The sequence below is a fragment of the Electrophorus electricus genome, chromosome 22, assembly GCF_013358815.1.
Source record: "Electrophorus electricus isolate fEleEle1 chromosome 22, fEleEle1.pri, whole genome shotgun sequence".
Taxonomy (NCBI): Eukaryota; Metazoa; Chordata; class Actinopteri; order Gymnotiformes; family Gymnotidae; genus Electrophorus; species Electrophorus electricus.
Window position 1 is genome coordinate 4,129,290 of NC_049556.1, and position 144,179 is coordinate 4,273,468.

At 39.9% G+C, this 144,179-nt stretch overlaps 5 protein-coding genes and 2 long non-coding RNA genes across 7 annotated transcripts in view; 4 read left to right on the plus strand and 3 right to left on the minus strand.

Annotated features, from left to right (window-relative positions):
* Window positions 1-3,457: 3,457 nt before the first annotated feature.
* On the minus strand, window positions 3,458-4,551 carry LOC113582125 (C-C motif chemokine 13-like). The gene is made up of 3 exons (XM_027017751.2): window positions 4,384-4,551; window positions 4,062-4,185; window positions 3,458-3,715 (listed from the first exon to the last, which is right to left on the minus strand). The coding sequence occupies exons 1-3, from the start codon at window positions 4,544-4,546 to the stop codon at window positions 3,604-3,606; spliced, it is 399 nt and encodes a 132-aa protein (XP_026873552.2). The 5' UTR covers window positions 4,547-4,551; the 3' UTR covers window positions 3,458-3,603.
* Window positions 4,552-18,707: 14,156 nt separating this feature from the next.
* Window positions 18,708-53,393, minus strand: LOC118240633. Its single transcript, XR_004775541.1, has 4 exons — window positions 52,878-53,393; window positions 38,340-38,515; window positions 21,127-21,244; window positions 18,708-19,595 (listed from the first exon to the last, which is right to left on the minus strand). It is a non-coding gene; the product is annotated as an uncharacterized LOC118240633 (long non-coding RNA).
* A 3,502-nt stretch (window positions 53,394-56,895) lies between these two features.
* On the plus strand, window positions 56,896-58,915 carry LOC118240622 (trypsin-1-like). Its single transcript, XM_035521574.1, has 5 exons — window positions 56,896-56,974; window positions 57,172-57,337; window positions 57,483-57,721; window positions 58,233-58,357; window positions 58,610-58,915. Exons 1-5 carry the CDS (start codon window positions 56,932-56,934, stop codon window positions 58,778-58,780), a joined length of 744 nt encoding a protein of 247 aa, XP_035377467.1. The 5' UTR covers window positions 56,896-56,931; the 3' UTR covers window positions 58,781-58,915.
* A 5,180-nt stretch (window positions 58,916-64,095) lies between these two features.
* Window positions 64,096-69,611, plus strand: LOC118240652 (kallikrein 1-related peptidase b27-like). Its single transcript, XM_035521726.1, has 4 exons — window positions 64,096-64,354; window positions 68,523-68,706; window positions 68,940-69,178; window positions 69,583-69,611. The coding sequence occupies exons 1-4, from the start codon at window positions 64,324-64,326 to the stop codon at window positions 69,609-69,611; spliced, it is 483 nt and encodes a 160-aa protein (XP_035377619.1). The 5' UTR covers window positions 64,096-64,323.
* Window positions 69,612-82,134: 12,523 nt separating this feature from the next.
* Window positions 82,135-84,171, plus strand: LOC113568881 (trypsin-1-like). The gene is made up of 5 exons (XM_035521591.1): window positions 82,135-82,185; window positions 82,384-82,558; window positions 82,742-82,980; window positions 83,497-83,621; window positions 83,874-84,171. The coding sequence occupies exons 1-5, from the start codon at window positions 82,143-82,145 to the stop codon at window positions 84,036-84,038; spliced, it is 747 nt and encodes a 248-aa protein (XP_035377484.1). The 5' UTR covers window positions 82,135-82,142; the 3' UTR covers window positions 84,039-84,171.
* Window positions 84,172-134,632: 50,461 nt separating this feature from the next.
* Window positions 134,633-136,696, minus strand: LOC118240544 (arginine esterase-like). Its single transcript, XM_035521246.1, has 5 exons — window positions 136,593-136,696; window positions 136,212-136,395; window positions 135,826-136,064; window positions 135,188-135,312; window positions 134,633-134,936 (listed from the first exon to the last, which is right to left on the minus strand). The coding sequence occupies exons 1-5, from the start codon at window positions 136,633-136,635 to the stop codon at window positions 134,772-134,774; spliced, it is 756 nt and encodes a 251-aa protein (XP_035377139.1). The 5' UTR covers window positions 136,636-136,696; the 3' UTR covers window positions 134,633-134,771.
* Window positions 136,697-140,207: 3,511 nt separating this feature from the next.
* Window positions 140,208-144,179, plus strand: part of LOC118240546 — a 14,278-nt gene continuing 10,306 nt past the window's right edge. Inside the window, exon 1 of the long non-coding RNA XR_004775481.1 lies at window positions 140,208-140,542. This is a non-coding gene — a long non-coding RNA (uncharacterized LOC118240546). The remainder of the gene's footprint in view (window positions 140,543-144,179) is intronic.

Genomic DNA, 144,179 nt, shown 5'->3' on the forward strand with positions numbered 1-144,179 from the left:
TCATTACTTGCACCTGTGTCTTGTGTCTGTGTCTGACTCTTCTTAGTTCATGTATTTAAACCCTGTCTTGTGGCTGTTGATTGTAAGCTCGTGTGTATGTCTAGCTGCTGTTTGATTCCATACCTCTGTTTATAATTCTAGCCGTTTGTTTATCCTTACCTCCATGTGTTACATCCTAGCCCTTTTATATCATTTACCTTTGTTTCTTTTAGTTTATCATGTCTTCCTGAACTTTACATGTTGGTAACTTGTCCCTGGACTATTATAACGACGCTGTCTCTGGATTTTCCCGTAATCTTGCTCTTCTCTGCACATGCGTCTGCCTCCTTACCGTTCACTGTTACACAAACAAGCTACATTCCTCCTCCATCGTTCCGCTGTTGACGTCATGTAACCTCACCATCACCCCGTCTCCTCTGGCTCACAGAGCGGGCGATGTTCTGGACCTGATTTCCACCCGGAACTCCACAACATGTGACATCATAACCACCCTCTTACAACTCTCAATCACTTTCCGTTGCCCTTAATGCACGTTCTCTTGTAGGATGTCATGTTACCGAGTCTCTACCTGTCTCAGCTGCCATGGCTACTCCCACCACTCCTGATGTCCCTTCCTGTAGCCCACCACACCTCCACCGTAGCCAACTATTCCTTTGTCTCCCTCCCTTCTCTTACCATCCATATCTTTCCAATGTGTTCCTCCTCCTTCCGTCACAATCTTCTCTCTCTCTCTCTCTCTCTCGTTACAAATACTTTCACATCTACACTCCATCAATTAATCTTCTGTGCCCTCTCTGCTCTAGACCTGCAAGATCTTCCCTACATGCCCCCTGGCAAACAAACACTCCGCTGCTACAGCAGACAACTAAGGACTGCAGAGAAGCGTTGGAGGAAAACTTACCTAAAATCAGACCTAGGCTTATACCAGTCCCTTCTTTCCAAGTTCTCACTGCTAGTAACATCTGTAAAGTCATCCTACTACAGAGAGAAATGTGAATTAGCATCTGCTCCATACAAGTTCTTCACTATTTATTTTTCTTCTCTCCTTAACCCCCCCCCCCCCTCACCTCTCACTCCTGAGGATTTCAACACCTTCTTTGAGAAGGTTGCAGCAATCCACCAGTCCTTCCCCTCTGTTCCCACTCTTCCAACCAGTGTTCATTCCCCTACATCAAACTTCCTGGTATGACCATCTGAAGCTGCTTGTAACCAGGGCAAGTCTAACTTTGGACAACCAGTTGTCGTTCTCAGCTCATGTTTCAAATCTGACCCAGATGTGCAGATTTCTCCTTTGTAACAAACAAAGGATTTGGCCATTTCACTTGCAGGAAGCTGCCCAGGTACTTGTAACCTCAAAGCTAGACTAATTGAAACTTGCTAGTTGCTGGTCTTCCTCTAAGAGCCATCAAACCTCTGCAACTTGTCCAGAAGGCAGCAGCAAGACTAGTCTTCAATATTCTGAAGTTCACACATCACTCCACTGCTGCACTCCCTTTATTAGCTTCCAGTAGCTGCCTGCATCAGATTTAAAACCTTGATGCTTGCCTATGAAGCCAAAAATCGACCAGCCCCTCCATACATGAGGTCAATAGTCAAAGCCTGATCCATACCTCGAACCTAAAGTACGGCTTGATTTGAAATACCATGCTTCAAGTCTCATGGAAGACAAGCATCGAGACTATTCTCTGTCCTGGCTCCAAGATGGTGGAATTAACTTCCACTATCTGTCTGGACAGCAGAGTCCCTTGCAGTTTTCAAATGCAGACTGAAGACCCATCTATTTGTGAATTATTTAAATGACCACTGACCCTGCTCCTACGTTGACTGACAAACTCTTGTTCTTATTGTACGGTATTGTTTATTGCCCTGAGGTTTACTGCTCCTATGTTTATTGTACTGACTGTTGTCTGAGATAGAGCTAATGTATTTTAAACTTTTAGGCATCAGCATCGATCCCTGTATTTCAACAGTAGTCTAGTTCATTGGTATCTTGGACTCTAACCTATTCTACTGGCTAGGATGTATTCTATGAGTAAATAACAAAGCACTTTGTAAGACACTCTGGATAAGAATGTCTGCTAACTGCCACACATGTAAATTTTCATTTGATGAGGTTGAGTGGATGTTATTGATGATGCTTTGTTTATTTTAACATACCGCAATGATAGTTGTTTGATGAATATTACTCATTCTAAGTAGAGTAAAACCGTAGGTTGGCCGTAAGGGCAAACTCTTGAACTTGGAAGCCTGTTATATAAATCTAATTTAATTCCTGAGATGTTACAAACCCAACGTCCATCCTAGCTTGAGGAGACCCCAGGGCGTTACAATACTCCTGTAAGGTCAAGCTGTGTACATCTGGTAATGGGGCATTAGATTTTGCTGGCCCAAAGTTGTGGAAGAGCCTTCTTTTGAGCTGTGTGCTTTTTCATCTGAAAAAAAAAAACTAGTCTTAAAACTTCTTTTTCAGTTGGCTTGTGGGTGAGCGAAAGGTGTGTGTCTTAAAAGTTGCTTATTCAATAAGTTGTTGGATGGAAGAAGTCAAAATGAATTGTGGTTAAGAATTTCTGATTGTGGGCATAATTTTGCTGTCTGGGAATGAAGTAGTAGGCTTAGGGTTAATTAGTATTTGCAGGAAAGTAGGTTTACGGTTAGAGTTCGTATGATTTTCCATTTAAAAGGCAGTGAGAGTATTTTATGCCTTTTTTTTCTGGATGTCTGTAGCTCCAAAAAGAGTTTGAAGTAGATGTTATGAAATAAATTGCTCTGTTTCTAATTCATTTGACCTTTTGAGTTAAAATACCCCACATGAACATAAACTAACACAACATAATCCAACTAAACATCAATGAAATAAAGATGAACTGATGAACATCAGTAGAGGCTTGTGAGCTACAGCGGACCTTTTACACTGACGTGTCTGCAGGCACAACACTCGCAGTCAGAGGAAGCACACTTGATCTTAGCGCCCTCTAGTGTTACGTTAATATTCCTGACAACGTCACATGTTCATAAGAATTTGCATGACGTATGAAAAGCTACGAGCGGTTAAAGTTATGGCAGGTTTAGGAACAGTAGTACTATTACATTAATCTGCTCCCCTCTCACATCAGTGTTTTGGTATCTGCAGAATAATATCCATTAACAATAATGACTAATAATGTTTGAGTACAGTGTAGTAGCCCAGATGATTCAGAGTGATCTCTCAGCTTGGTACAGCAAACTCTTGTTTTCTGGTATTTATGGTTAGGGTACGAGTTATGGTTAGATTTAGGGTTAAGGTTTCATCATACACCAGGAAAGCCTTTGACTGGTTCAAGTGCAACAGGAATTCAGCTTTATGGTGAACCTCTTTAAAATTACATTTTTCTTTTTCTGTATTTTCTGTATATCCAACTCAATAAAGCATAAATTACAGTGAGCAAGACATTGTAGGAAAATTAGCTTTATTATTAATTTAGAAAAAAGAAAGGCTACAGTATTAGCATATTTAGCATAAATGGCTCCTTATGGCAGACAGTTAGAGGTACACATGTATATGTGATATGTAATCTCATGTCTTTCACAGCCTTTAGCTGGTCAGCTTCAGTGTTTGGAGGATGTTTAGTTTCCAGTAGCAGGTCCTTTTGTTCTCTGGTCCACTGCTTTCACGTGGTCATTGACCCAGTCAGAGGCAGGATCCACACAGATCGTCTTTCCACTAATCATATTAAAGCTGGAACAGAGACAAAGGTACAGCAATGTTCTGTTATTACAACAGGCTGGGACTGAATGACCCAAGATGGCAAAAATGTACCTGTGTGCGAAAATCACAGTAAACATTCCTGATGTAAATGACACTGTCCGTGATAAATCCCTGTGGAAGTTTCTCCCACTGGGCTTAATCTGAGTGTGTAAAATCAGCTCTTAATGTTGTTGCTACAGCACCTTCACTGCAGTGTTTCAGCAGGAAGTCCAAACCTGATTCCAGAAATGGTTCACAAATGCAGTGTGTGGACTGTGTTCCATATATGAAGGGCTGTAGCAGGCGTGCGCTGCCTCTCAGAGCAGGTGATACTCACACCACAGCTTTGATGGAGCATTCGCTGCTGGTCCAGTTGTAGGACACGATGCGTTTGAGGGGCAACTTCATCTGAGTCAGTGCAGGACAGCAGATTTTCAAAGCAGCTTTACTAGCTTGAGTACCTGGAAGTCATCAGCAAACAGTTCCAGACAAAGTCACTCAGTGCAGTACAGCAATGAGAGATTGTACCACTTTTTTGTACCTTTAGGCCTAAACTATGTAACAGTGAAGTAAAAATAAATTCTCTCAGTTTGGTTCACATTGGTAGTTTTCACAGTAAAAGACAGAAAGCATCATATAACAGAGAGATGGAGACTCACCACTAGAGACCAGCTGGAGAGAACAGAGCAGCAGCACAAACAGCAGAGCAGACAGGTTCCTCATTCTAGCAGAATGGCTGATTTTACACACAGAGAGAGACTGTGGGGGCAGAGTGGGCCCTGTACTACAGGACAGAGGAGCTGAGCGTGTGTGGAGTGACATGCAAGCCATCATTTATACACACGGACTGAGCTGCTTCTCTGTCTGAAATCCCCAGTGGCTCTAATTTAAGACACGTTTCTCTGTATAAACTTCTGCTGAGTCAGTCTTGCTGCTGTGATGTTTCCTTTCTCTTTACACTTACATCACTTCTGTGTGCCTACACAGTCTCAGCTATTTACAGACCACTTACAATTTGCCCCAAGAAACGGAAATGAACATCTTATCTCACATCTCCTATCATGCCGTCAGAAGAAGTATGAGACTGACAAGGCTGTTTACACAGCTAAAACAACAAAAACTCCCTCATGTTGCTGTAACCATTCACTGGCGATAGAACATCACAAGCATTTTACAATTTATATCACCCCATTTTGATTTATGACATTCATGTTGTCATCATACCAGTTCCCAAACAACTGAATATCTCCTTGACTACAGACAAGAATGACTACAGACCTGCAGACATCATGTGCTTTGAGAGACTGATATTACATCACCTCTTAATCCTGTCTGACAGCCTCTAAGACCCGCAGACATTCACATAGAGCGTTAACAGTTCTGTAGATGATACCTCAATATATATATACACTACAGTCTACAACACCTGGATGCCCTTCACATCTTCACCTGTGTGTTGTTTGGAGATTTTAGCTCTGCGTTTAATCTCATCATCCCCGATGTTCTTATGCGTACACTGAGGCAGCTCAATGTTTGCTACTAGATCCACAACGTCCTGTCCAACAGGAAACAGTGTGTAAGGCTGGGTGTTTCAGACCCTCTCTGCCTCAGTATCAGTGCTCCACAGGCCTGTGTGTTCTGCTCTCATTACACAAATGACTGCACCTCTAACTCTATTAAACTTATTACATTTGCAGATGACACCAGTCTGGTCGATCTCATCTCTAAAAATGATGAGTCCAAATACTATAAGAAAGTGAGGCATCTGGTGTCCTGGTGTGGAACTACCAGACTGTAGTTTTTGTGGAGATAACCATTGATTTCAGAAGCTAAATCCTCTGATACCACTGGGAATTCTCAGCTCCACAGTGCACAGGACAGAGTCTTACAAATCTCTGATCACCACCATTCAGCAGGAAGTGAAATGGAGCAGACACATTGCAGTTATGGAGAAAGGTAAATAATATATAAAGAAGGATAAGGAAATAGCTGTGTTCAGGTTTCTATAGTCCCAGTCCCATTTTGTGTGGGTGTTTGTGTGGGTGTGTGTGGGTGTGTAAGGAAAAGAAATCTTGGTTAATATTATTTTTATAATGTTATTCTCACCCAGTTGTTATTTTTTGTGGACAGTAATGAAAGTACCTGTGCTGATGTGGGTAGGAGGAGGAACATGAACATGAGATGTGACATTCAGGTTTCACTGTCACACAGGGACTTCCAGACTCACTGTGTGTGTCCCAGTGGCCACTTGCGATTTTAGAGATGAACATTATTTATTTATTTATGCCACCACCACCTCAACATAAATAGGACACTTCACCCAACCACAAACTAAACACAACTAACAAACCACTCGAGTCTACTGATGTCAATCAGACAGTTTATGATCATATGAATATGGTTTATGATCATATGAATATGGTTAATAGAATGTGGGCCCAGTGTAAAATGATCACCAATAGTGTTTACTTGTGTCCTGTGGGACTTACAGTGTAGGTGTTCATTCTTACATAAGACCAAAAAGGCCATGAGATATTTTTTCTTGAACTGAAGACACCAAAAGTAACGTCTTCAAAACCTTTTTTTTTCAAATCCTTATCTATAGATAACAAATGTTATCCTTTAGACTAGTAAGTTATATACAAACAAAATTACATTTTAGGAACCAGAACACCAAAGTCCACGCATGTCAGGGATCTCAGCTCTAACCACGACACCAGAAACACGGAAAATGTGTTTGTAACTAAAGGCAGGAAACACATGCAGGAACACTGCCTGCTACAGATTTCTTTTCCTGTTGAACAACTGGCAGACGGGGGAACCCTCTTCCGGAGAAGCAGTGAGACTGAGACACGAGGGAAGACTGTCCCTCATAGAGCAGCCAAGAAAGACAAAGGACACTGTAGCCCAGTGAAAATATCATGAAAAGCGAGAGATAAAGTATTGAATGGAATAGTTCCTTTAATAGTTGTGTTTTATGGAATTTTATTTTATAAATGGGTTACATGTTGTATTTGGTAATGGGTAACACAATACTGTATGGCAAAATTGAATGTGCTGTGTATCCTGAGTTTGTTCTGTGGAGTATCCAATCCCGTGACTTCTTCACGGGTGACGTAGGAAGGAGCAAGAGAGAGAGGAAGAGAGAGGCGAGGAAGAAAAAAGAAAAAAGTAAAACAGTGAAGTAACCAAACAGTGTCTTAGATGAAGAATCAGTACTAGTTAAAGCAGCGTGTGAGAGAATTTGCTTACGCTGCCCAAAAACGTCCATGATGGCCAGTTAGTGTCACTGGTAGTTGGTGGTGTAGAGAAGCATGAGCTTTTTCTTCATATTTGATGATAATTATTGTTTGATGTTTTAACGTGTCACAGTGATAGTTGTTTTGATAGTTATTACTCATTCTAAGTAAAGTAAACCCATAGGTTGGAGGAGATATGGGTAAACTATTGAACTGGGAAGTCTGTTATATTAATCAAGTCTAATTCGTGACATGTTACAAACCCAACGCCCATCCTAGCTTGTGGAGGTCCTGGGGTGTTACAGTACTCTTGTTGAAAATTCCCACTTGAAAATTCCCACTTCCCAAACATTTACAAATGTAACACACACAAAAAAGATGCTGTGACACTGTTAGCTACAGGTGTGGCCACTGTAGTAAAATTAGAATATATTATATTTGTGAAATTATTGTATGAGTGTATGATTTAGTATTGGAATATAGCCAGAAAATGCATGAATTTCTATCCTCTGCAGAAACCTCTCCACTGGCTCCCACTGAGATACTTGAAGATACCTCAAGGTGAAGAGTCAGGAAAGCTCTGCATAGGTACAGGATGGCATTTACTCTTGTTATAGGGCCATTAAAAGCACCTGTTACACAGAATGGAGAGAACGGAGCAGCAGCACAAACAGCACAGCAGACAGGTTCCTCATTCTAGCAAAATGGCTGATTTCACAAACAGAGAGAGACTGTGAGGGCAGAGTGGGCCCTGTACTACAGGACAGAGGAGCTGAGTGTGTATGTGGACCTGTGTGAGGAGCTGAGAGTGTGAGGAGCTGAGTGTGAGAGGAGCTGAGTGTGTGTGTGAGGAGCTGAGTGTGTGTGAGGAGCTGAGTGTGTATGTGGACCTGTGTGAGGAGCTGAGAGTGTGAGGAGCTGAGTGTGTGTGTGGACCTGTGTGAGGAGCTAAGTGTGAGAGGAGCTGAGTGTGTGTGTGAGGAGCTGAGTGTGTGTGAGGAGCTGAGTGTGTGTGTGAGGAGCTGAGTGTGTGTGAGGAGCTGAGTGTGTATGTGGACCTGTGTGAGGAGCTGAGAGTGTGAGGAGCTGAGTGTGTGAGGAGCTGAGTGTGTGTGTGAGGAGCTGAGTGTGTGTGAGGAGCTGAGTGAGGGGGGAGTGACCTGCACCCTGTCATTTATACACACAAACAGAGCTGTTTGTCAAAAATACCTAACTGTTAATAATAATTATTATTATTACTATAAGAATAATATATTGTATTTATTTATGCTTTCCAAGGACCAAAAGATGCTTACAATTGTCAGTAAAAAGATCTTGATAGACATAAAAGACAACATGTCCAGTGTACATGACATTTACAAATAGCACTTACAGGACACTGGCACAAGCTGATGAGAGGGCTGTTTATGTTTGAGAAGTATTCTAGGCAAAAGAAAAAAAGATATTTTAACGCTAGATTTGAATATAGATGGAGTTGCAGACTGTTGTACCAGAGGAGAAAGCGATCCAGAGTCAAGGAGCACATCTAGAAAAGGCACGATCGCCATGTAGGCTGGAGGAAGGAACAGGAACAGTACACAACCCAGCTGAGGAAGATCTGAGAGTGCGAGTAGGTTTGTAAGGAAGGAGAAGATCAGACAGGTGAGGAGTGAGGTCATTTAGGGCTTTGTAGGTGAATAGGAGGATTTTAAACTGAATACAATATTTTACAGGAAGCCAGTGGAGATTATTGAGAACAGGCATAATGTGATGGAGCTAGCGAGTGTGGGTGAGTGAGGTTGAGTGCAGGTGTGTGTGGGTGTGTGTGGGTGAGTGTGGGTGAGAGTGGGTGTGTGTGGGTGAGAGTGGGTGAGAGTGGGTGTGTGTGGGTGAGAGTGGGTGAGAGTGGGTGTGTGTGGGTGAGAGTGGGTGTGTGGGTGTGTGTGGGTGAGAGTGGGTGAGAGTGGGTGTGTGGGTGAGAGTGGGTGAGAGTGGGTGAGAGTGGGTGTGTGTGGGTGAGAGTGGGTGTGTGTGGGTGAGAGTGGGTGAGAGTGGGTGAGAGTGGGTGTGTGTGGGTGAGAGTGGGTGTGTGGGTGAGAGTGGGTGTGTGGGTGTGTGTGGGTGAGAGTGGGTGTGTGTGGGTGAGAGTGGGTGTGTGTGGGTGAGAGTGGGTGTGTGGGTGAGAGTGGGTGTGTGGGTGAGAATGGGTGAGAGTGGGTGTGTGTGGGTGAGAGTGGGTGTGTGGGTGAGAGTGGGTGTGTGGGTGAGAGTGGGTGTGTGTGGGTGTGTGTGGGTGTGTGTGGGTGAGAGTGTGTGAGAGTGGGTGTGTGTGGGTGAGAGTGGGTGTGTGGGTGAGAATGGGTGAGAGTGGGTGTGTGTGGGTGAGAGTGGGTGTGTGGGTGAGAGTGGGTGTGTGGGTGTGTGTGGGTGAGAGCGGGTGTGTGTGGGTGAGAGTGGGTGAGAGTGGGTGTGTGTGGGTGAGAGTGGGTGAGAGTGGGTGTGTGGGTGAGAGTGGGTGTGTGGGTGAGAGTGGGTGAGAGTGGGTGTGTGTGGGTGAGAGTGGGTGTGTGTGGGTGTGTGGGTGTGTGTGGGTGTGAGTGGGTGTGTGTGGGTGAGAAGGCAGCAGAGTTCTGAACCATCTGAAGTCAGTGAACAGAGGAGGAGGTAACACAGAATACAGTTACAATAGTCCAACCGGCTAGAGATGAATGCGTGAATGGGAGCTTCTACAGCAGAGAGGGATGACCTAATTTTGGCAATGTTATGCAGATTTTAAAAATATTTTTTAACTGTTGCTTAACACTAAATGATAGTGGAATCAAGGATGACACCCAGATTTCGAACCAGGGGTGAAAGAGATACAACTGTAACATCAATGGAGAACCAGCTTTATTGCAAAATGATTTAGAAACAAGCATCATGATTTCAATCGTATCACCATTTAGCATAAGAAAATTACACTTCATCCATATCCTGATTTTTGATAGATGGGTTTCCTCTATTCAAGAGGTGGATTTTTATTGGATTTAGTATCAAGATGAATCTGGATGTCATCCGCATAGCAGTGGAAGTCAAGGTAGAAGTGACGCAAGATATGTCCTAAAGGAAGGATGTACACAATGAATAGGAAGGGCCCAAGAACTGATCCTTGAGGAACTGATTTCTATCAGTTAGATATGATGGGAACCGGTACAGGGCGGAAATGCCCAGCTCACGCAGTCTAGGCAGAAGGATAGAACAGCTTACCGTGTCAAAGGTTGCACTTAGATCTAGCAGCAGAAGAATATAGAGAGCACCAGGATAAGCACACATGAGGCAATCATTAGTGATTTTTATTCAGGACTTTCAGTGCTGTGGTAGGGATGGAATCCAGAATGGCTCAAAGTGATTTTTGGTTTCTAAATACTTTTGAAGCTGATGTCCACATTAATGTGGGAACATGCCAGGGTGGATACATCACTCCAAATGGTACATCCCCTGCTCTCTGGCCAGAGAGCACATCTGTGTGCATCATATGTGTGATGTCAATGTCTCGGTTAGTCCCTCCCAGCTTCCATGTTCCATGTTTTCCCTGACTTATTTATTTTAGTTTCATTCTGTAGTTTCGTTTTCAATGCCCCTCGTTTGATTTTCCACACCTGTCCCTTGTTTCTAGTCTTGTTAAATTCATGTACTATAACCCTGTTGTGGTCCCTCTTTCTTGGCTGTTCATTAGGTTCATTGTGTTTGATGGTTGTGCATGTCTGAATGTGAATGTCTTAATACCTGAGAGCCTGTATCTGCCTGTTTGTAAGTTTTGTACTCCGTGCCTGTGTTTCTTCTAGCCTTCGTGTTTAGTCTTAGCTCTTCCTACCGTCTTTGCTATAGCCTGCTTCCTCAGTTTGCCTTTGTGTGCCTTTGGTTTGTTTATTCTAGCCCTTGATTTGTGTGTAATGTATCCTCGCACTCTTCGTGTTGGCTCTATGACACTGCACTACCCTAACGACTACGACTCTGGATTTGCCCTTAATAAATCTCGCTCTTCTCCGCACATGCGTCCGCCTCCTTACCGCTCACCGTTACAGTCAATAAGATCAAATTTTTTATTTCATAGTTGCAAGCCTATTTTGTTATCTGCTATGTATTACAGTATATACAGCATGTATGCTGTTGCAATACTGTTCATGAAAAAAGCTGTCCACTTGTAATTGTATTTTGCTTTATGGTGTGTATGTACTGAAAATTCACGAATAGCCTATATATTTGTGAACATACATATACATACAGCACCAATCAAAGGTTTGCACAGACCTGACAATGTATGTTTTTAATAGTAATGAAGGCATATTAGTCTAATGGGTTATTCTTATGATTGTTTCAAAGACAAATATAATTTGGGAAATGCGTTAGCCTATATATGAATTCATTTTCAAAAACAAACACACACGGTTTTAGATGCACCTTAAGCAAATAGTTATTTCAGAACTGTCGTTCCTCCAAACTGCCACCCCAGCATCACTCCAAACGCGGATGCATGTGCAGAGAAGAGCGAGATTTATTAGTGGCAAATCCAGAGTCCGTGTCGTTGCAAAAGTCCAGGGTCATAGAGCCAACACGGAGAGTCTGGGAATGCACGATAAACTAAACAAAAGCACACGAAGACAAACGGGAAGCAGGCTATAACAAAGAGGCTAGGAAAAACAGGCTTCCATTCACAAACTAGACTTACATTTGCAAACCGTTGGCTACACTTACAGTGATCAGCCATAAGACTTAACTAATACATGATCTAATGAACACTAAACGAGACACAGGGGCAAATCATAAGGGGCTGAAAAAACGAAACTAAGGAACGGAACCACAAGAAGAAAGTAAAGCAAAACACGAGAATGGAAACCATAAAAACATGGACGCTAAGAGGGTGACCAATCGTGATTCGACACGTTCTTTCTCCTTCCAGGTTGCTGATTTTTTATAAACATGTTTTGAAGTGTGAAGCACTAAAGAGTGAAACACTTACAATGTGTTAATATACATCTATGAGGGGTAAAAGTGTTCCAGAGGGTTAATGTGTTCTACAGGGATGGAGGGAGGGATGCGAGGAAGAAAATAAACAGCTCCTCAAACCTTGCTAAGCACAGCTGCAAAGGTGTTAACGGCTTCCAGTGGAACTGATCGTGTGATTGCTGAATTCTGTGTACTACAGCACCATGACTGCTCATACCCAGCCAAATGCTTCTAAAGTCATTGCATAATGATTCACTGTGCAGCAGGATAATCACCCCAAATGCAGCTTTTGAATATTTTGACAGCCAAAAACTGGAATGACGACTTGGTGCAGAGTACCCCAGCCTGTGTCATGTGTATGTAGGTGAGGCTGTTTCATGTGCTGGCCCATCTGTTTCCTGTCCTAGTGGAGTGTGTTTGTGTTTATGGGTTAATTGTGTTTGCCTCTCATAGCGTGCATTTCAAGATGGCTCTTGAGGATGATATTAGAGGAGAAGGAGAAAGGAGAGTGGGAGAGAGAGTGGGAGAAGGAGAGAGAGAGAGAGAGAGAGAGAGAGAGAGAGAGAGAGAGAGAGAGAGAGAGAGAGGCCCACTGTGCAGCTAGGCAAGACACTAGCGAACTCCACTGTCTCCATGACAATATGGAGTATATCACGGATGTGATATGAAATGTAAATGCAATCTTTAGCTGCCATTTCCCCCCCACTAGTAACTACTTACTTTCTCTCTCTCTCTCTCTCTCTCTCTCTCTCTCTCTCTCTCTCTCTCCCTCTCTCTCTCTCTCTCTTTCCCTCTCTCTCTCTCTCTCCCTCTCTCTCTCTCTCTCCCTCTCTCTCTCTCTCTCTTTCCCTCTCTCTCTCTCTCTCTCTCTCTCTCTCTCTCTCTCCCTCTCTCTCTCTCTCTCTCCCTCTCTCTCTCTCTCTCTCCCTCTCTCTCCCTCTCTCTTGGTCATACATCATCCATCTGAATTACATCGCACATATTAATGTGTGTATGAGGAAATTGGATGCTTAAGTCATTCATGTAGCAAAACATTTTTGATGTGCAGTATGTTTACCACAAATTTAATACTTTTTCATTTTTGTTTATATTACATGACTAGGGATTCAGTGTCATAACCTCATAATAACGACGTCCAGTGTTAACTTACCATCACTTGTCTATGTGAGAGGGGAAATGTTATCTGTGTGTGATGCTGTTCTGTGGTGTTAGAGGTCAGTGCTGCATAGGGGTGTTGGGGGTCAGTGCTGTTTTGGGGTGTTGGGGGTCAGTGCTGTTGTGGGATGTTGGGGGTCAGTGTTTTTTTAGGTTGTTTTGATTGTGGATCCTTGTAAAGTAAAACATTTAATATGTTTGTTTGTTTTTTCAATTCAGTATGAGCAAATCTGGAAGATAACAAACATACTTTTGTGTGCATTCAAGACTAATTTACATTCTTGAAGAGTGTCATCAGCCTTCAGATGTACATTATACTCTTTCGCTGTGAAAACAATATCATCAATATAAATTCAAAATAAAACCTTATGAGCCTCATTTTAAAAGTTGATCATTGATTGATGAGCTGACCGGTGTCTTCCAGCAGAGGAATCTGGAGGGATATGTGGGCTTTGCCAATCTGCCCAACCAGGTGTACCGCAAGTCCGTCAAAAGGGGTTTCGAGTTCACTCTCATGGTTGTTGGTAAGTCACACACCTTTAGTCTTGTGTGTGTGTGCCTGCTGTGTGTGTGTGTGTGTGTGTGTGTGTGTGTGTGTGTACATGTGCAAGACTGTGCCTGCAACCGCACGTGTGTGTGTGTTTGTCCATGTGTTGGAGACAGAGGACACAGGTGGTCATACTTGAGTGACACATTCTTTACTTAACTGTTTGTGTGCTTGTGCATGTATTTATGTGTGTGCACGTGCGTATGTTAGAGAGAATCTGGAGGCAGTGATTGCTGTTGGAAGCCTTCGGCATTAAGCTTTGTTCGAGCATGGGGTGTTTGTTCAGGTTTATTTGTGTCTGTTTGTCTTTCAGACTTCTGTGTTAGGATTTGTAGGCAGGGCCTGGACACGCATGTGTTTTTTTGGACCTACAGGATGTGTTTTGTGGTGGGAGCAGAAAGAACAGGGAGAATCCCTACTGTCTGCTCAGTGGGGCTGGATAAACTTTTGTTTCATACATACAGAAGACACGTGTACACACACACACACACACACACACACAATGTGGGTGTGAGGCATGCTACAGTGCTCCATTTTTATTGCATTCTGTCAGCTGTGACTAACTAACTCAAGGAATATGGATCTGTGTTCACCATAGTAATGAGAGAGGGTGAGTTTTGGATCTCTTTAGCATGTTGTTAAACAATTTCTTTCTCTCTCCCTCCCCCTCCCTCCCTTTCTCTCTCTCTCTCTCTCTCTGTCCTTGCTCTTTCCATCCCTCCCTCTCTCTCTCTCTGTCCTTGCTCTTTCCATCCCTCCCTCTCTCTCTCTCATTCTGTTCGCTGCTCTTTTGTGTTCATGTTTATCATATAGATTATATTTGTTACTTCAGACTTCCACCCACGTAGATGTTAAATGGTCTGTCTCACTCTCTCTCGCTCTCTATCTAGACTAGAGTGATGGAAGAAAGACAGACATTCTTCCATCACTCTAGTCTTTGGTTTTTCTTTCTCAGACACACACACACACACTCTGACACAAACAAACGCACACGCCCTCACACTAACAGACAGCGCTGAGAGTGAGACGTAGACACTCTGCCAGTGCGGGGGTAGAGGATGTAATGGGAGACAGCTGGAGGGGAATAGTTTTTATCTACGCTGCTCACAACAGATCCCAGAACAGCTGCAAAGCCTGCTGGAGAGGCAGAGGACTGAGAGCGTCTCTTAGGCGCAGTTCTGAAGTCGGACAGAGAGTGTTAGGAATGTCGCCATTCTCCTGTCGCTCACAGTGATGGACGGCATTAAACTTTGGCTCCGTGCTACATTTTTCCCTCCGAAACTGCTGAGAGGGAAAAGAATCGGTTTCCTGTCCTCTTTTTCTTTCTCTTTTTTCTCTCCCAAGCATTTGCATTCACTGTTTTTTTAATCTGTCTCTCCAGCTGGAAATTCTGTTTGGGAGAAATGTGGAGCGAGAGCTCAGTGTCGCACACTCAGACATGCAGCAGAGAGATGTTTACTGCAACAGGCTCTCATCCTGACTCCAGCAAGCCAGTGAGACCTGGGGAAAATAGACCGTGCGCGTGTGCGTGTGTGTGCGTGTGCGCGTGTGCGTGTGCGTGTGTGCGCGTGTGTGTGTGCACGTGCATGCGCGTCTTCGTTGTTGAATAGTTTGGAGCATGCCAGCTGCCTGGAGGTGATCACACCTGCAGTTGTCTGTGTGTGCATGTGCATGGGTGTGTCTCTTGACTCACCTGTTTTAGGTGATCTGATAGCAAGGTGTGTTTGCCCAAGTGTTTTCACTGAAGGCTTTAAACACAACTGAATAATCACGCAGACACATACGTGCACATGCAGACACACACAGCTTTGGACTCCTGACAGTAATATTCTACAAGTCCTATTCTCCTGTCTGGAATATTTTCAACAACATTAAGGATACCTTACATAGTAAACATTTTTCCCATTGAAATCTGGAGATTAAGAATGGCCAGGTTTGTGTGTGTTTGTTCGTTTGTGCCTGTGTGTGTGTGTGTGTACCTAAGTATATATTCACTCACAGTTGTTGTAGACAGCAGAGCTTTTGGCAACTAACATAAGTGTCACTTTTGTTTACCTGTGGGTGTGTTCATCTATGCAAGTTTGTGTTATCTGTGTTTATCTGCTTATCTCTTTGTGAGTGTGTGTGTTTGTGTCTGCGAGTGTGTGTGTGCATGCTAATTTTTGAATAGTTTGAGTCTGTTACACACAGCATGTGCTGCCTGGGGTGATGAGACACTCACAACCTTTAGGTAATGTTGTCCAGAAGAGAAGCGCACACACACACACACGCACACACACACGCACACACACACGCACACACACACGCACACGCACACGCACACACACACGCACACACACACACACACACACACATGCACACACACAGCAACGACGGAGGCAACGACTCAATAATCAACCACATTAAAGCATGTGTGTGTGTGTGTGTGTGTGTGTGTGTGTGTGTGTGTGAAGTTAGCTTAGCCACATTTGCTAAGTCAGCTGCTAAACTTTATTTTGGAGGCATGCTGCAGAACCAAGTAAAGAATGCTTGAGGAGGAAAACCAATGTGTCTGAGACTGAAGCTAAACAAGATCTCAGACCGCAACCTCAGACCTCAACAACCTCAACCTCAGACCTCAACCTCAGACCTCACCATCCTCAGACCTCAACACAGAACTGGTTCCACAGAAATATAGAACATCCCTCATCACTGGGAATTGGTTTGGATTCAGATTTTCCAACCATAGCCAGCTGTGAAGATTAGATTAACACACCGTTGCCTGATAGTGGAAACACCAGTGATGTTTCACCACGTGAAGCCCACGCTTGTCTGGGAGTACAAGGAGGTAAGCATGCGTGCGACGGTTAGCCCCGCTAGCAGCAGTGCTCTGCCCAAAGCACCAGTGCAGCAGTCCAGCAAGACATCGTTCACTCCCACTACTCCATTTGACAGGAAGAGCACGAAATGGAGAGACAAGAGGATCAATAACTCACTGCAGCGATTACTTTAATTGTCCCGAGTAATTGAATTTCTTTAAAACAATTTATTAATTGAAATATATTAATTTACATTTTGTGCTTGCAGTTCTGCCTCAGGTGTAAACTTCCATTTCTGCAATAAAGAAAAGGCAGATTTTTTTATTGGCATTGATTCACTCATGTTTTGGCTTTATGAGTTAAGATTTGTCATTTATTTTTAAATGCATATAAACATCAATAATAGCAAATGCCTAACAAAAGATCAAGTCTAACGTATTTTATACTTATTTCACATATCGTAATGTATTATCATCTGGATAGTGTAAAATATCATGATATGAATTTTAGCTCATATCACCCACCTCTACCACTGGCCAAATCGAAGCTTCATTAAACCACTCCTGTTAGCTTAGCTCATGGCTAGGAAGCAGACTATGTGTACCTACCCTCTCCTGTCCTGTCATTTCCTGTTAACTGTCCTGTTACGATGTTACAGTGCACTGTACACACAAGTGGGTCTGTGTGTGTGTGTGTGAGGGAGAGAGAGTCAATAAGCGGGTCAAGCATTCTTATTATTTAGGTGTACTGAGCCTTTAATGCCATATTGAATGTTTGTTGCCCTCAGCGTGAAGTCAGTTTAGGTTTCTGTTGTTCAAAGGTTAGAATACATGCTATTGAATTATAATGTGCATACACCACCTCGTGAAGCACCACACCTCATGTTGGATATGATATGATACGATATATGAGACGATACTCTGCTATATGATATATGACATGATGAGCGTTTCGTACAGTATGCCATTTAGATTAGTTAGCAGTGCCAGTGTCTTGAGACGGGAGAATCTCTCGCGTCTCCGGGTGGATGGATCATATAGCAAACAGGCCACAAACCCCACTGGCATCTGTGGTGTCCAAGCAGAGGCTGTTGTATTCATCTTGAGTGTGGAACCCTGTGGCTCCCAGCACTGAGGGGCACACGGCAGCAAACTGCCTCACTGAATCATCGCTTACATGAAGTACCATTAAATGACTCACTTTCCCATCATGCCTTTGGCTCTCTCTGTCGTTTGCTCCTCCTGGTTTCAATAAAATAAGGCAGATCAGTTTTCTCTGCTGCTACAGATGGTCTTTTGATTTAAATGCTGCGTGTGTGTGTGTGAGTGTGTGTGTGTGTGTGTGTGTGTGTGTATCAGTATACACTGATCTACCTGTCTGTCTCCAGTATATTAGAGGATAGCATTTGACATGTGAATACTGCTGCCAAAGGGATGCGCCGAGTCTCAGTCAGTCTGCGGGCGGGATGCGCCGAGTCTCAGTCAGTCTGCGGGAGGGATGCGCCGAGTCTCAGTCAGTCTGCGGGAGGGATGCGCCCAGTCTCAGTCAGTCTGCGGGAGGGATGCGCCCAGTCTCAGTCAGTCTGAGGCAGGGATGCGCCCAGTGTCAGTCAGTCTGCGGGAGGGATGCGCCGAGTCTCAGTCAGTCTGCGGGAGGGATGCGCTGAGTCTCAGTCAGTCTGCGGGAGGGATGCGCCCAGTCTCAGTCAGTCTGAGGCAGGGATGCGCCCAGTCTCAGTCAGTCTGAGGCAGGGATGCGCCCAGTCTCAGTCAGTCTGTGGGAGCGATGCGCCGAGTCTCAGTCAGTCATAGCAGTAGACATGTAGAAGTTTTTCTCACTCACTAGAAAAGAGAATGGAAAGGGAAGGCAGCAAGCATCAGACGCGTGTGTGTGTGGGTGTGTAGAGGGGTGTGTGTGTGTGGGTGTGTAGGGGGGGATGTTTGTGGGGGGGTGGGTGTGTGTAGTGGGGGCTGTGTGTGTGTGTGTGTGTGTGTGTGTGTGTGTGTGTGTGTGTGTGTGTGTGTGTGTTATATTTAACTAATATGTCACTGAGACACACAGATTGGGTCTGGAAGTCCCTGTGTGACAGTGGAACCTGAATGTCACATCTCATGTTCATGTTCCTCCTCCTACCCACATCAGCAGAGGTACTTTCACTACTGTCCACAAAAATAATCAATATCATTATAAAAATAAAGCCATGTTTGGCCAAGATTTCTTTCACTCACACACCCACCCACAGACACACACCCACTCACGCATACACACCCACACCAACAGAATGGGACTGGGACCACAGAAAGCTGAGCACTGTTATTTCTTTATCTTTGTCCATATATTCTTAATCTTTCTCCATAACTGCAGTGCTGTGTCTGTCTCATGCCAACTCCAGACTAGTAGTTCCACACCAGAACACCAGATGCTTCAATTTCTTTTAGTATTTGAACTCATCATAGTTAGAGATGAGACCGACCAGAATGGTGTCATCTGCAATTGTAATAAGTTTAAAAGAGTTATTGTTAGAGGTCCAGTCATTTGTGTAATGAGAGCAGAGTAAAGAGAGAACACACAGGCCTGTGGAGCACTGATACTGAGGCAGAGAGGGTCTGAAACACCCAGCCTTACACACTGTTTCCTGTTGGACAGGACTTTGTGGATCCAGTAGCAAACACTGAGCTGCCTCAGTGTGCACATAAGAACATAAGGGATGATGGGATTAAACACAGAGCTAAAATCTCCAAACAGCACACAGGTGAAGATGTGAAGGGCATCCAGGTGTTGTAGGATGTAGTGTATATATTGGGGTATCATCTACTGTCAGTCAGGATTATGAGGTGATGTAATATCAGTCTCTCAAAGCACTTGATGACTACAGGTCTGTAGTCATTCAATGAGATATTCAGTTGTTTGGGAACTGGTATGATGACAGAGGCCTTGAAACAAGCAGACACAGCACACTGTGTCAGGGACTGACAGAGGAGATCAGTGAGGTTGTGGGAAGATGTTCAGGACAGTGACAGAGATCAGCAGGAGAGAGACCATCCAGGCCGCTGATCTCTTACACCTCAGTCTCCTGAGAACCTGCTGTTCAGTGATGATGTGCTTGCTGGTATTTATCTCATGATGGGGAGAGCTGGCTAGTTGGTGGGTAGAAACTGGAATAGTGCCTGAAAATGGGATAAAAGAAAAAACAAATTAGTAACAGTGTGATTAAAAAACAAGTGCTTTTTAACTTTAAACAGCATATGTTTGTTAAAAACCTGTATTCCCAGGTGAGAGGAAAAGTAGCCATAAATATCATAAATCATACAACATGCAATATTATTAAACTTGACAAATGTCACTAATTGTGTAAAGGCTGTGATGTAATATTAGTCTAGATTAGTATGATGAATTACAAAAATGTTATGTAAAAGTATGTGTGTAATTACCAGTGTTAATACACAACTATAAAACTCCTGTTTTACCTGATATGGTCATTTATTAGGTACATGTAGAGTGTAATGATGCTACTCTTCCTGCAGCATCTGGTTTAGTGTATTGAAACATGACAAAAGCTGTAACTACGAACTGGCTCTAACTTTAACCGCCCATAGCTTTTCATACGTCATGCAAATTCTTATGAACTTTCACATGTGAGGTTGTAGGGAATGTTAATGTAACACTAAAGGGCACTAAGATCAAGTGTGCTTCCTCTGACTGTTGTGTCTGCAGACACGTCAGGGTAAAAGGTCAACTGTAACTCACCGGCTTCTACGGGTGTTCATCAGTTCATCTTTGTTTCATTGATGTTTAGTTGGATTATGTTGTGTTAGTTTATGATCATGTGGGGTAATTTAACACAAAAGGTCAAATGAATTAGAAACAGAGCAATTTATTTCATTAGATCTACTTAGAAGTCTTTTTAGAGCTATAGAAATTCCAGAAGAAAATACATAAAAATATACTGACAGCCTTTTAAATGGAAAATCTGTATTAACTCTAACCCTAACACTTCCATGCAACTACTAAATAACCCTTACTTGTAACCCAATCCAATATGGAATAAAAGCAATTGCCCCAAAACAAACACTAGGGTGTTCTGAGCATGCTTAATCTGCAGTGTGAGAGGACAAGCATTCTCTGTGCATGTTTAGATTGGACAGGTTTAAGATCTGTCTGATGATGAAAATGAAGCCACATACAGTGTTTTCCAGTAACACACTTCTGAATACACGGATTGAAGCTTATTCATGCAAATCACCTTGAACTGTAGCTACTATTGCTTTCAGTTTTGGAAGTGTAGTTCTGATGTGCAGTATAAATATTATCATCAGTGGTGTTAAGATGATATTATCAGAATCCAATATCAGTTGGAGAAATTATTTCTTGTTTACATGCAAACCTGATTCTACCTCATCACACTCATGTCAGTCATCATAAATCATCATTATTATGAAGACAAAAGACTACTAAAAGACTACTAAAGAGTGTCACCATGTTAATATGTGGGGTAGTAGCTTCCTGTTGGACAGGAAGTTGTGGATCCAGTAGCAAACAAAAGGGGAACCCTGAGCTCCCTCACTTTATACATTAGAACATCAGTGACGATTGCATTAAACACAGAGCTAAAATATCCAAACAGCACACAGGTGAAGATGTGAAGGGCATCCAGGTGTTGGAGGATGTAGTGTAGATATTGAGGTATCATCTACAGACCTGTTAACTCTGTATGAGAATGTCTGAGGGTCTTGGAGGCTGTCAGTCAGGATTATGAGGTGGTGTAATATCAGTCTCTCAAATCACTTGATGATGACAGGTCTGTAGTCATTCTTGTCTGTAGTCAAGGAGATATTCAGTTGTTTGGGAACTGGTATGATAACAGAGGTCTTGAAACAAACAGACACAGCACACTTTGTCAGGGACTGATAGAGGAGATCAAAGGTTCAAAGGTTCAAAAGGCTTTTTTTGTCATTTCAGCTATACACAAGTACACGGCAAAAACTGAACAATCTTCTTCCCGGACCATGGCACAACATAAAACAACAGTGCAACAGACAACACTCTACACAAGTGCAAACAATAGAATACAGTGCAATAATGTCATACAACATACAACATATCAGTGAAGTTGGGGAAAGATGTTCAGCACAGTGACAGAGATCAGCAGGAGAGAAACCATCCAGGCTGCTGATTTCTTACTCCTCAGTCTCCCTAGAACCCAGAGAATCTAAACTAGACATATTTTCATATAGGCTAAAACCAAGACCTCAGCCCTAACTAATTTATTGCTTAGGTTTTAAAGGCCCCAATGACCCATGTCATTCAGTATGCAAAAAAGCAATACAGTGATCCCAGGTCTCAGATGGTTTGTAAAAACAATTAAACTATAACTAATGAAGTTTGTATGTAAAAGCAAATGCAACATACACAACGCAAAAGTCCCCTAAACAATGTCTCACAACAGCATTTCTTTGTTAAAAAAACCTCTATTGCTGTAATTATTAAACTATGTAATTATTGTAAATACATAATCAATGTAATTATTAAACTAGATGAATATCAATCATAAAAAGTGTGTGTGTAATAACCAGGTAGATAATTCACAATCACTATCAAATTCATTAATGTTGACCTGATTTACTAAATTATTAGGTACAACCTGTAAACTGCTAATATTGTCGATATAAAACTAAAGGGCACGTTATGAAAGATCCCACGAGCATGAAAAATTAACTGAGGACCGGACGTTAGTCAGCTTCACGGGATCATCTAGTTTGGTGTGATGCTGGGATGGCAGCTTGATGGGAATGGGAGTGGGAATGTTTTCCGGGTACACAGAAGGACCCTGATACCCCCTGAATGGCACAGCATACCTGAGCAGGTGCACCAAGTTCACGTCCTCACGGGGACCTTCTTGGTTACCAAGGCAGGTGACATCATCAAATAATTACAGGAACACGATAGCAAGTTTCGATGTTTTAAATGCCTACACAGTGTATCAGTTTCATTGCGTAAAGGCGTGATAGCAAGATGTGCATTTCTGTATCTTGGGGCAAATTCTAAGTGGTCTGTAAATAGCTGAGATCGTGTAACCACACAGACGTGATGTTAGTGTAACGAGAACAGGACGCACCTCACAGCAGCAAGACAGACTCAGAGAGAAACAGGTTTTACTTTAGAACCACTGGGGATTTCATTCAGACACAACAGTTCCTTCTCTATGTATAAATGCAGAGGTGCAAGTCATTCCTCACACACTCAGATGCTCTCACACACTCACGTCCTCTCATACACTCACGTCCTCTCACACACTCAGCTCCTCTGTCCTGTAGTACAGGGCCCACTCTGCCCTCACAGTCTCTCTCTGTGTGTAATCAGCCATTTTGCTAGAATGAGGAACCTGTCTGCTCTGCTGTTTGTGCTGCTGCTCTGTTCTCTCCAGGTGGTCTCTAGTGGTAAGTCTCCATCTCTCTGTTATATGATGTATTTCTTATACATTTGGCAGACGCTCTAATCCAAAGTGACTTACAATTTCCAGGTAGGAAATCAAAGTCAAATGATAGGAGCTTTTTCCAAGGATTATTATTGGTATAACATGGAGCCCAGAGAGGGGACTGAACCCAGTCCCCCACAGGATATATACATGAGAGGCTTTACACTGTATTTAAAATACTAAGCCTCAGGAATTTGAAATGCATGAAAGCACAACATTTGGAGAACAGGCAAGAAATAAAATGGATAAGCAGAAGAGGGAAACAGAGAAGAGAACTTTCCAGATGTACATCTGTGCTGTTCCAAATTCTAAAGGTGGGGCGCTCATTTGGAACATTACTAATACCGACTACAGTTACAAAGAACATGACATCAGTCAAGATCTAAAACAGTGTTTAAACACCTTGATTTATCCTGCAAGAACTGAAGCTTTTGTTCAGTTCAAAGAGCAACAACATATTCTACTCACTGAGATAAGGCTTTGGAATCCAGTTGAGGGGCAAGCGAGCATTTGCAGTGTTACCAGTGGCCTCTTTGAAAGATCTGGAAACACTTATAACAGTTCACTCTGTTACAAGGAGGATGAACTTCTAAATTCATATATAACTGTCCAGTACATTCCAAACAGAGCTAATGAATTCCATGTGTTTTTTTCTGCTGAGCTGCACAGCCTCTCATCTCTACTGATGCTGATGCAATAAGAGTTCCTGGTTGTTTGCTCTTCAGACCAGTCTAACCACCATGGACCCTCCAGCTGTACCCGATTAGCTCATCTGCATGTCCATCAGATCAGTATGACCACCAGCGACCCTCCAGCTGTACCTGATAGGCTCATCTGCCAGACCAGACCAGTCTGACCAGCAAGGACCCTCTATACTTGATTGGATCATAACCACTGCCATTGCCTCTCCTGCCAGACTGTCTTAGTTGTTTACTCTGTGGCCTACAAATTGGTTCTACAAACTGAATAACTCCAGTATTTTTGCCAAATATGTTGGTCATTCCATTTAGTTTGTTCTTCTCTTAGGTTTTAAATGATGTTAAAGTTAAAAGCAACTTTTATTCATTTTGTGCTATTTGCGATCCAGTGTCAACCAGAGGAGGATGGGTTCCCCTTCTGAGCCTGGTTCCTCTCAAGGTTTCTTCCTTCTGCTCTCTGGGAATTTTTCCTTGCCACTGTTACCTTGGCTTGTTCATTAGGGGCTTGGAACTGGATTCTATGTACACATGATCTCTGTAAAGCTGCTTTGTGAGAACATGTGGTGTAAAAATGCTTTATACAAATATATCTGGATTTGAACTTTTGGGACTTCTTGAAGCAGTCAAGGTTGGGCATGACCTTATGACACAGTGGCAAGAGAACAAGCTCTTCACCACAACAGGAAAACCCATCAACCATTTCGAGATCATTTGAGACCTTCATTATCTAAATTACATTATATTCTGCATCCTATACTCAGTCAGGTCCAAAAAATCTGGTATGTGCTATAACGAACTGAAGTGATTTGGTGCTGGGGTAGTTTATCAGGAGAACAGATCAGCCTCAAACATCTTCACTGAGCTACTTTGACATTGTTACAGCTTTTCAGCAGAATTCCACACACTACCACACTGAGTCAATACCATGTATTACTCTTTAAGAGATGGAAACAGCTGACAATGTGTGTTGGAAGCCTACATAGATTAGAGTTTGAATGAAATACATGTTGTAGCAACAGTTTTTAAAAAAGGCAAAACAATTATGCATACAAGATTTATTTCATATTGAATATATATTCAGATATATTTCAGTTTATTATAAAGATTTCTCAAGAAGATCAAAAATGAGTTAAATCATATTTTCCAGAATAATACATATCAGCTAAGTAAATATTTACATCTATTGCAGATGGGTGAGACATTTATCCAAAGTAACTTACAACTATGACTGAATACATTTTGAGCAGTTAAGGGTTAAGGGTGTTGCTAAGGGGCACAACAGTGGCAACCTGGCAGTAACGGGACATGAACTGGCAAACTTCTGACCACTAATTAAGTACCTTGACCAGTGAGCTACCACTGCCATTTACGTTAGTGTTGAATAAATCATGAAATAAACATGAAGTTCTTGGTAATCAACTAAGACCTTCGACTGTATTGTATGTAATTATAGAAATAGCTTAAAGATGTTATATTTTTGTCATAAAAAATGAGCTGCACCTTCAAAAATCAATAAAACACAGGCTGTGATAAACAATCCTTACATTTTACTTTGTCTTTACCACTTCTACAAAAGGTCAATCATACATTTATATTATTATTCCTTGAGTGAAGTGACTTATCATTCCCGTTCATTCTCTCATCTTCTGATCTTGCTGGGGCTGCTCTCCCTCTCGGAGCTGTGAGACGAGTTAATTTTTTTAAGTATAGAGTTTTTACAATTTTAAATAAACTAGTAAAACTGTCATTACTTTCACCTTCCTGTGCAGGGTGGTCAGTGTTCTAGAATATGTGTAGCATTTTGGAATGATGTCCCAAAAGGTCTCTATGACATCGTGTGAAAGAGATCCTCATTGTTTATTTACTTGGCTTATTAGAGATTTTCTTAGCATACACACTTGTTGTAGCTATTAAAATAACGTCATATGAAGTAGCATACAAGAATGTCATAGCCATAAGCTATTATTATTATTATTATTATTATTATTATTATTATTATTATTATTAAGGGACTAATAAAGTATAATGATATTCATATAACCAGAAATCTATGTATTGTTATATGAATGTCCACATATAGTGACCAAGGTTTAGGAAATTGGTGTTTTTATTTGATGTTTAATTGATGTTTTCATTTAATCATTTTAACCTCTTGACTTATCTTCTCCTCTCTAGCACTCTCTTCTCCTCTCATTTATTTTTAGTTATGTATTTAATTGTTTTTAAATATCTGGAGGACTACTAATTTGAAATACTACTTTTATTCAAATTAGGGCTTTTTTTTGGATAATTCTGACTCAGTTCTTCTACAACTCTCCTCTATACTCATATCATCTGACTAGTACTCATTTTCTCACAACTTTCTTTTTTCTGAGGTTTCCCCAAAAAACTGCTGCATATCATTGCCACTCTTCCGCTTACTCATGACTTACTGTGAATAAACCCTGATAAAAGCTGACTAATAAAAGTCTGCTTTCACTTTTTCAAAGTAACAATAATGATGCTGTTTATCATAAGCAGGTACAGCTGTACAGGATATTATGCAAATATACAATAAATTAAAGCTGCTACTCTCTACATGTTCACATGCATCACTACAGATGTCTGACAGATTACTGATACTTTACGTGGAATTTCTAACAAATATAATGGAATATAAAATATTAGATGTTTTATAATGGAATCTAAAAACATTAACGTGTGTGGCTAATTAACTTTCCAGGTAACTTAGCTATGATAATACAAGCCCTTCAGACTCACTACAGTAGGATCGGGTCACTTCTGGGTTACTAGCTGGTCCTGGGGTACAGCTCCTTTGGTAGCTGACACTTTATTCACAAGTTCAGGACTGCAAATATTAAAGGAATTATAATGTGCAAATTACCTTAGACCACTTGGACACTACAGACTACTACTACAAAATCCCCCAACAAAGTTTAATTTACTGACTAATAAAACAACAAAGTCTGATTCACTGACTAATAGAACAACAAAGTCTCATTACACTCAAGACATGTTTCTATATTTCCTGCAGCCATCTATGAAATGTTTCCTTCACAGTAACAGAATGCTTTTACTGAATAAAGAATTAACACGCACACACACACACACACACACACACACACACACACACACACACACATACACACACACACACACACACACACACACGCCCACACACTCACACACACACGCCCACACACACACAGACACACACACACACATACACACACACACGCCCACACACTCACACACACACACGCACACACACACACAGACACACACACACACACACACAAACACACTCACACACACACACACACACACACGCCCACACACTCACACATGCATGCACGGACGCATATATTAGAACATGTACTCTAACACAGGGATCATAAGAACACAAGTGAAACCCAGTGTGTGCTTACATACAGTTCTACAAATACACAAACACAAGCTGACTATAGATATCAAAAGACAAGGTGAGCACAGCCAAGACCACATAAACCAAACAAGCAAATGGTACACTAAGCCAAACCCACACAAAGCTAGAGCAATCCTAGTGTGAGCTTGGGCAAGCTTCTACCTGCAGAGTCCTTATACAGGCCACAGCTATCACTTAAGGCAGGGCAGAGCCAGTAACGAGGTGCACAGAAAGACTCAAATCACAAACAGGACCAGGAGCGCACAGCAGCGGTCCAGGAGCGTAACACACAATAATGGCCCAGTTCTAAATGTGGTTGAGTTGTGGGTCATTTCTGGCACTAGTGGCTTAAAGGTCTCTGCGGTGCGGTGCTCTCATGGCGGTAAACTGACTGAGTTCCGACAACCCCATCTGGCCCACTTCTGTGCCATCATTCCATGTAGTATGCGGGCTGAAAGTAAGTGCCGGATGTGGCCCAGATTGGGGCCATACCAAATTTGCTATCCGGGCTTGTTCCCTTGGCTACATAGAAACTAGCACCAATGGTTTGCATTCGCTATACCTAGCGGGGAGACGTTTACAGGATAATGGCGGGATCAAAGGAACGGAGGAGGGGAAGAGTGATGAAGAGTGAGTAGAGAAAGGGAGAGAGACAGAGACAACAGTACGTATTGTAATGATTGCAGAGGCAGCGGTGTACCCACTGGCAGAGCTGCATGACTACTAATGAGTGAATACAGAGACTCAGCATTGGAAATGATTGGGTATTGCATTTACAATGCTTATTGAATGAACACATACTAGGGGTCAAACCAAACTGAGAAGATAAGCCAAATAATACACTTCGGAGAAATGACAGGCTACAAAGAGCGATAAAGTAAGTATATAAACTCAAGGTACAAATGCATGAGAACTAGCCCCTCTGATTAGAAGGGTTAACCAGTTAGAACGGAAAAGCAGGGGAAGCGCTAAGCAGAAAACAGGCAAACACAAGGATAGGAGACATACAGGAGTACAGCTGGGAAACTAGAATATACAGGCAAATACCAGAACTACTAAATGACAGAGTGACATGAACAAGCCAGAGAATCCTAACTAGCTCAGGAAAGCAGACCAGGGAAAAATGAGACAGAGAAACAACAGGGCGAACGGAGCAAGAGGAATCAACAAGACGAGGGAATACTTGGGAACAGATTACCAGGGCGAAGACAGAACCAGGAACAGCTGAGGAAACTAGGTGGCACAGACGCCTTCCTCTCGCACTGTGGCACTCTTTGTGCATTAACGAGCTGATGTAAGAATTGCTTCAATTGATGCAACAGTTCAAACATAATCTGGATCTGATCTTATCAGGAATGATTGTAGTGTCTTACAGTATAATGCTACATTGCTCCATTTCATTGTGCCTATCTGAAATGAGCGCATAACAGAAACTGGTTGTAGTTAAGTGAGGCACATGTAAATAAACAGAGTAACAATATAGTAACAAATCCCTTACACATGACATCAGAGCTTCTAAATGAGATGACTAAATCGTCTATGACTGGTTGCTCTGCTGTTTCTTTACGTAAGCTTGAGCTAGGGCAGAATATGAATAATAAGGTTTATTACGCATCGTTTGTCCCATCATTCAGGCGCTTGCCGTCCAGGACCCTTTGGAGGTATGCAATTGATAATACAGAAAATACATAATACAGATTACAGAATAAATTACAGTGTTGCAGTATACAGAATAAGTACTTGGCCTTCTTAACAATTAATAAGCATTAACAGCTTATAATAAATTAGTAGATGTACTTAGCTCTCATTTGAATATTTTAGCTCAAGTTTGCTCTGTTTTTGCACTCCGGACATCCCCTTTGGTTGTAATAATTTTGTACTGGTTTTGACCCTCGCCTGTGTTTGAACATGTGTTTGGTTTGCCCTACAATCGATAACACTCTATTGGTTAATCTTATCCACAAGTGTCTGGCTTGTTATGTCATGTTTTAAGCGCATTCTTATTATACTACTTGACGGCGTACGTATCAAATGCTGCCGAGATGGTTTGCCTCACATGTAATTTGCTTAATTTTCTTTAGATTTACATACTACTCCAACAGACCTACTAATCAGGGCCTATTTCCCAACATCATCATAGTGTTGTGATCAATTTAAATAAGACAGAGTGTGTACAGTATTATACTCGCTCTAGAATTTGAAAATGATCTTTGTTTTACAACCCAGCCCTGCTAATTAACTGATAAGGTAAAGATGGTGTGTTTGAGCAGGGACCAAACTGCTACACTATGACTCAACAGATCTGTCTGAAATTGTCTCTCTCAATCTGTCCTGTTCAGCGTGATGTTTAATGTATTTTCTGTATTGTAATGTAGTGTTTTTTCCTGCACTCCTTGTCTAATCGGACTATATGTAGTGCTTGTATACAGTGCTATCTCTTTGCATTGCCTTTTAAATATAGATCCTGTCTGTTGTATGAAAACCCTGAAAGAATTTTATTTTGATCATTGATATACTTGTGTATGAATGACACGACACTAGAGTTTTTTTGATATTTGAAAAGTTCTGTGATGTTTGCTGTCCTATACTTATGAATGATGAAACCTACTAAGGTGCTATTTAGACTCAATTAACAAAAGCTGAATCTATTTTTGTAAAGTAATTTGTAATTTGTAAAGTAGTAACAATGACAATTACCTCTCATTTGTGAGGTTTTAACCCCTAGGAACCACTTTTCAAGATTGACAGCATACAAGCATGATAACACTAGACATGTTTCTGAATGTTTCCACATTCAGCTTCCCAGTTGCTGTGTCCATGTAAAAAGGAAATCATAACTTCAGTACAACACATTACACAGAAGTGAAGAGCAATACCAGCAAAAGAATCAGTAAGAACACATCTCAATCTAAGAAGCAGAAAAGGTAAGGCTGAAGTCCTACCACTCAGAATTTCATCCCTATTTCAGCACCTGATAGAAATTCTGCACACCTGTTTCTGTGTTGCATTAGGAATGCCAAGATAGTCAAAGACATGACAGGAAGGGATGATCAAGCTGGTACAGGAATGTGTCTCCTATTTATCAGAACCTATCTTTGTATCCTGCTTTGTTGGTTTATTGTTATTTGTTACAAATGTGCTTGCAATCATCTAAATTTCTTTGTTCTGCGTGGACTGATAAGACTTCACAAAATTGTGTTCATTTGTATAATCAAACAAGATTCTCAAGAACTTCCAAACGAGTTCAACCGATGATGCAAATGCAATCCAGGATAAGTCGGCTTGGCCGATACAGTGCCAGGCAATAATGAGTCTTGGTGTGCTGTACTACTGGAAAAGACATGTAGAAAAAGGATGTGTTGTTTTATGACGTCTTAAACAAGGATGATCATTCCAGTGCTAGAACATCATCTCTCCTCTTTTGCAGAAACATTTGTACTTGTTTTTTTTTAATAAAACCCCCCACACAAATAGGAGTGATGATCTGACAGTCCCTCGGCAGAGCTCAACACCCATTTTGAACGACGTTGACTTAATGCTAAAAAAGAGGACACAGCTCTTATTGCATTTAAACAAAGACTGGACCACCCAAAGCATCACCTCCATACCCTATAATATTGCATCACTTCCCACAACTAATGCTGAGGTACACAGTCATATGACCCTTTCCAAGTCTACAAAGCACAGGCAGACTACACTGGCATACTCCCATAATTTTTCACAAGGCTAAGACAGCCAAGCTGATCCACTGTTCCACAACCTGGGCAGAACCCACATCAGAAACTATCAGGCAGAGCCTCCTCTCAATGCAACCCCAACCTTCAACATCAACAGACTTTTGTATATCACACACTGTCCAAGAAGAGATGTTCCACATTCCTTGGAGTCAGTTTCCATCCCCAAGGTCTGGTCCATCTGAAACTTGCTAACCCATGCCTGCCACACATTTCATTAATATGTCACAGTATGACATTGAATGGCATTTATGGTACCTGCTACTGACACTGTTTAGGTGTTTATAGTATAGTAATGACACCACTGTTTAGGAGGTTATAGAATAGTAATGACATCATTGTTTAGGTTTTTATAGTGTAGTAATGACACCACTGTTTAGGTCACAGTCATATGACCCTTTCCAAGTCTACAAAGCACAGGCAGACTACACTGGCATACTCCCATAATTCTTCACAAGGCTAAGGCAGCCAAGCTGATCCACTGTTCCACAACCTGGGCAGAACCCACATCAGAAACTATCAGGCAGAGCCTCCTCTCAATGCAACCCCAACCTTCAACATCAACAGACCTTTGTATATCACACACTGTCCAAGAAGAGATGTTCCACATTCCTTGGAGTCAGTTTCCATCCCCAAGGTCTGGTCCATCTGAAACTTCCTAACCCATGCCTGCCACACAACTGGTACTGCAGCCGACCCCACGCTCCACCTTGGAGGTGGTGGACCAACACAATGACTCTGCATCTCCTTTTTCAGGTTGCGCCTGACTGGTTTTGTGGGTAGCCTGCCCGCCAGGTGTGGCTCCAGGGGATGTAAAGTCAATCTCAAATTAACAATTATAGGAATTATTAATAGAATTATTTAACATATTTACATGCACTCACCAACTTTAGAAATATGTAGAGTAGCTTGTAGACACACTTACGCAGGTGAATAGTTGCCATGTAATTTGATAGGTTACTCATCATGTCAGATGCTCAGGCCAGGGTGACTCGTGCAACCATTTTACTATGAAAAGTGTCATGGAAAGCTGTTAAATATTTCTGTTAAAGTGCTCAGTGAGAGCACATATTAGAAACACCAGAAAGACCTTGTTAGCATACAGTTCAAAGGTATAAAGGTTACTCAGTTTCATAGTCTCCGTTGTTTCGGTGTGCCTAATAAATGTCTGTCTTCGTCGAAAGACGTCTATGCGTCCTGTGGTTGAAATTTTGTTTTTATTTTTTATTTTAATTAAGTGTTTTTGCAGCTGTGTCTTAGGATAAAGACACCTGAACATAACTAGAAAAGTCGTTCTGTAACAACCTGCTTTTTTTCATAACCTGATGTTTTATATTAAAATAAAGCATTTGGATATGAATTATGAAATGTTAATTTCTTAAAAACAATTAAAATGTTGATTTTACATAAACATGTCCTTGTTATCGGTTTCAACAGGTCTCTATATATTTTAAAAGCATTACATTGTTGCAGTAAATGAATGGTGTTTTCTGTGAGAATGTTTGTAGTTCATCTTACTTGATCTTAACTGATCCCAGTGAACAATTTGACACAAGTCGTAAAACGATGCTCTGTGTACAGTGTGATTGGTGAGTCTTGTGTAAGGAGGTGTGGCATTGTGGGTTAAAGAGAGTTTAAAAGCATCAGAAACTTTTCTGATATCTTCACTCAACTGAAGACTGAGAGTGGGACCAATCATGGCAAAGTTTTTTCTCCTGCAAGTCTTGCTTCTCTTGGCAGGTAAAGCATGACATGTAAACAATACACAGATTGTGGAACAAATAAAACTCCTGTCTCTGTTGCAAAGAAATGCTGATTAAATTGTTCATAACAAGTATATGCTACATTTTGTATGGACTGTCAATTGTGAATTTTTATGTTAAGAGTTTTCAATTATGAACCATACTGAAATACCTTTAAAATAGCTTGGTCTTATAATTTTGAACCAAACCAAACATATTTCCTGTAGCTTACCTATGTTAATATGTGTACTATGTCTAAAAAACATGACTCAAATTTTTGTTTGTTATGCATTTCTATACTTTCATCACTAAACAATAGAATAAAAGCCAAAATATAAGTCCAAAATAATTCCAGGTCCTGGATCAGCTGAGATTGGGAAGCGTCTGATTGGGGGTGGACCCTGTACAAACACAGAACGACTCCGTCAAGTATGGATTTTTCACCATAGATTCTGTGGTGGGACTCTAATAGATGCCAAATGGATACTGACTGCATCTCACTGTTATAACATAACAGTAGGCGGGTATGTATTGGGCTATTATAGAAATGTATTATTACATGCTTTCTATGAATCTATGAATGAATGAATGAATGAATGAATTAAGTTATCTTTATATAGCGCCTATGAAGGAATTCAAGTTTGCTTTACAATGAACACAATTAACAATTGTATCTTAATTAGCCCAGTTTGTGCTGCATAATCTGTATCTGTGACCTTTAGAAATGTGTGTGTGTGTGTGTGTGTGTGTGTGTGTGTGTGTGTGTGTGTGTGTGTGTGTGTGTGTGTGTGTGTGTGTGTGTGAAAACTTCATCTCTACATGTACAGCACCCATTCCAGTCGAACTCCAACACAGGCATACCTAAGTTTACTTAAGAATGTACTGATCAGGTGTTCACCTGAACCAAATATTATTTAACAAGAAACATGAAGGACTGGCGTAGAGCAGGCCAAGATTCATGAAAGCTATGATTGAAAATCCAGATTATTCCACCAAATACTGATTTTAAATTGACAAAATGTTTATTTGGAATTTGGGAGAAATGTTATCACTAGTTTATGGAATAAAACAAAAATGTTCCTTTTACTCAAATGCATACCTAATACAAATAGTAAAAACAGAGAAACTGATCATTTTGAAGGAGTGCAATTTTGAAGGACTTTTTTCCAGAGTTGTATATGACGAATTCACCATGAATGCTAATCATACTAATCAAGCCAATCATGCTAATCATGCTAATCAAGCTTCCTGAACCTGTCAGTGGTTGAGAGATAAAAGTTGAGGGACAGAAATCATTCATAATTTGCTGTAATTTTTATTTTCCTTACATGTGCCATTGTGTGCACACATGGGCATGTCCTGCAGAAGTGTTTCAGTCTGGGCAGGTGTTCATCCACATAAGAGATATCAAATGTTTGACCTTCAGCTGTGTCATGTCCATATATATGATAATTGATTGGATCAATGATTGGATATGTAGAGTTTGATTAAAATACTTGTGTGTTATTTTATCATTTTCATTTTCTTCTGAATAATGTGTGTGTGTGTGTGTGTGTGTGTGTGTGTGTGTGTGTGTGTGTGTGTGTGTGTGTGTGTGTGTGTGTTTGTATCTGTTCTGCAGAAGTCTTCAAGTCTGTGCAGGTGTTCATCCAAATAGAGCATACCAAAAGTTTAACATTACATTAGGTGACATCCATATATTTGATGTAACTGAGAGAACAGGTGACATCATGCTGCTCAAACTTCCTGGACCTGTAAGTGGAATCACTCCTGCTAAGCTTCCTGACTCCTCCTGTCAGACTCCTGTTAATGGAGAGCACCTGCAGATCGCTGGTCACGGATCTACTGTTAACCAAACTGGTAAAAATGCTTCTGAACAAACTGCTCATAGAAGTAAAGGCTATTATGTAAATGTATATAAACCTTTCTCTTTGTAGTTTTGTTTCAGTTAGTTTATTATTTTCTCTTTTATCCTGTGTAAAAGAGCATTCTACAATACTTTAAATTTAAATATTTGACTAATTTGAATATGTGACTGAACATTTTTATGCTTTGGGTGTATAGTGTGCTTGTTCTTGTCACAGCCATACTGTCAAAGTAGATTAAGTTTAGATGCAATTTTTAAAATAGCAGAATATCACATTCAGTGGCCTTTTTACTTTTTTAAAAGCTGAAACTGTTCAACTCTGTGCACTCCTGCATCAGGCTCCTTCACATGTGTTTATTCCTTCTGTATTTCTAACTTTTTGTTTGTGTTTGTTTTAGGTCTGCTTGTACTGCACTCTGAGCTGTAGCTAAACTACATCAGAATGCTGAATAAGCACTTAGAATAATGTCACACCCTTATTATCATTTCTTCTTCATGTTTTAGGACCTGTTGACCTGAAACAACCTCTGCAAGGTCTTGATCTGCAAGTCACAGACTGTCCTACACCCATAAACAACTATTTGTGTGGTGAAGGTCTTCCTAATAACCCACCTGCCTACACCTGTGGGGTAGGACACCTACCATTATGATGCCATATATTATTTCCTTAAATATCTAAAACATAAGATAAAAGTAATAGTGCCTATTACAATCTATTTCAAGCTATTTCAGTGCTAGCTGTACGCCCTTGTGGTGATTATGATAAACATGAGTGAATGTCACAAGCCAGGTCTATGTGGTGCTTCATATCTAAATGTTCACAACAATGGAAAAACAGAAAGAACTCCCTCCATCTCTCAAACAGGGAGACTCCGGTGGAGGCTGGCTGAAGAAGAGGACTGGGACAACAGGTGTGATCTACGGAGTTCACAAAGCTTCACATATTCAGTATAGACAAATTTCCCTTTCCACAAGTGTGTGTGCTCCTCCTATCAGGAAGTGGATAAATGACATCATGACTAATCACTGAGACAGCAGGTCCCGTATGAGTCCTATATGAAGCTGTAACAGTAGAGTCACATATGAAGTTACAGACTATGTACTACAGCTGATCTGTCACTCTGTACTTGTGTTACAATTATTAAATATAAACAGCATTCCATTATGTGCATCTGTTTGACCTTCATTTTTGGACTGACTGATTTCTAATATAAAATTATTACTATTGTTACTTTAAGATAGTAATAGTAAAGGTAAAGAAAGATTACACGTTAGCGAGATGTCTAAACAGTGAACACTGAAATAATATTCTTCTCCTGCCAAAAATGCTTTTATGATTAACTATGTTTTTGTCAGTTGACCAGTACTCACCACAATAAGTCGCCACAACAAATCACCACCATAATTTTACTCATAACATGCTCTCATTGTAAAAAATCACTTTAAAAATCCAAAACAAAAAACCTCACCGTTGGTCATTGTTCGTTCGCTGATGTATGTTAGTGCGTGTATAGTCATTTGTGAGATGTGATTGTAGTCTGTGTTTAGTTAAATGTATAAGTCATGTATGTCGTTAGTGTTGTGTGTGCCAGCCACTGTTCTATATGTTTTATGTTAAATGTTTCACTTCGAGGGAGTCTGTGCGTCCTGCTCCACGCCCACCGGCACTCGGGCCAGCGACAACGTTACACGCAATAAGTCACCACAATGAATCATCACAATAATTTTACTCATAACATGCTCTCATTGAAAAAAATCACTTTAAAAATCCAAAACAAAAAAAGGTTTTTGTATGGGAGTTTTTATAACGTTTCTATCAGTGCTTGAAATAGACACAATGTCTTCAGTATTCCCCTTATTCTTCTCACATTCTCAGACCGTTACATCTGTGGTGGGACATAAGAACTGGGTGTTGACTGCAGGACACTGTTACAATATGAATGTTGTATGTGAGAGGTTAAAAATACACTTAGTTACTTTGAGCTTATACGGTCATTTATTTTTACCTTTCATGATGTTTGTGTTCATGTGCAGCTATTTGTTCTACAGAACTGTTTCAGTCTGGGCAGGTGTTCATCCATATAGAGAATTCCAAAAGTTTGACATTAAGTCAGGCAACATTAATTTATTTATTTTTCATTTTGTATATTTATTTATTTGTGTGTGCAATTATTGAAGCAGGAGAATGTAGAACAGTACAGTGCAGGGGGTTGATAAGTAAATGTCTATCACATCAAACTGGAGAAAAAAAGACAAAATTGTATTATTACACTTGCAATTAAAGACTTTCAGAGAATTACAGACTATATAAACCATTTTAACAGCCAGTAGAGCAAATAATGGTGCAATTATTCATTTTAGCTTTGGTATAAAAATTATTACACTTGTGGATATGAAATTTAGCTAAAAAAGGATCAGATTAATAATATAATATTGTCTTACCTTTTTTCTACAAGTATCAGTAAAAGCAAATAAAACATATTCCAGTCACAAAGTGAAGTCAGAGTCAGTATGTTTGACAATAAATCTGGCCAAGCTCTTCCAAAACAGTTTTACATGCTCACATTGCCAGATGTAGTGATGTTTCAGGGTTAGTATCACTAAAGGAGCATTTTGGGAGCATACCTCTTCAGTTTAGTCTAGAAATTGTTGGTAGGATAATATTAGTTTTAAACAATATTTCCCTCATTTTGTTCTATATTAAGAATGTGTTATATATAATTCTTTATATAGAAACAGTATCCTTCTGAAACAAGGAACAAATACTCTAATTGTTATTTTTGCATGCAGGGGAGAAACATGTTCTACCAACCAAAGTGTTATCTGGCTCAAGATCTGAGACCAGACCAGACACTTGTCAGGCAAGGGTATTAGCCAGAAATATATCGGACATGCACAGTGGGACGTGCTCAGCGTTCGCAAAAGAAAAGTGATAATACTTCGCAATCAAAGAACGGAACAGGAAAGACTAAATGACATAACCAAGATGTGATACAGGTGAAACTAGTAAACCGGTGATGAGGATCTGATGAGGTTTAGGGAATACAGGAGTTGTCATGGGCTGGGGTTGGTCGTGTGACAGTAAGTTACAGTGTGCGGGTCTCCCCAGGATATCCAGTCGCCAAGGTTGAGTATGCCCAGGTTAATATTTTATCGTGACAATTAACGGGTACAAAGAATTTACCCTCTGGACATTCTGCGGTAATCTCTGTGTCTGTCAGTAACTCCTCAATCTCCTTCTCAATCTCCCAATTTATTGATGCAACTTTAATTTGTGTAGGAAGAATGGCGTTAGGGTCCTCTGTTTCCCCCAGGAGCATACGTGATAGGGCGTGCGCCTTAGTATTGCGAGAGCCTGGACGGTAAGTAATGTAAAAATCTAACAGTGAGAAAAAAATAGACCAGAGGGTTTCACGAGAATTTAGACATGCGCATGTATGCAAGTTTTTATGGTCAGTGACGACGAGGAAAGGATGGTTAGCTCCCTGAAACCAGTGTCTCCACTCCTCCTGAGCTAGTTTTACTGCTAAGAGCTCCTTTTATCCAATGCTGCAGTTACACTCTGCATTACTGGCAGCACATAAGTAGCAAAGAATTATATAACAACCATGAATCAGGTATCCCATATAAACTAGCTAGAGCACTTTCCATCTTTCCAGCATTTATGAAAGAGGTCCTCCAGGACTATCCGGGCAGATCTGTCATCGTTTCCCTTGACGATGACATCCTGACATTCCCAATGATGTTTCCCTTGACAATGACATTCCCTTGATGAGTTCCATCTGCACGAGTTTAGCTACTTTGGCTACCTCATTTACATATCCATTGTGCAGATGTAGGCAACTAAAGTTGAGTTGGTGACCAACTGGCTCTGCTTCCATGATGCGCCATGAGCCTGCTTTCTGTGGTTCATAAACTTCTACTAGCACTTTGTTAGGGAGTTTAGTGTTAAAGCCCATCCCCTCACTAACCTGCTTCATGGGAAGAACAACCAGCTGTCCTGGGGCCCTGTGATTGAAAATGCCTTCAAGGAGCTCAAGATGGCCTTCACCACTACGAGTCTGCAACATCCCAACCCTGCCAGGCCTTTCAATATGGAGGATGGCATACAGGCACTGAAAGGATGTGTCGTGTACACTGATTTTTTCTGCAACAAATTTTTCAATGAAAATGAGACAGAAACAGACTATAAACATTCTGACAATGTGACAGGTAGGAATTGTAGTAAAAGAAAAAAAAGTTGAATAAAGAGATATCAATTCAACTGAGAGGTAACAAAGGGTCAGATGGGATTCATTTAATGCAATTTCTCCTCAGAACTAGAATATGTGACGAGCAGAGCAGGGGAAGTGCTGACCTCTAGTGGGGATATTGTTGGGCAGTGGAGGGAACAGCCCAGTGAACATGTTCTTACAAGAGGCAGTGCCTGAAACCTACAGTGACTCAAATTCCATTTCTGTGGATGAAGTCGCCATGGTAGTTAAAAAGCGATGTAGTGACAGGACAGCAGGTTTAGAGTTGAGCAGAGATGTTGAAGGTACTGAACAGGGTTGCAGTTGTGTAGGGCAGTGGTAGCTCAGTGCTTAAGGTACTTGACTTGTAAACAGAAGGTTGCTGGTTCCAGCTGCCCCACTGCCAAGTTGTTACTGTTGGGCTGCTGAGCAAGGCCCTTAACGCTCAAGTTGTACTTAATTATAAGTTGCTTTGGATAAAAGTGTTAGCTAAATGCCATAAGTTTAAATGTTGTGTTGTTAAAATTCAATATCACATGGGTATGGAGCCCAGTTTTATTGCAGCCATGCTGTGTCCAAGAATAATTTAAATATTATATAATACACTGCCTGGACAAAAAAAAAGGTCACCGCCTGGATATAACTAAGCAAATAGGTAAGAGCCTCCCATTGGATAATTACGGCATGGGTGATTATGTTTCAGCTGGCAACAAGTTATTTAACCCCAAGTGATGCAGTGAGTAGCTTCTCATTTGTTAAACAACCATGTCGAATGGCATGTTGTCATGGAAAAGAAGTTAATCTGTTTTCGAAAGGTCAAATTATTGGCATGCAGCAAGCAGAGAAAACATCTAAGGAGATTGCTGAAACTACTAAAATTGGGCTAAGAACAGTCCAACGTATTATTAAAAAGTGGAAGGACAGTGGGGAATCATCATCTTCGAGGAAGGAAAAAAATCTTGAATGATCATGATCAGCGATCACTTAAACGTGTGGTGAAATCAAATCGTAGAAAAACAACAGTAGAACTCAGGGATATGTTTAATAGTGAAAGTAAGAGCATTTCAGCATGCACAATGTGAAGGGAACTCAAGGGATTGGGACTAAACAGCTGTGTAGCCTTAAGAAAACCACTTGTCAGTGAGGCTAACCGGCAAAAACGGTTTCAATTTGCTAGGGAGCATAAAGATTGGACTCTGGAGTAGTGGAAGAAGGTCATGTGGTCTGATGAGTCCAGATTTACCCTGTTCCAGAGTGATGGGAACATCAGGGTAGGAAGACAGCTGGCTGAAGTGATGCACCCACCATGCCTAGTGCCTACTGTACAAGCCTGTGGTGGCAGTCCTATGATCTGGGGTTGCTGCAGTTGGTCAGGTCATTTTCACACATGGATTGGCCACCACAGAATCCAGACCTGAACCCCACTGAGAATCTTTGGGATGTGCTGCAGAAGACTTTGCGCAGTGCTCCAAATCTCCCATCATCAATACAAGATATTGGGGAAAAATTAATGCAACTCTGGACAGAAATATATGTGACATTGCAGAAGTTTGTGGAAACGATGCCACAGCGAACGCATGCCGTAAAGCTAAAGGCGGTCCAATGAAATATTAGAGTGTGTGACCTTTTTTTTAGTCAGGCAGTATATTAAGGAAAATTCTTTGGTTGAAATGTGGGAGGAAAACATTTATCAGTCAGAGTAAATGTAGTATGAATTAGTCAGCAGTGTATGCCATAACATATAAGTTCCATATAATATTATACAGAGCCCTGCTGCTCCTCAGTCTCAATGAATATGAATATAAAAACACACGGCAATGCTGAAGCTCCTGCAACTCTTGCATTTGACAGCAGGTAAAACTTCATACACAATCCCTGGACTTAGAAGGGAAAATAAAGCCATGTAAAATGTTTTGTTTACATTCAGAAATATTTTATGATTGCATCAGTGTTGTGATTGCATAATGCTGCTTTCTAATAATATAGATTAACATAATAATATATTGAAATAACAAAATTATTATTAATATTAATAATAATTTAGGAACAGTGGTTAAACATCTTTTGATTGGTGGAGAACCTTGTGACAAGAGTGAGCAACACCACCAAGTGTGGGTTTTTGAACTAAAGAGTTTCTGTGGAGGGACTCTGACTGACAAGAAGTCATGACTGCATCATACTTCAATAATAAGTAGATAATTGGATATGTAGAGATTGATAAAATGTTATCAAAGTATGTTTATCATTGCCATCTACTTAATGTGTGTTTGTGTGTGTATCCTGCAGAACGGTTTCAGTCTGGGCAGGTGTTCATCCAGACAGAAAATTCCACTTACAGCTGCAGGAAATTTGATCAGCATGATGTCACCTATTTAACATACAGATGTTATCTGACTTAATGCCAAACAATTACACACACACACTCACACACACACACACACACACACACACACACACACACACACACACACACACACACACACATCTTGAAGAGTAAATTATTGTGTAAGGTAAGTATTTTTGATCCCTAAACCTTCACATATCCAGCAGTGTTCTTATTGTAACACCTCCCTGCAGTCAACACAGAAACCCTCAGCTGTAGTTCTGTAGTCGTCCTCTTGGTGGCACCTTTTTTTTCTACAGCATTTTCCACCAATCAAATGTTGCTGACTCACAGATGATTTAATTCTTGCAAATCAAGGTCTTTTGGTTTGATTTTTTTGTCTGTTGATTAGGTATCCTGCTTATTGATTTAATAGTACCATTACACAGGACAAAAGTAAAATGTCCTACGCCAGTAGAGCTCCATTAGAGCTTCACATAGGGCCCTGTCCACTCTTCATTCCAGTAACCACAACAAGGCGAGCTCCTCTCAGGGGTCATCAGGTAGGCACTGCCCTTTGTGCCTACCAGTGAGGTCTGGCATCTCAGACCCTCCAAGCTCCCTTTTAAACCAAGCTGCACCTCTTTAAGCATAAACCCAAACTGGCCTTCCTGGTGAATAAGGCTGAACTCAGCCCCACTGCCACCATCAACACATGCTCATTGTCACCAGTTCCATATGGGCTTTATGCACTAACACACCCAACCCATAACATCTATATTGGCCTTCCCAGTGACTAAGGCTGTACTCTGCCCCACTGGCACCACTAATGCATACTTAGTTCCACTAGTTCCACATGGATTTTATGTATTATATCACAAAGCATTCCCCAGCACTGGAGATCCATCCTGGCCTCCCAGTGACTAAAGCCACTGGCACCATTAATGCATGTTCAGTGCCACCCATTCCATCTGGATCTGGCACATTACACAATGACATGACACACCATCACACTCGCTACACAGGCCTCCAGGTACCTAAAACACCAAACCACCAATTATGGTGCGTTTCCCCAACTAGTCTGTGCTCTCCTTATCCACAATCACTGGCTAGCCCTTTCTGCTACTCCTGATAACTTATTAATTGATATTAATTTCTTATCTTAGAAACAATGCAAGTCATATATATCTATACTTTTCTCTGCCATATGTAAAAAGCTCCTACTAGTATCTGTTCAACATGCTTTTCAACCATTTTAACAGAAGTCTTTTTTTTTTCTTTTCACATGGGCCTTGTAGTTGTAACAGTGCATACTACAGTGGTTCTCTACTTTGGTGCTGCAACAGCAGGTATGGTTTCACACGTCCACAGTGAAGTTCATGGTCATTATTTGGCACTGGCAGTACAGAGATGAGGATCAAAGACAAACCTTTGTTATGTTAAAACTCTCCAGAATGTGACTACATATGAGCTACTACATTATGAAGTAACAGACAGTGTTGCGATGAACTCCTCTTCAGCTGCTCTTCAGAATGTGTGTTGTGGCTAAATATGAGTTGCTACATTATGAAGCACCAGACATGAACATGAAGTGAGAGAATGGCTGTATTTACAACCTGCCACAGGCGCATAATGTAGGCCACATAGTTAGCTAGTCGTAACAGTTAGCGAATGTAGCTACCTATCTCTCTAGATAAATTATGCCCACATTTTCTTTTGCTTATAACCCAATTAATTTCTCTCCATTTATCAGTTTGTTCTCCGTATGATGGTGGGGGGCTCAAGTGCAGTGGACTTTGCTGAACTCAGTGGAAATAAACGATGTGTGTATGATATGATTGGGTACTTGGTCTCATGTACTTAGAAGGAAAAAAGATGAGATATTGTGTGATTGGTGAGACTGTGGAAGGGGGCGTGTGATTGGTGAGACTGTGGAAGGAGGCGTGTGATTGGTGAGACTGTGGAAGGGGGCGTGTGATTGTGTGGGTTAGAGTGAGTTTAAAAGTCTTAAACGTTTTATGTTCTGCTGAACTGAAGACTGAGGAGGACATAATGGCAATACTGACGTTCCTGCAACTCTTGCTTTTGACAGCAACAATGAACGCTACCATCAGGTGTGGGTTTTTACATCAAGGGGTTTCTGTGGAGGAACTCTGATTGACAAGAATTGGGTGTTGACTGCAGCACACTGCTATTTGAGTGGGTATGTAGAGGTTGATTAAAATACTTGTGTGTTATTTTATCATTTTCATTTTACTCTGAATAATGCGTGTGTGTTTGTGTTTGTGTTTGTGTGTGTGTGTGTGTGTGTGTGTGTGTGTGTGTGTGTGTGTGTGTGTGTGTGTGTGTGTGTGTGTGTGTGTGTGTGTGTGTGTGTGTGTGCATGTATATGTTCTGCAGAAGTGTTCAAGTCTGGGAAGATGTTCATCCAAAGAGAGCATACCAAAAGTTTAACATTCAGGAAGGTCACATCCATATATTTGATAAAACCAAGAGAACAGGTGACATCATGCTGCTCAAACTTCCTGGATCTGTAAGTGGAATCACTCCTGCTAAGCTTCCTGACTCCTCCTGTCAGACTCCTGTTAACGGAGAGCAGCTGCAGATCGCTGGTCACGGATCTACTGTTAACCGAACTGGTAAAAATGCTTCTGACCAAACTGCTCATAGATGTAAAGGCTATTATGTAAATGTACATAAACCTTTCTCTTTGTAGTTTTGTTTCAGTTAGTTTATTATTTCCTCTTGTGTAAAAGAGTGTTCTACAATACTTTAAATTTAAATATTTGACTAATTTAAATATGTAACAACATTTTTATGCATTGGGTGTATAGTGTTCTGCTTGTTCTTGTCACAGCCATACTGTCAAAGTAGATTCAGTTTAGATGCACTTTTTAAAATAGCAGAATATCACATTCAGTGGCCTTTTCACTTTTTCAAAAGCTGAAAATGTTCAACTCTGTGCACTCCTGCATCAGGCTCCTTCACATGTGTTTATTCCTTCTGTATTTCTCACTTTGTGTTTGTGTTTGTTTTAGGTCTGCTTGTACTGCACGCTGAGCTGTAGCTAAACTACATCAGAATGCTGAATAAGCACTTAGAATAATGTCACACCCTTATTATAATTTCTTCTTCATGTTTAAGGACCTGCCGACCTGAACCAACCTCTGCAGTGTCTTGATCTGCAAGTCACAGACTGTCCTACACCCATAACCAACTATTTCTGTGGTCAAGCTCTTCCTAATAACCCACCTGCCTACTCCTGCGTGGTAGGAGACCTACCATTATGATGCCATATATTATTTCCTTAAATATCTTAAATATAATGTAAATTATAAAATAAAATAAATAATAGTGCCTCTTACAATTTATTTCAAGTTATTTCAGTGCTAGCAGTGCCCCTTTGTGGTGAATTATGTTAAACATGAGTGAATGAGTTACAAGCCAGGTCTATGAGGTGCTTTATATCTATGGAAACAACAAGGGAAAAGAGAAAGAACTCCCTCCATCTCTCAAACAGGGGGACTCCGGTGGAGGCTGGCTGAAGAAGAGGTTTGGGAGAACGAGTGTGATCTATGGAGTTCACAGAGGTTCATATAATACTTCTAGCACAATTGCTTATTCCACAAGTGTGTGTGCTCCTCATATCAGGGAGTGGATAAATGATATCATGACTAATCACTGAAACAGCACGTCCCATATGAGTCCTATATGAAGCTGTAACAGTAGAGTCACATATGAAGTTACAGACTATGTACTACAGCTGATCTGTCACTCTGTACTTGTGTTACAATTAATAAATACAAACAGCATTCCATTATGTGCATCTGTTTCACCTTCATTTTTAGACTGATTGATTTCTAATATAAAATTATTTTTATACTTTATCATTATAAAACAAAATTAAGGTAAAGAATTCAAACGAATGTTTTTGATTTTAAATTGCTTAGTGGAATTAGTGAGATGTCTAGCCAGTGATTATTGAAATATATTTTTCTCCTCCCCAAGATGAATTTAATATTAAGTTTCTGACTAGTACAGTACTACTAGTATTTACAAATCACTTCAATAATGTTACTCATAACATGCTCTTGTTGAAAAAAGTACTAAAAGTTTTTAAACTATTGGTTGGTATCAGCAAATGATTAAATATTATATTCTGAATTTCTGCAGTGAATAAAAGACACTCACAACTAATGTTCAGAACATTTACTCAAAATGACAAAAATTTGTCAAACTGCTTTTTATCATCTATAATAATAATAATAATTGTCATAATGCCAAATCCCCGGACAGACTACAATAGCCAGTCAACGACTCAAGCAATCAGAGGCGTCCAATCAGATCAGTGTCACCATAATACTGAACTCATCTGTATTATATAAGACTGTTTCTAACTCTAAGTCTTTGCTTAGTATTGCCAATAGTCTCTAGAAGCAAACCGAGCATTATTTTGGGTTGTCTTTTTGTGTATTTGGGTTGTCTTTTTGTGTATTTGGGTTGTCTTTTTGTTGTATTTTGCCCCTTTTGGATTGTCTGCCTGGTTACATTGTCACTGATCTTCTGGTTTCTGACTTGGACTGGTAAAAACTCTATACGATTTGAATTGTCCCTTTTATCTTACCCTTTTGTCATCACATAGGATTATTGCACAACCCCTGTACAACGATTAAACCAACCTGCTGTCTTATATCCGCAACCGTCTGTTTTTGCCCGACCCGTCACAGAATACTTCGCCTCCACGCAGACAGCAGATTCAGAAGCTATTAAGGAAACCCTTACCAGCCAAAGCCACCTACTCAATCAGCACCAGCAGGTGCTAGAGGGATTCACGCGATCTATAGACACGATCGAGAAATACGACGGATCCCACGAGGAGTGTTGAGGTTTTATATTACAACATTCCATATACTTCAATAGTACTCCCCGCTGCTCTAGCCAAGAGAAAATTACATTCCTTACTTCACGTCTTTCAGATAAAGCACTAGATTGAGCTACCGCCGTTTGGGATGGTATAAAACACTCCACGTATAAGGAATTTATTGTTCTGTCTAGAGCAGTTTTTGACCACCTCCATGAGGCCGCACTGATTGTACAATTTCAACATGGCCTGAATTCTGATGTATTGCACGAGCTGGTGTGCCGGGCTGATGAGCTCAAGTTAGATCAACTTAAGGCTCTTGCCAGCCGCCTGGATAATTATCTTCAGGAACGGAGACCACAAATAACCGGTAATTCTCGCCCCACCTACCCCCACCCTAGTCTGAGATATGGATTCAGACAAGAACCCAGAGTGGAGTACATGCATTGCGATTCATCCCGTTTATCTGAGGAAGAACGGAGGTGTCGGTTCCAGGAAGGTGTGTCTGTATTGTGGATCAGCAAGTCATATAATCAGGGATTGTCATTTCAAACCACATCGCAATCATGTAAGAGGTGGGTGAGATCCCCTTTGTTTAAATCCTGGGAGAGTCACTATTTCTATGACAAGCACCCCTTAAAGGCAAAAGACTGCGTGTTGGATTTTTTCATCCCACTGGTGATTTAAAATGTTAACAGACTATACGTAAAACATAAAGTAAATGTCAGATCTGTCTAGATAGTCACCAAACTATCAGTAAAGCATCTCTCCTTGCAGGTGAGCTTCAGTCCTTACTGTGGAACAGATCTTGGGTTTATATAACTTTCATATTGTAAGGTGACCTACATTCATAGACCTTAACACAGTGCACAACACAACAAACGCAACATCTCAGCACAGAAAGTCTGCAATGTAAACAGTTGATGGCTGCAAAGGTTTCCATTTGAAGCTCAGGTTTGATGAATGTTCTACCTGCTACTAGGAACAAGAGTTGCAGGAACTGTAGCATTGCCATGATGTGTTCCTATGAGCGAAAATATCGGTTGTTTCAGTTTAAATTTTGAACTAATTTACTCCACACCATCTCCACCACCACAAACCCACCAATCACACAACACCCTCTGTCTCTTTTGCTTCAAAATGCTTGAGATGAACCATCTAACATGTATAACCATCAGAATTTTATTTATAACTAAAACTGTTTCCTGATTGTTTAATGTCAGCTTTACTTTTAGCTGTTTCCTAGCCTTTAAGGGACAGCTGAAGAAAGCTTACAGGGCAATACCAGTTTGCCTCTAAGTGGAATCTCTAAACTGCCTGCATCAGGTACAGAGGGAGTCGTGTGAATGCGATGTGTGAAGACCAGAACTATTGCTGCAGTGTGAAAACCAGAAACGTTCACAGTCCAACCATTGCAGCAATGCAAAAAGGAAGGTGATAACAGCTCACCTACTGCAAGAACTAGACATCTGTACCACCCAAGACCCAATTGAAGAACAGGTTTCTTGATTTCTGGTTCAATCCTCTGAAATTGATATTAAGCAAATACTCCTATGAACTGCACTGCATGACTGTGAAACATTTTAAACTGACAGGTCATGGATTCCATTCCTGTAATCAATAAATGTTGTGGAAGAAACTGTTAGTTTGTGGTTGGTGTGGCCTTCCTAGAAACAGAATGTCTCAACTGAGGAAGGGTTACAAAATTTAGACATGAGACAGATTTGCCTTCTGTGCTTTAAACAATGAAAAAAGTAAATAAAAAAAACTTTCTCTTAACAACGTCTTTGTTGGAAAATTCAGTGAGATGGAATATAATATAAAAAAGTCAGTTACGGTTGTAACAGTACAAAGACTTTATGGTTCAATTTCCTGTCATTTATTTTAAACAAACAACACTGAAAGTCACAGTTTGTTCCATCTAGTGTTATATAGTCCCACCTGAGGGAGCTGATACAATCTGCAGTGTATTGCACAGTAAAATGGAAACCATGAACATAAGCTCCCACACATCATATTTCATGTAGAGCTGTTAAAAAACAAAAATAGGTCATGGTCAGCTACGAAACCAAAAAGCCTCACTTGTTATTAAAATATAAAACAGTGACTTTTTTTTTGAAGAGCTTTGGTGTCGACACACACTTTTACTACATTCTAAGTACAAATGACAGTTTACTTAACTGAACAAGTTTATTTGCATCATTACATTAAAGATAATGTTAAGCATTACATTACATAAAGTTTCTCAGAAGTTTATTACAGAGCTTGACTTCCAGAACAAACAGGGGGTTTTATCTGGCAGTCAAGCGCTGTAATAAACTTCTGTTGCAAAAGTGTTGGGCAGGGGGAACTCCAGGGCTGAAGAACCTCACTGCCAATTGAGTGGGTGTCCTTAGCTCTCATCAGACCAAGCCTGAAAATATTCTACTGCACCAGTTTTTAATAAATCTATAATGAAGTGCTTGTATTGTTATGTGGTTTAAATGCCCATTTAATTCAGAAGATTTATGGTTACTAGTTTCTCTGAATTATCCCATAATATAAAAAAGTAGAAGCCTTTGCTTATCACCACTACAAATTTGGGCAGATTCTACTCTACCATTTTTTTCAAAAACCTAATAGAGGTTTGAGACAGTATGGATAACTATTTCTCAAAAATGTTCCCATAATGCCGAAACAATTCCACTACCACAAAAGAGTAGGAGCCCTTGGCTATCAGCAGTGCAATTATGACCAGATTCTACTCTACCATTTTGTCATAAATCGATTTTAAAACCCCACTGTCTTTGCTTAGGGAGTGTTAGTTTGCGGTGAGTAGAGAAATAACATAAAATTTGGATTTAAAGCGCAGGGAGCTTGACCTCGCCACTAGTTTGAGAAATTTGCCATGTTCTGAGTAATTGTCATTTCTATCCTCCCTGTTGTTTATGTCACAGAATCTAAAATATTGAATCAGTATTTATGAGTACAAACGTATGTGTGTTTGTTAATGTGTGCATTAATGTTTCACCTGCCATTGCAATTATCAGCCATTGCTCAAATCTAATGCCTTTTGTATATTTGGGTTCATATGTTGTCTCATGTTTGTATTTTCATTATGTGCAGATTGTTGGGATTTAGTCAGCTGGTAGTTCATCATGCCTGCTGTACATCACTGTAAACGGACTATCACGGCATGTAGTTATTATTATTTGTTATTATTATTGAGGGTATAATTAACCTTTACATATATTTCTCAAGATTTTATGGGTCCTGCTTGTAATTTACCTCTTTGTGTCATTTCCTTAGACCATACATAAAACAACATACCCAAGCACCTGCAAGCATGGAACCTGTACCTGTACATAAACCTAACAATAAATATCTAAAGGCAACATGTGGTTAAAGGAGTATAAACACAGGCACATGGTGACATGCTGACAGAACAAAAACAAAAGCATGAAGCCACATGGAGAGTGTGTTCCTGGGTCCAGAGCTTCCTATCTGACTGACCCCATGTAGTGAAATTGGAAGCCTCATATGCAGCCCTTCAACACTGGTGCCCCCCAAGGCTGCGTCCTAAGTCCTCTACTATACTCAACTCATGACTGCACAGCCACTCATAGCTGTAACACTATTGTGAAATTCACAGATGACACACTGAATCAGGGATATGAATCCCTGATCTCAAACAATCATGAGACTGCCTGCTTGGATGACGTGGAGCTTTGTGTCATCATGGTGTGATGTTAACAACCTGGTCCTGAATGTTTTCAAGACCAAGGAAATGATTGTGGACTTCAGGATGGAGAAAATGATTGCCAATATGCACCACTAAAGAGCAACAGAACCCAGGTTGAGAGTGAGCAACTACAGGTTCCCTCGGAGCCCATATCTCTGAGGACCAAACACATCTCCACCCTGGTAAAGGGGGCAAGGCAGCACTTATCACATCAAGCAGCTGAGGAAATTCAAGATCTCTAAACCACTGCGGAAAGCCTTCTTCACTGCAATAGTAGGGTCAGTTCTTTCTGGGACTATCACTGTGTGGTATGGCAACATCAGTTTCCAGGACAAGAAGATCCTCCACAGAGAGATCCAAAGTGCTGAGCACATCAGCAGAACAACACTGCCCGGACTAAAGGACATCTATTCCAGGCAGCGCAAGGCCATCAGGAAATCGGATCATCAACGACTTTAATTACAAAGATCACAATGTGATCAAGTGGTTACCCGCCGGGAAACGTCTCCACTCCATCAGTGCCAGGACGGAGAGTTTACAGTCCTTAGAGCTTTTACCCCCAGACACTATGAAAAATAAACAGCTCACAACATAAATTCTGTGAGGCACACAACACACACACACAAACAGATACACTAATTTACATTACATTTACAGCATCTTATCCAGAGCGACTTACAAAAGTGCTTTGTTATTTACTCATATAGAATATATCCTATTACAGTACAGTCGGTTAGAGACCAACATACCAATGAACTAGAATACTGTAGAAATACAGAGATCAATGCTGATACCTAGAAGTACAAAATACAAAATAAATAAGGTCTTAAACAATGATAAGTGCCATAAACAATAAGTGCTAGAGTTTGTTAAACAATATAATAAACAATACCCTACAATAAGTACTAATTTAGTCAGTCAAAATGGGAGCAAGGTCAGTTGTCCTTTAAATATTCCACGAATAGATGGATCTTCAGTCTGCGTTTGAAGACTGCAGGGACTCTGCTGTCTGGACAGCAAGTGGGAGTTCATTCCACCATCTTGGAGCCAGGACAGAAAACAGTCTCGATGCTTGTTGTCCATGAGACCTGAAGCAAGTATTTCAAGCCGAGCCGTACTTGAGGTTTGAAGTACTCGAGGTACGGATCGGGCTTTGACCACTGACCTCATGTATGAAGGGGCTGGTCCATTTTTGGTTTTGTAGGCAAGCATCAAGGTTTTAAATCTGATGTATGCAGCTACTGGAAGCCAATGAAGGGAGCGCAGCAGTGGAGTAACGTGTGAACTTCGGAAGATTGAAGACCAGTCATGCTGCTGCTTTCTGGACAAGTTTGATGGCTCTTAGAGGAAGACCAGTAAGTAGCGAGTTGCAGCAGTGTAGCTTTGAGATCACAAGAGACTGCACAAGCACCTGGGCAGCTTCCTGCGAGACAAATGGCCGAATCCTTTGTATGTTACAAAGGTGAAATCTGCACTCACCACAACTTCACACATGCACTCGAACAGGACCCCACTGCAAGGCATACAGATACTCACACCTACACCTGCACATACACACATTCAGCACATCTCCATACTTGCACACGAACAGCACGACTGAGTTACTTGAACTGGACAGTTACATGGTACACGTGGCCACTTTAACTTCCCGTGTTTATTTGCACTATTTGTATCATCCCTTATTTAATATTCCCACGTGGCCTATACTTCCAGTCAAATGTATTTATAGTGCTTTTTACAACAGTTTACAATCCCCCCTTTACATGTGGTTTGCCTAAATCATGCATATATATATTTTTACCTTTTTATTCTGTTCCTATATTTATTTGCTTTACGTTTACGCCTACTTAAAAATATCTTCACCTCTCACACAGTCTTCAGAGCAGCTGCCTTACAATTCTTTTTTTTTGTTCCAGCTACAAATGCACATGTGACAAATAAAGCTATTTAATCTTGAATCCGATCAACGCACCACTGACTGATAAACATCTTTGTAACTTGTTAATTGCCGATGACTAGACCTTCCTGACTCAAAACACACAAGCAAACTTTGTTCTGTAGCATGAAGGATAAGATCAGAAAGACAGAATGCATTTGAAACTTTCTATGTCATTCAGAACAGGCTCTAATATTTATTCAATATGCAAATTCAAACCATTCAGGAAATCTTGCAGCCCTTTCAAACTGACCTTGTGATTGTACTGCTGGAAAATAGAGGCAGTGTGTGTTGTATTAGTGGAAAATAGAGTCAGTGTGTGTTGTATTGGTAGAAAAGAGATGCAGTGTATGTTGTATTGGTGGTACGTGCTGAGCAGCGCTCCACTACAAGCAACAGCACATTTCTTACATCCAGACTGAAGATTGCAGTCATGGATATTAGGTAACATTATTGTTACGATGCACCCATGTTTAGCTGTTTCATAAAACAGTGTTCTGCATATGTATGGCCAGATTTGTATGATGAATCTTATTACATTTAGAAATACAAAGTATTCTGTCACTAGATTAGTTACATTTCAGAATGGAGGAATTCTCCCACTCAGACTTGATTGCTTGTAAGTTCATTTGCTTATTCTAAAGTTTTTGAAGTTATAGCTTACATTACATTTATGGCATTTAGCTGACGCTTTTATCCAAAATGACTTACAATTACGACTGAGTACAACTTGAGCAACTGAGGGTTAAGGGTCTTGCTCAGGGGCCCAACAGTGGCTTGACTTGAACTAGTAACCATCCAATTACAAGTCAACTACCTTAATTACTGAATTACACTACCACTTTAGGTGACTTTTGTTACATGCAGAAGCAGAGCAGAAAGTAGGTTTGGTGAATAACAACTCATTTAATAAGGTTGGCAAACAAATACAGTCAGACATCTAGAAACAGTCATAATCCAGGCAGAGATTCAGTAACATAATCACATAAACAGGGCAAACAAATCCAGGCATGGCTAGGCAAAGAAGACATGTATGTAGATACACAGAGAATTTGCAATATACAAAACAGAAAATCTAAACTTAAAGATGCAAGGACTGATGTGTTAATGAGAAACAGGTGTGACGTTTGTGGCGGAATTGCTGTCACGGTTAGTCCCTCCCAGCTTCCATGTTTTCCCTGTCTTGTGTATTTTAGTTCCATTAGTTTTAGTTTCGTTTTCTCGGCCCCTCGTTTGATTGCTCACAACTGTCCCTCGTTTCTACCTTGTTAGGTTCATGTTTTTAAACCCTGTCTGATTCCCTGTGTTTTCGGCTGTTCATTATTTGAATGGTTGCGTTTATGTGTTTGTATGTTTGAATGTGTCAGGAAGCCCGTCTGTTTTTCGAAGCCTGCGTTTGTTAGCCCGTGTTATCTTAACCATTTGTTTTTCCTTACCTCCGTTTGTTATTTCCTAGTTTTGGTTGTAGCCTGCTTCCCCTGTCTGCGTTCGTGTACTTGTATCTTTGGTTCATCATGTATCCCCGTAATCTCAATGTCCCTGGACTGCTATAACAACTCTGAATTTGGATTTACACATAATAAATCTCGCTCTTCTCCGCAGACGCGTCCGCCTCCTTACCGCTCAACGTTACAATTGCGTCTGATTAAACTGTTCAGAGGATCATGGGAGTTGGAGTCCGTGTGGAAGAAACAGGTGGGACGGGAGGAACAAACGTGACTATTTAAACCTTGTCATTCTTTACAGGCTTTGCAAAACCTGAACATGGATCATCTGAGACCAAGACAGAAGGCTGTATTCAGGAAGGATATTATTAGTGTTATTTACCGTTTATTGATGTTTAATTTTTATTGTTCGATATAGTAATTGATACCTGTAAATGTAAAGTTGCTTAAACAAAACAACTTGAAAAGACACAAGGCACCATCTTCTGCCAATAAATGTCTTTTGTCTTGTCATAATTGATCACAGTTTATATCGAAAATTATCTTAAAATCTTAAGTAAAAAAAGAATGCACCTCATGTAAATCTTAACTTTCTATGTCATATAAAAACACTTCCTGTTTCTGAATTTATTAACAGCAAGTCTGGTTTCACACACTCACAGCTCATGGTTACGGTTTGACACAGGCAGTATGGAGACACAGATCAGAGGCTAAGATGTATTACGATAAGTTCCTCTTCAGCTTGTTTTCAAAATGTGCAATGTGTATATATATGAGCTACATGCTATGAGCCTGTGATCTTTTATTGGTCTAATTAAAAGAGGCCAGTCACTTTGTGGTTTTTCATTATGATGGAGACCAGAGTCTTCTAAATCATCTAAAGACTTTAAGACAAATGCTATACATGATATGGTAAATGCTACATATGGTCATGTGGTAAAACACCAAGATGAAACTGACCAGATGAGTGAGAATAATCAAGCAGGCACAAACATAACTTGTCTACTACTATCTAAAAGCTGTTATAGTGTTAGTGTCTTTTATAACCCCGCACCTTTAAAGCTAAAGCTTTTCACTTCATTAATATGTCACAGTATGACATTGAATGGCATTCATGGTACCTGCTAATGACACCGCTGTTTAGGTGTTTATAGTAGAGTAAGGGCACCACTGTTTAGGAGGTCATAGAATAATAATGATGTCAATGTTTGCCTATGTTCTTATGAATATTGTTAACTTGTTAAATATCAGTATAAAGGAGAAATTTAAATGTAAAATTGTCTACCACCTCAATAACAATTAACCTATTATTGTCTATTGCACCTGTGGGGCACTATATATATATATGCTAATGACACCACTGTTTATGTGTTTATAGCATAGTAATGACACCACTGTTTAGGTTTTTATAGTATAGGAATGACACCACTCTTTAGGTGTTTAGAGTATAGTAATGACACCACTGTTTAGGAGGTTATAGAATAGTAATGACATCATTGTTTAGGTTTTTATAGTGTAGTAATGACACCACTGTTTAGGTCACAGTCATATGACCCTTTCCAAGTCTACAAAGCACAGGCAGACTAGACTGGCATACTCCCATAATTCTTCACAAGGCTAAGACAGCCAAGCTGATCCACTGTTCCACAACCTGGGCAGAACCCACATCAGAAACTATCAGGCAGAGCATCCTCTCAATGCAACCCCAACCTTCAACATCAACAGACCTTTGTATATCACACACTGTCCAAGAAGAGATATTCCACATTCCTTGGAGTCAGTTTCCATCCCCAAGGTCTGGTCCATCTGAAACTTGCTAACCCATGCCTGCCACACATTTCATTAATATGTCACAGTATGACATTGAATGGCATTTATGGTACCTGCTAATGACACTGTTTAGGTGTTTATAGTATAGTAATGACACCACTGTTTAGGAGATTATAGAATAGTAATGACATCATTGTTTAGGTGTTTATAGTATAGTAATGACACCACTGTTTAGGAGGTGTATAAAATAATAATGACGTTGATGTTTGCCTATGTTCTTCTGAATATTGTTAACTTGTTAAATATCAGTATAAAGGAGTAATTTAAATGAAAAATTATCTACCACCTCAATAGCACTTAATCTGTTATTGTCTATTGCACTATTGCGCTTGTGGGGCTATATATATATATATATATATATATATATATATATATATATATATATATATATATATATATATAATTTTTTAGTATAGTAATTGATAATTCTGTTGTTTTTGTTTAAAAAAACCAACTTGACAGGACACAAGGCACCACTGTCTGATAAATATACCACTTACTGATAACGATCTTTGTAACTTGTTTGATGCTGCAGACTAGACCTCAGTGACTAGCAAGGTTTTTCAACCACACATGCAAACTTTCTTCCACAGCATGAAGGACAAAATCAGGACAGAGCATATATTTGAAACTGTTCATGTCATACAGAACAGGCCACAATATTTATTCAATATGCAAATTCAATTCTGTCTTTAAAAGGTGCGAGCCAGTAGTTGAGATTTTGACTGTTTAAGGATGACAGCACTGAAAGGGTGTTTCTTTTGCATTGATTGGGATTTTTTCAAAGACCTTTCAATGAGGCAACAGAGACACATTCTGACTACAATAATTTATGTGTAGCTAGTGTGCTGACCAAAAAGAAAATAATTGTGTACCCCAAGAATTAAACATATATAACAAGACAAGGGAAAGACTGTACCAACCAGAAAAGAGGCACAACTTGATGTGATGGATTTCTTACGGCCTGGAATGATGCTGTGGTTTTAAAGCAGGAAGGAACTGTACACTGTTCCAGGGGACCTCACCTGGGATACAATCTGGGCACGCTGCTTTCCGAGTAGAGACTCTCACTAGTGCTCTTCTTACCTCATCTCTCATAAGTTTGGGTGCAGGGCAGTGGTGGTTACCTGAGTCTGAGACGTGTTCTCAATACAAGCATAGAAATGATACATAGCAGTAGGGAGGGAGACGTCGGTGGTCGCCGAGTTACTCACATTGCTCTGGAAATCTGTGATTGCTTAGATCCTTTGCCACATGCGTCGGGTATCCGAGTTAGTACTGAAGAAGGTTTGTTCTTTGTATTGTGGATGGCAGCTTTCTGCTTGTGACTGGCTGCTTGTTGTTGGCTGATTTGAAGGCTGCTTCTTGCGCCTACGGCAGAATTCTTCCGCCATGTTTTGTGGTTTGAAAGTGTGCAGATTTGCTTTTATTGAGTCACATCATCTACAGACTTCTTGATAAATCCAGTGAGAGGTGTTTACATCAGTTCATTTACATCAGTTAGAAAGTCTCCAGTGGCTGCAGTTTTAAACATGTCCCAATCAGTACATTGAAAACAGTCTGCAGAGGCTTTGCAGAACTCAGAAACAAATTTCTATGTTGTAGCCTCGATCACAGGCTTAAGATATTGATAGGGATCTTTCTGTTTATGTGGAAGTTAGAAGATTCATTTCCCTACCATCCCTACCTAAATCTGTGGTGGGGCTGTCCAGCAAGTATCTATGGTAGATAGAATGCATCACTGAGAACTTCACGATGTACCTGGGCTGTGGTCACCAGTCTAGAATGCATCACTGAGAACTTTATGATGTACCTCGGCTTTGTTCAGCAAAATCTTACTTTCCAAAAATACATTTGCAAACCACTGTGGTTTTTTAAGCTTTTCTGATGAACAGGTTGGACTCATGTTTATTAACAAAATAGCAAAACAATGTGCTGCACAAGTTCTTTTCACTGTAGTAAGTGTTTTTTTTAGATTGATGCCTCAAGATAGTGTAAGTAAATTGATAATTATTTTCTCAGTATAAAAAGCAGACTCCATCTATATATGGTTAGGTGCTCGGCTTCAAGCACTTAGAAGGAAAAAGGGCTGAGAAGGTGTCGTGTGATTGGTAAGTTTGTGGCAGGGGGTGTGCGATTGTGTGGGTTACAATCAGTTTAAAAGTGTGACTAACACACTTCATATTTTGCTGAGCTGAAGACTGAGGAGGACATAATGGCAATGCTGAAGTTCCTGCAACTCTTGCTTTTGACAGCAGGTAAAACTTCATACACAAACCCTGGACTTAGAAGGGAAAATAAAGCCATATAAACAAATTGCTTACATTAAAAAATAATTTCAGTTTTGTGATTGCATCAGTGTTGTGACGGTGACTGTGTAATGTTGATTTCTGAGAATGTAGATCAACATGTAATAATAATATTATTAATAATAGCAGTAATAATAATCATTTAGGAGTTGAATCTGCTGTGGTTAAACATCGACTGATTGGTGGAAAACCTTGTAGCAACAATGAACGCCACCATCAAGTGTGGGTTTTTACACCAAGCTTTTGTGGAGGGACTTTGATCGACAAGAATTGGGTGTTGACTGCAGCACACTGCTATAAGTCAGTGATCGGGTATGTAGAGGTTAATTAAAATACTTGTGTGTTATTTTATCATTTTCATTTTCATCTGAAAAATGCGTGTGTATTTGAATGTGTGTGTGTGTGTGTGTGTGCGTGTTTGTGTGTATGTATGTTTGTACATGTATATGTTCTGCAGAAGTGTTGAAGTCTGGGCAGGTGTTCATCCAAAGAGAGCATACCAAAAGTTTAACATTCAGGAAGGTGACATCCATATATTTGATAAAACCAAGAGAACAGGTGACATCATGCTGCTCAAACTTCCTGGACCTGTATGTGGAATCACTCCTGCTAAGCTTCCTGACTCCTCCTGTCAGACTCCTGTTAATGGAGAGCAGCTGCAGATCGCTGGTCACGGATCTACTGTTAACCGAACTGGTAAAAATGCTTCTGACCAAACTGCTCATAGAAGTAAAGGCTATTATGTAAATGTACATAAATCTTTCTCTTAGTAGTTTTGTTTCAGTTAGTTTATTATTTTCTCTTTTATCCTGTGTAAACGAGCGTTCTACAATACTTTACATTTAAATATTTGACTAATTTAAATATGTGACTGAACATTTTTATGCTTTGGGTGTATAGTGTGCTTGTTCTTGTCACAGCCATACTGTCAAAGTAGATTAAGCTTAGATGAAATTTTTAAAATAGCAGAATATCACATTCAGTGGCCTTTTTACTTTTTTAAAAGCTGAAACTGTTCAACTCTGTGCACTCCTGCATCAGGCTCCTTCACATGTGTTTATTCCTTCTGTATTTCTCACTTTTTGTTTGTGTTTGTTTTAGGTCTGCTTTTACTGCACTCTGAGCTGTAGCTAAACTACATCAGAATGCTGAATAAGCACTTAGAATAATGTCACACCCTTATTATCATTTCTTCTTCATGTTTTAGGACCTTCCGACCGGAAGCAACCTCTGCAGTGTCTTGATCTGAAAGTCACAGACTGTCCTAAACCCAGAAACAACTATTTCTGTGGTGAAGGTCTTCCTAATAACCCACCTGCCTTCACTTGCAAGGTAGGAGACCTACCATTATGATGCCATATATTATTTCCTTAAATAGCTAAAATATAATGTAAAATATAAAATAAAAATAAATAGTAATGCCTATTGCAATTTATTTCAAGTTATTTCAATGCTAGCAGTGCCCCTTTGTGGTGAATTATGTTAAACATGAGTGAATGAGTTACAAGCCAGGTCTATGAGGTGCTTCATATCCATGGAAACAACAATGGAAAAGAGAAAGAACTCCCTCCATCTCTCAAACAGGGGGACTCCGGTGGAGGCTGGCTGAAGAAGAGGTTTGGGAGAACGAGTGTGATCTATGGAGTTCACAAAGGTTCACATCTTACTTCTAGCAAAATTGCTTATGCCAAATGCACAAGTGTGTGTGCTCCTCCTATCAGGAAGTGGATAAATGATATCATGACTAATCACTGAAACAGCAGGTGCCATATGAGTCCTATATGAAGCTGTAACAGTAGAGTCACATATGAAGTTACAGACTATGTACTACAGCTGATCTGTCACTCTGTACTTGTGTTACAATTAATAAATATAAACAGCATTCCATTATGTGCATCTGTTTCACCTTCATTTTTGATTTCATGACTGATTTCTATTGTTACTTTAAGATAGTAATAGTAAAGGTAAAGAAAGATTACACGTTAGCGAGATGTCTAACCAGTGAACACTGAAATAATATTCTTCTCCTGCCCAAGATGCTTTTATGATTAACTATGTTTTTGTCAGTTGACCAGTACTCACAACAATAAGTCACCACAATAAATCATCACATTAATTTTACTCATAACATGCTCTCATTGAAAAAAATCACTTTAAAAATCCAAAACAAAAAAAGGTTTTTGTATGGGAGTTTTTATAACGTTTCTATCAGTGCTTGAAATAGAGACAACATCTTCAGTACTCCCCTTATGTAATACTACCAGTATTACATTCTGAATTACTTCAGTGAATAAAAGATGCTAGGAATTATCACAGTTTCTACATTTACTATTAAAGAAAAAATTGAAAAAAGAAACAAAATTGTCTTCAGCATATGGTCCTCTCATTTTCTCAGCCTAAGTTACAGGTAAAGTCCCGAGGCCGATCTATGACACTTTAATCTAGTCCTGATCTTTGTGTACATCCCTCTTCCTGTTTGTAATCAAATGGATGAATATAAAGCAGCCTCATTTTTAAAATTCAGATCAGGTTCTCATGAGTCCTGTTTCCAAAATCCAGAAGCAGTTCAGAAAAATGGAAAATTCTGAAGCAGGTTTGTCCTCTTACTTCTGCTATCTGTGTCCTGTCACTAACATATTTTGCAACCCAGTTCACAAAAGCATTTGCAGATTTCATTGTACTGTTGACCAGTCACAACTATCATTAAAATGGGCTGTGGAAAAATAATTAGAGTAGTGGAAACATTTTAACAGAAATTTGTAATGGTTTGGAAGTAACACTCAAATCTCAAACGAGCTGACCTTTCGAAAGCCTGTAGCTTGCATATGCAAGCCCTCTAGTGGTAGCAGACAACTTTAATCACATAAAATATTTCAAAGCTGAATGAAAGATAATACTGCAAAAAATACATCTGTACAATGTTTAATATTTGCACTACTGAATGTTCACTTGCTATATAACTGCAGCACAATTCTTCTAGCTGTCTTCTGATGCAGTGCCCTAGTTTCCTAAATATAGGAAATATGGTGTACAATTTTGTCCATTGTCTTGGAGACACTGACATCCTGCAGGCATCATGGAAGAAGCCTCTTCACTGCTTCTCAACAAGGTTTCAGTGGACAGGCAGGTCCAGGGTCTAGGTAGTGTTGTGTGCCTACACCGGAGCAGGAAGAACAAATCTGATCGGTCCATCTGCAAAATCATTTCCGTCCTGCCACTTGTAGTGCTAGAGGAGAATGACTGTAGTCACAGTCCCTGCGCAGTGGTAGGAGAGTGTGGGATGAGCTCTGTGCTGTTGACCTGTCCGAGGCATCTCTGACCAGACAGGAAGAGTACGTTGCTCTGAGGAGGACACACACGATACTGAAGATTTGCAGGATAACTGCTATGTTCATAATTGCTGGTATTGTCCTGGTTTGGGACTGCCTTTTTTTTGTAACTGTTTATTTTTTTGTTATTCATAATGTTGTTGGTTTTTCAACAAGTTAGGTTTTAGCACTATAGACAGAACAAATGAAAATACAAACAAATGTTTGAGTCCTTTATGAGTGTTCAAAAGCCTGTAGATTTGAAACATTTGTTTTCACCCACAAAACATTTTTGGACTTCATAAAGTCTTTTAAGAGACAAAACGTCCTCTGTTTACATTTAAAAAATTTTCTTTGGTTAGATGGTAAGGATATTCTAAGCAAATAATACAATATGTTGACACAAAGAGCTACAGACAACTTTTCTAGATTTTTAGAGTCGAAGATAAATACGTTAAACACAATAAAAATATATTATGAATTATGAAGTTACAAATTTTAAGAATGTCATGTCCTGACGGACACTATGACAGATGTACTGAGACGTGATGAAGTGGGATGCTGAGGCAAGTCTTCATAATAGTCTTCCCGTTTTATGACCAACTGTTGTGGAATTTTGAACAAACATCAAGTCAGACGTGATTAAGAGAGTAATTTAATAAGAAAAAAGAATAAAATAAATGTTTCACTCGCCTCAGGTAGGGAGCCCCGAGTATACAAAAGCGTGGCTAGTTATACTACTCCTGTGTTGTCTTTAACCAATCATCTTTTCTTAAGCAGCTCTTCTTTCCTTTGTTGCTGTGGCTATAAGCCAATCAGCCCTCGGCTTGGTTTTTCCCACAAACCAACCCAAACTGGCTCCAAACTGTGTGTCAAGTTGACCTTGACGTTAACAGTTCCTGATACATGTTCAACATAATCAGCAACAGGCAGATACAAATGTGCGGACAGCATTATTAATTTGAGAACAAAGGATCAGTATGATTTTATATGAATCACATAATACATAGTTTCGTAACATTTTCCATCACATTTCCCCCCTTTGATTCTTATACAATCATTTGTTAATTATCAGAGAATACAGTGTGCAGGTACAGGGTGTTATCCTCATCCAGGTCCCCTTTAGTGACCTGAATAAGTTGGTATCTGGTATCCATATTCATGCAAATAGTACTAAGCATACATTGACATAACAAAGGTCCACAACATATAATCAAGGCAAGTAGTAAAATGGATGGGAGAATCATAATTACAATACTTTTCCACATTGAGAATAGAGATCCCTGTTTCCAGTCCCAAGGTCTCACTCCGGCTTCTTCAGCACGAAGTTGGTCAGCAATCTTACTCATGCGGTCCAAGGCCATGGAGATATTACCTCCAGGTGCATCATTGGGCGGTATGTACATGCAACAATGGTTGCCTATCATCGAGCACACTCCCCCTTCCTTAGCGAGGAGCATGTCCAAGGCCATGCGGTTTTGTGTCGTCAGTAGTACTTGGAATGGTCCTCTCCACCTGGGCTGGCTCCACTGCTTGCTTCTGAAGTCCTTAATCAGCACCCAATCGCCTGGCTGATGTGTATGGAGGGGATTGTCCGTCACCTCAGGAAGGACTGCCTTCACCTGCTTAGACACATGGGAGAGAGATTTGTGCAGACACACAATACTGCAAAAGCGATTCATTGATCAGGTTAGTATCCCAGTCGGGCGGTCCTATCCCCGTGTTGGGAGGCCGTCCAAACACTATCTCAAAAGCTGATAGTCCTGTTCGTGCCTGCGGCCTGGTTCGACATTGCCACAGGACGAGGGGAAGGCATTTTACCCAATTCATGCCTGTTTCCTGCATTAATTTAGCTAACCCCCCTTTAATGGTGCCGTTTGCCCGTTCTACTGCCCCTGCGCTAGCTGGGTGATAACTGCAGAGTTTTCTCATATCCACTCCTAGGTATTTAGTCAGAGCCTTTAGTCCTTCATGTACGAAGGGTGTTCCATTGTCACTAGACACTCGTTGTGGCAAACCCCATCGGGGAATGATTTCTCTCAGTTGCGCTTTTGCTACTGCATCGCTGTCTTGTTTCCCTGTTGGGAAGGCCTCCACCCACTTACTGAACATGCACACACACACAAGCATGTACCTCTTCCCTTCGGCTGGTGTTAGTTCTACAAAATCTATTTGCCAATGTTGAAATGGCTCACTGGGCGGCGGGTGTCCGGCGGGTGCGTGTTTGGTATGATTGTCTCTGTGTGGTGTATTTTGTGCACATACCAGGCATCGGGAACAAAATTTTTTGGGTATGTGTGTTTATTCCCGGTGCATACCAATGTCTCGTTATACTCTCCACTATCCCCCCTTTGCTCATGTGACTTATGCACCACTAAGGAGCAACAGAACCCAGGTTGAGAGTGAGCAACTACAGGTTCCCTCGGAGCCCACATCTCTGAGGACCAAACACATCTCCACCCTGGTAAAGGGGGCAAGGCAGCACTTATATCACATCAAGGAGCTGAGGAAATTCAAGATCTCTAAAGCACTGCGGAAAGCCTTCTTCACTGCAATAGTAGGGTCAGTTCTTTCTGGGATCATCACTGTCTGGTATGGCAACAGCAGTTCTAAGGACAAGAAGATCCTCCACAGAAGATCTGCAAGGCATACAGATACTCACACCTACACCTGCACACACACATTCAGCACATCTCCATACTTGCACACGAACAGCATGACTGAGTTACTTGAACTGGACAGTTACATGGTACACGTGGCCACTTTAACTTCCCGTGTTTATTTGCACTATTTGTATCATCCCTTATTTAATATTCCCACGTGGCCTATACTTCAAGTCAAATGTATTTATAGTGCTTTTTACAACAGTTTGCAATCCCCCCTTTACATGTGGTTTGCCTAAATCATGCATATATATTTATTACCTTTTTATTCTGTTCCTATATTTATTTGCTTTACGTTTACGCCTACTTAAAAATATCTTCACCTCTCACACAGTCTTCAGAGCAGCTGCCTTACAATTCTTTTTTTTTTGTTCCAGCTACAAATGCACATGTGACAAAATGACTTACAATTATGACTGAGTACAACTTGAGCAACTGAGGGTTAAGGGTCTTGCTCAAGGGCCCAACAGTGGCAGGGCTTGAACTAGTAACCATCCAATTACAAGTCAACTACCTTAATTACTGAATTACACTACCACTTTAGGTGACTTTTGTTACATGCAGAAGCAGAGCAGAAAGTAGGTTTGGTGAATAACAACTCATTTAATAAGGTTGGCAAACAAATACAGTCAGACATCTAGAAACAGTCATAATCCAGGCAGAGATTCAGTAACATAATCACATAAACAGGGCAAACAAATCCAGGCATGGCTAGGCAAAGAAGACATGTATGTAGATACACAGAGAATTTGCAATATACAAAACAGAAAATCTAAACTTAAAGTTGCAAGGATTGATGTGTTAATGAGAAACAGGTGTGATGTTTGTGGCGGAATTGCTGTCACGGTTAGTCCCTCCCAGCTTCCATGTTTTCCCTGTCTTGTGTATTTTAGTTCCATTAGTTTAGTTCGTTTTCTCGGCCCCTCGTTTGATTGCTCACAACTGTCCCTCGTTTCTACCTTGTTAGGTTCATGTTTTTAAACCCTGTCTGATTCCCTGTGTTTTTGGCTGTTCATTATTTGAATGATTGTGTTTATGTGTTTGTATGTTTGAATGTGTCAGGAAGCCCGTGTTATCTTAACCGTTTGTTTTTCCTTACCTCCGTTTGTTATTTCCTAGTTTTGGTTGTAGCCTGCTTCCCCTGTCTGCGTTCGTGTACTTGTATCTTTGGTTCATCATGTATCCCCGTAATCTCAATGTCCCTGGACTGCTATAACAACTCTGAATTTGGATTTACACCTAATAAATCTCGCTCTTCTCCGCAGACGCGTCCGCCTCCTTACCGCTCAACGTTACAATTGCGTCTGATTAAACTGTTCAGAGGATCATGGGAGTTGGAGTCCGTGTGGAAGAAACAGGTGGGTCGGGAGGAACAAACGTGACTATTTAAACCTTGTCATTCTTTACAGGCTTTGCAAAACCTGAACATGGATCATCTGAGACCAAGACAGAAGGCTGTATTCAGCAAGGATATTATTAGTGTCTTTTCAAGTTGTTTTGTTTAAGCAACTTTACATTTACAGGTAACAATTACTATATCGAACAATAACAATTAAACATCAATGAACGGTAAATACCGTTTATTGATGTTTAATTGTTATTGTTCTATATAGTAATTGATACCTGTAAATGTAAAGTTGCTTAAACAAAACAACTTGAAAAGACACAAGGCACCATCTTCTGCTAATAAATGTCTTTTGTCTTGTCATAATTGATCACAGTTTATATCGAAAATTATCTTAAAATCTTAAGTAAAAAAAGAATGCACCTCATGTAAATCTTAACTTTCTATGTCATATAAAAACACTTCCTGTTTCTGAATTTATTAACAGCAAGTCTGGTTTCACACACTCACAGCTCATGGTTACGGTTTGACACAGGCAGTATGGAGACACAGATCAGAGGCTAAGATGTATTACGATAAGTTCCTCTTCAGCTTGTTTTCAAAATGTGCAATGTGTATATATATGAGCTACATGCTATGAGCCTGTGATCTTTTATTGGTCTAATTAAAAGAGGCCAGTCGCTTTGTGGTTTTTCATTATGATGGAGACCAGAGTCTTCTAAATCATCTAAAGACTTTAAGACAAATGCTCTACATGATATGGTAAATGCTACATATGGTCATGTGGTAAAACACCAAGATGAAACTGACCAGATGAGTGAGAATAATCAAGCAGGCACAAACATAACTTGTCTACTACTATCTAAAAGCTGTTATAGTGTTAGTGTCTTTTATAACCCCGCACCTTTAAAGCTAAAGCTTTTCACTTCATTAATATGTCACAGTATGACATTGAATGGCATTCATGGTACCTGCTAATCACACCGCTGTTTAGGTGTTTATAGTAGAGTAAGGGCACCACTGTTTAGGAGGTCATAGAATAATAATGATGTCAATGTTTGCCTATGTTCTTATGAATATTGTTAACTTGTTAAATATCAGTATAAAGGAGAAATTTAAATGAAAAATTGTCTACCACCTCAATAACACTTAACCTATTATTGTCTATTGCACCTGTGGGGCTCTATATATATATATATGTTAATGACACCACTGTTTATGTGTTTATAGCATAGTAATGACACCACTGTTTAGGTTTTTATAGTATAGTAATGACACCACTGTTTAGGTTTTATAGTATAGTAATGACACCACTCTTTAGGTGTTTAGAGTATAGTAATGACACCACTGTTTAGGAGGTTATAGAATAGTAATGACATCATTGTTTAGGTTTTTATAGTGTAGTAATGACACCACTGTTTAGGTCACAGTCATATGACCCTTTCCAAGTCTACAAAGCACAGGCAGACTAGACTGGCATACTCCCATAATTCTTCACAAGGCTAAGACAACCAAGCTGATCCACTGTTCCACAACCTGGGCAGAACCCACATCAGAAACTATCAGGCAGAGCCTCCTCTCAATGCAACCCCAACCTTCAACATCAACAGACCTTTGTATATCACACACTGTCCAAGAAGAGATATTCCACATTCCTTGGAGTCAGTTTCCATCCCCAAGGTCTGGTCCATCTGAAACTTGCTAACCCATGCCGGCCACACATTTCATTAATATGTCACAGTATGACATTGAATGGCATTTATGGTACCTGCTACTGACACTGTTTAGGTGTTTATAGTATAGTAATGACACCACTGTTTAGGAGATTATAGAATAGTAATGACATCATTGTTTAGGTGTTTATAGTATAGTAATGACACCACTGTTTAGGAGGTGTATAAAATAATAATGACGTTGATGTTTGCCTATGTTCTTATGAATATTGTTAACTTGTTAAATATCAGTATAAAGGAGTAATTTAAATGAAAAATTATCTACCACCTCAATAGCACTTAATCTGTTATTGTCTATTGCACTATTGCGCTTGTGGGGCTATATATATATATATATATATATATATATATATATATATATATATATATATATATATATATATATATATATAATTTTTTAGTATAGTAATTGATAATTCTGTTGTTTTTGTTTAAAAAAAACAACTTGATAGGACACAAGGCACCACTGTCTGATAAATATACCACTTACTGATAACGATCTTTGTAACTTGTTTGATGCTGCTGACTAGACCTCAGTGACTAGCAAGGTTTTTCAACCACACATGCAAACTTTCTTCCACAGCATGAAGGACAAAATCAGGACAGAGCATATATTTGAAACTGTTCATGTCATACAGAACAGGCCACAATATTTATTCAATATGCAAATTCAATTCTGTCTTTAAAAGGTGCGAGCCAGTAGTTGAGATTTTGACTGTTTAAGGATGACAGCACTGAAAGGGTGTTTCTTTTGCATTGATTGGGATTTTTTCAAAGACCTTTCAATGAGGCAACAGAGACACATTCTGACTACAATAATTTATGTGTAGCTAGTGTGCTGACCAAAAAGAAAATAATTGTGTACCCCAAGAATTAAACATATATAACAAGACAAGGGAAAGACTGTACCAACCAGAAAAGAATCACATCTTGATGTGATGGATTTCTTACGGCCTGGAATGATGCTGTGGTTTTAAAGCAGGAAAGAACTGTGGACTGTTCCAGGGGACCTCACCTGGGATACAATCCGGGCACGCTGCTTTCCGAGTAGAGACTCTCACCAGTGCTCTTCTTACCTCATTTCTCATAAGTTTGGGTGCAGGGCAGTGGTGGTTACCTGAGTCTGAGACGTGTTCTCAATACAAGCATAGAAATGATACATAGCAGTAGGGAGGGAGACGTCGGTGGTCGCCGAGTTACTCACATTGCTCTGGAAATCTGTGATTGCTTAGATCCTTTGCCACATGCGTTGGCTATCCGAGTTAGTGCTGAAGAAGGTTTGTTCTTTGTATTGTGGATGGCAGCTTTCTGCTTGTGACTGGCTGCTTGCTGTTGGCTGATTTGAAGGCTGCTTCTTGCGCCCACGGCAGAATTCTTCCGCCATGTTTTGTGGTTTGAAAGTGCAGATTTGCTTTTATTGAGTCACATCATCTACAGACTTCTTGATAAATCCAGTGAGAGGTGTTTACATCAGTTCATTTACATCAGTTAGAAAGTCTCCAGTGGCTGCAGTTTTAAACATGTCCCAATCAGTACATTGAAAACAGTCTGCAGAGGCTTTGCAGAACTCAGAAACAAATTTCTATGTTGTAGCCTAGATCACAGGCTTAAGATATTGATAGGGATCTTTCTGTTTATGTGGAAGTTAGAAGATTAATTTCCCTACCATCCCTACCTAAATCTGTGGTGGGGCTGTCCAGCAAGTATCTATGGTAGATAGAATGCATCACTGAGAACTTCACGATGTACCTGGGCTGTGGTCACCAGTCTAGAATGCATCACTGAGAACTTTATGATGTACCTCGGCTTTGCTCAGCAAAATCTTACTTTCCAAAAATACATTTGCAAACCACTGTGGTTTTTTAAGCTTTTCTGATGAACAGGTTGGACTCATGTTTATTAACAAAATAGCAAAACAATGTGCTGCACAAGTTCTTTTCACTGTAGTAAGTGTTTTTTTTTAGATTGACGCTTCAGGATCGAATAAGTAAATTGATAATTATTTTCTCAGTATAGCAGTAAAGCACACTCCATCTATATATGGTTAGGTGCTCGGCTTCAAGCGCTTAGAAGGAAAAAGGGCTGAGAAGGTGTCGTGTGATTGGTAAGTTTGTGGCAGGGGGTGTGCGATTGTGTGGGTTACAATCAGTTTAAAAGTGTGACTAACACACTTCATATTTTGCTGAGCTGAAGACTGAGGAGGACATAATGGCAATGCTGAAGGTCCTGCAACTCTTGCTTTTGACAGCAGGTAAAACTTCATACACAAACCCTGGACTTAGAAGGGAAAATAAAGCCATATAAACATATTGCTTACATTCAAAAATAATTTCAGTTTTGTGATTGTATCAGTGTTGTGACGGTGACTGTGTAATGTTGATTTCTGAGAATGTAGATCAACATGTAGTAATAATATTATCAATAATAGCAGTAATAATAATCATTTAGGAGTTGAATCTGCTGTGGTTAAACATCGACTGATTGGTGGAAAACCTTGTGGCAACAATGAACGCCGCCATCAAGTGTGGGTTTTTCAAGTGACACATTCAGAAAAAAGTTTCTGTGGAGGAACTCTGATCGACAAGAACTGGGTGTTGACTGCAGCACACTGCTATAATAAGTCAGTGATCGGGTATGTAGAGGTTGATTAAAATACTTGTGTGTTATTTTATCATTTTCATTTTCATCTGAGTAATGCATGTGTATTTGAATGTGTGTGTGTGTGTGTGTGTGTGTGTGTGTGTGTGTGTGTGTGTGTGTGTGTGTGTGTGTTTGTGTGTGTGTGTGTGTGTGTGTGTGTGTGTGTGTGTGTGTGTGTGTGTGTGTGTGTGCGTGTTTGTGTATGTGTATGTATATGTTCTGCAGAAGTGTTGAAGTCTGGGCAGGTGTTCATCCAAAGAGAGCATACCAAAAGTTTAACATTCAGGCAGGTGACATCCATAAATATGATGTAACTGAGAGAACAGGTGACATCATGCTGCTCAAACTTCCTGGACCTGTAAGTGGAATCACTCCTGCTAAGCTTCCTGACTCCTCCTGTCAGACTCCTGTTAATGGAGAGCAGCTGCAGATCGCTGGTCACGGATCTACTGTTAACCGAACTGGTAAAAATTATTCTGAACAAACTGCTCATAGAAGTAAAGGCTATTATGTAAATGTACATAAACCTTTCTCTTTGTAGTTTTGTTTCAGTTAGTTTATTATTTTCTCTTTTATCCTGTGTAAAAGAGCATTCTACAATACTTTACATTTAAATATTTGACTAATTTAAATATGAGACTGAACATTTTTATGCTTTGGGTGTATAGTGTGCTTGTTCTTGTCACAGCCATACTGTCAAAGTAGATTAAGTTTAGATGCAATTTTTAAAATAGCAGAATATCACATTCAGTGACCTTTTTACCTTTTTAAAGCTGAAAATGTTCAACTCTGTGGACTCCAGCATCAGGCTCCTTCACATGTGTTTATTCCTTCTGTATTTCTCACTTTTTGTTTGTGTTTGTTTTAGGTCTGCTTGTACTGCACTCTGAGCTGTAGCTAAACTACACCAGAATGCTGAATAAGCACTTACAATAATGTCACGCCCGTATTATCATTTCTTCTTCATGTTTTAGGACCTGCCGACCTGAACCAACCTCTGCAGGTGTCTTGATCTGAAAGTCACAGATTGTCCTAGATCCAGAAACAACTATTCTGTGGTGAAGGTCTTACTCACCTGTCTACGTCTGCCCAGTAGGACACCTACCATTATGATGACATATATTATTTCCTTAAATATCTTAAATATAATGTAAAATATAAAATAAAATAAAGTAATACTGCTCTTACAATTTATTTCAAGTTATTTCAGTGCTAGCAGTGCCCCTTTGTGGTGAATTATGTTAAACATGAGTGAATGAGTTACAAGCCAGGTCTATGAGGTGCGTTATATCTATGGAAACAACAATGGAAAAGAGGAAAGAACTTCCCTCCATCTCTCAAACAGGGGGACTCCGGTGGAGGCTGGCTGAAGAAGAGGTTTGGGAGAACGGGTGTGATCTATGGAGTTCTCAAGAGTCGCTGGAATCAATGTACTAGTAATGCCAGATTCACAAGTGTGTGTGCTTCTCCTATCAGGAATTGGATAAATGATACCATGACTAATCACTGAGACAGCAGGTCCCATATGAGTCCTATATGAAGCTGTAACAGTAGAGTCACATATAAAGTTACAGACTATGTACTACAGCTGATCTGTCACTCTACTTGTGTTACAATTAATAAATACAAAACAGCATTCCATTATGTGCATCTGTTTGACCTTCATTTTTGATTTCATGACTGATTTCTAATATAAAATTATTACTATTGTTACTTTTTAAGATAGTAATAGTAAAGGTAAATAAAGATCAAAGATTACACGTTAGCGAGATGTCTAACCAGTGAACACTGAAATATTCTTCTTCTGCCCAAGATGCTTTTATGATTAACTGTTTTTGTCAGTTGACCAGTACTCACAACAATAAGTCGCCACAATAAATCACCACCATAATTTTACTCATAACATGCTGTCATTGTAAAAAATCACTTTAAAAATCCAAAACAAAAAACGTCACCGTTGGTCATTGTTTGTTCACTGATGTATGTTAGTGCGTGTATAGTCATTTGTGAGATGTGATTGTAGTCTGTGTTTAGTTAAATGTATAAGTCATGTATGTCGTTAGTGTTGTGTGTGAGTGCCACTGTTCTATATGTTTTATGTTAAATGTTTCACTTCGAGGGAGTCTGTGTGTCCTGCTCCACGCCCACCGGCACTCAGGCCAGCGACAACATTACACGCAATAAGTCACCACAATAAATCATCACAATAATTTTACTCATAACATGCTCTCATTAAAAAAAATCACTTAAAAAATCTAAAACAAAAAAAGGTTTTTGTATGGGAGTTTTTATAACGTTTCTATCAGTGCTTGAAATAGACACAAAGTCTTTAGTATTCCCCTTATTCACATGTTGGCATGCGTATCGGCCAGTATCAGCACATCATAAAGTATCACATTCTGAATTACTTCAGTGAATAAAAGATACTAGGAGAGATCTCTGATGCTCACTACATAAATTTATTTACTCAAAGTGATAATAATTTGGCAAATGGTTATTATATGCAATAATAATATAGAATAATTTAATAATAGGCAATAAGAGGTGAACCCAAATGCAGAAGCAGAAGGTAGGGGAGAGAGAGCAAGAAAGAGAGAGAGATAGAAACAGAAAGTGTGACTTCTTTCCCAAAGTAACTGGGGGGGAAAAAAAGTGGCAAAACAGGGAGAAAGCCATGCAGGTTGATTTGTATCGCCCCTTTCACACACATTCTTACACAGTAGCAATTCAAAGTGCTTCAGATATAAAAAATTAAAATTTAAAATGAAGTTGAGACACATCTCTTGTTTGTGGGCAGTGCATCTCACCTAAAAAAATCCTCTTTTCTCTTTTTTACCCTCCAAAACACATTGAAATTGTCAATAAACTTCAGGTTGTTGGACATGCAGCTTTTGTGTAGCCAAGTGTTTGTTTTCCATGCATGCAGAGGAATACTGATAAATGTTTGAACATCAAACTTTCTAGTTGTGTTGAAGAGGTTATTAAAGTCCCTTTTTAGTTACTCAGACTCCTGCTTTCTTGTATCATGCTGGTCGACGTGCACAATAAGCCACTTTACTGTTGTGTGGTCAGCCATTATTGTTGGCACTTTATCATTAAACTTCTGCATTAATTAGACTTTACAGTGGTTCAAATTTGTTTGGCTGTTGAAATGATACTGTACTGTAGGCTCTGAGCAGCAGTCCTAGCTTTAGCATTAGCAGTAGATGCATGGACAATGAACGGACATACAGTCATTTTCTTGTTCCTGTATCTGTAGCACTAATATTAAAAATGACCAGTTTTGACTTCGTAGCTCTTCTGACTTATCAATAAATAATGCTCTCAGACACTGTGGCTTGCAAAATGACTCTTATATAAGAAAAAAATTGGAAATGGGCAAAGAAGCAGAGTTAAGCATGCGACTCCATCTCTGCACATGCTCAGACCATTACAGGAGAATTCTCATAACTTGGAGTCAGCAATTATATCATGAGTGAACAGCTTGGAGATCTAGAGGACATTATTAGGGAAGCAACTGACTTCCTCAAGCTTCCTAATGGGATGCTGAGGTGAGACATCGGCTAGCAGAGAGTCTGGACCACAGTGGACAATTTCTAGTCTCCAGGCGGCCTGCTGTCCCTGATGGGTGAAACATTTCACCAGCTGGAAAAAAGTGGTGAAATGTTTTTTCAAAAACAAAAGAAGAAAAATCTAAGAGCCAGACTGAGTCTGTTCCTCAGTTGGAGGTTTATTGTCTCTTTAAGGGAGTCCCAGCCTGATACTGCCCCTCAGCCCTACCTTGACCTCTTTCCATGTTTTTATTTGGAGGGGCTCTATGTACCTGCGTCAGGACCTTAAGGCCCAGCAGGCCTGCCCCATGGAACACGTGGTGAGAACTAGGGGCTTGAGGAACAGCACACGGGCTTCATTATCTCAGTTTTCATCTCAGGATGCTGGCAGGGAACACAACAGTCAGTTTCTGGACCTCAATGCACTCGGGGACACACAAGCTGCTTGTGCAGTGTCGCAGGACACACTAGCAACAGCAGCCACACCCCTGGACCCACTGCTAAGAGAAACAGTGCCCCTAGACCCGTCGCCTCCCACAGCTGTTCTTCTGGACTTTGCCGTGCAACGTGCCGGACAACCTTCGGACCTCCTGGACCCACCACCGTGGAAGGAATCCACCCAGTCTATTCCAGTTCCTGTTCCTGGCATGAAGGACGCCTCTCAGCCTGTTCCTGTTCTTGACATAGAGGCATGTCCCCATGCCTCGTACCAGGCCTGTTCCATTGGCCGCACCTCGAGGATCTCCTTTGTGTGGGCCTCCTGTGATGCCCAAGACATCCTGCAGCCGGCCAGTGACTCGTTTGCCCCTCCCTGGCATTGCGGTTCCCATGGCAATGTCTCGGTTTATTTACTTCCTGGTTTTGTTTCCTCCTGCTTCCTTGTTTTGATTCTGCCCCCTAGTTAGTTCCCTTAACCTACCTGTTATTGTACTCACCTGAATCGTGTTAGTCCCCATTAGTCTCTGTATTTATACCCCATGTTTGTGTTCAGTCTTTGCAAAGTCTTGTTTACCTGTGTTATGATATCCAGCTCAGAAACATTGTGTTTGTTGATTCTGGCTTATTGGATCACTGCCTGTTTCATTGGATAGCCCTCTTAGCCTGATTCCTGTCTGTTTTGGTTTGCTTCCTTGATTGCTTTTTGAATTTTTGACCCTGGCTTGTGTACTTTGGATCACATCTGTGGTATTCCCATTCTCTAATAAAGCTGCATTTGCCTTACTGCATGCGACTCCGTCTTTGCACATTCTCAGACCGTTACGTCTGTGGTGGGACATAAGAACTGGGTGTTGACTGCAGGACACTGTTACAATATGAATGTTTATGTGAGAGGTTAAAAATACACTTAGTTAGTTTAAGCTTATACAGTCATTTATTTTTTCCTTTCATGATGTTTGTGTTCATGTGCAGCTATTTGTTCTACAGAACTGTTTCAGTCTGGGCAGGTGTTCATCATTATAGAGAATTCCAAAAGTTTGACATTAAGTCAGGCAACATTTATTTATTTATTTTTCATTTTGTATATTTATTTATTTGTGTGTGCAATTATTGAAGCAAGAGAATGTAGAACAGTACAGTGTAGGGGGTTGATAAGTAAATGTCTATCACATCAAACGGGAGAAAAAAAGACAAAATTGTATTATTACACTTGCAATTAAAGACTTTCAGAGAATTACAGACTATATAAACCATTTTAACAGCCAGTAGAGCAAATAATGGTGCAATTATTCATTTTAGCTTAAGTATAAAAATTATTACACTTGTGGATATGAAATTTAGCTTAAAAAGGATCAGATTAATAATATAATATTGTCTTACCTTTTTTCTACAAGTATCAGTAAAAGCAAATAAAACATATTCTAGTCACAAAGTGAAGTCAGAGTCAGTATGTTTGACAATAAATCTTGCCAAGCTCTTCCAAAACAGTTTCACATGCTCACATTGCCAGATGTAGTGATGTTTCAGGGTTAGTATCACTAAAGGAGCATTTCGGGAGCATACCTCTTCAGTTTAGTCAAGAAATTGTTGGTAGGATAATATTAGTTTTAAACAATATTTCCCTCATTTTGTTCTATATTAAGAATGTGTTATATATAATTCTTTATATAGAAACAGTATCCTTCTGAAACAAGGAACAAATACTCTAATTGTTATTTTTGCATGCAGGGGAGAAACATGTTCTACCAACCAAAGTGTTATCTGGCTCAAGATCTGAGACCAGACCAGACACTTGTGGATAACCAGGTTTTATTTGTAGCAAAATGAGCAATAAATGAAAACAAAAACAGGCAAGGGTATTAGCCAGAAATATATCGGACATGCACAGTGGGACGTGCTCAGCGTTCGCAAAAGAAAAGTGATAATACTTCGCAATCAAAGAACAGAACAGGAAAGACTAAATAACATAACAAAGATGTGATACAGGTGAAACTAGTAAACCGGTGATGAGGATCTGATGAGGTTTAGGGAATACAGGAGTTGTCATGGGCTGGGGTTGGTCGTGTGACAGTAAGTTACAGTGTGCGGGTCTCCCCAGGATATCCAGTCGCCAGGGATGAGTGTGGCCAGGTTAATATCTTATCGCGACAGTTAACAGGTACAAAGAGTTTACCCTCTGGACATTCTGCGGTAATCTCTGTGTCTGTCAGTAACTCCTCAATCTCCTTGTCAATCTCCCAATTTATTGATGCGACTTTAATTTGTGTAGGAAGAATGGCGTTAGGGTCCTCTGTTTCCCCCAGGAGCATACGTGATAGGGCGTGCGCCTTAGTATTGCGAGAGCCTGGACGGTAAGTAATGTAAAAATCTAACAGTGAGAAAAAAATAGACCAGAGGGTTTGACGAGAATTTAGACATGCGCATGTATGCAAGTTTTTATGGTCAGTGACGACGAGGAAAGGATGGTTAGCTCCTTTAAACCAGTGTCTCCACTCCTCCTGAGCTAGTATTACTGCTAAGAGCTCCTTTTATCCAATGCTGTAGTTACACTCTGCATTACTGGCAGCACATAAGCAGCAAAGAATTATATAACAACCGTGAATCAGGTATCCCATATAAACTAGCTAGAGCACTTTCCATCTTTCCAGCGTTTATGAAAGAGGTCTTCCAGGACTATCCGGGCAGATCTGTCATCGTTTCCCTTGACGATGACATCCTGACATTCCCAATGATGTTTCCCTTGACAATGACATTCCCTTGATGAGTTCCATCTGCACGAGTTTAGCTACTTTGGCTACCTCATTTACATATCCATTGTGCAGATGTAGGCAACTAAAGTTGAGTTGGTGACCAACTGGCTCTGCTTCCATGATGCGCCATGAGCTCCTTCAAGGAGCTCAAAATGGCCTTCACCACTACGAGTCTGCAACATCCCAACCGTGCCAGCCCTTTCAATGTGGAGGATGGCATGAAAGGGTGTGTCGTGTACACTGATTTTTTCTGCAACAAATTTTTCAATGAAAAAGAGACAGAAACAGACTATAAACATTCTGACAATGTGACAGGTAAGTATTGTAGTAAAAGAAAAAAAAGGTTGAATAAAGAGATATCAATTCAACTGAGAGGTAACAAAGGGTCAGATGGGATTCATTTAATGCAATTTCTCCTCAGAACTAGAATATGTGACGAGCAGAGCAGGGGAAGTGCTGACCTCTAGTGGGGATATTGTTGGGCAGTGGAGGGAACAGCCCAGTGAACATGTTCTTACAAGAGGCAGTGCCTGAAACCTACAGTGACTCAAATTCCATTTCTGTGGATGAAGTCGCCATGGTAGTTAAAAAGCGATGTAGTGACAGGACAGCAGGTTTAGAGTTGAGCAGAGATGTTGAAGGTACTGAACAGGGTTGCAGTTGTGTAGGGCAGTGGTAGCTCAGTGCTTAAGGTACTTGACTTGTAAACAGAAGGTTGCTGGTTCCAGCTGCCCCACTGCCAAGTTGTTACTGTTGGGCTGCTGAGCAAGGCCCTTAACGCTCAAGTTGTACTTAATTATAAGTTGCTTTGGATAAAAGCGTTAGCTAAATGCCATAAGTTTAAATGTTGTGTGGTTAACATTCAATATCACATGGGTATGGAGCCCAGTTTTATTGCAGCCATGCTGTGTCCAAGAATAATTTAAATATTATATAATACACTGCCTGGACAAAAAAAAGGTCACCGCCTGGATATAACTAAGCAAATAGGTAAGAGCCTCCCATTGGATAATTACGGCATGGGTGATTATGTTTCAGCTGGCAACAAGTTATTTAACCCCAAGTGATGCAGTGAGTAGCTTCTCATTTGTTAAACAACCATGTCGAATGGCATGTTGTCATGGAAAAGAAGTTAATCTGTTTTTGAAAGGTCAAATTATTGGCATGCAGCAAGCAGAGAAAACATCTAAGGAGATTGCTGAAACTACTAAAATTGGGCTAAGAACAGTCCAACGTATTATTAAAAAGTGGAAGGACAGTAGGGAATCATCATCTTCGAGGAAGGAAAAAAATCTTGAATGATCATGATCAGCGATCACTTAAACGTGTGGTGAAATCAAATCGTAGAAAAACAACAGTAGAACTCAGGGATATGTTTAATAGTGAAAGTAAGAGCATTTCAGCATGCACAATGTGAAGGGAACTCAAGGGATTGGGACTAAACAGCTGTGTAGCCTTAAGAAAACCACTTGTCAGTGAGGCTAACCGGCAAAAACGGTTTCAATTTGCTAGGGAGCATAAAGATTGGACTCTGGAGCAGTGGAAGAAGGTCATGTGGTCTGATGAGTCCAGATTTACCCTGTTCCAGAGTGATGGGAACATCAGGGTAGGAAGACAGCTGGCTGAAGTGATGCACCCACCATGCCTAGTGCCTACTGTACAAGCCTGTGGTGGCAGTCCTATGATCTGGGGTTGCTGCAGTTGGTCAGGTCATTTTCACACATGGATTGGCCACCACAGAATCCAGACCTGAACCCCACTGAGAATCTTTGGGATGTGCTGCAGAAGACTTTGCGCAGTGCTCCAAATCTCCCATCATCAATACAAGATATTGGGGAAAAATTAATGCAACTCTGGACAGAAATATATGTGACATTGCAGAAGTTTGTGGAAACGATGCCACAGCGAACGCATGCCGTAAAGCTAAAGGCGGTCCAATGAAATATTAGAGTGTGTGACCTTTTTTTTGGTCAGGCAGTATATTAAGGAAAATTCTTTGGTTGAAATGTGGGAGGAAAACATTTATCAGTCAGAGTAAATGTAGTATGAATTAGTCAGCAGTGTATGCCATAACATATAAGTTCCATATAATATTATACAGAGCCCTGCTGCTCCTCAGTCTCAATGAATATGAATATAAAAACACACGGCAATGCTGAAGCTCCTGCAACTCTTGCATTTGACAGCAGGTAAAACTTCATACACAATCCCTGGACTTAGAAGGGAAAATAAAGCCATGTAAAATGTTTTGTTTACATTCAGAAATATTTTATGATTGCATCAGTGTTGTGATTGCATAATGCTGCTTTCTAATAATATAGATTAACATAATAATATATTGAAATAACAAAATTATTATTAATATTAATAATAATTTAGGAACAGTGGTTAAACATCTTTTGATTGGTGGAGAACCTTGTGACAAGAGTGAGCAACACCACCAAGTGTGGGTTTTTGAACTAAAGAGTTTCTGTGGAGGGACTCTGACTGACAAGAAGTCATGACTGCATCATACTTCAATAATAAGTAGATAATTGGGTATGTAGAGATTGATAAAATGTTATCAAAGTATGTTTATCATTGCCATCTACTTAATGTGTGTTTGTGTGTGTATCCTGCAGAACGGTTTCAGTCTGGGCAGGTGTTCATCCAGACAGAAAATTCCACTTACAGCTGCAGGAAATTTGATCAGCATGATGTCACCTATTTAACATACAGATGTTATCTGACTTAATGCCAAACAATTACACACACACACTCACACACACACACACACACACACACACACACACACACACACACACACACACACACACACACACACACACATCTTGAAGAGTAAATTATTGTGTAAGGTAAGTATTTTTGATCCCTAAACCTTCACATATCCAGCAGTGTTCTTATTGTAACACCTCCCTGCAGTCAACACAGAAACCCTCAGCTGTAGTTCTGTAGTCGTCCTCTTGGTGGCACCTTTTTTTTCTACAGCATTTTCCACCAATCAAATGTTGCTGACTCACAGATGATTTAATTCTTGCAAATCAAGGTCTTTTGGTTTGATTTTTTTGTCTGTTGATTAGGTATCCTGCTTATTGATTTAATAGTACCATTACACAGGACAAAAGTAAAATGTCCTACGCCAGTAGAGCTCCATTAGAGCTTCACATAGGGCCCTGTCCACTCTTCATTCCAGTAACCACAACAAGGCGAGCTCCTCTCAGGGGTCATCAGGTAGGCACTGCCCTTTGTGCCTACCAGTGAGGTCTGGCATCTCAGACCCTCCAAGCTCCCTTTTAAACCAAGCTGCACCTCTTTAAGCATAAACCCAAACTGGCCTTCCTGGTGAATAAGGCTGAACTCAGCCCCACTGCCACCATCAACACATGCTCATTGTCACCAGTTCTATATGGGCTTTATGCACTAACACACCCAACCCATAACATCTATATTGGCCTTCCCAGTGACTAAGGCTGTACTCTGCCCCACTAGCACCACTAATGCATACTTAGTTCCACTAGTTCCACATGGATTTTATGTATTATATCACAAAGCATTCCCCAGCACTGGAGATCCATCCTGGCCTCCCAGTGACTAAAGCCACTGGCACCATTAATGCATGTTCAGTGCCACCCATTCCATCTGGATCTGGCACATTACACAATGACATGACACACCATCACACTCGCTACACAGGCCTCCAGGTACCTAAAACACCAAACCACCAATTATGGTGCGTTTCCCCAACTAGTCTGTGCTCTCCTTATCCACAATCACTGGCTAGCCCTTTCTGCTACTCCTGATAACTCCTTGACAATTACTCTTAATTTAGGGCCTCTAATTCTGAACTACACAAGCAATGATGTAGCAGTCTAACAAAATCATCTCACAGCTCACATCAGCACATTTAAATTCTTCAAATAAGCTTGTCAGCGGTAGCTCCAGTAAATGCCATAGCATACTACACTACTTACACACCAGCCTAAGCACTTTCTTACGGTTTTATTCATAATCCTCTCAAGCTGCAGTACTTCTGTAATTGGGACTTAATAAGCATGATTTCTTCATACCTGATTTCTTTATGTGCTGCACTCAGCAATGTTCTTAAACTCTTTACTGCTTTCTGATAAACTTGATTGATAAACTTCTAGACTTGCTAGATTTAACCTTCATCCTTGCCCACTCAGGATTATCACGTATCTTCTGTCGTAACTGCTGTGCACATGGTACTGTCAGCTTTGTCATGTCATCCATGTTTGCTCTGGTAGCTGGAAATCGTCCTGCAGACTCTCCCGCCCTACAACCCACTTTTAGGTCCTAATTATCACTTCCATTCCCACTGTAAACACTAACCAGCCATTATGCCAATTTCCAATCTCTCCTAGGATGTAACAAACTCTCTTATATTAAAACAAAACTGGATAATCTCAAAATATGCTTTAGCCATCTGAGTGATCATATTCACTGAGTTTTAGTGGAAGTGAAAATGATGTTTTATCTGCTACCAGAAGCAAGAGTTGCAGGACCTTTAGCACTACCATAATTCACTCCTCTGAGAGAAAATATCAGATGGGTCAGATATTTGTATGAAATTTTATCCACGGCATCACCTCCATCACCACAAACCCAGCAATCACACAAAACCATCTCAGTGTTTCCTTCTAAATGCTTGAGAACTTACATATACATAACTTACATATAACTGTAACATTTGTTTCATTTGTTCTGTTTCATGATTGATTCATGTCAGTTTTGCCTTAGTTGTTTCTTAACCTTTATACAGGACAGCTTAAGAAGGCTTGCAGGGTAATACCAGTTTGCCTCTAAGTGCCATCTCTGTATTGGCTAAGTCAGACACAGAGGGGACCATGTGTGAATGTGATGTGTGAAAACCACACTGCTGTGGCACTGCAAGAAGGAAGGTGAAAGTGGCATGCCTATAGTAAGAACCGCACATCTCTACAACTTGAGGCCAAATTCAAAAGATTTTCTGATTTCTACTTCAATGGTTTCAAATGTATATGAAGCAAATACTCCTTGGAACTGCAATGCATGACAGTGAAAAGTTTTAAACTATCAGTTAGTGCCTTCTATCCCTCTAATCAAGACATTCTGTGAAAGAAACTGTCAGTTTGTGATGGGTGTGACCTACTCAGCTGCAGAACTGCTGACTGGGTCATGGTTCAGTTCACAGCAACATTTTCAGATGACAGTTTGAATATCACAGTTTGGTACAAAGGAACCCCCCCCCCCCCCCCCCCCCCCCAAATGCATATGTCTAGGTTTCTTTTATTTTGAACAGGCAATAGTGCAAGTTACTGTTTGTTCCACCTAGAATCATATAATTCCCCTGAGGTAGTTCTACAATCTGAACTGTACAACTGTTTATTCAGTATACAAATTCATACCACCTGAAACCAAGATAAAAGGCTGTGTTCAGCCAGGATTTTATTAGTGTTTTAACTAACTATTTAATGATGTTATTGTTAAGTATATTAGTAATTCTATTATTTAGTATTTGATAAATATGAATGTTAAGTTGTTTAAAGCACAAGACACCACTGTCTCTTGCCAATAAATGTCTTTTGTAAGTTTTGTCATAACTGACCACACACTCATGCAGGTCATATTAAAATGATATTAATTTCTTATCTTAGAAACAATGCAAGTCATATATATCTATACTTTTCTCTGCCATATGCAAAAAGCTCCTACTAGTATCTGTTCAACATGCTTTTCAACCATTTTAACAGAAGTCTTTTTTTTTTTCTTTTCACATGGGCCTTGTGGTTGTAACAGTGCATACTACAGTGGTTCTCTACTTTGGTGCTGCAACAGCAGGTCTGGTTTCACACGTCCACAGTGAAGTTCATGGTCATTATTTGGCACTGGCAGTACAGAGATGAGGATCAAAGACAAACCTTTGTTATGTTAAAACTCTCCAGAATGTGACTACATATGAGCTACTACATTATGAAGTAACAGACAGTGTTGCAATGAACTCCTCTTCAGCTGCTCTTCAGAATGTGTGTTGTGGCTAAATATGAGTCGCTACATTATGAAGCACCAGACACGAACATGAAGTGAGAGAATGGCTGTATTTACAACCTGCCACAGGCGCATAATGTAGGCCACATAGTTAGCTAGTCGTAACAGTTAGTGAATGTAGCTACCTATCTCTCTAGATAAATTATGCCCATAGTCTAATGCTCATAGATTAATGTCTGTAGACGAGAAAAACCAAACAAAATCAGCCTGGCATGTATTTAACCTTTTGCACGGTCAACACCCCCTAATAAACAAACAATAACAACAGACATTTTCTTTTGCTTATAACCCAATTAATTTCTCTCCATTTATCAGTTTGTTCTCCTTATGATGGTGGGGGGCCTCAAGTGCAGTGGACTTTGCTGAACTCAGTGGAAATAAACGATGTATATGTGATATGATTGGGTACTTGGTCTCATGTACTTAGAAGGAAAAAAGATGAGATATTGTGTGATTGGTGAGACTGTGGAAGGGGGCGTGTGATTGGTGAGACTGTGGAAGGGGGCGTGTGATTGGTGAGACTGTGGAAGGGGGCGTGTGATTGGTGAGACTGTGGAAGGGGGCGTGTGATTGTGTGGGTTAGAGTGAGTTTAAAAGTCTTAAACGTTTGATGTTCTGCTGAACTGAAGACTGAGGAGGACATAATGACAATACTGACGTTCCTGCAACTCTTGCTTTTGACAGCCGGTAAAACTTCATATACAAACCCTGGACTTAGAAGGCAAAACATAGCCACGTAAAACATATTGCTTACATTAAAAAATAATTTCAGTCTTGTGATTGTATCAGTGTTGTGACTGTGACTGTGTAATGTTGATTTCTGAGAATGTAGATCAACATGTAGTAATAATATTATTAATAATTGCAGTAATAATAATCATTCAGGAGTTGAATCTGCTGTGGTTAAACATCGACTGATTGGTGGAAATCCTTGTAGCAACAATGAACGCCGCCATCAAGTGTGGGTTTTTCAAGTCACACATTCAGGAAATCATTTCTGTGGAGGGACTCTGATTGACAAGAATTGGGTGTTGACTGCAGCACACTGCTATTTGTTTGGGTATGTAGAGGTTGATTAAAACACTTGTGTGTTATTTTATCATTTTCATTTTACTCTGAATAATGCGTGTGTGTGTGTGTGTTTGTGTGTGTGTGTATGTGTGTGTGTGTGTGTGTGTGTGTGTGTGTGTGTGTGTGTGCGTGTTTGTGTGTGTGTATGTTTGTACATGTATATGTTCTGCAGAAGTGTTGAAGTCTGGGCAGGTGTTCATCCAAACAGAGCATATCAAAAGTTTAACATTCAGGAACGTGACGTCCATATATATGATGTAACTGAGAGAACAGGTGACATCATACTGCTCAAACTTCCTGGACCTGTAAGTGGAATCACTCCTGCTAAGCTTCCTGACTCCTCCTGTCAGACTCCTGTTAATGGAGAGCAGCTGCAGATCGCTGGTCATGGATCTACTGTTAACCAAACTGGTAAAAATACTTCTGAACAAACTGCTCATAGAAGTAAAGGCTATTATTTAAATGTACATAAATCTTTATCTTTGTAGTTTTGTTTGTTAGTTTATTATTTTCTCTTTTATCCTGTGTAAAAGAGCATTCTACAATACTTTAAATTTAAATATTTGACTAATTTAAATATGTGACTGAACATTTTTATGCTTTGGGTGTATAGTGTTCTGCTTGTTCTTGTCACAGCCATACTGTCAAAGTAGATTAAGTTTAGATGCAATTTTTAAAATAGCAGAATGTCACATTCAGTGGCCTTTTTACTTTTTGAAAAGCTGACAATGTTCAACTCTGTGCACTCCTGCATCAGGCGCCTTCACATGTGTTTATTCCTTCTGTATTTCTCACTTCCTTTTTGTTTGTGTTTGTTTTAGGTCTGCTTGTACTGCACTCTGAGCTGTAGCTAAACTACATCAGAATGCTGAATAAGCACTTAGAATAATGTCACACCCTTATTATCATTTCTTCTTCATGTTTTAGGACCTTCCGACCGGAACCAACCTCTGCAGTGTCTTGATCTGCAAGTCATACTCTGTCCTACACTCATAAACAACTATTTCTGTGGTGGAGGTCTTCCTAATAAGCCACCTGCCTACACTTGCAAGGTAGGAGACCTACCATTATGATGTCATATATTATTTCCTTAAATATCTAAAATATAATGTAAAATATAAAATAAAAATAAATAGTAATGCCTATTGCAATTTATTTCAAGTTATTTCAATGCTAGTAGTGCGCCTTTGTGGTGAATTATGTTAAACATGAGTGAATGAGTTACAAGCCAGGTCTATGAGGTGCTTCATATCCATGGAAACAACAATGGAAAAGAGAAAGAACTCCCTCCATCTCTCAAACAGGGCGACTCCGGTGGAGGCTGGCTGAAGAAGAGGTTTGGGAGAAGGAGTGTGATCTATGGAGTTCACAGAGGTTCATATAATACTTCTAGCACAATTGCTTATGCCACAAGTGTGTGTGCTCCTCCTATCAGGAAGTGGATAGATGATACCATGACTAATCACTGAAACAGCACGTCCCATATGAGTCCTATATGAAGCTGTAACAGTAGAGTCACATATGAAGTTACAGACTATGTACTACAGCTGATCTGTCACTTTGTACTTGTGTTACAATTAATAAATGCAAACGAACATTCCATTATGTGCATCTGTTTGACCTTCATTTTTGGACTGATCAATTTTAATATAAATTATTATTAATATTGTTAGTTTTTAAACTAACAATAGTAAAGGGAAAAAAAGATCTAGAGCTCACTGACCACCCAGTGTTTTCCAACACAGACATACTTCTGCTGCATGAATGACAAAATGAGAAGAACAGGACATGTCTATAACTTTTTTTGTGTGTTATATAGAACACGCTCTAATATTTATTCAATATGTAAATTCAAACCATTCAAGCAGAAGTCTTGTAGCCCTTTCAAACTGGTCCGGCAGTGGAAAAGACTGTCAGTGCATGTTGTAGTTGTGGAAAGAAGAGGCAGTGCATGTGGTATTGGTGGTATTGACGTAGGCTGCAATGTGTGTGCTGTATTTGTCTCTTGCAGCCCAGATACTTTTAGCTTGTGTGTGGCTCCTTGTTGTTGACTGATTCAAACGCTGAGTCTTGCGCTTCCAGCAGACTGTGGAATTCACTGTTCATCCATGTGGTTGTTTGGGAGGTATGCATATTTGCTTTGTTTGGATCAAATCATCTACACATTTCTTGATAAATCCAGTGACAGATGTTTACATCAATCAGAAAATCTCCAGTGGCTGCAGTTTTAAACATGTCGCAATCAGACATGACCTGTAATACTGACTCTGCTGCTTCAGGCCATACATGCAGTTTTCACTGGTGTTAGCATGTTTCTTCAGCAGCTGTTGGTATGCGGTATAGAGGTGTGGTCACTCTTACTGAGTGGAGGTAGGGGGGATGTGCTGTAGGCCTCCTTGACATTTGTGTACACATGACCCAGCATGTTAATTTCTCATGCTGGACAGGAGACAAACTGGTGGAATTTGATAGTACTCACCTGAGATCGTTCAGCTTGAATTCCACTACAACGATTAATGCCACTTCTTTTGGGAAAAATATCAGAAGAAAGTTGAAAATGGTACAAAGGAAACTCAACCACCTGTTGCGAAGGCGACATTGTAGAGAGATATGTTACTATTGGTACTTTGGTGGCAGGTATGAGTTAAACAGTTTCAGACAAAGGAGATGATCATGATGGAAACTGACCATAGGAATGTTGAACATCACTTCTTTGGCAAGGAAAAAGCCTGAGTTAGTGAGTGTGATGGAACTGTATGGACTAGGTATAGTCAGCCTGATGTTCACACACAGTAGGGGCTCCAATTGGAAATCTCTTGCTTCATGGTGGTTTCTTTCCTATTCCACAGTTCCCCCAGGAGATATTGCTTTGGGAGGGGTGCGGGTACTCACAAGTCCCAGGCTTTAGGCCACTCAGTTGGAGTTCAGCATGGTGGACAAGAGAAGTGCTTCAGTGAGACTATGGCTTTCAGAGAGGAAAACTCTGGACTGTTGTCTGTATGTATGTACCAAATAGGAATTCAGAGTATTCCGTTTTCTTGGAGAAGGTGTGGGAGTTGCTTGGGAAAGTGACTCCTACTGATTCCATAGTCTTGCTGGGGGATTTCAATGCACACATTAGATTTCATAGACAATTTTATCTTTCATGCAAACAGGATGTCAGTTGTGCAGTGATACCACAGACAGAGTGGAAGAAATTTGACCAACATGTTTAAGATACTACATTTTCTACATTATGTATAACTTTATTCATGCAATAATCATGATATAATAATAATAATCATGCAAAACATGCTTTGTTTGAGAGTTAAGGGACATGGTTCTACTTCATTTGGGATGACAGTTAAAAAGGGGCACTAGCTAGTTAGCTTGTGTTAACAGTTAGCTAATGTAGCTACTTATCTATCTAGATAATGTATGTCCATAGATTAATGGACAGTGCTTCTGACCAAACTGCTCATAGAAGTAAAGGCTATTATGTAAATGTACATAAACCTTTATCTTTGTATTTTTGTTTCAGTTAGTTTATTATTTTCTCTTTTATCCTGTGTAAACGAGCATTCTACAATACTTTAAATTTAAATATTTGACTAATTTAAATATGTGACTGAACATTTTTATGCTTTGGGTGTATAGTGTGCTTGTTCTTGTCACAGCCATACTGTCAAAGTAGATTAAGTTTAGATGCAATTTTTAAAATAGCAGAATATCACATTCAGTGGCCTTTTTACTTTTTTAAAACCTTAATTTTTAGACTGACTGATTTCTAATATAAAATCACTATTGTTACTTTAAGCTAGTAACAGTAAAGGTAAAGAAAGATCAGATTACACGTTAGCGAGATGTCTAACCAGTGAACACTGAAATAATATTGTTCTCCTGCCCAAGATGCTTTTATGATTAACTATGTTTTTGTCAACTGACCAGTACTCACCACAACGTCACGGGACGCTCCGCCCCCCCAAGTCACGGTCACGCATGTATGTAGCCACACCCCCATGAAGGCACGCACCTGTACGGGGTTACGTGTTAATGTGTGTCTATTTAAACCCCCGTCAGTGCGTGCCCGTTGGTCATTGTTTGTTCGCTGATGTATGTTAGTGCGTGTATAGTCATTTGTTAGATATGATTGTACTCTGTCGTTAGTGTTGTGTGTGCCAGCCACTGTTCTATATGCTTTATGTTAAATGTTTCACTTCGAGGGAGTCTGTGTGTCCTGCTCCACGCCCACCGGCACTCAGGCCAGCGACAACGTTACACACAATAAGTCACCACAATAAATCATCACAATAATTTTACTCATAACATGCTCTCATTGAAAAAAAATCACTTTAAAAATCCAAAACAAAAAAAAAAAGGTTTTTGTATGGGAGTTTTTATAACGTTTCTATCAGTGCTTGAAATAGACACAACGTCTTCAGTATTCCCCTTATTCACATGTTGGCATGCGTATAGGCCAGTATCAGCACATCATAAAGTATTACTTTCTGAATTACTTCAGCGAATAAAAGATACTAGGAGAGATCTCTGATGCTCACTACATAAATTTATTTACTCAAAGTGATAATAATTTGGCAAATGGTTATTATACGCAATAATAATATAGAATAATTTAATAATAGGCAATAAGAGGTGAACCCAAGTGCAGAAGCAGAAGGTAGGGGAGAGAGAGCAAGAAAGAGAGAGAGATAGAAACAGAAAGTGTGACTTCTTTCCCGAAGTAACTGGGGGGGGAAAAAAGTGTCAAAACAGGGAGAAAGCCATGCAGGTTGATTTGTATCGCCCCTTTCACACACATTCTTACACAGTAGCAATTCAAAGTGCTTCAGATATAAAAAATTAAAATTTAAAATGAAGTTGAGACACATCTCTTGTTTGTGGGCAGTGCATCTCACCTAAAAAATCCTCTTTTCTCTTTTTTACCCTCCAAAACACATTGAAATTGTCAATAAACTTCAGGTTGTTGGACATGCAGCTTTTGTGTAGCCAAGTGTTTGTTTTCCATGCATGCAGAGGAATACTGATAAATGTTTGAACATCAAACTTTCTAGTTGTGTTGAAGAGGTTATTAAAGTCCCTTGTTAGTTACTCAGACTCCTGCTTTCTTGTATCATGCTGGTCGACGTGCACAATAAGCCACTTTACTGTTGTGTGGTCAGCCATTATTGTTGGCACTTTATCATTAAACTTCTGCATTAATTAGACTTTACAGTGGTTCAAATTTGTTTGGCTGTTGAAATGATACTGTACTGTAGGCTCTGAGCAGCAGTGCTAGCTTTAGCATTAGCAGTAGATGCATGGACAATGAACGGACATACAGTCATTTTCTTGTTCCTGTATCTGTAGCACTAATATTAAAAATGACCAGTTTTGACTTCGTAGCTCTTCTGACTTATCAATAAATAATGCTCTCAAACACTGTAGCTTGCAAAATGACTCTTATATAAGAAAAAAATTGGAAATGGGCAAAGAAGCAGAGTTAAGCATGCGACTCCATCTCTGCACATGCTCAGACCATTACAGAAGAATTCTCATAACTTGGAGTCAGCAATTATATCATGAGTGAACAGCTTGGAGATCTAGAGGACATTATTAGGGAAGCAACTGACTTCCTCAAGCTTCCTAATGGGATGCTGAGGTGAGACATCGGCTAGCAGAGAGTCTGGACCGCAGTGGACAATTTCTAGTCTCCAGGCGGCCTGCTGTCCCTGATGGGTGAAACATTTCACCAGCTGGAAAAAAGTGGTGAAATGTTTTTTCAAAAACAAAAGAAGAAAAATCTAAGAGCCAGACTGAGTCTGTTCCTCAGTTGGAGGTTTCTTGTCTCTTTAAGGGAGTCCCAGCCTGATACTGCCCCTCAGCCCTACCTTGACCTCTTTCCATGTTTTTATTTGGAGGGGCTCTATGTACCTGCGTCAGCACCTTAAGGCCCAGCAGGCCTGCCCCATGGAACACGTGGTGAGAACTAGGGGCTTGAGGAACAGCACACGGGCTTCATTATCTCAGTTTTCATCTCAGGATGCTGGCAGGGAACACAACAGTCAGTTTTTGGACCTCAATGCACTCGGGGACACACAAGCTGCTTGTGCAGTGTCGCAGGACACACTAGCAACAGCAGCCACACCCCTGGACCCACTGCTAAGAGAAACAGTGCCCCTAGACCCATCGCCTGCCACAGCTGTTCCTCTGGACTTTGCCGTGCAACTTGCCGGACAAAAAAGGTTTTTGTATGGGAGTTTTTATAACGTTTCTATCAGTGCTTGAAATAGACACAACGTCTTTAGTATTCCCCTTATTCACATGTTGGCATGCGTATCGGCCAGTATCAGCACATCATAAAGTATCACATTCTGAATTACTTCAGTGAATAAAAGATACTAGGAGAGATCTCTGATGCTCACTACATAAATGTATTTACTCAAAGTGATAAAAATTTGGCAAATGGTTATTATACGCAATAATAATATAGAATAATTTAATAATAAGCAATAAGAGGTGAACCCAAGTGCAGAAGCAGAAGGTAGGGGAGAGAGAGCAAGAAAGAGAGAGAGATAGAAACAGAAAGTGTGACTTCTTTCCCGAAGTAACTGGGGGGGGGGGGGAGTGGCAAAACAGGGAGAAAGCCATGCAGGTTGATTTGTATCGCCCCTTTCACACACATTCATACACAGTAGCAATTCAAAGTGCTTCAGATATAAAAAATTAAAATTTAAAATGAAGTTGAGACACATCTCTTGTTTGTGGGCAGTGCATCTCACCTAAAAAATCCTCTTTTCTCTTTTTTACCCTCCAAAACACATTGAAATTGTCAATAAACTTCAGGTTGTTGGACATGCAGCTTTTGTGTAGTGTTTATTGTCTGTGGGCAGAAAGGCTTTCCTAGATGCCAACTGGCAAAATGTTCCAAGATTTCTAAGAAATTATTGAACTTCCCTAAAAATAAATAAATAAATAAATAAGTAAGCTGAGAGAACTAAAAGGAAAGCTATAAATACAACTTGACAGTTTTCAGCAGCAGGCGAATTTGTACGGTTACTGAGGTGATAGCTAGCTAGCTGGCTAGCTACTGACTTTGCACTGCTAACCGTGCGGCCGGTAGCTAGTTAGCTAGCTAGCTAGCGCAGGTAGCCCGCGAATTTAAAACCGACGCGCATTTTATTCTTTCCCCCTTTTATCCTTTCATACCTCTCCGCTACTTTGGAGAAGAGAGACGCACGCGGGCTCGTTGGAAAGCTCTGGATCTCAGCATTCAGCCCGTGCTAGCGCCATCCGGATCGGACCCACCGTTCACCGTTAATATCTCTCTACTCCCAAGGAGTCCAAAATCTGTTCAGGGCTTTTTGGAAAGGGCTGCATCTCCCCTGTAATCCACTTCGAGCGGCACGCGGATCGGACCCACCGTTTTCACGCTATGATTTTTTAAAGCCGCCAGGGACGGGACGAACGCGTGGCAGGTGGCGTTCGTCAGGGACAGTCATGGAGGTGATGCGCACCGAGTTGCAGGCCATTTGGACCTGGCCCGGCCTAGATGTGAGTATTCAAAGTTTCAAAGTTCTCCTCCAATTCGTTGTAATTGCGTGTCGTGTGTGTGTGTGTGAGAGAGAGACTCGCGGTAACGCAAGTTAATCTATATTATTAGAAATCAGCATTATGCAATCACAACACTGATGCAATCATAATCTAAAATATTTCTGAATGTAAGCAAAACAATTTACATGGCTTTATTTTCCCTTCTAAGTCCAGGGATTGTGTATGAAGTTTTTCTGCTGTCAAATGCAAGAGTTGTAGGAGCTTCAGCATTGCCGTGTGTCTTTATATTCATATTCATTGAGACTGAGGATCAGTCAGCTGACCTCATTCTTTGGGCACATAACATTGCTGAACCTAGACCTGACCAACTGCAGCAACCCCAGATCATAGCACTGCCACCACAGGCTTGTACGGTAGGCACTAGGCATGATGGGTGCATCACTTCAGCCACCTTTCTTCCTACCCTGATGTTCTCATCACTCTGGAACAGGGTAAATCTGGACTCATCAGACCACATGACCTTCTTCCATTGCTCCAGAGTCCAATCTTTATGCTCCCTAGCAAATTGAAACCGTTTTTGCCGGTTAGCCTCACTGACAAGTGGTTTTCTTAAGGCTACACAGCTGTTTAGTCCCAATCCCTTGAGTTCCCTTCACATTGTGCATGCTGAAATGCTCTTACTTTCACTATTAAACATATCCCTGAGTTCTGCTGTTGTTTTTCTACGATTTGATTTCACCACACGTTTAAGTGATCGCTGATCACGATCATTCAAGATTTTTTTTCCTTCCTCAAAGATGATGATTCCCCACTGTCCTTCCACTTTTTAATAATACATTGGGCTGTTCTTAGCCCAATTTTAGTAGTTTCAGCAATCTCCTTAGATGTTTTCTCTGCTTGCTGCATGCCAATAATTTGACCTTTCAAAAACAGATTAACTTCTTTTCCATGACAACATGCCCCTTGACATGGTTGTTTAACAAATGAGAAACTACTCACTGCATCACTTAGGGTTAAATAACTTGTTGCCAGCTGAAACATAATCACCCATGCTGTAATTATCCAATGGGAGGCTCTTACCTATTTGCTTAGTTATATCCAGGCGGTGACCTTTTTTTTGTCCAGGCAGTGTATTATATAATATTTAAATTATTCTTGGACACAGCATGGCTGCAATAAAACTGGGCTCCATACCCATGTGATATTGAATTTTAACAACACAACATTTAAACTTATGGCATTTAGCTAACACTTTTATCCAAAGCAACTTATAATTAAGTACAACTTGAGCGTTAAGGGCCTTGCTCAGCAGCCCAACAGTAACAACTTGGCAGTGGGGCAGCTGGAACCAGCAACCTTCTGTTTACAAGTCAAGTACCTTAAGCACTGAGCTACCACTGCCCTACACAACTGCAACCCTGTTCAGTACCTTCAACATCTCTGCTCAACTCTAAACCTGCTGTCCTGTCACTGCATCGCTTTTTAACTACCATGGCGACTTCATCCACAGAAATGGAATTTGAGTCACTGTAGGTTTCAGGCACTGCCTCTTGTAAGAACATGTTCACTGGGCTGTTCCCTCCACTGCCCAACAATATCCCCACTAGAGGTCAGCACTTCCCCTGCTCTGCTCGTCACATATTCTAGTTCTGAGGAGAAATTGCATTAAATGAATCCCATCTGACCCTTTGTTACCTCTCAGTTGAATTGATATCTCTTTATTCAACCTTTTTTTTCTTTTACTACAATACTTACCTGTCACATTGTCAGAATGTCTATAGTCTGTTTCTGTCTCTTTTTCATTGAAAAATTTGTTGCAGAAAAAATCAGTGTACACGACACACCCTTTCATGCCATCCTCCACATTGAAAGGGCTGGCACGGTTGGGATGTTGCAGACTCGTAGTGGTGAAGGCCATTTTGAGCTCCTTGAAGGAGCTCATGGCGCATCATGGAAGCAGAGCCAGTTGGTCACCAACTCAACTTTAGTTGCCTACATCTGCACAATGGATATGTAAATGAGGTAGCCAAAGTAGCTAAACTCGTGCAGATGGAACTCATCAAGGGAATGTCATTGTCAAGGGAAACATCATTGGGAATGTCAGGATGTCATCGTCAAGGGAAACGATGACAGATCTGCCCGGATAGTCCTGGAAGACCTCTTTCATAAACGCTGGAAAGATGGAAAGTGCTCTAGCTAGTTTATATGGGATACCTGATTCACGGTTGTTATATAATTCTTTGCTGCTTATGTGCTGCCAGTAATGCAGAGTGTAACTACAGCATTGGATAAAAGGAGCTCTTAGCAGTAAAACTAGCTCAGGAGGAGTGGAGACACTGGTTTAAGGGAGCTAACCATCCTTTCCTCGTCGTCACTGACCATAAAAACTTGCATACATGCGCATGTCTAAATTCTCGTCAAACCCTCTGGTCTATTTTTTTCTCACTGTTAGATTTTTACATTACTTACCGTCCAGGCTCTCGCAATACTAAGGCGCACGCCCTATCACGTATGCTCCTGGGGGAAACAGAGGACCCTAACGCCATTCTTCCTACACAAATTAAAGTCGCATCAATAAATTGGGAGATTGACAAGGAGATTGAGGAGTTACTGACAGACACAGAGATTACCGCAGAATGTCCAGAGGGTAAACTCTTTGTACCTGTTAACTTACTGTCACACGACCAACCCCAGCCCATGACAACTCCTGTATTCCCTAAACCTCATCAGATCCTCATCACCGGTTTACTAGTTTCACCTGTATCACATCTTTGTTATGTTATTTAGTCTTTCCTGTTCTGTTCTTTGATTGCAAAGTATTATCACTTTTCTTTTGCGAACGCTGAGCACGTCCCACTGTGCATGTCCGATATATTTCTGGCTAATACCCTTGCCTGTTTTTGTTTTCATTTATTGCTCATTTTGCTACAAATAAAACCTGGTTATCCACAAGTGTCTGGTCTGGTCTCAGATCTTGAGCCAGATAACACTTTGGTTGGTAGAACATGTTTCTCCCCTGCATGCAAAAATAACAATTAGAGTATTTGTTCCTTGTTTCAGAAGGATACTGTTTCTATATAAAGAATTATATATAACACATTCTTAATATAGAACAAAATGAGGGAAATATTGTTTAAAACTAATATTATCCTAGCAACAATTTCTTGACTAAACTGAAGAGGTATGCTCCCGAAATGCTCCTTTAGTGATACTAACCCTGAAACATCACTACATCTGGCAATGTGAGCATGTGAAACTGTTTTGGAAGAGCTTGGCAAGATTTATTGTCAAACATACTGACTCTGACTTCACTTTGTGACTAGAATATGTTTTATTTGCTTTTACTGATACTTGTGGAAAAAAGGTAAGACAATATTATATTATTAATCTGATCCTTTTTAAGCTAAATTTCATATCCACAAGTGTAATAATTTTTATACTGAAGCTAAAATGAATAATTGCACCATTATTTGCTCTACTGGCTGTTAAAATGGTTTATATAGTCTGTAATTCTTTGAAAGTCTTTAATTGCAAGTGTAATAATACAATTTGTCTTTTTTTCTCCCGTTTGATGTGATAGACATTTACTTATCAACCCCCTACCCTGTACTGTTCTACATTCTCTTGCTTCAATAATTGCACACACAAATAAATAAATATACAAAATGAAAAATAAATAAATAAATGTTGCCTGACTTAATGTCAAACTTTTGGAATTCTCTATAATGATGAACACCTGCCCAGACTGAAACAGTTCTGTAGGACAAATAGCACCACATGAACACAAACATCATGAAAGGAAAAAATAAATGACTGTATAAGCTTAAACTAACTAAGTGTATTTTTAACCTCTCACATAAACTCATATTGTAACAGTGTCCTGCAGTCAACACCCAGTTCTTATGTCCCAACACAGACGTAACGGTCTGAGAATGTGAAAAGACGGAGTCGCATGCAGTAAGGCAAATGCAGCTTTATTAGAGAATGGGAATACCACAGATGTGATCCAAAGTACACAAGCCAGGGTCAAAAATTCAAAAAGCAATCAAGGAAGCAAACCAAAACAGACAGGAATCAGGCTAAGAGGGCTATCCAATGAAACAGGCAGTGATCCAATAAGCCAGAATCAACAAACACAATGTTTCTGAGCTGGATATCATAACACAGGTAAACAAGACTTTGCAAAGACTGAACACAAACATGGGGTATAAATACAGAGACTAATGGGGACTAACACGATTCAGGTGAGTACAATAACAGGTAGGTTAAGGGAACTAACTAGGGGGCAGAATCAAAACAAGGAAGCAGGAGGAAACAAAACCAGGAAGTAAATAAACCGAGACATTGCCATGGGAACCGCAATGCCAGGGAGGGGCAAACGAGTCACTGGCCGGCTGCAGGATGTCTTGGGCATCACAGGAGGCCCACACAAAGGAGATCCTCGAGGTGCGGCCAATGGAACAGGCCTGGTACGAGGCATGGGGACAGGCTGAGAGGCATCCACTATGTCAAGAACAGGAACAGGCTGAGAGGCGTCCTTCATGCCAGGAACAGGAACTGGAATACACTGGGTGGATTCCTTCCACGGTGGTGGGTCCAGGAGGTCCGAAGGTTGTCCGGCAAGTTGCACGGCAAAGTCCAGAGGAACAGCTGTGGCAGGCGATGGGTCTAGGGGCACTGTTTCTCTTAGCAGTGGGTCCAGGGGTGTGGCTGCTGTTGCTAGTGTGTCCTGCGACACTGCACAAGCAGCTTGTGTGTCCCCGAGTGCATTGAGGTCCAAAAACTGACTGTTGTGTTCCCTGCCAGCATCCTGAGATGAAAACTGAGATAATGAAGCCCGTGTGCTGTTCCTCAAGCCCCTAGTTCTCACCACGTGTTCCATGGGGCAGGCCTGCTGGGCCTTAAGGTGCTGACGCAGGTACATAGAGCCCCTCCAAATAAAAACATGGAAAGAGGTCAAGGTAGGGCTGAGGGGCAGTATCAGGCTGGGACTCCCTTAAAGAGACAAGAAACCTCCAACTGAGGAACAGACTCAGTCTGGCTCTTAGATTTTTCTTCTTTTGTTTTTGAAAAAACATTTCACCACTTTTTTCCAGCTGGTGAAATGTTTCACCCATCAGGGACAGCAGGCCGCCTGGAGACTAGAAATTGTCCACTGCGGTCCAGACTCTCTGCTAGCCGATGTCTCACCTCAGCATCCCATTAGGAAGCTTGAGGAAGTCAGTTGCTTCCCTAATAATGTCCTCTAGATCTCCAAGCTGTTCACTCATGATATAATTGCTGACTCCAAGTTATGAGAATTCTTCTGTAATGGTCTGAGCATGTGCAGAGATGGAGTCGCATGCTTAACTCTGCTTCTTTGCCCATTTCCAATTTTTTTCTTATATAAGAGTCATTTTGCAAGCTACAGTGTTTGAGAGCATTATTTATTGATAAGTCAGAAGAGCTACGAAGTCAAAACTGGTCATTTTTAATATTAGTGCTACAGATACAGGAACAAGAAAATGACTGTATGTCCGTTCATTGTCCATGCATCTACTGCTAATGCTAAAGCTAGCACTGCTGCTCAGAGCCTACAGTACAGTATCATTTCAACAGCCAAACAAATTTGAACCACTGTAAAGTCTAATTAATGCAGAAGTTTAATGATAAAGTGCCAACAATAATGGCTGACCACACAACAGTAAAGTGGCTTATTGTGCACGTCGACCAGCATGATACAAGAAAGCAGGAGTCTGAGTAACTAACAAGGGACTTTAATAACCTCTTCAACACAACTAGAAAGTTTGATGTTCAAACATTTATCAGTATTCCTCTGCATGCATGGAAAACAAACACTTGGCTACACAAAAGCTGCATGTCCAACAACCTGAAGTTTATTGACAATTTCAATGTGTTTTGGAGGGTAAAAAAGAGAAAAGAGGATTTTTTAGGTGAGATGCACTGCCCACAAACAAGAGATGTGTCTCAACTTCATTTTAAATTTTAATTTTTTATATCTGAAGCACTTTGAATTGCTACTGTGTAAGAATGTGTGTGAAAGGGGCGATACAAATCAACCTGCATGGCTTTCTCCCTGTTTTGACACTTTTTTCCCCCCCCAGTTACTTCGGGAAAGAAGTCACACTTTCTGTTTCTATCTCTCTCTCTTTCTTGCTCTCTCTCCCCTACCTTCTGCTTCTGCACTTGGGTTCACCTCTTATTGCCTATTATTAAATTATTCTATATTATTATTGCGTATAATAACCATTTGCCAAATTATTATCACTTTGAGTAAATAAATTTATGTAGTGAGCATCAGAGATCTCTCCTAGTATCTTTTATTCGCTGAAGTAATTCAGAAAGTAATACTTTATGATGTGCTGATACTGGCCTATACGCATGCCAACATGTGAATAAGGGGAATACTGAAGACGTTGTGTCTATTTCAAGCACTGATAGAAACATTATAAAAACTCCCATACAAAAACCTTTTTTTGTTTTGGATTTTTTAAGTGATTTTTTTTAATGAGAGCATGTTATGAGTAAAATTATTGTGATGATTTATTGTGGTGACTTATTGCGTGTAACGTTGTCGCTGGCCCGAGTGCCGGTGGGCGTGGAGCAGGACACACAGACTCCCTCGAAGTGAAACATTTAACATAAAACATATAGAACAGTGGCTGGCACACACAACACTAACGACATACATGACTTATACATTTAACTAAACACAGACTACAATCAAATCTCACAAATGACTATACACGCACTAACATACATCAGTGAACAAACAATGACCAACGGTGAGGTTTTTTGTTTTGGATTTTTAAAGTGATTTTTTACAATGACAGCATGTTATGAGTAAAATTATGGTGGTGATTTATTGTGGCGACTTATTGTTGTGAGTACTGGTCAACTGACAAAAACAATTAATCATAAAAGCATCTTGGGCAGAAGAAGAATATTTCAATGTTCACTGGTTAGACATCTCGCTAACGTGTAATCTTTGATCTTTATTTACCTTTACTATTACTATCTTAAAAAGTAACAATAGTAATAATTTTATATTAGAAATCAGTCATGAAATCAAAAATGAAGGTCAAACAGATGCACATAATGGAATGCTGTTTGTATTTATTAATTGTAACACAAGTAGAGTGACAGATCAGCTGTAGTACATAGTCTGTAACTTCATATGTGACTCTACTGTTACAGCTTCATATAGGACTCATATGGGACCTGCTGTCTCAGTGATTAGTCATGGTATCATTTATCCAATTCCTGATAGGAGAAGCACACACACTTGTGAATCTGGCATTACTAGTACATTGAATCCAGCGACTATTGAGAACTCCATAGATCACACCCGTTCTCTCAAACCTCTTCTTCAGCCAGCCTCCACCGGAGTCCCCCTGTTTGAGAGATGGAGGGAGTGCTTTCTCTTTTCCATTGTTGTTTCCATAGATATAAAGCACCTCATAGACCTGGCTTGTAACTCATTCACTCATGTTTAACATAATTCACCACAAAGGGGCACTGCTAGCACTGAAATAACTTGAAATAAATTGTAAGAGGCACTATTACTTATTTTATTTTATATTTTACATTATATTTAAGATATTTAAGGAAATAATATATGTCATCATAATGGTAGGTGTCCTACTGGGCAGACGTAGACAGGTGAGTTAAGACCTTCACCACAGAAATAGTTGGTTATGGGTGTAGGACAGTCTGTGACTTGCAGATCAAGACACTGCAGAGGTTGGTTCAGGTCGGTAGGTCCTAAAACATGAAGAAGAAATGATAATAAGGGTGTGACATTATTGTAAGTGCTTATTCAGCATTCTGGTGTAGTTTAGCTACAGCTCAGAGTGCAGTACAAGCAGACCTAAAACAAACACAAACAAAAAGTGAGAAATACAGAAGGAATAAACACATATGAAGGAGCCTGATGCAGGAGTGCACAGAGTTGAACATTTTCAGCTTTAAAAAAGTAAAAAGGCCACTGAATGTGATATTCTGCTATTTTAAAAATTGCATCTAAACTGAATCTACTTTGACAGTATGGCTGTGACAAGAACAAGCACACTATACACCCAAAGCATAAAAATGTTCAGTCACATATTTAAATTAGTCAAATATTTAAATGTAAAGTATTGTAGAATGCTCTTTTACACAGGATAAAAGAGAAAATAATAAACTAACTGAAACAAAACTACAAAGAGAAAGGTTTATGTACATTTACATAATAGCCTTTACTTCTATGAGCAGTTTGTTCAGAATAATTTTTACCAGTTCGGTTAACAGTAGATCCGTGACCAGCGATCTGCAGCTGCTCTCCATTAACAGGAGTCTGACAGGAGGAGTCAGGAAGCTTAGCAGGAGTGATTCCACTTACAGGTCCAGGAAGTTTGAGCAGCATGATGTCACCTGTTCTCTCAGTTACATCATATTTATGGATGTCACCTGCCTGAATGTTAAACTTTTGGTATGCTCTCTTTGGATGAACACCTGCCCAGACTTCAACACTTCTGCAGAACATATACATGTACAAACATACATACACACAAACACGCACACACACACACACACACACACGCACATTCAAATACACACACATTATTCAGATGAAAATGAAAATGATAAAATAACACACAAGTATTTTAATCAACCTCTACATACCCGATCACTGACTTATAGCAGTGACCTGCAGTCAACACCCACTTCTTGTCGATCAGAGTCCCGCCACAGAAACTTTTTTCTGAATGTGTCACTTGCAAAACCCACACTTGATGGAGGCGTTCATTGTTGCCACAAGGTTTTCCACCAATCAGTCGATGTTTAACCACAGCAGATTCAACTCCTGAATGATTATTATTACTGCTATTATTAATAATATTATTACTACATGTTGATCTACATTCTCAGAAATCAACATTACACAGCTACAGTCACAACACTGATACAATCACAAAACTGAAATTATTTTTTAATGTAAGCAATTTGTTTATATGGCTTTATTTTCCCTTCTAAGTCCAGGGTTTGTGTATGAAGTTTTACCTGCTGTCAAAAGCAAGAGTTGCAGGAACTTCAGCATTGCCATTATGTCCTCCTCAGTCTTCAGCTCAGCAAAATATGAAGTGTGTTAGTCACACTTTTAAACTGATTGTAACCCACACAATCACACACCCCCTGCCACAAACTTACCAATCACAGGACACCTTCTCAGCCCTTTTTCCTTCTAAGTGCTTGAAGCTGAGCACCTAACCATATATAAATGCAGTCTGTTTTTTTATATTGAGAAAATAATTATCAATTTACTTACACTATCTTGAGGCATCAATCTAAAAAAAACACTTACTACACTGAAAAGAACTTGTGCAGCACATTGTTTTGCTATTTTGTTAATAAACATGAGTCCAACCTGTTCATCAGAAAAGCTTAAAAAACCACAGTGGTTTGCAAATGTATTTTTGGAAAGTAAGATTTTGCTGAACAAAGCCGAGGTACATCATAAAGTTCTCAGTGATGCATTCTAGACTGGTGACCACAGCCCAGGTACATCGTGAAGTTCTCAGTGATGCATTCTATCTACCATAGATACTTGCTGGACAGCCCCACCACAGATTTAGGTAGGGATGGTAGGGAAATTAATCTTCTAACTTCCACATAAACAGAAAGATCCCTATCAATATCTTAAGCCTGTGATCGAGGCTACAACATAGAAATTTGTTTCTGAGTTCTGCAAAGCCTCTGCAGACTGTTTTCAATGTACTGATTGGGACATGTTTAAAACTGCAGCCACTGGAGACTTTCTAACTGATGTAAATGAACTGATGTAAACACCTCTCACTGGATTTATCAAGAAGTCTGTAGATGATGTGACTCAATAAAAGCAAATCTGCACTTTCAAACCACAAAACATGGCGGAAGAATTCTGCCGTAGGCGCAAGAAGCAGCCTTCAAATCAGCCAACAGCAAGCAGCCAGTCACAAGCAGAAAGCTGCCATCCACAATACAAAGAACAAACCTTCTTCAGCACTAACTCGGATAGCCAACGCATGTGGCAAAGGATCTAAGCAATCACAGATTTCCAGAGCAATGTGAGTAACTCGGCGACCACCGACGTCTCCCTCCCTACTGCTATGTATCATTTCTATGCTTGTATTGAGAACACGTCTCAGACTCAGGTAACCACCACTGCCCTGCACCCAAACTTATGAGAAATGAGGTAAGAAGAGCACTGGTGAGAGTCTCTACTCGGAAAGCAGCGTGCCCGGATTGTATCCCAGGTGAGGTCCCCTGGAACAGTCCACAGTTCTTTCCTGCTTTAAAACCACAGCATCATTCCAGGCCGTAAGAAATCCATCACATCAAGATGTGATTCTTTTCTGGTTGGTACAGTCTTTCCCTTGTCTTGTTATATATGTTTAATTCTTGGGTTACACAATTATTTTCTTTTTGGTCAGCACACTAGCTACACATAAATTATTGTAGTCAGAATGTGTCTCTGTTGCCTCATTGAAAGGTCTTTGAAAAAATCCCAATCAATGCAAAAGAAACACCCTTTCAGTGCTGTCATCCTTAAACAGTCAAAATCTCAACTACTGGCTCGCACCTTTTAAAGACAGAATTGAATTTGCATATTGAATAAATATTGTGGCCTGTTCTGTATGACATGAACAGTTTCAAATATATGCTCTGTCCTGATTTTGTCCTTCATGCTGTGGAAGAAAGTTTGCATGTGTGGTTGAAAAACCTTGCTAGTCACTGAGGTCTAGTCAGCAGCATCAAACAAGTTACAAAGATCGTTATCAGTAAGTGGTATATTTATCAGACAGTGGTGCCTTGTGTCCTATCAAGTTGTTTTTTTTAAACAAAAACAACAGAATTATCAATTACTATACTAAAAAATTATATATATATATATATAGCCCCACAAGCGCAATAGTGCAATAGACAATAACAGATTAAGTGCTATTGAGGTGGTAGATAATTTTTCATTTAAATTACTCCTTTATACTGATATTTAACAAGTTAACAATATTCATAAGAACATAGGCAAACATCAACGTCATTATTATTTTATACACCTCCTAAACAGTGGTGCCCTTACTCTACTATAAACACCTAAACAGCGGTGTCATTAGCAGGTACCATGAATGCCATTCAATGTCATACTGTGACATATTAATGAAGTGAAAAGCTTTAGCTTTAAAGGTGCGGGGTTATAAAAGACACTAACACTATAACAGCTTTTAGATAGTAGTAGACAAGTTATGTTTGTGCCTGCTTGATTATTCTCACTCATCTGGTCAGTTTCATCTTGGTGTTTTACCACATGACCATATGTAGCATTTACCATATCATGTATAGCATTTGTCTTAAAGTCTTTAGATGATTTAGAAGACTCTGGTCTCCATCATAATGAAAAACCACAAAGTGACTGGCCTCTTTTAATTAGACCAATAAAAGATCACAGGCTCATAGCATGTAGCTCATATATATATACACATTGCACATTTTGAAAACAAGCTGAAGAGGAACTTATCGTAATACATCTTAGCCTCTGATCTGTGTCTCCATACTGCCTGTGTCAAACCGTAACCATGAGCTGTGAGTGTGTGAAACCAGACTTGCTGTTAATAAATTCAGAAACAGGAAGTGTTTTTATATGACATAGAAAGTTAAGATTTACATGAGGTGCATTCTTTTTTTACTTAAGATTTTAAGATAATTTTCGATATAAACTGTGATCAATTATGACAAGACAAAAGACATTTATTGGCAGAAGATGGTGCCTTGTGTCTTTTCAAGTTGTTTTGTTTAAGCAACTTTACATTTACAGGTATCAATTACTATATCGAACAATAAAAATTAAACATCAATAAACGGTAAATAACACTAATAATATCCTTCCTGAATACAGCCTTCTGTCTTGGTCTCAGATGATCCATGTTCAGGTTTTGCAAAGCCTGTAAAGAATGACAAGGTTTAAATAGTCACGTTTGTTCCTCCCGACCCACCTGTTTCTTCCACACGGACTCCAACTCCCATGATCCTCTGAACAGTTTAATCAGACGCAATTGTAACGTTGAGCGGTAAGGAGGCGGACGCGTCTGCGGAGAAGAGCGAGATTTATTATGTGTAAATCCAAATTCAGAGTTGTTATAGCAGTCCAGGGACATTGAGATTACGGGGATACATGATGAACCAAAGATAAAAGTACACGAACGCAGACAGGGGAAGCAGGCTACAACCGAAACTAGGAAATAACAAACGGAGGTAAGGAAAAACAAATGGTTAAGATAGCACGGGCTAACAAACGCAGGCTTCGAAAAACAGACGGGCTTCCTGACACATTCAAACATACAAACACATAAACGCAACCATTCAAATAATGAACAGCCGAAAACACAGGGAATCAGACAGGGTTTAAAAACATGAACCTAACAAGGTAGAAACGAGCGACAGTTGTGAGCAATCAAACGAGGGGCCGAGAAAACGAAACTAAAACTAATGGAACTAAAATACACAAGACAGGGAAAACATGGAAGCTGGGAGGGACTAACCGTGACAGCAATTCCGCCACAAACATCACACCTGTTTCTCATTAACACATCAGTCCTTGCATCTTTAAGTTTAGATTTTCTGTTTTGTATATTGCAAATTCTCTGTGTATCTACATACATGTCTTCTTTGCCTAGCCATGCCTGGATTTGTTTGCCCTGTTTATGTGATTATGTTACTGAATCTCTGCCTGGATTATGACTGTTTCTAGATGTCTGACTGTATTTGTTTGCCAACCTTATTAAATGAGTTGTTATTCACCAAACCTACTTTCTGCTCTGCTTCTGCATGTAACAAAAGTCACCTAAAGTGGTAGTGTAATTCAGTAATTAAGGTAGTTGACTTGTAATTGGATGGTTACTAGTTCAAGTCAAGCCACTGTTGGGCCCCTGAGCAAGACCCTTAACCCTCAGTTGCTCAAGTTGTACTCAGTCGTAATTGTAAGTCATTTTGGATAAAAGCGTCAGCTAAATGCCATAAATGTAATGTAAGCTATAACTTCAAAAACTTTAGAATAAGCAAATGAACTTACAAGCAATCAAGTCTGAGTGGGAGAATTCCTCCATTCTGAAATTTAACTAATCTAGTGACAGAATACTTTGTATTTCTAAATGTAATAAGATTCATCATACAAATCTGGCCATACATATGCAGAACACTGTTTTATGAAACAGCTAAACATGGGTGTATCGTAACAATAATGTTACCTAATATCCATGACTGCAATCTTCAGTCTGGATGTAAGAAATGTGCTGTTGCTTGTAGTGGAGCGCTGCTCAGCACGTACCACCAATACAACATACACTGCATCTCTTTTCTACCAATACAACACACACTGACTCTATTTTCCACTAATACAACACACACTGCCTCTATTTTCCAGCAGTACAATCACAAGGTCAGTTTGAAAGGGCTGCAAGATTTCCTGAATGGTTTGAATTTGCATATTGAATAAATATTAGAGCCTGTTCTGAATGACATAGAAAGTTTCAAATGCATTCTGTCTTTCTGATCTTATCCTTCATGCTACAGAACAAAGTTTGCTTGTGTGTTTTGAGTCAGGAAGGTCTAGTCATCGGCAACTAACAAGTTACAAAGATGTTTATCAGTCAGTGGTGCGTTGATCGGATTCAAGATTAAATAGCTTTATTTGTCACGTGCATTTGTAGCTGGAACAAAAAAAAAGAATTGTAAGGCAGCTGCTCTGAAGACTGTGTGAGAGGTGAAGATATTTTTAAGTAGGCGTAAACGTAAAGCAAATAAATATAGGAACAGAATAAAAAGGTAAAAATATATATATGCATGATTTAGGCAAACCACATCTAAAGGGGGGATTGTAAACTGTTGTAAAAAGCACTATAAATACATTTGACTGGAAGTATAGGCCACGTGGGAATATTAAATAAGGGATGATACAAATAGTGCAAATAAACACGGGAAGTTAAAGTGGCCACGTGTACCATGTAACTGTCCAGTTCAAGTAACTCAGTCGTGCTGTTCGAGTGCAAGTATGGAGATGTGCTGAATGTGTGTATGTGCAGGTGTAGGTGTGAGTATCTGTATGCCTTGCAGTGGGGTCCTGTTCGAGTGCATGTGTGAAGTTGTGGTGAGTGCAGATTTCACCTTTGTAACATACAAAGGATTCGGCCATTTGTCTCGCAGGAAGCTGCCCAGGTGCTTGTGCAGTCTCTTGTGATCTCAAAGCTACACTGCTGCAACTCGCTACTTACTGGTCTTCCTCTAAGAGCCATCAAACTTGTCCAGAAAGCAGCAGCATGACTGGTCTTCAATCTTCCGAAGTTCACACGTTACTCCACTGCTGCGCTCCCTTCATTGGCTTCCAGTAGCTGCATACATCAGATTTAAAACCTTGATGCTTGCCTACAAAACCAAAAATGGACCAGCCCCTTCATACATGAGGTCAGTGGTCAAAGCCCGATCCGTACCTCGAGTACTTCAAACCTCAAGTACGGCTCGGCTTGAAATACTTGCTTCAGGTCTCATGGACAACAAGCATCGAGACTGTTTTCTGTCCTGGCTCCAAGATGGTGGAATGAACTCCCACTTGCTGTCCAGACAGCAGAGTCCCTGCAGTCTTCAAACGCAGACTGAAGATCCATCTATTCGTGGAATATTTAAAGGACAACTGACCTTGCTCCCATTTTGACTGACTAAATTAGTACTTATTGTAGGGTATTGTTTATTATATTGTTTAACAAACTCTAGCACTTATTGTTTATGGCACTTATCATTGTTTAAGACCTTATGTATTTTGTATTTTGTACTTCTAGGTATCAGCATTGATCTCTGTATTTCTACAGTATTCTAGTTCATTGGTATGTTGGTCTCTAACCGACTGTACTGTAATAGGATATATTCTATATGAGTAAATAACAAAGCACTTTTGTAAGTCGCTCTGGATAAGATGCTGTAAATGTAATGTAAATTAGTGTATCTGTTTGTGTGTGTGTGTTGTGTGCCTCACAGAATTTATGTTGTGAGCTGTTTATTTTTCATAGTGTCTGGGGGTAAAAGCTCTAAGGACTGTAAACTCTCCGTCCTGGCACTGATGGAGTGGAGACGTTTCCCGGCGGGTAACCACTTGATCACATTGTGATCTGTGTAATTAAAGTCGTTGATGATCCGATTTCCTGATGGCCTTGCGCTGCCTGGAATAGATGTCCTTTAGTCCGGGCAGTGTTGTTCTGCTGATGTGCTCAGCACTTTGGATCTCTCTGTGGAGGATCTTCTTGTCCTGAAAACTGATGTTGCCATACCACACAGTGATAGTCCCAGAAAGAACTGACCCTACTATTGCAGTGAAGAAGGCTTTCCGCAGTGGTTTAGAGATCTTGAATTTCCTCAGCTGCTTGATGTGATAAGTGCTGCCTTGCCCCCTTTACCAGGGTGGAGATGTGTTTGGTCCTCAGAGATATGGGCTCCGAGGGAACCTGTAGTTGCTCACTCTCAACCTGGGTTCTGTTGCTCCTTAGTGGTGCATATTGGCAATCATTTTCTCCATCCTGAAGTCCACAATCATTTCCTTGGTCTTGAAAACATTCAGGACCAGGTTGTTAACATCACACCATGATGACACAAAGCTCCACGTCATCCAAGCAGGCAGTCTCATGATTGTTTGAGATCAGGGATTCATATCCCTGATTCAGTGTGTCATCTGTGAATTTCACAATAGTGTTACAGCTATGAGTGGCTGTGCAGTCATGAGTTGAGTATAGTAGAGGACTTAGGACGCAGCCTTGGGGGGCACCAGTGTTGAATGGCTGCATATGAGGCTTCCAATTTCACTACATGGGGTCAGTCAGATAGGAAGCTCTGGACCCAGGAACACACTCTCCATGTGGCTTCATGCTTTTGTTTTTGTTCTGTCAGCATGTCACCATGTGCCTTGTGTTTATACTCCTTTAACCACATGTTGCCTTTAGATATTTATTGTTAGGTTTATGTACAGGTACAGGTTCCATGCTTGCAGGTGCTTGGGTATGTTGTTTTATGTATGGTCTAAGGAAATGACACAAAGAGGTAAATTACAAGCAGGACCCATAAAATCTTGAGAAATATATGTAAAGGTTAATTATACCCTCAATAATAATAACAAATAATAATAACTACATGCCGTGATAGTCCGTTTACAGTGATGTACAGCAGGCATGATGAACTACCAGCTGACTAAATCCCAACAATCTGCACATAATGAAAATACAAACATGAGACAACATATGAACCCAAATATACAAAAGGCATTAGATTTGAGCAATGGCTGATAATTGCAATGGCAGGTGAAACATTAATGCACACATTAACAAACACACATACGTTTGTACTCATAAATACTGATTCAATATTTTAGATTCTGTGACATAAACAACAGGGAGGATAGAAATGACAATTACTCAGAACATGGCAAATTTCTCAAACTAGTGGCGAGGTCAAGCTCCCTGCGCTTTAAATCCAAATTTTATGTTATTTCTCTACTCACCGCAAACTAACACTCCCTAAGCAAAGACAGTGGGGTTTTAAAATCGATTTATGACAAAATGGTAGAGTAGAATCTGGTCATAATTGCACTGCTGATAGCCAAGGGCTCCTACTCTTTTGTGGTAGTGGAATTGTTTCGGCATTATGGGAACATTTTTGAGAAATAGTTATCCATACTGTCTCAAACCTCTATTAGGTTTTTGAAAAAAATGGTAGAGTAGAATCTGCCCAAATTTGTAGTGGTGATAAGCAAAGGCTTCTACTTTTTTATATTATGGGATAATTCAGAGAAACTAGTAACCATACATCTTCTGAATTAAATGGGCATTTAAACCACATAACAATACAAGCACTTCATTATAGATTTATTAAAAACTGGTGCAGTAGAATATTTTCAGGCTTGGTCTGATGAGAGCTAAGGACACCCACTCAATTGGCAGTGAGGTTCTTCAGCCCTGGAGTTCCCCCTGCCCAACACTTTTGCAACAGAAGTTTATTACAGCGCTTGACTGCCAGATAAAACCCCCTGTTTGTTCTGGAAGTCAAGCTCTGTAATAAACTTCTGAGAAACTTTATGTAATGTAATGCTTAACATTATCCTTAATGTAATGATGCAAATAAACTTGTTCAGTTAAGTAAACTGTAATTTGTACTTAGAATGTGGTAAAAGTGTGTGTCGACACCAAAGCTCTTCAAAAAAAAAAGTCACTGTTTTATATTTTAATAACAAGTGAGGCTTTTTGGTTTCGTAGCTGACCATGACCTATTTTTGTTTTTTAACAGCTCTACATGAAATATGATGTGTGAGAGCTTATGTTCATGGTTTCCATTTTACTGTGCAATACACTGCAGATTGTATCAGCTCCCTCAGGTGGGACTATATAACACTAGATGGAACAAACTGTGACTTTCAGTGTTGTTTGTTTAAAATAAATGACAGGAAATTGAACCATAAAGTCTTTGTACTGTTACAACCGTAACTGACTTTTTTATATTATATTCCATCTCACTGAATTTTCCAACAAAGACGTTGTTAAGAGAAAGTTTTTTTTTATTTACTTTTTTCATTGTTTAAAGCACAGAAGGCAAATCTGTCTCATGTCTAAATTTTGTAACCCTTCCTCAGTTGAGACATTCTGTTTCTAGGAAGGCCACACCAACCACAAACTAACAGTTTCTTCCACAACATTTATTGATTACAGGAATGGAATCCATGACCTGTCAGTTTAAAATGTTTCACAGTCATGCAGTGCAGTTCATAGGAGTATTTGCTTAATATCAATTTCAGAGGATTGAACCAGAAATCAAGAAACCTGTTCTTCAATTGGGTCTTGGGTGGTACAGATGTCTAGTTCTTGCAGTAGGTGAGCTGTTATCACCTTCCTTTTTGCATTGCTGCAGTGGTTGGACTGTGAACGTTTCTGGTTTTCACACTGCAGCAATAGTTCTGGTCTTCACACATCGCATTCACACGACTCCCTCTGTACCTGATGCAGGCAGTTTAGAGATGCCACTTAGAGGCAAACTGGTATTGCCCTGTAAGCCTTCTTCAGCTGTCCCTTAAAGGCTAGGAAACAGCTAAAAGTAAAGCTGACATTAAACAATCAGGAAACAGTTTTAGTTATAAATAAAATTCTGATGGTTATACATGTTAGATGGTTCATCTCAAGCATTTTGAAGCAAAAGAGACAGAGGGTGTTGTGTGATTGGTGGGTTTGTGGTGGTGGAGATGGTGTGGAGTAAATTAGTTCAAAATTTAAACTGAAACAACCGATATTTTCGCTCATAGGAACACATCATGGCAATGCTACAGTTCCTGCAACTCTTGTTCCTAGTAGCAGGTAGAACATTCATCAAACCTGAGCTTAAAATGGAAACCTTTGCAGCCATCAACTGTTTACATTGCAGACTTTCTGTGCTGAGATGTTGCGTTTGTTGTGTTGTGCACTGTGTTAAGGTCTATGAATGTAGGTCACCTTACAATATGAAAGTTATATAAACCCAAGATCTGTTCCACAGTAAGGACTGAAGCTCACCTGCAAGGAGAGATGCTTTACTGATAGTTTGGTGACTATCTAGACAGATCTGACATTTACTTTATGTTTTACGTATAGTCTGTTAACATTTTAAATCACCAGTGGGATGAAAAAATCCAACACGCAGTCTTTTGCCTTTAAGGGGTGCTTGTCATAGAAATAGTGACTCTCCCAGGATTTAAACAAAGGTGATCTCACCCACCTCTTACATGATTGCGATGTGGTTTGAAATGACAATCCCTGATTATATGACTTGCTGATCCACAATACAGACACACCTTCCTGGAACCGACACCTCCGTTCTTCCTCAGATAAACGGGATGAATCGCAATGCATGTACTCCACTCTGGGTTCTTGTCTGAATCCATATCTCAGACTAGGGTGGGGGTAGGTGGGGCGAGAATTACCGGTTATTTGTGGTCTCCGTTCCTGAAGATAATTATCCAGGCGGCTGGCAAGAGCCTTAAGTTGATCTAACTTGAGCTCATCAGCCCGGCACACCAGCTCGTGCAATACATCAGAATTCAGGCCATGTTGAAATTGTACAATCAGTGCGGCCTCATGGAGGTGGTCAAAAACTGCTCTAGACAGAACAATAAATTCCTTATACGTGGAGTGTTTTATACCATCCCAAACGGCGGTAGCTCAATCTAGTGCTTTATCTGAAAGACGTGAAGTAAGGAATGTAATTTTCTCTTGGCTAGAGCAGCGGGGAGTACTATTGAAGTATATGGAATGTTGTAATATAAAACCTCAACACTCCTCGTGGGATCCGTCGTATTTCTCGATCGTGTCTATAGATCGCGTGAATCCCTCTAGCACCTGCTGGTGCTGATTGAGTAGTTGGCTTTGGCTGGTAAGGGTTTCCTTAATAGCTTCTGAATCTGCTGTCTGCGTGGAGGCGAAGTATTCTGTGACGGGTCGGGCAAAAACAGACGGTTGCGGATATAAGACAGCAGGTTGGTTTAATCGTTGTACAGGGGTTGTGCAATAATCCTATGTGATGACAAAAGGGTAAGATAAAAGGGACAATTCAAATCGTATAGAGTTTTTACCAGTCCAAGTCAGAAACCAGAAGATCAGTGACAATGTAACCAGGCAGACAATCCAAAAGGGGCAAAATACAACAAAAAGACAACCCAAATACACAAAAAGACAACCCAAATACACAAAAAGACAACCCAAATACACAAAAAGACAACCCAAAATAATGCTCGGTTTGCTTCTAGAGACTATTGGCAATACTAAGCAAAGACTTATAGTTAGAAACAGTCTTATATAATACAGATGAGTTCAGTATTATGGTGACACTGATCTGATTGGACGCCTCTGATTGCTTGAGTCGTTGACTGGCTATTGTAGTCTGTCCGGGGATTTGGCATTATGACAATTATTATTATTATTATAGATGATAAAAAGCAGTTTGACAAATTTTTGTCATTTTGAGTAAATGTTCTGAACATTAGTTGTGAGTGTCTTTTATTCACTGCAGAAATTCAGAATATAATATTTAATCATTTGCTGATACCAACCAATAGTTTAAAAACTTTTAGTACTTTTTTCAACAAGAGCATGTTATGAGTAACATTATTGAAGTGATTTGTAAATACTAGTAGTACTGTACTAGTCAGAAACTTAATATTAAATTCATCTTGGGGAGGAGAAAAATATATTTCAATAATCACTGGCTAGACATCTCACTAATTCCACTAAGCAATTTAAAATCAAAAACATTCGTTTGAATTCTTTACCTTAATTTTGTTTTATAATGATAAAGTATAAAAATAATTTTATATTAGAAATCAATCAGTCTAAAAATGAAGGTGAAACAGATGCACATAATGGAATGCTGTTTGTATTTATTAATTGTAACACAAGTACAGAGTGACAGATCAGCTGTAGTACATAGTCTGTAACTTCATATGTGACTCTACTGTTACAGCTTCATATAGGACTCATATGGGACGTGCTGTTTCAGTGATTAGTCATGATATCATTTATCCACTCCCTGATATGAGGAGCACACACACTTGTGGAATAAGCAATTGTGCTAGAAGTATTATATGAACCTCTGTGAACTCCATAGATCACACTCGTTCTCCCAAACCTCTTCTTCAGCCAGCCTCCACCGGAGTCCCCCTGTTTGAGAGATGGAGGGAGTTCTTTCTCTTTTCCCTTGTTGTTTCCATAGATATAAAGCACCTCATAGACCTGGCTTGTAACTCATTCACTCATGTTTAACATAATTCACCACAAAGGGGCACTGCTAGCACTGAAATAACTTGAAATAAATTGTAAGAGGCACTATTATTTATTTTATTTTATAATTTACATTATATTTAAGATATTTAAGGAAATAATATATGGCATCATAATGGTAGGTCTCCTACCACGCAGGAGTAGGCAGGTGGGTTATTAGGAAGAGCTTGACCACAGAAATAGTTGGTTATGGGTGTAGGACAGTCTGTGACTTGCAGATCAAGACACTGCAGAGGTTGGTTCAGGTCGGCAGGTCCTTAAACATGAAGAAGAAATTATAATAAGGGTGTGACATTATTCTAAGTGCTTATTCAGCATTCTGATGTAGTTTAGCTACAGCTCAGCGTGCAGTACAAGCAGACCTAAAACAAACACAAACACAAAGTGAGAAATACAGAAGGAATAAACACATGTGAAGGAGCCTGATGCAGGAGTGCACAGAGTTGAACATTTTCAGCTTTTGAAAAAGTGAAAAGGCCACTGAATGTGATATTCTGCTATTTTAAAAAGTGCATCTAAACTGAATCTACTTTGACAGTATGGCTGTGACAAGAACAAGCAGAACACTATACACCCAATGCATAAAAATGTTGTTACATATTTAAATTAGTCAAATATTTAAATTTAAAGTATTGTAGAACACTCTTTTACACAAGAGGAAATAATAAACTAACTGAAACAAAACTACAAAGAGAAAGGTTTATGTACATTTACATAATAGCCTTTACATCTATGAGCAGTTTGGTCAGAAGCATTTTTACCAGTTCGGTTAACAGTAGATCCGTGACCAGCGATCTGCAGCTGCTCTCCGTTAACAGGAGTCTGACAGGAGGAGTCAGGAAGCTTAGCAGGAGTGATTCCACTTACAGATCCAGGAAGTTTGAGCAGCATGATGTCACCTGTTCTCTTGGTTTTATCAAATATATGGATGTGACCTTCCTGAATGTTAAACTTTTGGTATGCTCTCTTTGGATGAACATCTTCCCAGACTTGAACACTTCTGCAGGACATATACATGCACACACACACACACACACACACACACACACACACACACACACACACACAAACACAAACACAAACACACACGCATTATTCAGAGTAAAATGAAAATGATAAAATAACACACAAGTATTTTAATCAACCTCTACATACCCACTCAAATAGCAGTGTGCTGCAGTCAACACCCAATTCTTGTCAATCAGAGTTCCTCCACAGAAACCCCTTGATGTAAAAACCCACACCTGATGGTAGCGTTCATTGTTGCTGTCAAAAGCAAGAGTTGCAGGAACGTCAGTATTGCCATTATGTCCTCCTCAGTCTTCAGTTCAGCAGAACATCAAACGTTTAAGACTTTTAAACTCACTCTAACCCACACAATCACACGCCCCCTTCCACAGTCTCACCAATCACACGCCTCCTTCCACAGTCTCACCAATCACACGCCCCCTTCCACAGTCTCACCAATCACACGCCCCCTTCCACAGTCTCACCAATCACACAATATCTCAGCTTTTTTCCTTCTAAGTACATGAGACCAAGTACCCAATCATATCATACACACATCGTTTATTTCCACTGAGTTCAGCAAAGTCCACTGCACTTGAGCCCCCCACCATCATAAGGAGAACAAACTGATAAATGGAGAGAAATTAATTGGGTTATAAGCAAAAGAAAATGTGGGCATAATTTATCTAGAGAGACAGGTAGCTACATTCGCTAACTGTTACGACTAGCTAACTATGTGGCCTACATTATGCGCCTGTGGCAGGTTGTAAATACAGCCATTCTCTCACTTCATGTTCATGTCTGGTGCTTCATAATGTAGCAACTCATATTTAGCCACAACACACATTCTGAAGAGCAGCTGAAGAGGAGTTCATCGCAACACTGTCTGTTACTTCATAATGTAGTAGCTCATATGTAGTCACATTCTGGAGAGTTTTAACATAACAAAGGTTTGTCTTTGATCCTCATCTCTGTACTGCCAGTGTCAAATAATGACCATGAACTTCACTGTGGACGTGTGAAACCAGACCTGCTGTTGCAGCACCAAAGTAGAGAACCACTGTAGTATGCACTGTTACAACCACAAGGCCCATGTGAAAAGAAAAAAAAAAGACTTCTGTTAAAATGGTTGAAAAGCATGTTGAACAGATACTAGTAGGAGCTTTCTGCAAATGGCAGAGAAAAGTATAGATATATATGACTTGCATTGTTTCTAAGATAAGAAATTAATATCATTTTAATATGACCTGCATGAGTGTGTGGTCAGTTATGACAAGACTTACAAAAGACATTTATTGGCAAGAGACAGTGGTGTCTTGTGCTTTAAACAACTTAACATTCATATTTATCAAATACTAAATAATAGAATTACTAATATACTTAACAATAACATCATTAAATAGTTAGTTAAAACACTAATAAAATCCTGGCTGAACACAGCCTTTTATCTTGGTTTCAGGTGGTATGAATTTGTATACTGAATAAACAGTTGTACAGTTCAGATTGTAGAACTACCTCAGGGGAATTATATGATTCTAGGTGGAACAAACAGTAACTTGCACTATTGCCTGTTCAAAATAAAAGAAACCTAGACATATGCATTTGGGGGGGGGGGGGGGTTCTTTTGTACCAAACTGTGATATTCAAACTGTCATCTGAAAATGTTGCTGTGAACTGAACCATGACCCAGTCAGCAGTTCTGCAGCTGAGTAGGTCACACCCATCACAAACTGACAGTTTCTTTCACAGAATGTCTTCATTAGAGGGATAGAAGGCACTAACTGATAGTTTAAAACTTTTCACTGTCATGCATTGCAGTTCCAAGGAGTATTTGCTTCATATACATTTGAAACCACTGAAGTAGAAATCAGAAAATCTTTTGAATTTGGCCTCAAGTTGTAGAGATGTGCGGTTCTTACTATAGGCATGCCACTTTCACCTTCCTTCTTGCAGTGCCACAGCAGTGTGGTTTTCACACATCACATTCACACATGGTCCCCTCTGTGTCTGACTTAGCCAATACAGAGATGGCACTTAGAGGCAAACTGGTATTACCCTGCAAGCCTTCTTAAGCTGTCCTGTATAAAGGTTAAGAAACAACTAAGGCAAAACTGACATGAATCAATCATGAAACAGAACAAATGAAACAAATGTTACAGTTATATGTAAGTTATGTATATGTAAGTTCTCAAGCATTTAGAAGGAAACACTGAGATGGTTTTGTGTGATTGCTGGGTTTGTGGTGATGGAGGTGATGCCGTGGATAAAATTTAATACAAATATCTGACCCATCTGATATTTTCTCTCAGAGGAGTGAATTATGGTAGTGCTAAAGGTCCTGCAACTCTTGCTTCTGGTAGCAGATAAAACATCATTTTTTACTTCCACTAAAACACAGTGAATATGATCACTCAGATGGCTAAAGCATATTTTGAGATTATCCAGTTTTGTTTTAATATAGGAGAGTTTGTTACATCCTAGGAGAGATTGGAAATTGGCATAATGGCTCGTTAGTGTTTACAGTGGGAATGGAAGTGATAATTAGGACCTAAAAGTGGGTTGTAGGGCAGGAGAGTCTACAGGACGATTTCCAGCTACCAGAGCAAACATGGATGACATGACAAAGCTGACAGTACCATGTGCACAGCAGTTACGACAGAAGATACGTGATAATCTTGAGTGGGCAAGGATGAAGGTTAAATCTAGCAAGTCTTGAAGTTTATCAATCAAGTTTATCAGAAAGCAGTAAAGAGTTTAAGAACATTGCTGAGTGCAGCACATAAAGAAATCAGGTATGAAGAAATCATGCTTATTAGGTCCCAATTACAGAAGTACTGCAGCTTGAGAGGATTATGAATAAAACCGTAAGAAAGTGCTTAGGCTGGTGTGTAAGTAGTGTAGTATGCTATGGTATTTACTGGAGCTACCGCTGACAAGCTTATTTGAAGAATTTAAATGTGCTGAAGTGAGCTGTGAGATGATTTTGTTAGACTGCTACATCATTGCTTGTGTAGTTCAGAATTAGAGGCCCTAAATTAAGAGTAATTGTCAAGGAGTTATCAGGAGTAGCAGAAAGGGCTAGCCAGTGATTGTGGATAAGGAGAGCACAGACTAGTTGGGGAAACGCACCATAATTGGTGGTTTGGTGTTTTAGGTACCTGGAGGCCTGTGTAGCGAGTGTGATGGTGTGTCATGTCATTGTGTAATGTGCCAGATCCAGATGGAATGGGTGGCACTGAACATGCATTAATGGTGCCAGTGGCTTTAGTCACTGGGAGGCCAGGATGGATCTCCAGTGCTGGGGAATGCTTTGTGATATAATACATAAAATCCATGTGGAACTAGTGGAACTAAGTATGCATTAGTGGTGCCAGTGGGGCAGAGTACAGCCTTAGTCACTGGGAAGGCCAATATAGATGTTATGGGTTGGGTGTGTTAGTGCATAAAGCCCATATAGAACTGGTGACAATGAGCATGTGTTGATGGTGGCAGTGGGGCTGAGTTCAGCCTTATTCACCAGGAAGGCCAGTTTGGGTTTATGCTTAAAGAGGTGCAGCTTGGTTTAAAAGGGAGCTTGGAGGGTCTGAGATGCCAGACCTCACTGGTAGGCACAAAGGGCAGTGCCTACCTGATGACCCCTGAGAGGAGCTCGCCTTGTTGTGGTTACTGGAATGAAGAGTGGACAGGGCCCTATGTGAAGCTCTAATGGAGCTCTACTGGCGTAGGACATTTGACTTTTGTCCTGTGTAATGGTACTATTAAATCAATAAGCAGGATACCTAATCAACAGACAAAAAAATCAAACAAAAAGACCTTGATTTGCAAGAATTAAATCATCTGTGAGTCAGCAACATTTGATTGGTGGAAAATGCTGTAGAAAAAAAGGTGCCACCAAGAGGACGACTACAGAACTACAGCTGAGGGTTTCTGTGTTGACTGCAGGGAGGTGTTACAATAAGAACACTGCTGGATATGTGAAGGTTTAGGGATCAAAAATACTTACCTTACACAATAATTTACTCTTCAAGATGTGTGTGTGTGTGTGTGTGTGTGTGTGTGTGTGTGTGTGTGTGTGTGTGTGAGTGTGTGTGTGTAATTGTTTGGCATTAAGTCAGATAACATCTGTATGTTAAATAGGTGACATCATGCTGATCAAATTTCCTGCAGCTGTAAGTGGAATTTTCTGTCTGGATGAACACCTGCCCAGACTGAAACCGTTCTGCAGGATACACACACAAACACACATTAAGTAGATGGCAATGATAAACATACTTTGATAACATTTTATCAATCTCTACATACCCAATTATCTACTTATTATTGAAGTATGATGCAGTCATGACTTCTTGTCAGTCAGAGTCCCTCCACAGAAACTCTTTAGTTCAAAAACCCACACTTGGTGGTGTTGCTCACTCTTGTCACAAGGTTCTCCACCAATCAAAAGATGTTTAACCACTGTTCCTAAATTATTATTAATATTAATAATAATTTTGTTATTTCAATATATTATTATGTTAATCTATATTATTAGAAAGCAGCATTATGCAATCACAACACTGATGCAATCATAAAATATTTCTGAATGTAAACAAAACATTTTACATGGCTTTATTTTCCCTTCTAAGTCCAGGGATTGTGTATGAAGTTTTACCTGCTGTCAAATGCAAGAGTTGCAGGAGCTTCAGCATTGCCGTGTGTTTTTATATTCATATTCATTGAGACTGAGGAGCAGCAGGGCTCTGTATAATATTATATGGAACTTATATGTTATGGCATACACTGCTGACTAATTCATACTACATTTACTCTGACTGATAAATGTTTTCCTCCCACATTTCAACCAAAGAATTTTCCTTAATATACTGCCTATATATATTTATCTGTATATATATATATTTTTTCTCTATGCACCCCTGGTTCTCTTCCTCAGTTTGGACAGAGCACTCTCCACCATTTCACTGCGTGTTGTACTGTGTATGACTATGTATGTGACAAATAAACCAAACTTGAACTTGAACTTGAACTTGCCTGACCAAAAAAAAGGTCACACACTCTAATATTTCATTGGACCGCCTTTAGCTTTACGGCATGCGTTCGCTGTGGCATCGTTTCCACAAACTTCTGCAATGTCACATATATTTCTGTCCAGAGTTGCATGAATTTTTCCCCAATATCTTGTATTGATGATGGGAGATTTGGAGCACTGCGCAAAGTCTTCTGCAGCACATCCCAAAGATTCTCAGTGGGGTTCAGGTCTGGATTCTGTGGTGGCCAATCCATGTGTGAAAATGACCTGACCAACTGCACCAACCCCAGATCATAGCACTGCCACCACAGGCTTGTACAGTAGGCACTAGGCATGGTGGGTGCATCACTTCAGCCAGCTGTCTTCCTACCCTGATGTTCCCATCACTCTGGAACAGGGTAAATCTGGACTCATCAGACCACATGACCTTCTTCCACTGCTCCAGAGTCCAATCTTTATGCTGCCTAGCAAATTGAAACCGTTTTTGCCGGTTAGCCTCACTGACAAGTGGTTTTCTTAAGGCTACACAGCTGTTTAGTCCCAATCCCTTGAGTTCCCTTCACATTGTGCATGCTGAAATGCTCTTACTTTCACTATTAAACATATCCCTGAGTTCTACTGTTGTTTTTCTACGATTTGATTTCACCACACGTTTAAGTGATCGCTGATCATGATCATTCAAGATTTTTTTCCTTCCTCGAAGATGATGATTCCCCACTGTCCTTCCACTTTTTAATAATACGTTGGACTGTTCTTAGCCCAATTTTAGTAGTTTCAGCAATCTCCTTAGATGTTTTCTCTGCTTGCTGCATGCCAATAATTTGACCCTGCAAAAACAGATTAACTTCTTTTCCATGACAACATGCCATTCGACATGGTTGTTTAACAAATGAGAAGCTACTCACTGCATCACTTGGGGTTAAATAACTTGTTGCCAGCTGAAACATAATCACCCATGCCGTAATTATCCAATGGGAGGCTCTTACCTATTTGCTTAGTTATATCCAGGCGGTGACCTTTTTTTTGTCCAGGCAGTGTATTATATAATATTTAAATTATTCTTGGACACAGCATGGCTGCAATAAAACTGGGCTCCATACCCATGTGATATTGAATTTTAACAACACAACATTTAAACTTATGGCATTTAGCTAACACTTTTATCCAAAGCAACTTATAATTAAGTACAACTTGAGCGTTAAGGGCCTTGCTCAGCAGCCCAACAGTAACAACTTGGCAGTGGGGCAGCTGGAACCAGCAACCTTCTGTTTACAAGTCAAGTACCTTAAGCACTGAGCTACCACTGCCCTACACAACTGCAACCCTGTTCAGTACCTTCAACATCTCTGCTCAACTCTAAACCTGCTGTCCTGTCACTGCATCGCTTTTTAACTACCATGGCGACTTCATCCACAGAAATGGAATTTGAGTCACTGTAGGTTTCAGGCACTGCCTCTTGTAAGAACATGTTCACTGGGCTGTTCCCTCCACTGCCCAACAATATCCCCACTAGAGGTCAGCACTTCCCCTGCTCTGCTCGTCACATATTCTAGTTCTGAGGAGAAATTGCATTAAATGAATCCCATCTGACCCTTTGTTACCTCTCAGTTGAATTGATATCTCTTTATTCAACCTTTTTTTCTTTTACTACAATTCTTACCTGTCACATTGTCAGAATGTCTATAGTCTGTTTCTGTCTCTTTTTCATTGAAAAATTTGTTGCAGAAAAAATCAGTGTACACGACACACCCTTTCATGCCATCCTCCACATTGAAAGGGCTGGCACGGTTGGGATGTTGCAGACTCGTAGTGGTGAAGGCCATTTTGAGCTCCTTGAAGGAGCTCATGGCGCATCATGGAAGCAGAGCCAGTTGGTCACCAACTCAACTTTAGTTGCCTACATCTGCACAATGGATATGTAAATGAGGTAGCCAAAGTAGCTAAACTCGTGCAGATGGAACTCATCAAGGGAATGTCATTGTCAAGGGAAACATCATTGGGAATGTCAGGATGTCATCGTCAAGGGAAACGATGACAGATCTGCCCGGATAGTCCTGGAGGACCTCTTTCATAAACGCTGGAAAGATGGAAAGTGCTCTAGCTAGTTTATATGGGATACCTGATTCACGGTTGTTATATAATTCTTTGCTACTTATGTGCTGCCAGTAATGCAGAGTGTAACTGCAGCATTGGATAAAAGGAGCTCTTAGCAGTAAAACTAGCTCAGGAGGAGTGGAGACACTGGTTTCAGGGAGCTAACCATCCTTTCCTCGTCGTCACTGACCATAATAACTTGCATACATGCGCATGTCTAAATTCTCGTCAAACCCTCTGGTCTATTTTTTTCTCACTGTTAGATTTTTACATTACTTACCGTCCAGGCTCTCGCAATACTAAGGCGCACGCCCTATCACGTATGCTCCTGGGGGAAACAGAGGACCCTAACGCCATTCTTCCTACACAAATTAAAGTCGCATCAATAAATTGGGAGATTGACAAGGAGATTGAGGAGTTACTGACAGACACAGAGATTACCGCAGAATGTCCAGAGGGTAAACTCTTTGTACCTGTTAATTGTCACGATAAGATATTAACCTGGGCACACTCATCACTGGCGACTGGATATCCTGGGGAGACCCGCACACTGTAACTTACTGTCACGCAACCAACCCCAGCCCATGACAACTCCTGTATTCCCTAAACCTCATCAGATCCTCATCACCGGTTTACTAGTTTCACCTGTATCACATCTTTGTTATTTAGTCTTTCCTGTTCTGTTCTTTGATTGCGAAGTATTATCACTTTTCTTTTGCGAACGCTGAGCACGTCCCACTGTGCATGTCCGATATATTTCTGGCTAATACCCTTGCCTGTTTTTGTTTTCATTTATTGCTCATTTTGCTACAAATAAAACCTGGTTATCCACAAGTGTCTGGTCTGGTCTCAGATCTTGAGCCAGATAACACTTTGGTTGGTAGAACATGTTTCTCCCCTGCATGCAAAAATAACAATTAGAGTATTTGTTCTTTGTTTCAGAAGGATACTGTTTCTATATAAAGAATTATATATAACACATTCTTAATATAGAACAAAATGAGGGAAATATTGTTTAAAACTAATATTATCCTACCAACAATTTCTTGACTAAACTGAAGAGGTATGCTCCCGAAATGCTCCTTTAGTGATACTAACCCTGAAACATCACTACATCTGGCAATGTGAGCATGTGAAACTGTTTTGGAAGAGCTTGGCAAGATTTATTGTCAAACATACTGACTCTGACTTCACTTTGTGACTGGAATATGTTTTATTTGCTTTTACTGATACTTGTAGAAAAAAAGGTAAGACAATTATATATTATTAATCTGATCCTTTTTTATCTAAATTTCATATCCACAAGCGTAATAATTTTTATACTGAAAGTAAAATAAATATTGGCACCATTATTTGCTCTACTGGCTGTTAAAATGGTTTATATAGTCTGTAATTCTCTGAAAGTCTTTAATTGCAACTGTAATAATACAATTTTGTCTTTTTTTCTCCCTTTTGATGTGATAGACATTTACTTATCAACCCCCTACACTGTACTGTTCTACATTCTCTTGCTTCAATAATTGCACACACAAATAAAAAATATACAAAATGAAAAATAAATAAATGAATGTTGCTTGACTTAATGTCAAACTTTTGGAATTCTCTATATGGATGAACACCTGCCCAGACTGAAACAGTTCTGCAGGACAAACAGATGCACATGAATACAAACAACCTGAAGGGAAAAAAATAAATGACTATATAAGCTTAAAGTGACTAAGTGTATTTTTAACCTCTCACATAAACATTCATATTGTAACAGTGTCCTGCAGTGAACACCCAGTTCTTATGTCCCACCACAGACGTAACGGTCTGAGAATGTGAAAAGACGGAGTCGCATGCAGTAAGGCAAATGCAGCTTTATTAGAGAATGGGAATACCACAGATGTGATCCAAAGTACATAAGCCAGGGTCAAAAATTCAAAAAGCAATCAAGGAAGCAAACCAAAACAGACAGGAATCAGGCTAAGAGGGCTGTCCAATAAAACAGGCAGTGATCCAATAAGCCAGAATCAACAAACACAATGTTTCTGAGCTGGATATCATAACACAGGTAAACAAGACTTTGCAAAGACTGAACACAAACATGGGGTATAAATACAGAGACTAATGGGGACTAACACGATTCAGGTGAGTACAATAACAGGTAGGTTAAGGGAACTAACTAGGGGGCAGAATCAAAACAAGGAAGCAGGAGGAAACAAAACCAGGAAGTAAATAAACCGAGACATTGCCATGGGAACCGCAATGCCAGGGAGGGGCAAACGAGTCACTGGCCGGCTGCAGGATGTCTTGGGCATCACAGGAGGCCCACACAAAGGAGATCCTCGAGGTGCGGCCAATGGAACAGGCCTGGTACGAGGCATGGGGACAGGCTGAGAGGCATCCACTATGTCAGGAACAGGAACAGGCTGAGAGGCGTCCTTCATGCCAGGAATAGGAACTGGAATAGACTGGGTGGATTCCTTCCACGGTGGCGGGTCCAGGAGGTCCGAAGGTTGTCCGGCACGTTGCACGCCAAAGTCCAGAGGAACAGCTGTGGCAGGCGATGGGTCTAGGGGCACTGTTTCTCTTAGCAGTGGGTCCAGGGGTGTGGCTGCTGTTTTTCTTCTTTTGTTTTTACACTTTTTTCCAGCTGGTGAAATGTTTCACCCATCAGGGACAGCAGGCCGCCTGGAGACTAGAAATCGTCCACTGCGGTCCAGGCTGTCTGCTAGCCGATGTCTCACCTCAGTATCCCATTAGGAAGCTTGAGGAAGTCAGTTGCTTCCCTAATAATGTCCTCTAGATCGCCAAGCTGTTCACTCATGATATAATTGCTGACTCCAAGTTATGAGAATTCTCCTGTAATGGTCTGAGCATGTGCAGAGATGGAGTCGCATGCTTAACTCTGCTTCTTTGCCCATTTCCAATTTTTTTCTTATATAAGGAGTCATTTTGCAAGCTACAGTGTCTGAGAGCATTATTTATTGATAAGTCAGAAGAGCTACGAAGTCAAAACTGGTCATTTTTAATATTAGTGCTACAGATACAGGAACAAGAAAATGACTGTATGTCCGTTCATTGTCCATGCATCTACTGCTAATGCTAAAGCTAGCACTGCTGCTCAGAGCCTACAGTACAGTATCATTTCAACAGCCAAACAAATCTGAACCACTGTAAAGTCTAATTAACGCAGAAGTTTAATGATAAAGTGCCAATAATAATGGCTGACCACACAATAGTAAAGTGGCTTATTGTGCACGTTGACCAGCATGATACAAGAAAGAAGAGGTCTGAGTAACTAACAAGGGATTTTAATAACCTCTTCAACACAACTAGAAAGTTCGATGTTCAAACATTTATCAGTATTCCTCTGCATGCATGGAAAACAAACACTTGGCTACACAAAAGCTGCATGTCCAACAACCTGAAGTTTATTGACAATTTCAATGTGTTTTGGAGGGTAAAAAAGAGAAAAGAGGATTTTTTAGGTGAGATGCACTGCCCACAAACAAGAGATGTGTCTCAACTTCATTTTAAATTTTAATTTTTTATATCTGAAGCACTTTGAATTGCTACTGTGTAAGAATGTGTGTGAAAGGGGCGATAAAAATCAACCTGCATGGCTTTCTCCCTGTTTTGCCACTTTTTTTCCCCCCCAGTTACTTTGGGAAAGAAGTCACACTTTCTGTTTCTATCTCTCTCTCTTTCTTGCTCTCTCTCCCCTACCTTCTGCTTCTGCATTTGGGTTCAACTCTTATTGCCTATTATTAAATTATTCTATATTATTATTGCATATAATAACCATTTGCCAAATTATTATCACTTTGAGTAAATAAATTTATGTAGTGAGCATCAGAGATCTCTCCTAGTATCTTTTATTCACTGAAGTAATTCAGAATGTAATACTTTATGATGTGCTGATACTGGCCGATACGCATGCCAACATGTGAATAAGGGGAATACTAAAGACGTTGTGTCTATTTCAAGCACTGATAGAAACGTTATAAAAACTCCCATACAAAAACCTTTTTTTGTTTTCGATTTTTTAAGTGATTTTTTTTTATGAGAGCATGTTATGAGTAAATCTATTGTGATGATTCATTGTGGTGACTTATTGTGTGTAACGTTGTCGCTGGCCTGAGTGCCGGTGGGCGTGGAGCAGGACACACAGACTCCCTCGAAGTGAAACATTTAACATAAAACATATAGAACAGTGGCTGGCACACACAACACTAACGACATACATGACTTATACATTTAACTAAACACAGACTACAATCACATCTCACAAATGACTATACACACACTAACATACATCAGCGAACAAACAATGACCAACAGTGAGCTTTTTTGTTTTGGATTTTTAAAGTGATTTTTTACAATGAGAGCATGTTATGAGTAAAATTATGGTGGTGATTTATTGTGGCGACTTATTGTGGTGAGTACTGGTCAACTGACAAAAACAGTTAATCATAAAAGCATTTTTGGCAGAAGAAGAATATTATTTCAGTGTTCACTGGTTAGACAGCTCGCTAACGTGTAATCTTTGATCTTTATTTACCTTTACTATTACTATCTTAAAAGGTAACAATAGTAATAATTTTATATTAAAAATCAGTCAGTCCAAAAATGAAGGTCAAACAGATGTACATAATCGAATGCTGTTTGTATTTATTAATTGTAACACAAGTACAGAGTGACAGATCAGCTGTAGTACATAGTCTGTAACTTCATATGTGACTCTACTGTTACTACTTCATATAGGACTCATATGGGACGTGCTGTCTCAGTGATTAGTCATGATATCATTTATCCACTTCCTGATAGGAGAAGCACACACACTTGTGAATCTGGCATTACTAGTACATTGAATCCAGCGACTACTGTGAACTCCATAGATCACACTCCTTCTCCCAAACCTCTTCTTCAGCCAGCCTCCACCGGAGTCTCCCTGTTTGAGAGATGGAGGGAGTTCTTTCTCTTTTCCATTGTTGTTTCCATGGATATAAAGCAACTCATAGACCTGGCTTGTAACTCATTCACTCATGTTTAACATAATTCACCACAAAGGGGCACTGATAGCACTGAAATAACTTGAAATAAATTGTAAGAGGCACTATTATTTATTTTTATTTAATATTTTACATTATATTTAAGATATTTAAGGAAAGAATATATGGCATCATAATGGTAGGTCTCCTACCGGGCAGACGTAGGCAGGTGGGTTATTAGGAAGACCTTCACCACACAAATAGTTGTTTCTGGGTGTAGGACAGTCTGTGACTTTCAGATCAAGACACTGCAGAGGTTGGTTCCGTTCGGCAGATCCTAAAACATGAAGAAGAAATGATAATAAGGGTGTGACATTATTCTAAGTGCTTATTCAGCATTCTGGTGTAGTTTAGCTACAGCTCAGAGTGCAGTACAAGCAGACCTAAAACAAACACAAACAAAAGTGAGAAATACAGAAGAATAAACACATGTGAAGGAGCCTGATGCAGGAGTGCACAGAGTTGAACATTTTCAGCTTTTAAAAAAGTAAAAAGGCCACTGAATGTGATATTCTGCTATTTTAAAAATTGCATCTAAACTTAATCTACTTTGACAGTATGGCTGTGACAAGAACAAGCACACTAGACACCCAAAGCATAAAAATGTTCAGTCACATATTTAAATTAGTCAAATATTTAAATGTAAAGTATTGTAGAATGCTCGTTTACACAGGATAAAAGAGAAAATAATAAACTAACTGAAACAAAACTACAAAGAGAAAGATGTATGTACATTTACATAATAGCCTTTACTTCTATGAGCAGTTTGGTCAGAAGCATTTTTACCAGTTTGGTTAACAGTAGATCCGTGACCAGCGATCTGCAGCTGCTCTCCATTAACAGGAGTCTGACAGGAGGAATCAGGAAGCTTAGCAGGAGTGATTCCACTTACAGGTCCAGGAAGTTTGAGCAGCATGATGTCACCTGTTCTCTTGGTTTTATCAAATATATGGATGTCACCTTCCTGAATGTTAAACTTTTGAGATGCTCTCTTTGGATGAACACCTGCCCAGACTTGAACAATTCTGCAGGACAGATACACACACACACACACACACACACACACACACACACACACACACACACATGAATTATTCAGAAGAAAATGAAAATGATAAAATAACACACAAGTATTTTAATCAAACTCTACATATCCAATCACTGATCCAATCATTTATCATATATATGGACATGACAAAGCTGAAGGTCAAACATTTGATATCTCTTATGTGGATGAACACCTCCCCAGAGTGAAACACTTCTGCAGGACATGCAAATGTGTGCACACAATGGCACATGTAAGGGAAATAAAAATTAAAGCAAATTATGAATTATTTCTGTTCCTCAACTTTTATCCCTTAACCAGTGACAGGTTCAGCAAGCTTGATTAGCATGATTAGCATGATTAGCTTGATATGCTTGATTAGCATGATTAGCATTCATGGTGAATTCGTCATATACAACTCTGGAAAAAAAAGTCCTTCAAAATGACACTCCTTCAAAATGATCAGTTTCTCTATTTTTACTATTTGTATTAGGTATGCATTTGAGTAAAAGGAACATTTTTGTTTTATTCCATAAACTAGTGATAACATTTCTCCCAAATTCCAAATAAACATATTATCAATTAAAAATCAGTATTTGGTGGAATAATCTGGATTTTCGATCATAGCTTTCATGAATCTTGGCCTGCTCTACGCCAGTCCTTTATGTTTCTTGTTAAATAATATTTGGGTCAGGTGAACACCTGATCAGTACATTCTTAAGTAAACTTAGGTATGCCTGTGTTGGAATTTGACTGGAATGGGTGCTGTATATGTAGAGATGAAGTTTTCACACACACACTCACACACACACACACACATACACACACATTTCTAAAGGTCACAGATACAGATTATGCAGCACAAAACTGGGCTAATTAAGATACAATTGTTAATTGTGTACATTGTAAAGCAAACTTAAATTCCTTCATAGGCGCTATATAAAGATAACTTCATTCATTCATTCATTCATTCATTCATAGATTCATAGAAAGCATGTAATAATACATTTCTATAATAGCCCAATACATACCTGCCTACTGTTATAACAGTGAGATGCAGTCAGTACCCATTTGGCATCTATTACAGTCCCATCACAGAAACCATGGTGAAAAATCCATACTTGACGGAGTCGTTCTGTGTTTGTACAGGGTCCACCCCCAATCAGACGCTTCCCAATCTCAGCTGATCCAGGACCTGGAATTATTTTGGATTTATATTTTTGCTTTTTTTCTATTGTTTAGTGATGAAAGTATAGAAATGCATAACAAACAAAAATTTGAGTCATGTTTTTTAGACATAGTACACATATTAACGTAGGTAAGCTACAGGAAATATGTTTGTTTTAGTTCAAAATTATAAGACCAAGCTATTTTAAAGTTATTTCAGTATGGTTCATAATTGAAAACTCTTAACATAAAAATTCACAATTGACAGTCCATACAAAATGTAGCATATACTTGTTATGAACAATTTAATCAGCATTTCTTTGCAACAGAGACAGGAGTTTTATTTGTTCCACAATCTGTGTATTGTTTACATGTCATGCTTTACCTGCCAAGAGAAGCAAGACTTGCAGGAGAAAAAACTTTGCCATGATTGGTCCCCCTCTCAGTCTTCAGTTGAGTGAAGATATCAGAAAAGTTTCTGATGCTTTTAAACTCTCTCTAACCCACAATGCCACACCTCCTTACACAAGACTCACCAATCACACTGTACACAGAGCATCGTTTTACGACTTGTGTCAAATTGCTCACTGGGATTAGTTAAAATCAAGTAAGATGAACTACAAACATTCTCACAGAAAACACCATTCATTTACTGCAACAATGTAATGCTTTTAAAATATATAGAGACCTGTTGAAACCGATAACAAGGACATGTTTATGTAAAATCAACATTTTAATTGTTTTTAAGAAATTAACATTTCATAATTCATATCGAAATGCTTTATTTTAATATAAAACATCAGGTTATGAAAAAAAGCAGGTTGTTACAGAACGACTTGTCTAGTTATCTTCAGGTGTCTTTATCCTAAGACACAGCTGCAAAAACACTTAATTAAAATAAAAAATAAAAACAAAATTTCAACCACAGGACGCACAGACGTCTTTCGACGAAGACAGACATTTATTAGGCACAACGAAACAACGGAGACTATGAAACTGAGTAACCTTTATACCTTTGAACTGTATGCTAACAAGGTCTTTCTGGTGTTTCTAATATATGCTCTCACTGAGCACTTTAACAGAAATATTTAACAGCTTTCCATGACACTTTTCATAGTAAAATGGTTGCACGAGTCACCCTGGTCTGAGCATCTGACATGATGAGTAACCTATCAAATTACATGGCAACTATTCACCTGCGTAAGTGTGTCTACAAGCTACTCTACATATTTCTAAAGTTGGTGAGTGCATGTAAATATGTTAAATAATTCTATTAATAATTCCTATAATTGTTAATTTGAGATTGAATTTACATCCCCTGGAGCCACACCTGGTGGGCAGGCTACCCACAAAACCAGTCAGGCGCAACCTGAAAAAGGAGATGCAGAGTCATTGTGTTGGTCCACCACCTCCAAGGTGGAGCGTGGGGTCGGCTGCAGTACCAGTTGTGTGGCAGGCATGGGTTAGGAAGTTTCAGATGGACAAGACCTTGGGGATGGAAACTGACTCCAAGGAATGTGGAACATCTCTTCTTGGACAGTGTGTGATATACAAAGGTCTGTTGATGTTGAAGGTTGGGGTTGCATTGAGATGAGGCTCTGCCTGATAGTTTCTGATGTGGGTTCTGCCCACGTTGTGGAACAGTGGATCAGCTTCGCTGTCTTAGCCTTGTGAAGAATTATGGGAGTATGCCAGTGTAGTCTGCCTGTGCTTTGTAGACTTGGAAAGGGTCATATGACTGTGTACCTCAGCATTAGTTGTGGGAAGTGATGCAATATTATAGGGTATAGAGGTGATGCTTTGGGTGGTCCAGTCTTTGTTTAAATGCAATAAGAGCTGTGTCCTCTTTTTTAGCATTAAGTCAACGTCGTTCAAAATGGGTGTTGAGCTCTGCCGAGGGACTGTCGGATCATCACTCCTATTTGTGTGGGGGGTTTTATTAAAAAAAACAAGTACAAATGTTTCTGCAAAAGAGGAGAGATGATGTTCTAGCACTGGAATGATCATCCTTGTTTAAGACGTCATAAAACAACACATCCTTTTTCTACATGTCTTTTCCAGTAGTACAGCACACCAAGACTCATTATTGTCTGGCACTGTATCGGCCAAGCTGACTTATCCTGGATTGCATTTGCATCATCGGTTGAACTCGTTTGGAAGTTCTTGAGAATCTTGTTTGATTATACAAATGAACACAATTTGGTGAAGTCTTATCAGTCCACGCAGAACAAAGAAATTTAGAGGATTGCAAGCACATTTGTAACAAATAACAATAAACCAACAAAGCAGGATACAAAGATAGGTTCTGATAAATAGGAGACACATTCCTGTACCAGCTTGATCATCCCTTCCTGTCATGTCTTTGACTATCTTGGCATTCCTAATGCAACACAGAAACAGGTGTGCAGAATTTCTATCAGGTCCTGAAATAGGGATGAAATTCTGAGTGGTAGGACTTCAGCCTTACCTTTTCTTCTTCTTAGATTGAGATGTGTTCTTACTGATTCTTTTGCTGGTATTGCTCTTCACTTCTGTGTAATGTGTTGTACTGAAGTTATGATTTCCTTTTTACATGGACACAGCAACTGGGAAGCTGAATGTGGAAACATTCAGAAACATGTCTAGTGTTATCATGCTTGTATGCTGTCAATCTTGAAAAGTGGTTCCTAGGGGTTAAAACCTCACAAATGAGAGGTAATTGTCATTGTTACTACTTTACAAATTACAAATTACTTTACAAAAATAGATTCAGCTTTTGTTAATTGAGTCTAAATAGCACCTTAGTAGGTTTCATCATTCATAAGTATAGGACAGCGAACATCACAGAACTTTTCAAATATCAAAAAAGCTCTAGTGTCGTGTCATTCATACACAAGTATATCAATGATCAAAATAAAATTCTTTCAGGGTTTTCATACAACAGACAGGATCTATATTTAAAAGGCAATGCAAAGAGATAGCACTGTATACAAGCACTACATATAGTCTGATTAGACAAGGAGTGCAGGAAAAAACACTACATTACAATACAGAAAATACATTAAACATCATGCTGAACAGGACAGATTGAGAGAGACAATTTCAGACAGATCTGTTGAGTCATAGTGTAGCAGTTTGGTCCCCGCTCAAACACACCATCTTTACCTTATCAGTTAATTAGCAGGGCTGGGTTTCCCATTGTAAAACAAAGATCATTTTCAAATTCTAGAGCGAGTATAATACTGTACACACTCTGTCTTATTTAAATTGATCACAACACTATGATGATGTTGGGAAATAGGCCCTGATTAGTAGGTCTGTTGGAGTAGTATGCAAATCTAAAGAAAATTAAGCAAATTACATGTGAGGCAAACCATCTCGGCAGCATTTGATAAGTACGCCGTCAAGTAGTATAATAAGAATGCGCTTAAAACATGACATAACAAGCCAGACACTTGTGGATAAGATTAACCAATAGAGTGTTATCGATTTTAGGGCAAACCAAACACATGTTGAAACACAGGCGAGGGTCAAAACCAGTACAAAATTATTACAACCAAAGGGGATGTCCGGAGTGCAAAAACAGAGCAAACTTGAGCTAAAATATTCAAATGAGAGCTAAGTACATCTACTAATTTATTATAAGCTGTTAATGCTTATTAATTGTTAAGAAGGCCAAGTACTTATTCTGTATACTGCAACACTGTAATTTATTCTGTAATCTGTATTATGTATTTTCTGTATTATCAATTGCATACCTCCAAAGGGTCCTGGATGGCAAGCGCCTGAATGATGGGATAAACGATGCGTAATAAACCTTATTATTCATATTCTGCCCTAGCTCAAGATTACGTAAAGAAACAGCAGAGCCACCAGTCATAGACGATTTAGTCATCTCATTTAGAAGTTCTGATGTCATGTGTAAGGGATTTGTTACTATATTGTTACTCTATTTATTTACATGTGCCTCACTTAACTACAACCAGTTTCTGTTATGCGCTCATTTCAGATAGGCACAATGAAATGGAGCAATGTAGCATTATACTGTAAGACACTACAATCATTCCTGATAAGATCAGATCCAGATTATGTTTGAACTGTTGCATCAATTGAAGCAATTCTTACATCAGCTCGTTAATGCACAAAGAGTGCCACAGTGCGAGAGGAAGGCGTCTGTGCCACCTAGTTTCCTCAGCGGTTCCTGGTTCTGTCTTCGCCCTGGTAATCTGTTCCCAAGTATTCCCTCGTCTTGTTGATTCCTCTTGCTCCGTTCGCCCTGTTGTTTCTCTGTCTCATTTTTCTCTGGTCTGCTTTCCTGAGCTAGTTAGGATTCTCTGGCTTGTTCATGTCACTCTGTCATTTAGTAGTTCTGGTATTTGCCTGTATATTCTAGTTTCCCAGCTGTACTCCTGTATGTCTCCTATCCTTGTGTTTGCCTGTTTTCTGCTTAGCGCTTCCCCTGCTTTTCCGTTCTAACTGGTTAACCCTTCTAATCAGAGGGGCTAGTTCTCATGCATTTGTATCTTGAGTTTATGTACTTACTTTATCGCTCTTTGTAGCCTATCAGTTCTCCGAAGTGTATTATTTGGCTTATCTTCTCAGTTTGGTTTGACCCCTAGTATGTGTTCATTCAATAAGCATTGTAAATGCCATACCCAATCATTTCCAATGCTGAGTCTCTGTATTCGCTCATTAGCAGTCGTGCACCTCTGCCAGTGGGTACACCGCTGCCTCTGCAATCATTACAATACGTACTGTTGTCTCTGTCTCTCTCCCTTTCTCTACTCACTCTTCATCACTCTTCCCCTCCTCCGTTCCTTTGATCCCGCCATTATCCCGTAAATGTCTCCCCGCTAGGTATAGCGAATGCAAACCATTGGTGCTAGTTTCTATGTAGCCAAGGGAACAAGCCCGGATAGCAAATTTGGTATGGCCCCAATCTGGGCCACATCCGGCACTTACTTTCAGCCCGCATACTACATGGAATGATGGCACAGAAGTGGGCCAGATGGGGTTGTCGGAACTCAGTCAGTTTACCACCATGAGAGCACCGCACCGCAGAGACCTTTAAGCCACTAGTGCCAGAAATGACCCACAACTCAACCACATTATTGTGTGTTACGCTCCTGGACCGCTGCAGTGCGCTCCTGGTCCTGTTTGGGATTTGAGTCTTTCTGTGCACCTCGTTACTGGCTCTGCCCTGCCTTAAGTGATAGCTGTGGCCTGTATAAGGACTCTGCAGGTAGAAGCTTGCCCAAGCTCACACTAGGATCGCTCTAGCTTTGTGTGGGTTTGGCTTAGTGTACCATTTGCTTGTTTGGTTTATGTGGTCTTGGCTGTGCTCACCTTGTCTTTTGATATCTATAGTCAGCTTGTGTTTGTGTGTTTGTAGAACTGTATGTAAGCGCACACTGAGTTTCACTTGTGTTCTCTTCCTGTGTTGTGTTTAGAATTATGATCCCTGTGTTAGAGTACATGTTCTAATATATGCGTCCGTGCATGCATGTGTGAGTGTGTGTGTGTGTGTGTGTGTGTGTGTGTGTGTGTGTGTGTGTGTGTGTGTGTGTGTGTGTGTCTGTGTGTGTGTGGGCGTGTGTGTGTGTGTGTGTTTGTGTGTGTGTGTGTGTGTGTGTGTGTGTGTGTGTGTGTGTATGTGTTTGTGTGTGTATGTGTGTGTGTGTGTGTGTGTGTGTGTGTGTGTGTGTGTGTGTGTGTTAACAATTCTTTCTTCAGTAAAGTCACTTCACATACCACACATACCATTCCACTATCAGCTACTAGTCTTTCATCATCACATTGCTGTTACAATAACATGTGCCATATGTGACCCAGATCTAAATATGACTGATGCCTTTCTCATTACCTTTAAATTCAATTCCTTTGATTAATAATTATCACATAATTATGTCAAAATATCAACACGACAAAGATGGAAATGGCTTACTTTAATAATTCCAGTAATGAAACACCCATTAAACTGAAACATAAACATAAATAAAATCTGGTTTTGATGTATGAGCACAAATCTACTTAAAGCTGATCACAGTCAATGTCTTTATGAAAACAAAACATATTCAACATTCAAAGGCTTTTAGTGGGCAACAAGTTAAAGAAAAATGTCCAAATGATGAAGTGCTCTCCTTTGCATATTTACATGTGATGTGTTCTGGTTTTCTAGCTCGGCTCGTCTCTGCTACTCTCTTTCTCCCCTTCCTCCCTCATGGTCCATCTCTTCATCCACATCTCAGTTTCATGAACAGTGGCTTTTGATGTAATCCTGTTGCGTCTTACCTCACCTATAAATGATCCAACTGTTGTACATGTCAAACGTACTACCCTGGTTCTTAAGGCCTTTTCACAATTGCAACAACTATGTAGAAACCGGTATACCTGGCATGTTTCACTTATATGAGTGTGATCGGGATTCAGGTGAAGGGGAGCAGTGACGTGTGCGAAGTGTCAGAGTGTGAGTGCACACTTCCTTGTGGCTGGTGTGACAACACTGCCCCATCCTCCTACACTCTTCCCCCCGTGTGATGTCCTGTTGGTGTTTGTTAGTGTGTATGTGTGTCTCACTGGCCACGCCCATCCTTGGTATTCGATTATGTGTTGCACCTGTCCCTCGTCATTAGTGTGTATATTTAAGTACTTGCATGTTCGTCAGACCCTGTTTGGCCCCGTGTGTTCCACACGTTACTTATGTTGCCAGTGTTTCCAGTGTCGTGCTGTTTACTACATTGGTTTGGTTCGCTGCGTTTTGTTCTTGTCCGTCTTGTTTTGTTTCGGTTTTGTTTTGTTGGTCATAAAACGTGAAGACTATTATGAAGACTTGCCTCAGCATCCCACTTCATCACGTCTCAGTACATCTGGCATAGTGTCCGTCAGGACATGACATTCATAAAATTTGTAACTTCATAATTCATAATATATTTTTATTGTGTTTAACGTATTTATCTTCGACTCTAAAAATCTAGAAAAGTTGTCTGTAGCTCTTTGTGTCAACATATTGTATTATTTGCTTAGAATATCCTTACCATCTAACCAAAGAAAATTTTTTAAATGTAAACAGAGGACGTTTTGTCTCTTAAAAGACTTTATGAAGTCCAAAAATGTTTTGTGGGTGAAAACAAATGTTTCAAATCTACAGGCTTTTGAACACTCATAAAGGACTCAAACATTTGTTTGTATTTTCATTTGTTCTGTCTATAGTGCTAAAACCTAACTTGTTGAAAAACCAACAACATTATGAATAACAAAAAAATAAACAGTTACAAAAAAAAGACCAGGACAATACCAGCAATTATGAACATAGCAGTTATCCTGCAAATCTTCAGTATCGTGTGTGTCCTCCTCAGAGCAACATACTCCTCCTGTCTGGTCAGAGATGCCTCGGACAGGTCAACAGCACAGAGCTCATCCCACACTCTCCTACCACTGCGCAGGGACTGTGACTACAGTCATTCTCCTCTAGCACTACAAGTGGCAGGACGGAAATGATTTTGCAGATGGACCGATCAGATTTGTTCTTCCTGCTCCGGTGTAGGCACACAACACTACCTAGACCCTGGACCTGCCTGTCCACTGAAACCTTGTTGAGAAGCAGTGAAGAGGCTTCTTCCATGATGCCTGCAGGATGTCAGAATTGTACACCATATTTCCTATATTTAGGAAACTAGGGCACTGCATCAGAAGACAGCTAGAAGAATTGTGCTGCAGTTATATAGCAAGTGAACATTCAGTAGTGCAAATATTAAACATTGTACAGATGTATTTTTTGCAGTATTATCTTTCATTCAGCTTTGAAATATTTTATGTGATTAAAGTTGTCTGCTACCACTAGAGGGCTTGCATATGCAAGCTACAGGCTTTTGAAAGGTCAGCTCGTTTGAGATTTGAGTGTTACTTCCAAACCATTACAAATTTCTGTTAAAATGTTTACACTACTCTAATTATTTTTCCACAGCCCATTTTAATGACAGTTGTGACTGGTCAACAGTACAATGAAATCTGCAAATGCTTTTGTGAACTGGGTTGCAAAATATGTTAGTGACAGGACACAGATAGCAGAAGTAAGAGGACAAACCTGCTTCAGAATTTTCCATTTTTCTGAACTGCTTCTGGATTTTGGAAACAGGACTCATGAGAACCTGATCTGAATTTTAAAAATGAGGCTGCTTTATATTCATCCATTTGATTACAAACAGGAAGAGGGATGTACACAAAGACCAGGACTAGATTAAAGTGTCATAGATCGGCCTCTGGACTTAATGTAACAATAGTAATACTTTTATATTAGAAATCAGACATGAAATCAAAAATGAAGGTCAAACAGATGCACATAATGGAAAGCTGTTTGTATTTATTAATTGTAACACAAGTACAGAGTGACAGATCAGCTGTAGTACATAGTCTGTAACTTCATATGTGACTCTACTGTTACAGCTTCATATAGGACTCATATGGCACCTGCTGTTTCAGTGATTAGTCATGATATAATTTATCCACTTCCTGATAGGAGGAGCACACACACTTGTGGAATAAGCAATTTTGCTAAAAGTAAGATGTGAACCTTTGTGAACTCCATAGATCACACTCCTTCTCCCAAACCTCTTCTTCAGCCAGCCTCCACCGGAGTCGCCCTGTTTGAGAGATGGAGGGAGTTCTTTCTCTTTTCCATTGTTGTTTCCATGGATATGAAGCACCTCATAGACCTGGCTTGTAACTCATTCACTCATGTTTAACATAATTCACCACAAAGGGGCACTGCTAGCACTGAAATAACTTGAAATAAATTGTAAGAGGCACTATTATTTATTTTATTTTATAATTTACATTATATTTAAGATATTTAAGGAAAGAATATATGGCATCATAATGGTAGGTCTCCTACCTTGCAAGTGAAGGCAGGTGGGTTATTAGGAAGACCTTTACCACACAAATAGTTGTTTATGAGTTGAGGACAGCGTGTGACTTTCAGATCAAGACACTGCAGAGGTTGTTTCAGGTCAACAGGTCCTAAAACATGAAGAAGAAATGATAATAAGGGTGTGACATTATTCTAAGTGCTTATTCAGCATTCTGATGTAGTTTAGCTACAGCTCAGAGTGCAGTACAAGCAGACCTAAAACAAACACAAACAAAAAGGAAGTGAGAAATATAGAAGGAATAAACAAATGTGAAGGAGCCTGATGCAGGAGTGCGTAGAGTTGAACATTGTCAGCTTTTAAAAAAGTAAAAAGGCCACTGAATGTGATATTCTTCTATTTTAAAAATTGCATCTAAACTTAATCTACTTTGACAGTATGGCTGTGACAAGAACAAGCACACTATACACCCAAAGCATAAAAATGTTCAGTCACATATTTAAATTAGTCAAATATTTAAATTTAAAGTATTGTAGAATGCTCTTTTACACAGGATAAAAGAGAAAATAATAAACTAAGAAACAAAAATACAAAGATAAAGGCTTATGTACATTTAAATAATAGCCTTTACTTCTATGAGCAGTTTGTTCAGAAGTATTTTTACCAGTTTGGTTAACAGTAGATCCGTGACCAGCGATCTGCAGCTGCTCTCCATTAACAGGAGTCTGACAGGAGGAATCAGGAAGCTTAGCAGGAGTGATTCCACTTACAGGTCCAGGAAGTTTGAGCAGCATGATGTCACCTGTTCTCTCAGTTACATCAAATATATGGATGTCACGTTCCTGAATGTTAAACTTTTGGTATGCTCTCTTTGGATGAACACCTGCCCAGACTTCAACACTTCTGCAGAACATATACATGTACAAACATACATACACACAAACACGCACACACACACACACACACGCACATTCAAATACACACACATTATTCAGATGAAAATGAAAATGATAAAATAACACACAAGTATTTTAATCAACCTCTACATACCTGATCACTGACTTATTATAGCAGTGTGCTGCAGTCAACACCCACTTCTTGTCGATCAGAGTCCCTCCACAGAAACTTTTTTCTGAATGTGTCACTTGAAAAACCCACACTTGATGGAGGCGTTCATTGTTGCCACAAGGTTTTCCACCAATCAGTCGATGTTTAACCACAGCAGATTCAACTCCTAAATGATTATTATTATTGCTATTATTAATAATATTATTACTACATGTCAATCTACATTCTCAGAAATCAACATTACACAGTCACCGTCACAACACTGATACAATCACAAGACTGAAATTATTTTTGAATGTAAGCAATATGTTTATATGGCTTTATTTTCCCTTCTAAGTCCAGGGTTTGTGTATGAAGTTTTACCTGCTGTCAAAAGCAAGAGTTGCAGGAACTTCAGCATTGCCATTATGTCCTCCTCAGTCTTCAGCTCAGCAAAATATGAAGTGTGTTAGTCACACTTTTAAACTGATTGTAACCCACACAATCGCACACCCCCTGCCACAAACTTACCAATCACACGACACCTTCTCAGCCCTTTTTCCTTCTAAGCGCTTGAAGCCGAGCACCTAACCATATATAGATGGAGTCCGCTTTTTATACTGAGAAAATAATTATCAATTTACTTACACTATCTTGAGGCATCAATCTAAAAAAAACACTTACTACAGTGAAAAGAACTTGTGCAGCACATTGTTTTGCTATTTTGTTAATAAACATGAGTCCAACCTGTTCATCAGAAAAGCTTAAAAAACCACAGTGGTTTGCAAATGTATTTTTGGAAAGTAAGATTTTGCTGAGCAAAGCAGAGGTACATCATAAAGTTCTCAGTGATGCATTCTAGACTGGTGACCACAGCCCAGGTACATCGTGAAGTTCTCAGTGATGCATTCTATCTACCATAGATACTTGCTGGACAGCCCCACCACAGATTTAGGTAGGGATGGTAGGGAAATTAATCTTCTAACTTCCACATAAACAGAAAGATCCCTATCAATATCTTAAGCCTGTGATCGAGGCTACAACATAGAAATTTGTTTCTGAGTTCTGCAAAGCCTCTGCAGCCACTGGAGACTTTCTAACTGATGTAAATGAACTGATGTAAACACCTTTCACTGGATTTATCAAGAAGTCTGTAGATGATGTGACTCAATAAAAGCAAATCTGCACAATTTCAAACCACAAAACATGGCGGAAGAATTCTGCCGTAGGCGCAAGAAGCAGCCTTCAAATCAGCCAACAGCAAGCAGCCAATCACAAGCAGAAAGCTGCCATCCACAATACAAAGAACAAACCTTCTTCAGCACTAACTCGGATAGCCAACGCATGTGGCAAAGGATCTAAGCAATCACAGATTTCCAGAGCAATGTGAGTAACTCGGCGACCACCGACGTCTCCCTCCCTACTGCTATGTATCATTTCTATGCTTGTATTGAGAACACGTCTCAGACTCAGGTAACCACCACTGCCCTGCACCCAAACTTATGAGAGATGAGGTAAGAAGAGCACTGGTGAGAGTCTCTACTCGGAAAGCAGTGTGCCCGGATTGTATCCCAGGTGAGATCCCCTGGAACAGTCCACAGTTCTTTCCTGCTTTAAAACCACAGCATCATTCCAGGCCGTAAGAAATCCATCACATCAAGTTGTGCCTCTTTTCTGGTTGGTACAGTCTTTCCCTTGTCTTGTTATATATGTTTAATTCTTGGGGTACACAATTATTTTCTTTTTGGTCAGCACACTAGCTACACATAAATTATTGTAGTCAGAATGTGTCTCTGTTGCCTCATTGAAAGGTCTTTGAAAAAATCCCAATCAATGCAAAAGAAACACCCTTTCAGTGCTGTCATCCTTAAACAGTCAAAATCTCAACTACTGGCTCGCACCTTTTAAAGACAGAATTGAATTTGCATATTGAATAAATATTGTGGCCTGTTCTGTATGACATGAACAGTTTCAAATATATGCTCTGTCCTGATTTTGTCCTTCATGCTGTGGAAGAAAGTTTGCATGTGTGGTTGAAAAACCTTGCTAGTCACTGAGGTCTAGTCAGCAGCATCAAACAAGTTACAAAGATCGTTATCAGTAAGTGGTATATTTATCAGACAGTGGTGCCTTGTGTCCTATCAAGTTGTTTTTTTTAAACAAAAACAACAGAATTATCAATTACTATACTAAAAAATTATATATATATATATATATATATATATAGCCCCACAAGCCCAATAGTGCAATAGACAATAACAGATTAAGTGCTATTGAGGTGGTAGATAATTTTTCATTTAAATTACTCCTTTATACTGATATTTAACAAGTTAACAATATTCATAAGAACATAGGCAAACATCAACGTCATTACTATTCTATAATCTCCTAAACAGTGGTGTCATTACTATACTATAAACACCTAAACAGTGTCAGTAGCAGGTACCATAAATGCCATTCAATGTCATACTGTGACATATTAATGAAATGTGTGGCAGGCATGGGTTAGCAAGTTTCAGATGGACCAGACCTTGGGGATGGAAACTGACTCCAAGGAATGTGAAATATCTCTTCTTGGACAGTGTGTGATATACAAAGGTCTGTTGATGTTGAAGGTTGGGGTTGCATTGAGAGGAGGCTCTGCCTGATAGTTTCTGATGTGGGTTCTGCCCAGGTTGTGGAACAGTGGATCAGCTTGGCTGTCTTAGCCTTGTGAAGAATTATGGGAGTATGCCAGTCTAGTCTGCCTGTGCTTTGTAGACTTGGAAAGGGTCATATGACTGTGACCTAAATAGTGGTGTCATTACTACACTATAAAAACCTAAACAATGATGTCATTACTATTCTATAACCTCCTAAACAGTGGTGTCATTACTATACTCTAAACACCTAAAGAGTGGTGTCATTCCTATACTATAAAAACCTAAACAGTGGTGTCATTACTATGCTATAAACACATAAACAGTGGTGTCATTAGCATATATATATATAGAGCCCCACAGGTGCAATAGACAATAATAGGTTAAGTGTTATTGAGGTGGTGGACAATTTTACATTTAAATTTCTCCTTTATACTGATATTTAACAGGTTAACAATATTCATAAGAACATAGGCAAACATTGACATCATTATTATTCTATGACCTCCTAAACAGTGGTGCCCTTACTCTACTATAAACACCTAAACAGCGGTGTCATTAGCAGGTACCATGAATGCCATTCAATGTCATACTGTGACATATTAATGAAGTGAAAAGCTTTAGCTTTAAAGGTGCAGGGTTATAAAAGACACTAACACTATAACAGCTTTTAGATAGTAGTAGACAAGTTATGTTTGTGCCTGCTTGATTATTCTCACTCATCTGGTCAGTTTCATCTTGGTGTTTTACCACATGACCATATGTAGCATTTACCATATCATGTAGAGCATTTGTCTTAAAGTCTTTAGATGATTTAGAAGACTCTGGTCTCCATCATAATGAAAAACCACAAAGTGACTGGCCTCTTTTAATTAGACCAATAAAAGATCACAGGCTCATAGCATGTAGCTCATATATATACACATTGCACATTTTGAAAACAAGCTGAAGAGGAACTTATCGTAATACATCTTAGCCTCTGATCTGTGTCTCCATACTGCCTGTGTCAAACCGTAACCATGAGCTGTGAGTGTGTGAAACCAGAATTGCTGTTAATAAATTCAGAAACAGGAAGTGTTTTTATATGACATAGAAAGTTAAGATTTACATGAGGTGCATTCTTTTTTTACTTAAGATTTTAAGATAATTTTCGATATAAACTGTGATCAATTATGACAAGACAAAAGACATTTATTGGCAGAAGACGGTGCCTTGTGTCTTTTCAAGTTGTTTTGTTTAAGCAACTTTACATTTACAGGTATCAATTACTATATCGAACAATAAAAATTAAACATCAATAAACGGTAAATAACACTAATAATATCCTTCCTGAATACAGCCTTCTGTCTTGGTCTCAGATGATCCGTGTTCAGGTTTTGCAAAGCCTGTAAAGAATGACAAGGTTTAAATAGTCACGTTTGTTCCTCCCGTCCCACCTGTTTCTTCCACACGGACTCCAACTCCCATGATCCTCTGAACAGTTTAATCAGACGCAATTGTAACGTTGAGCGGTAAGGAGGCGGACGCGTCTGCGGGGAAGAGCGAGATTTATTAGGTGCAAATCCAAATTCAGAGTTGTTATAGCAGTCCAGGGACATTGAGATTACGGGGATACATGATGAGCCAAAGATACAAGTACACGAACGCAGACAGGGGAAGCAGGCTACAACCGAAACTAGGAAATAACAAACGGAGGTAAGGAAAAACAAATGGTTAAGATAGCACGGGCTAACAAACGCAGGCTTCGAAAAACAGACGGGCTTCCTGACACATTCAAACATACAAACACATAAACGCAACCATTCAAATAATGAACAGCCGAAAACACAGGGAATCAGACAGGGTTTAAAAACATGAACCTAACAAGGTAGAAACGAGGGACAGTTGTGAGCAATCAAACGAGGGGCCGAGAAAACGAAACTAAAACTAATGGAACTAAAATACACAAGACAGGGAAAACATGGAAGCTGGGAGGGACTAACCGTGACAGCAATTCCGCCACAAACATCACACCTGTTTCTCATTAACACATCAGTCCTTGCATCTTTAAGTTTAGATTTTCTGTTTTGTATATTGCAAATTCTCTGTGTATCTACATACATGTCTTCTTTGCCTAGCCATGCCTGGATTTGTTTGCCCTGTTTATGTGATTATGTTACTGAATCTCTGCCTGGATTATGACTGTTTCTAGATGTCCGACTGTATTTGTTTGCCAACCTTATTAAATGAGTTGTTATTCACCAAACCTACTTTCTGCTCTGCTTCTGCATGTAACAAAAGTCACCTAAAGTGGTAGTGTAGTTCAGTTGTTAAGGTAGTTGACTTGTAATTGGATGGTTACTAGTTCAAGTCAAGCCACTGTTGGGCCCCTGAGCAAGACCCTTAACCCTCAGTTGCTCAAGTTGTACTCAGTCGTAATTGTAAGTCATTTTGGATAAAAGCATCAGCTAAATTCCATAAATGTAATGTAAGCTATAACTTCAAAAACTTTAGAATAAGCAGATGAACTTACAAACAATCAAGTCTGAGTGGGAGAATTCCTCCATTCTGAAATGTAACTAATCTAGTGACAGAATACATTGTATTTCTAAATGTAATAAGATTCATCATACAAATCTGGCCATACATATGCAGAACACTGTTTTATGAAACAGCTAAACATGAGTGTATCGTAACAATAATGTTACCTAATATCCATGACTGCAATCTTCAGTCTGGATGTAAGAAATGTGCTGTTGCTTGCAGTGGAGCGCTGCTCAGCACGTACCACCAATACAACATATGCTGCCTCTCTTTTCCATCAATACAACATACGCTGCCTCTATTTTCCACTAATACAACATACACTGCATCTCTTTTCTACCAATACAACACACATTGCCTCTATTTTCCAGCAGTACAATCACAAGGTCAGTTTGAAAGGGCTGCAAGATTTCCTGAATGGTTTGAATTTGCATATTGAATAAATATTAGAGCCTGTTCTGAATGACATAGAAAGTTTCAAATGCATTCTGTCTTTCTGATCTTATCCTTCATGCTACAGAACAAAGTTTGCTTGTGTGTTTTGAGTCAGGAAGGTCTATTCATCGGCAACTAACAAGTTACAAAGATGTTTATCAGTCAGTGGTGCGTTGATCGGATTCAAGATTAAATAGCTTTATTTGTCACATGTGCATTTGTAGCTGGAACAAAAAAAAAGAATTGTAAGGCAGCTGCTCTGAAGACTGTGTGAGAGGTGAAGATATTTTTAAGTAGGCGTAAACGTAAAGCAAATAAATATAGGAACAGAATAAAAAGGTAAAAATATATATATATGCATGATTTAGGCAAACCACATGTAAAGGGGGGATTGTAAACTGTTGTAAAAAGCACTATAAATACATTTGACTGGAAGTATAGGCCACGTGGGAATATTAAATAAGGGATGATACAAATAGTGCAAATAAACACGGGAAGTTAAAGTGGCCACGTGTACCATGTAACTGTCCAGTTCAAGTAACTCAGTCGTGCTGTTCGTGTGCAAGTATGGAGATGTGCTGAATGTGTGTATGTGCAGGTGTAGGTGTGAGTATCTGTATGCCTTGCAGTGGGGTCCTGTTCGAGTGCATGTGTGAAGTTGTGGTGAGTGCAGATTTCACCTTTGTAACATACAAAGGATTCGGCCATTTGTCTCGCAGGAAGCTGCCCAGGTGCTTGTGCAGTCTCTTGTGATCTCAAAGCTACACTGCTGCAACTCGCTACTTACTGGTCTTCCTCTAAGAGCCATCAAACTTGTCCAGAAAGCAGCAGCATGACTGGTCTTCAATCTTCCGAAGTTCACACGTTACTCCACTGCTGCGCTCCCTTCATTGGCTTCCAGTAGCTGCATACATCAGATTTAAAACCTTGATGCTTGCCTACAAAACCAAAAATGGACCAGCCCCTTCATACATGAGGTCAGTGGTCAAAGCCCGATCCGTACCTCGAGTACTTCAAACCTCAAGTACGGCTCGGCTTGAAATACTTGCTTCAGGTCTCATGGACAACAAGCATCGAGACTGTTTTCTGTCCTGGCTCCAAGATGGTGGAATGAACTCCCACTTGCTGTCCAGACAGCAGAGTCCCTGCAGTCTTCAAACGCAGACTGAAGATCCATCTATTCGTGGAATATTTAAAGGACAACTGACCTTGCTCCCATTTTGACTGACTAAATTAGTACTTATTGTAGGGTATTGTTTATTATATTGTTTAACAAACTCTAGCACTTATTGTTTATGGCACTTATCATTGTTTAAGACCTTATGTATTTTGTATTTTGTACTTCTAGGTATCAGCATTGATCTCTGTATTTCTACAGTATTCTAGTTCATTGGTATGTTGGTCTCTAACCGACTGTACTGTAATAGGATATATTCTATATGAGTAAATAACAAAGCACTTTTGTAAGTCACTCTGGATAAGATGCTGTAAATGTAATGTAAATTAGTGTATCTGTTTGTGTGTGTGTGTTGTGTGCCTCACAGAATTTATGTTGTGAGCTGTTTATTTTTCATAGTGTCTGGGGGTAAAAGCTCTAAGGACTGTAAACTCTCCGTCCTGGCACTGATGGAGTGGAGACGTTTCCCGGCGGGTAACCACTTGATCACATTGTGATCTGTGTAATTAAAGTCCTTGATGATCCGATTTCCTGATGGCCTTGCGCTGCCTGGAATAGATGTCCTTTAGTCCGGGCAGTGTTGTTCTGCTGATGTGCTCAGCACTTTGGATCTCTCTGTGGAGGATCTTCTTGTCCTGGAAACTGATGTTGCCATACCACACAGTGATGGTCCCAGAAAGAACTGACCCTACTATTGCAGTGAAGAAGGCTTTCCGCAGTGGTTTAGAGATCTTGAATTTCCACAGCTGCTTGATGTGATAAGTGCTGCCTTGCCCCCTTTACCAGGGTGGAGATGTGTTTAGTCCTCAGAGATATGGGCGCCGAGGGAACCTGCAGTTGCTCACTCTCAACCTGGGTTCTGTTGCTCCTTAGTGGTGCATATTGGCAATCATTTTCTCCATCCTGAAGTCCACAATCATTTCCTTGGTCTTGAAAACATTCAGGACCAGGTTGTTAACATCACACCATGATGACACAAAGCTCCACGTCATCCAAGCAGGCAGTCTCATGATTGTTTGAGATTCATATCCCTGATTCAGTGTGTCATCTGTGAATTTCACAATAGTGTTACAGCTATGAGTGGCTGTGCAGTCATGAGTTGAGTATAGTAGAGGACTTAGGACGCAGCCTTGGGGGGCACCAGTGTTGAAGGGCTGCATATGAGGCTTCCAATTTCACTATATGGGGTCAGTCAGA

Bases quoted from the DNA above. Each gene is read 5' to 3' on its own strand.
- LOC113582125 (XM_027017751.2), bottom strand. From the start codon at position 4,546: ATGTCACTCCACACACGCTCAGCTCCTCTGTCCTGTAGTACAGGGCCC. The intron at 4,186-4,383 runs GTGAGTCTCCAT...GATGACTTCCAG, and splicing joins TCTCCAGCTGGTCTCTAGTG to GTACTCAAGCTAGTAAAGCT. The intron at 3,716-4,061 runs GTGAGTATCACC...TCTCTGTTCCAG, and splicing joins TGCTCCATCAAAGCTGTGGT to CTTTAATATGATTAGTGGAA.
- LOC118240622 (XM_035521574.1), top strand. From the start codon at position 56,932: ATGGCAATGCTGAAGTTCCTGCAACTCTTGCTTTTGACAGCAG. The intron at 56,975-57,171 runs GTAAAACTTCAT...ATAATCATTTAG, and splicing joins ACTCTTGCTTTTGACAGCAG to GAGTTGAATCTGCTGTGGTT. The intron at 58,358-58,609 runs GTAGGAGACCTA...TCTCTCAAACAG, and splicing joins CACCTGCCTTCACTTGCAAG to GGGGACTCCGGTGGAGGCTG.
- LOC118240652 (XM_035521726.1), top strand. From the start codon at position 64,324: ATGGGAGTTGGAGTCCGTGTGGAAGAAACAG. The intron at 64,355-68,522 runs GTGGGTCGGGAG...ATAATCATTTAG, and splicing joins AGTCCGTGTGGAAGAAACAG to GAGTTGAATCTGCTGTGGTT. The intron at 69,179-69,582 runs GTAAAAATTATT...TGTTTGTTTTAG, and splicing joins ATCTACTGTTAACCGAACTG to GTCTGCTTGTACTGCACTCT.
- LOC113568881 (XM_035521591.1), top strand. From the start codon at position 82,143: ATGACAATACTGACGTTCCTGCAACTCTTGCTTTTGACAGCCG. The intron at 82,981-83,496 runs GTAAAAATACTT...TTCATGTTTTAG, and splicing joins ATCTACTGTTAACCAAACTG to GACCTTCCGACCGGAACCAA. The intron at 83,622-83,873 runs GTAGGAGACCTA...TCTCTCAAACAG, and splicing joins CACCTGCCTACACTTGCAAG to GGCGACTCCGGTGGAGGCTG.
- LOC118240544 (XM_035521246.1), bottom strand. From the start codon at position 136,635: ATGGCAATGCTGAAGTTCCTGCAACTCTTGCTTTTGACAGCAG. The intron at 136,065-136,211 runs GTATGTAGAGGT...TATGTTCTGCAG, and splicing joins TATAATAAGTCAGTGATCAG to AAGTGTTGAAGTCTGGGCAG. The intron at 135,313-135,825 runs GTAAAAATACTT...TTCATGTTTTAG, and splicing joins ATCTACTGTTAACCAAACTG to GACCTGTTGACCTGAAACAA.